The sequence below is a fragment of the Macrotis lagotis genome, chromosome X (assembly GCF_037893015.1).
Source record: "Macrotis lagotis isolate mMagLag1 chromosome X, bilby.v1.9.chrom.fasta, whole genome shotgun sequence".
Lineage (NCBI taxonomy): Eukaryota > Metazoa > Chordata > Mammalia > Peramelemorphia > Peramelidae > Macrotis > Macrotis lagotis.
Window position 1 is genome coordinate 281,509,480 of NC_133666.1, and position 144,179 is coordinate 281,653,658.

At 35.5% G+C, this 144,179-nt stretch overlaps 2 protein-coding genes and 1 pseudogene across 3 annotated transcripts; all 3 read left to right on the forward strand.

Annotated features, from left to right (window-relative positions):
* Nucleotides 1-14,577: 14,577 nt before the first annotated feature.
* Nucleotides 14,578-87,577, forward strand: C6 (complement C6). 2 transcript variants are annotated; one of them, XM_074208505.1, is made up of 17 exons: nucleotides 14,578-14,775; nucleotides 17,680-17,836; nucleotides 22,784-22,928; nucleotides 29,473-29,614; nucleotides 40,538-40,676; nucleotides 49,153-49,353; nucleotides 51,489-51,729; nucleotides 52,890-53,012; nucleotides 60,784-60,950; nucleotides 63,533-63,758; nucleotides 65,799-65,970; nucleotides 66,155-66,266; nucleotides 69,317-69,449; nucleotides 70,075-70,263; nucleotides 72,217-72,304; nucleotides 75,538-75,779; nucleotides 85,355-87,577. In XM_074208505.1, the coding sequence occupies exons 1-17, from the start codon at nucleotides 14,633-14,635 to the stop codon at nucleotides 85,534-85,536; spliced, it is 2,802 nt and encodes a 933-aa protein (XP_074064606.1). In that variant the 5' UTR covers nucleotides 14,578-14,632; the 3' UTR covers nucleotides 85,537-87,577. The 2 variants fall into 2 exon arrangements, with proteins under 2 accessions (XP_074064606.1, XP_074064607.1); XM_074208506.1 differs by lacking the exon at nucleotides 85,355-87,577 and adding an exon at nucleotides 82,046-82,393.
* Nucleotides 19,316-22,769, forward strand: LOC141503290 (sigma intracellular receptor 2 pseudogene; annotated as a pseudogene).
* Nucleotides 87,578-108,830: 21,253 nt separating the features above from the next.
* On the forward strand, nucleotides 108,831-109,778 carry LOC141498478 (small ribosomal subunit protein eS4-like). The gene has a single exon (XM_074201678.1). The coding sequence runs from the start codon at nucleotides 108,960-108,962 to the stop codon at nucleotides 109,746-109,748; it is 789 nt and encodes a 262-aa protein (XP_074057779.1). The 5' UTR covers nucleotides 108,831-108,959; the 3' UTR covers nucleotides 109,749-109,778.
* Nucleotides 109,779-144,179: the final 34,401 nt, after the last annotated feature.

Below are 144,179 nucleotides of genomic sequence, written 5' to 3' on the forward strand. Positions count from 1 at the left end.
ATGTTTAGGTAAATACAAAATATATCTAAGACACATGGCTTTTCCAAGGCTAGGGGAGACACTAGCATCTGGGAGACCATGAATGCTCTCATTAGGAGATAGCACTGGAAAGGAGATTTGAAGAAAGGTAGAGATTTCTGTGAGGAAATGTGGCCTAAGCATGAAAGACAAAGAGAAAAGGTAGAAGATAGGAAGTAAAAAATAAAAAAAGATTGACTGGAACATAGAGTACATAAAGACAAATAATGTGTAATGAGTCTTGGTAAGGTAGACTAGAGACGAACTGTAAAGGAATTTAAATGATTAAACAGAGGACTTGGTGTTTTATTCTAGAAAAAATAAAGAGCCAATGAAGTAATGTAGTTCGAGCTAAATTGATAGCCCAGAGTTTAAACACTCCCAGTTGATGGTCTATGAAAAGTTTTTTTAGTTACTTTTCCTCCAATCAGTAGGAACTGTTCCACCACCCAGTCAGTTTCAGTCCATAATAGATTCTTAGAGTTTGCCACAGCTAGCTCTTAGTTTTGTTCTTTTTTGGAGTTGACTATACTTATCTGATGATATTTGTGAATTTAACCAGTTATGAATCTTGAGTTATAGTACCACTATCTACTAAGAAAAAAGTAATATTCTTCTCTTTTTCCTTAATTGTTCTTTCTTAATGGAGTTAATAACATACATAGAACATTAACTGTTAAGAGTCATAGAAGAAAAATTAAAAACAAAAAATATTAAATGATTACAACATATATGCTGGGCAACCTTTGTCTCTTCTCAGACCAAACATACAAAAATTTTTTACCCTAAGGATATGAATAAAACGTTTTTAAAGGAAGAAATTCAAACTATTGAGATACATTAAAAATGTTCTAAATAACTAATAGAGAAATTCAAATTAAAACAATTCTATAACCTCATATCTATCAGGTGAAATTGACAAAAAGGGGGAAATAACAAATGTGGGAGGGACAATAGGGAAATAGGTACTTTAAAGCACTATAAATGGAACTATGAACAGCACAAGCCATTCTAGAAAAACAATTTGTAAATAAACTTCCAATGTTTTTAAATTTTCATACATTTGAATTAATATATTGCTACTATAGAAAAAGAGATCAAAGAAATAGGAAAAATACATACATAAATTTATAATAGTTCTTCTAATGGTGATAAAGAATTAGAAACTAAGGGGATGTCCATCAAATGGGAAGTAGATGGATAAGTTATGGTATGTGAAGTTGATTTTGAATACTATTGTTTTGTAGTAAATGATGATGGAGCTGCTCTCAGAAAAAATGTGGAAAGACTTATAAGAACTGATATAAAATAAAGTGAAAAGAACTAGTAGGACAACTTATACAATAACAACACTTTTGTAAAGATAAATCCCTTTCAATGATTTGGCAACTAACATAATGATCTACCACAAATTCAAACAATTCATGATGAAATATGTTATCGATGTCCAGAGTGCTGATAGGTTCAGAATGCAGATTGAAAATTATTCTCTTTTGTTTACTTCTTTAGATATGTGTATAATGGAATTTTTTTGTGCTTCACTATACTTGTTTGCATAGTCATGTGGTCATATTTGTTTGTTTTTTTAATTTATTTATTTTCATTCATTTGCACATGCATATTTTCAACTTACAAAATTTCCTTCCACCTTCCCTTCCTACCCCCCCCAGCGGTGAACAGTCAGGTTAGCATTTTACATACATATTTTGATAAATATGTTTACAGATTAGTATTAGCTATTTTCAATATGAGGAATTAGGATTAAAAGAAAGAAATACATAAGAGATAATTTTTATAAAGTGTTAAACAGGGGTGGCTAGGTGGTGTAGTGGATAAAGCACTGGCCCTGGAGTTAGGAGTACCTGGGTTCAAATCCAGTCTCAGACACTTAGTAATTACTTAGATGTGTGACCTTGGCCAAGCCACTTAACCCCATTTGCCTTGCAAAAATAAAAATGTAAAAAAATAAATAAATAAAGTGTTCAACAGATTCTGGAGGGTTGAGGCTATTTTTGGTATGTGTGTGTTTTGTTTTGTTTTGTTTTTTCCTCCAAATGGGGATAACATTGTTCATAACCAGTCTAATACAGTTGTTGTAGTTCTCTCACTGCTGAGAGGAGCTGCTTCCATTAAGGTTGAACATCTTATGTATATTGTTCTCTTGGTTTTGCTCCCTTCACTCAGCCTCAGATCCTGTAAGTCATTCCATGCTTCACTAGAGTCTGACCATTTATGGTTTCTTATAGAACAATAATATTCTATTGCATTCATGTACCATAACTTGCTTAGCCATTCCCTAATTAATGGGCATCCCCCAATTTCCAATTCTTTGCCACTACAACATATAAGACTTTGCCACTTAGAACATGTAGGACTTTTCCTATTTTTTTATAATTTTTTCTGGATATAGACCTGGAATTGGAATTAATGGGTCAAAGGGTATGACAGTTTTATTTCTCTTTGGGCATAGGTCGATACTGCTCTCCAAAATCCCTTCACAACTCCACCAGCAATGCATTAATATCCCAATTCTCCCACAACCTCTCCAACATTGATCATTTTCCCTCTTTCTCATCTTGCCCAATTTGATACATGGGAGGTGATATCTCATTGTTGTTTTAATTTGCATTTCTCTAATCAATAATGATTAGCTTTAATTTCTTCATTTGAAAACTTGTCTGTTCATATCCTTTGATCATTTATCAATTGGGGAATGACTTGTGACCTTATAAATTTGTTGCAATTCTCCATATATTTTAGAATGAGACTTTAATCAGAACTCTTAGTTGTAAAAATTGTTTTCCAACTTTCTGCTTTCCTTCTAATTTTGGCAGCATTGATTTTATTAATGCAATAGCTTTTTAATTTAACATAGTCAAAATCATTTATTTTCCAGGTCATAATGTGCTCCAATTCTTGTTTGGTCATAAATTTATTCCCTTTCCATGGATCGATAGCTGTCATATTTATTTCTAATGGGTTGTTTTTCTTTTCTTCACAATGGATGGGGGAAAGTGGGGATGGAATAGAGAGAATTCAGAACTCAATAAAATAAAATTGAATTCTGACAAAAAAGGAAAAAAGTATTAAAATTTTGGGAGTTAAACCCCACAGAGCATTTGAACATGGCTAACAGTCATTCCCTGGAGACCCAACTTGAAACTCATGCTTCATCGGTATGTGACCTGGAGAAAAGAAAATGCACATGTAGGAACACTTTGCTAATTTAGATTAATTGTGTGTGGGGGGGTAGATGATAAAGTAGAATGAGTCTTGGATTTGAATTTAGAAAATCTTGACCTGAATTTTGGATCTAACAGTTCAATTCAGTTCTACACAATGAACAATTATCATGGGTCAGTCATTAGGAGTACAATGTCAGTCAATTTGGATTTGCATTTGAGTACTATATTTGAGGCACTGAACTAGGTTATAAGAATGCAAAGAAAGGCAGAAGGCAGTATTTGTTCTCAATAAAATGGCAATTAAATGTAGGAGATAATATGTAAACAATGCATATATATATATATATATATATATATATATATATATATATACGATCACACACACACACACACATATATATAATAAATTGGAGGCTTGATTATCAGGAACCAAAGAAAGGGTGAAATCAAAGATTGCACATAGTTTTGTTTTGAATAAGGTTCCAATTAACAGATAAGGCAACAATCATTAACATATACATATATACATGTGTGTGCCTATACATATATATTATGTATATGTAGTAGGCATGCATATATAAATGGCATTTATGTCTGTGTATATATATTTTTCTCTGAATTAATCTAATAGCAAGAGTGGAAATTGGCCTATATTCATCTTTGCCTTTGCCAACATTGATTCTTCCCATATTTCCTAGTTGTTTTAATCCTAAAGCTGTTGGGACTTGGCTCTTGAAGTAAAATGTGAATAATGGATCATGTTCTTTCTAATCCTTCTCAGAATATCATCTCTCTTAGCAATTCCAAAGTGGAGCTTTGCTGTTACTGAATCTTCCTCCTTTCTGTTTCCATAAATTGTACTGAGAAGGTATTTGCACTAGTAGAAACTAATAATCACTTAGCAAACCAGAAGCCAGAGGTTAATAAATGTATATATGTATATGTATATATATATATATATATATATATATATATATATATATATATATATATATATATAATCTTCTACCTCTCTACCTCACCAACCTGGTACATTTAAGCTCTATACTAAAATTTTCCACCTTTCCCCCCCACTTTTTTGATAAAAGAACCAGTTTGGGTACTAATTTGTAAAATTATTAACATTTAGAACAAGTTTAAAATGGAGAAATCCAAAACAACAATGTCCATCCAAGGAAAAACACCCAGGATTTCCCCTGAATTCTTCTTGAAAGAACTTTCCTGCAAACATGAATAGAAGTGTTTGCATTCTACTCAGTAATGACTTGGAGCATTTGTACATTGTTTTTCATTTTTCAAAGGACATTCATATTCACCATCTCATTTCATCCTCATTTCTTAACTAGTCTTGAACCACTGAGTGAGTGTTTCCTCAGACAGATGGAGATCTGGAAAAGACCTTAGCTTAAAAAGACCAAGATCTCCAAATGAATCCATGGTCATCTCCAGTCTCTAGATCCATATGACTGCCGAGAAGAGGGTGGAGGGGCTGGCAACTTTACACAGCCTTGCCTCACTTATATACAATTCACTTGCAAGTCAAGATGTCACATTGTTGATGCTATGGTCCTCTTTAAGAATTAAGGACAAATTGCAACCTTAACAACCACAACAATCAATCTCATTGCAACCCTATTAGGGAGGAAAAGAAAGAATGCATCTTTTCGACAGAGGAAGAAACTCAAGACAGATTTTTCCTGACTTGCCCAATGTTCCCCAAACTGTTTTCTGACCAAAGTAGTTCTATAACCAGTCATCTCAGTTTTATTCCAGTATTCTTTCATTATTCTTAAAGTCTAATTTGTCTTCTTTACTTCTGAGAGGCAAGTGTGTTCTGGAGTGTGTTAATATGAATATCTTTCCTGCTCACTCCCAGTTCTAGGGTTGGAAAAGATTGACTCCATTCAGATGAATCAAAAGAGCAAAGGATTATTTAGCCTGAGATCTGATCTGAACTCAGAGAGTCTAAGGGGTAACATCATTATGTCCAAAAGATGTTGTGTAGCAAAAGGAGCACTGTCTATAGAGTCAGAAAACTTGAGCTCAAAATACTATCTCTGCTCTGTATTACCTATCCTATGTGACCTATATTAAGTCTCTTAAACTCTCCTCAGTTTTCTTATCTGTGAAATAAGAATTGAAGGCCCCTCCGCTTAAAATGTTATGACCTAGAAGTTATTTCTGGTTCATTTTCCTACCATCTATAGAGGCTTTAGCTCATGGGCTTGGCACCTCAAAAACATTGCTTAAATTCTGTGATCTATCTTGGTAGAGGATGTTTCCTAAATTCACCAAAAAAAAATCACAGGGCTGTCTCATCCCAGGTAATTAAGTCTGATCATCCATGTCTAATTTTAGACCCTTGGATGCATATATATATATATATATATATATATATATATATATATATATATATATATATATTGAGAGAGAGAGAGAGAGAGATGAATGGATGTGTATTTACACAATCTCTTATTTTCTTGTCTTCTTTGAAGTTCATAATGGGGGAACTTAAGCTGCTCATTTTCAAAAGTTAACTATCAACATATCAAATCATGATAATCACAGGAACTCACACTTTATTTTTTTAAGACAGCCAGGGTTAAGTTTAGCTCAGTTTCAACCTTACTGTAGTCTTCCTTCCCCTTTTGAGACCAAATTATACTCCTGAGATTTAAGTTGAAATTAAGGGGTACCCTTCCTTTAGCAGTATCATTGTGTTGTCCTGGTTAGAGGTGCTGACTGGTTAAATGACAGAGAGTAAGAGCTGGTTATTAAGTATTTAACTTCCCTAAATCCCCAGTAGTCCTTGTCTGTGAAAGTGGATTTTTTTTTAACCTGTCTGAAGTCAGTGGTCTGGACCGAATGATTAGTTGCAGATTCTTCCAGGTCTAGGAACGACATGGATAGAAGAACAGAATACTTCCAAGTAGAGATACATTTAAAGAGAGCTTTCATTAGTGTGTGGACTAGCAAGGGTGCAAACTCAAGGAGATGTTAATTTGACAGGTTGTGAAAGACTAACTTTGCAACACATCATGTAGAAAGTAAACAAAGCTATGAGACCAACCTTGTTTTTAAAAGTATTCCAAAAACATGTCAGAGAACTGGTATTTCACTTGGTTTGTGCTCTATGGAGTGAAATTTGGAAGCAAAAATCTAATTTTGTTACTGCTGTGGGGCAATGTCTCTCCTAATTGTTTTCTTTTATATTTACAGTATATTGGTAATCATAGCTTATTTAGGGAAAAAAAATGGCCCCTTTAGTCACTTTCAAATTTGCTCCTTTTAATTAGTTTTCACATTCTTTCTTTACTTGAGTTTATAAATCAGACAATATTGGGAGCAGATCTCTCCCACTTTTGCTAGAAAGGGTACAAAGAAGGATTCATTTTTTTCTAATTTTTTTATTTTATTTTTTCAATTACTTGCAAAGGTAGCTTTCAATATCTATCCATTTGCAAGTTTATGAGTTCCCCATTTTTCTTCCCCTTTCCTTCCCCTTTCCTATGGCAGGGAGAACACTTTTTGAGAACAGAATGAGTGAGTTGCTGACTCTTTGACCAAGGGACTCTGTTGGAGATCTAAAATAACAAAACAAAACAAAACAAAAACAGTCATTTATTCCTATTGTCAATTTCCCACAGAGGGAGAGAACTTTCTGCACCATTTCATTGGCCTTTACTCTGCCTATTCAGCCAACTGCCCAATATTAAGGGCTTTCTCTTTCATCATATGTTCTAAGTCAGTCCCTAGATCCCTGTCTTCTTTACATCACCAATATTTGTCTAAACCCTGATCATCATTGATCCCTTTTTGATCTTTAACCTTCACATTTTAGTATTGCCCCTATTCCATTGCCCCATTCATTGACAAAATTATCATTTCTATTTTTAACATAACAGTCCCCTACCCCCTTCCCTCCTTGGCATTTCCTGGCCATTTAATCCTTAGTATCCATGATATAGGAAAGAAATTAAGGTAATTAGAATTGGAAGGGATCTCAGAAGGCACTTAATTCAGCCCATATATTCAGCCCCAAATCTAATCCATATCATCTTCCAAAATGGACATCCAGTCTCTACTTGAAGACCTTAAGTGAGAAGGAATCTATTTCTTCTCAAGGCAGTTATATTCCTCTTTCCACATGTCCTGTAGCATATAAATTCAGCACTTTGAAGAAAAATATATTCTGTGCTACATTTATCATGCTTATTGTTGTTATTCAGTGGTTTCAATCATGTCTGACTCTTAATGAACCTATTTGGAGTTTTCTTGGAAAAACTACTGTAGTAGTTTGCAATTTCTTTCTCTAGTTCATTTTTACAGAGGAGGAAACTGAGGTAATTAGGGTTAAATGACTTGCCCCTGGTCATAAAGCTAGTAAGTATCTGTAGCTGAATTCAAATTCTTTCTCACTAAGGCCTGGCACTCTTATCCACTGTATCACCTAGTTGCCCTGCAAAGAAGGGATGAGAGAATTTATTTGTTCAGGAGGAAAAAAGATGGTCCCCCAAGTGGTATTAATTGGTTAATTATAGAGAATATATTAAGCACTACTATATATCTGACACTGTGCTGGGATTTGAAAATATGTAAGGTAAAATTGAAAAAAAAAAGGATGTAAGCTACAATAAGACTATGAAAGTCCTTGAACACCAGGTAAGTTTGGACTTTGCCCTGCAGGCAACAATGTAGGGCTTTTTTGTAGAATATTATTTGGGTGTATTAGAATTAATTGTGTTTCAATGCATATAGGATAGCACAAAGGGATCAAAGACCGGAGACAGAGAATATGGTTAAAAGGTACTGGAATAATACAGGTTTAGTGTACTTTTTATAGGCCAGCTCTTTCTATTGCCATATTCCAGAAGAAACAACTTTTGATTCAAGTACTATTTCTCATTTGAATGAATAATAGTTATCTGGTTTATTCCATCTCAAACTTAATTCCAATTATAGCTCAAATAGAACCAATTTTAGCTTCAAGTCCTGAATCACAGTTCGAGCTTCCTTCCAATCCCAAAGAATCCATAAAGGGCTCGTTTCAGGATAATTTCAGATGACTCATAACAATCATGCATTTTCCTTAAGAATAATCATTATAAGAAAGAGTGTTAGACATAGAAAGAACAATATGAAATAATTAAAAAATAGAGAGCTGAATGTGTCTACACTTCCATAGCCCAAAGTTAGTCGAGTAACTGGCAAATTCTAAAAGACTTGGAAGACAAGTAAATTTCAATATTTCAATAATCATAGGAGGTTTGAGCTTATGTTCTTAGGAAAACTTGCTCAATTCTCCACTTCACCTGCAAAGATATCACCTTAGGGAACAAAATAAGATATCTGAGCAAAGGATGGTATTTTTAATACTTGATCTGAAGGGAAAGAGTGTTTTTTTTTCCTATAATGATAAATGGTGTCTGAACATTCAGTATGTGAATGCATTGTCAGAAGGACAGCAGTTTTCACAGTTCATTTTCATTGTGTTTGAGTTTTTGGTTTGTTTCCTTTAAGCAGAAAATGTGTTTGGTTCTGAAGAAGTATATTATGACCAGAAAAGGATAAAGTTAATTAACAAAATACATATTCTGTTGAAAAACTACTACTAAACCCTTCATAAAGATCTGTAGTCTACCTCATTTGTCTTCTTGCATCCTTCTTCTTGCTTATTGAAGACTAAAAAAATTGCAGATTGGTGGTAAGAAAATTAAATGCTTTGTTAGCCTAAAAGAGAATGGGAAGAAGAGGGCACTCACTAAGCCATGACAGCTTCTCAAATGTGTGTGTACATTTATGTGTATGTGTATGGAAATTTGTATATAAACATGTATATTATATAGAGTCAGTCTTCAATATTCCAGCACTTAACTTTCGTGTGATTTTATTAGTGATCTCATTTCCACTTTCAGGTTGGCAACCTTGCACATTAGTGGCTATGTGTAGTAAAGAAAAAAGTACCAGTCTATTTCTATTTCTGAAAAAAAGAGAATTTGTAGAAGTATTTGTAGAAGTATTTGTATTTGTAGTATTTGTAGTATTTGAAGTAGTATTTGTAGTATTTGAAGTATTTGTAGAAGTATTTGTAGAAGTATTCATGAATGCATTTCTGAAAGTTCTAAAGTACCTTTAAATACATCATGAGGGAATTGAAAATTGGCTAAGTTTGTGGATAAATAAGATGGTGGTTACTTCCACCCCCTCCAGCATTCTGTCTCCCCTGCTGCCTGTGCTGCCAGGCTGCATGGCAGGGAGCTTATATAGAGCCCTTAGAGAGCAAGACTGGACCAGACTAAGGCAAGCTATCCCAGGCATGAATCCTGAGCTACCACTGGGGTCATGACTCACCCAGGCATGTCCTTTTTGATTAGAGATGGTAGGTTGCTCCTTTCCAATTTTTTATATTTGAATTTCTCTGACATCTATATCCTTGCTCCCTCTTTGTCCAGCCTAGTGTTGCTTCTTCCCTCTCCTGCATTTTATGGGTTGTTACTATGTTAGGAAAAATTCATATTATCAGAATTAATGTTTTGTTATAAAGAACTATTGTACAGAAAAGTATAATCTCAGAAATATCTAGCAAAATATTAAAGGTGATGATCTTGGAACATAAACCCTTATTTCCCCATAGGTTTAATGTTATCAACAATTGCATTTTTTATTTCCCCACAGTTTTATATCAGCACATATATATGTATATTTATATCTATATATGAGTGTATCTTTAGCTCTATCTTCCTTTTTTGTAGTAGTAAAGAACTGCAAAGTAAAGGATGAATGAATAAAGTGTGATAGATATGCAATGGAATACTATTGTATCATTAATGGTGATGAAAAAGGATGGTTTCATTGAAACTGGGAAGGAAGACATATAAATGGATGTAGAGTATAGTAAGTAGAATTAGGAGAACAATTTCTATAATGCAACTCTGTAAAGACAAATTAGTTTTTTCTCTCTCTCCTACCCTCCAACCCCAATTGAAAAAGAAAATTATATATTATTTACATGAAGGAATTCATTTTGGTTACTTATGCTTGTTACAAAGATTTGGGTTTTTTTTTCCTTTATCATTGAGAGAAGGGGGTGGGAGAAAGAGAAAATGATTTTCATTAAAAAAAAAGTAATTAAAAAAATAGTTGAGACTTTCAGCAAAGATGGCAGAGAGAAGACAGGCCCTGTGTTAAGTGCTCCTGATGTTGCCTCAAAAATAACATGCAGGGATAGCAGTGGGAGATAGCCAGAGGACTGACATTAGCCACAGAGACTTTGCAAGTCGAGAACCAACTTTGGCCAGGGGGAGGGGAGGTCTGCATGTCTGGAAATCTTCCAGCTAACTAGGAATTCTTCCAGGAACAAATGGTTGCCTTCCCCCACCCCTTCAAGCTCAGGTGTAGATTACAGAGCTAACTCAGCTGAAAGAGAGATTGGCTTCCAGCCCATTGTTCAAGGTCAACTCAAACCCTGCTAACTCAGAGAGATCTATAATTGCTGAGGAGAATATGAATTAGTCTCCAGACCAGAAAGACTTCCTTGAAGAAATCAGGAAGGAGTTGAAAAATCAATCAGAAAAGTTGAGAAAAGAAACACAAGAGAAAATTAACACGTTGCAAGAGAAAATTAACATGCTTTTATATTAGTTTATTTATTTAAATTAAACATTTATTAAAATTTTAATTTAATTAAATATGTATTCAATTAAATTTTTATCAGATTTTAAATAATGAAACTGCTAGGAGGTGTAGTGGATAGAGTGTTGATGGAGACGATATTTGTTCTTTGTTCTCAAAGAAGACCATGACATCAGGGAGATAGTAGCATGATAAGCAAATGAATTAGATTTGAGTGTGGGAACTACTATGCTTAGTCACCAACCTTACTTTCTTCTGCCAAGTCAGTTGCCAGATTTGGATCAGGATGACTGGAGATGGCCCTGGATATGATGCAATCAGAGTTAAATGACTTGCCCAAGGCCACACAGTAAATGTCAAGTGTCTGTGACTAGATCTGAGCCCAGGTCATCCTGATTCCAGGGCTGGTGCTCTACCCACTGCACCACCTAACTAGACTCGGAGCAAAGAAGACATGAAGTCAAATCTGATACTTTACTAGTTGTGTGACCCTGGCCAAGTTACTTAACTTTTGTCTACCTTAGTTTCCTTATCTATAAAAGGAGAGATAATTGTAGCACCTACCTCATAGTATTGTTCAATGATCAAATAACATAGCATAAATAAAATGACTTGCAAACCTTAAAGAAAATACACTTATACTTACTAACATAATGCCTTGGTGTAAAAGTACAGAGTTCAAAAAACCAACAGTCCCTGCTCTAATGGAGCTTACAATTTAATAAAGGGAATAAGTTAGATGCAATATAAATATAATTCTAGACAAAGTGTGATAAATGCAAAAGGCCTAAATGAAGTGAGAAATCTCTTTTACCTGGGAAGATCAGAGAAGACTTCACCTTGAATTAGATCTTATTGACAACTGGTGGAGAGAATGCTGGGCTAGGAATCAAGAAAATTTGTCTTCACGAGTTCAAATTAACTATTAACTGGCTGTGTGACCTGGTTTGCCTCTGTTTCCTCATCTATCAAATGAGTCAGAAAAAGAAATGGAAAATTATTCCAGTATCTTTGCAAGAAAACCCCAAACAGGGTTATGAAGAATCAGACCCAACTAAACTATACCTTGAGGAAAGAGAATTCAATCAGATTAAGTTGTGGAGGAATAGATTTCAGTTTTGAGGGAAAGGACAGAAGCAGGAAATGACAGATAGCATTGAAGAGAAAGGGATTAGAATAGTTTGTCATCTCTCCCTTGACAACCATCTTTTTACCCTGGAGAACCTTCTCCCTGGGCCCTTCATCTCCTGATTGGTGACTGTCCCTCCAAGATCACTATTTCAGGAAGGCCCTGGCCACAGTGCTTCCCTTTAGTCAATATTCTAGTCTTTTGCCAACTGCCTTGCCAATCCACCACAATGGCCTGGGAGATAGTTCCTGTAGGCTTCATTATTTCTATTTTGCAAATGAATTCGTTGAGATTCATAGAGATAGCAATAGTAGCATATATCAAAAGTGGAATTTGAATGTATTCTCATATATTCTATCCATAGGGTCATCTCCTGATTGGTGACTGTCCCTCCAAGATCACTATTTCAGGAAGGCCCTGGCCACAGTGCTTCCCTTTAGTCAATATTCTAGTCTTTTGCCAACTGCCTTGCCAATCCACATAACCTTTTGCCCTTTTCTTTTCCTATCAATTCTACATAAATAGAAAACTTTTCATTATCTCACTTAACCCTCACAATGGCCTGGGAGATAGTTCCTGTAGGCTTCATTATTTCTATTTTGCAAATGAATTCGTTGAGATTCATAGAGATAGCAATAGTAGCATATATCAAAAGTGGAATTTGAATGTATTCTCATATATTCTATCCATAGGGTCATACTCACTCAACAAACTATCATTCATCATGAAGATCAGGGATGGTCTGGTTCAGTAAGTTCCACAGTATGATGCTGTCATGGCAACTACAGGCAGGACTTAGAATTCAATAAATCTAGGTGCTTTTTAGGGGTGAATTATTTAAATGTTTGATCAAATATGGCAGGAAAATGATATTATAACTATCTAAATGACCCATAGCAGATAAAGGTTCTCTGCTCCTCTTCTAGATTCATCTTTTGCTGGAAAATCTATCTTGTAGCATAGATGGAAATAACTGAGTCAAATGGCACAAATATTCAGCAGCTGATAAGGCAAAATGCAATTCTGTGACACATGATGATGAACTTCAAGTTTTAGATTAATTGTGATATCATAAGAATATTGAGAAGTTATCTCAAGACTGCCCTTGTCTTCAAACACACTAGGCCAGGGAATGCATTCTTAGTGCTTTATCATCAACAAATGATGCAAAGGTTTATGTTGTTTCAGTCATAGCTCCATCAGATCATAAAATTTAGAGTAGGATGGGGTCACAGATATCATTTAGTCTAACCCCCTTATAAGTAATGAGTAAACTAAGTAATTGAGTAAACTGAGTCATTGTTTTATATAGAAGAGGAATTTGAGGATTAATATATTCCCAACCTCTTCTTTATAATGTGAATTAATATTAGATTGCTTGTTATAATGGAAGATATATATATATAAATATATATATATATATATATATTATATATATATATATATATGTATATATATATATATATATATATATATATATATATATATATATATATGTAATGGAAAATGTGCTGAATTTATTGTGAGTGGACCTGGGTTTGATTCCAACTCTATTGCTTACAAGTTATACTACATGGTCATTTTCATGGGTTTCAATTTCCTCATCTTTAAAATTAGGACATTGAATTAGATCTCTAAGTTCCCTTTTGACTCTAAATTGTGTGATCTGCCTCTGCCAAAGAATTCTTATTGTGCTTAGGCTCTAGGTTGAGAGGTGGTAAGAGTCATATTCTGGAAGGTGAGAACCTCTGCTCCTCTCTCCCTAATATGCACAAAACATAGATTGAGCAACCTTCATGATTGTACTTGGTGTCATCCAACTTCAAGTGTTTGCAAAAGAACCAGAAAAGAAAAAATACAAAAGTTTCGCAAGCCTTGTCAGAAGTTCAAACAATCAGTAACTTCTGCCACCCCTAACAACAACTATTGATTCTAGGATGTTCAAAGCTAAAGCCCTAGAACTAGTTTACAGTGATATATATATATGCCCACTATGGGAATGTCCTGTTCTGGGAGCTTCAAAAATATAATGGGTTCTCAGTAGTAATTGTGTGGGTGTTATCTTCCCTGGAGGAGATCGATTAGCAGATTCCCAGGATCAGATTTAATTCTGTGACTCTGACAAAGAATGAATGAAAATGGATTTATTAAAAACTTGTATGTGAAAAGCTCTGTGCTAAGTGGCAATACAAATAGAATAGTAAGATGGTTCTGTTCTCTCATTTTAATGGGGCAAAAATCATATGTTAAAAGTCTCAACAGAAGGAAGATGGAAAGGTAGTTTGATGCAATGCATAGTAGGTCTGGAAATTGGAAGACCTCAGTTCAAATCTGACCATAGACACTTGTTAGCTGTGTGATCCTGGACTTAAACTTATTTGCCTCAGTTTCCTTTTCTATAAAATGAACATAATTATAGCACTTACTTTCCAGGGTTGTTATGGAAATCAAATAAGATAAAGTTCTTAAAGGAGTTTCTGGTACATAATAATAATAGTAGTAGTAGTAGTAATAAGATGTGTATCATAACCACTTTGTTCTTCAAATTCTTCATCTGTAAAATGTGGATAATAATTCCAGTGTTTTAAAATTATTTTTAATTAATACTGAATAACTGTGAGATGACTATGTTATGTTATCCATTGTCAGGGGGTGAACATCCTGGAGCATGAATCAGAACATCTTATTGTACTCAGTCCTGCTGAGTGCTCTTATTGGTGGGAGTCAGGCCTGTTACTGTGAACGGTACCCGTGGACTCCATGGTCCAGCTGTTCAAGCTCCTGCAATTATGGAACTCAGAGCAGAAGGAGGTGTGTGTGATTATTTGACAACTTCCTTTCAGAGTCCATGAAAACAGAAGCCAATGACAGAAATTCCATTGAAAGACAAGAAGAATGGGGAGGATGAGGCACCCACAAAATGAATATTAACCATAAAAGTTCACTCACTGATTCAATTTAATTCAGCATTTATTAAGTACTGATTCTGTACAAGAAAATGGGCTCGACCCTAGGGATAAGTTTAACTTTATGAGTTCTCCTAATTATCTTGGCCTTTGGTCTTTGGTTTATAGCCTTGAAGTGACCAGAACTTTATTTCTTACAGTCCTGGATATACTAACTTATTTCCTATTTAAGCCACTTACTACTAACAACTTGGAATTTTATGACATCCTAAATTGTATCCTAATTGTCTGAAATGGTGAAATTCTCATGGTCTGAACCCTCAGTTCCTTGACAGAACATTTCCAGATCACACTGTAAAACAGACAAGTCAGTAATGGTTCACCAACTCACATGGTCCTACTTGGAAGTAGCTCTACAAAGGGTAGAAGAATGGTTCCAAGTTTGAGATGAAAAGAAATGGACTCTTAGTCACCAACAAGGAATTTAATCTGTCTGAATTCCAGCTACACAATAGTAATATGAGGCTACCCATCTTATGAGACTGTGCTGAAAATTAAGGATTATAATATCTTCCCTGTCTATTTCTAAACAGCAACTAGACATCAACACTCCTCCCTCCTATATCTCAAGTGAAATCCTAATCTATTCCTTAAACCTCTAAAGTGCAGGCTTCACCATATGATCTCCTTACTCAATAGTTTCTTTGCTTGTTTGTTCAGCTGTTGTGATCATATTTGACTCTTCTTGACCCCATTTGGAGTTTTCTTGGCAAACTTCTGGAGTGATTTGCTATTTCCTTCTCCAGTGTCCAGTGCAATTGCAGATGAGAAAACCTAGGCAAACAGGTTTAAGTAACTTGTCCATGGTCACAAAGCTAGTTAAATGTCTCAGGGCAGATTTGAAATTCTAATCCCAGTGTTCTATCCACTGTACTACCTAGCCACCCTCAATAGGTTCCAGTAGGATTCTATTAGCTATAAGATTAATATAAACTTTTCTATCAGACATTCATGCAGCTGAACAATCTGGCCTCTTCTTACCTATTCAGTCAGTGTATACATTACTGCCCTTCCATGTTTTCTATCATTTAACCACAATAGTTTCATTTGCTGTTCTTAATGATTCTCCAACTCCCATCTCCATTTATCTTCTTGCCTAAAATGCCTAACTCACCCTCCTCAGCTCTCCTCTTCTTAGAACTCTTCCTTCCTTCACTTCTTGGGTCAAGTCTAACTTTCTGCAATAATACACCTCCAAGGTTACCTTGTATCTGATGTGGTCAGGGGGCTCAATGATGACCAGGCAGCCTAGATTCAGGAAGATTTGAATCATATCCAGACTCAGACACTTCAGTCTTCTCAACTGTAAAATGAACAGACACCTCCCAGGATTGTTGTAACAATCAAATGAAACAATATTTGCAAAGCATTTAGTCATAATAGGTACTATAGTAAGGCCAACTATTTTATATATATATATGTATATATATATATATATATATATATATATATATATATATATATATATATATATCTTGTATTTAATTATACAGTCTACGGAATTAGAATATAAATTCACTGAGAAAAGACACTGTTTTAATTTTGTTGTTGTATATCTAGATTTCAACAGAGTGCCTGGCTTTTATTAAGCATTTAACAAATCTTCGTTGCTTACTTGCCAGATATTCCTCATTATTCAAACAACTCTATTTATAATATAATATTAACTAATATTTGTCAATTATTGCTAAATTTATGTCTTATTATTATGAAGACTAGGTGAGAATAGAGCCAAAAGATGACTTAATTTTTCATAAAAGAATTCATCTGGGAAGGGAAGACCCTCATAATTTCTGGCCAGAACAGAAACAATTGCTATTTAAACTCAGTGTGAGGCATCAAAATCCAAACTATGAATGAGCAAGTAAGGTTTGGTCTTGGGCCTACTATTGGTCAATCAGTGAGAGGCAGAATGATTTAGGATTAAAGACATATGCAAATAGGTTCATTTGAATACTCATAGATTTTATCAAAGCCTAGTTTTTCAAACTATATTTCTTTTCCTTTTTTGGAAACATCTTCATTTTATTTTTTTTTAATTTTACAATTTTTTTTCCCCCAATCTCACTCCCCTCCCCACAGAAGGCAGTCTGATAGTCTTTATATTGTTTCCAGGCTATATATTGATCAAAATTCAATGTGTTGAAGGTCAGCTAGGTGGCATAGTGGATAGAGCACTGGTCCTTGGAGTCAGGAGGACCTGAGTTCAAATTTGACCTCAGGCACTTAATTACTTAGTTGTGTGACCTTGGGCAAGTCACTTAACTCCATTGCCTTACAAAACAAAAAACAAAAAAAAATTGAATGTGTGGATAGAAAAATCATATCCTTAAGGAAAAAATAAAATGTTAGAGATAGCAAAATTACATAACATAACTGGGTTTTTTTTAATTAAAGGTAATAGTCTTTGGTCTTTTTTAAACTCCACAATTCTTTCTTTGGATATAGACAGCATTCTTTATTACAGATAACCTAAAATTATCCCTAATTATTGCACTGAAGAAATGAGCAAGTCCAATAAGGTTGATCATCAACCCCATGATGCTGTCATAGAGTATAGTGTTCTTCTGGTTTTGTTCATCTCACTCAGCATCAGTATTCAGAACTATATTTCAAGAAATCATAAATGAAAACTACATGAGATAAGAGTTAATTGTTAATTTGTTTTTCTCATTTATGATTCCCAAGAGATGGGACCCCTGTGATTAGACTCAGTCTGAGTAGAGTTAATATTGTTATTATTTTCCAGACAAATAGTACAAGATAAATATTATGAAGAAAACTACTGTGATAGATTGTGTTCAAAGTGGGAATCCAGGGCTTGCAACCAGCAAATGTGCCCCATCAACTGCCTACTGAGTGACTTTGGACCATGGTCTGAATGTGACCCTTGTGTTAAAAAACAGGTATGTCAAAATGGTGTAGCAAAGGTAATTCTCCCTTTCGGAGAAGCTGAGTCATCGAGAATTGATCTATTGAAGCAACAATGAGTTAAAGAAGAAAACAGAATTAGAGACTTCTAGCTGAATATGGATGATAGAGACCATTGAGTCTAACCCCTTAATGTGACAGATGAAGAAATAAGGTCCAGAGAAGGAGAGAAGTTAGAGGAATTGCAAAGAGATGTGGCAAAATCTAATATGCTTTTATGAACCGAAAAAAAAAAGCAAGGATAGTAATCAAGGTTTCTGACAAATACACAAACTGTATATAGATAAAAGATATTAACATGCCATCTCTAAAAACTTAAAGGTATCACAGATAATGATTCAAGCAGTTCTTAGGGGAAAATTAAAGAAAAAAGGAAAAAGATTCTGAAAAGACTTATTTTTAGCTAATATAATAAATAGCTAGTCTGATTAAAAAGAGAAAGTAAAACCAAATTCTATTAAAAATTATGAAAGAGAATTCACTACAAAGAAAATAGAAAAAGAAAATTATCAGAAACAATTTTGACCAATTATCTATTAACAGAACTTAAAACAGAGGAAATTGATAATATTTAATACTACTAAAATTCAGATTAGCTGAACAAGAAATCATTATTTAAATCTTTAAGTTAATGTCAAAAAAAGTTAAACATTTCACAAATGGACTTCCAAAGAGGGGGAAAAACCCAGAACTGATCAATTAACAAGGAAATTCTATCAAACATTCAAAGAACATTAACTCCAATAGTGTGCAATATTTACATAAATTTTTAAAAAATAATCATTCCAGACACTGACTATAATACAAATATTATTGTGACACTTAAATCAGAGGCAACAAAATAGAGAAAGAAAACCATAGACTAAGACCCCTAATGAACAGCAACACACAAAACATATATAAATGAAATATTAGTAAAGAGGCTATAATAACATATTTAAAAGATTCTACGCTAAAACCAGGTTATATTTGTTTCAGTGAAGGTTTAATGTAAGGAAAATTAGTGATGGACCTTTTATTCCTACTAACTTCCTTTGGATCCCATTCTTTCTACCAAATCATACTATCCTTCCTTATTAGATATTTTAAACCTCCAATCTCATTGTTAGAGAGGGAGCTAGGTGGTACAATGGATAGAGTATTGGACCTAGAGTCATTCTAATCTAATTCAGACCTACTTAATTTATTTGCTTCAGTTTGCTTAACTGTAGATTAGGAATGATAATAATTGAACCTACCTTACAGGGTTGTTGTGAGGATCAAATAAGATAATAATTATAAACTACTGAGTACAGTGACAGACCTTTAGTAGGCATCATAGATGGGTATTGTTGTTATTACTATTAGAAATATCCTGGCCTCCTGCCGGCGCTCGCGCACTCGGGCCCGCTCCGTGCCCGGCCCGCCCGCTGCCTGCGCCGCTGCTCCGGACCGTGCGGCCGAGCCCGGGCACGATGGGCACGCGGGGCGGCGCGCGGGCGCTGGAGTACCAGCTGGGCCTCTACTTCGTGACGCACATCCCCATCACGCTGCTCTTCGACCTCCAGCCGCTGCTGCCACCCGACCTGTACCCGAGCGAGTGGACAGACACGCTGAAGTGGTGTATCCAAGCATTTAAAGATCCCCTGATGCTGAACCCTCCAAGTTGGTTCAAGTCGTTTCTTTCATGTGAGATTGTGATCCAGCTGCCTATCTTTCCCTTTGCAGCATGTGCCTTCTTCAAAGGAAGTTGCAAGTGGATCCGCATCCCTGCGATTTATCTACTCAGTTCATACAATGACAACGTTAATTCCAATTAGTGCCCACATCCTGTTTGAGAATTCCACCCAAGGACCTAAAACATTCCAAGATCGCCTCCGCCTTATATCCATCTATGCCCCTTACTTCTTCATTCCACTTATATTCCTGTTTTTTATGCTTTGGAGTCCTCACTACAGCACTGAAGAGAAAAGGAAGAAGAAAACAAAATAAAGAACTGTTGACGAGGGAGGGAGAGCCCCTGGTCCTTGTTTGGGCTCAGTCTCTCTAGGCCCTCCCTTGAAACACATCATCAGCAACCCCCAAGGTCAGATGGCAGGTGACAGAGTCCATTTCAGGTTTGATCTGGCCAGGGGAAGCTGAGGGTAACAGTAGGGAATACCTAGGGGGTGCCTTAAGTGTCATTTCTGTGTTCCTAGAAGGAACATAGCACCAGAATCCCCAGAACAAGAGTGTCTTTGAAACTATTTAATCAGCCAGATTATAGAGATTAGCTTGACCTATAATCTGAATGACCAACTACTTGGTTCTCTTCTCTCATTGGGACTGGTCAAAGAAACATGTTTCACGGGCCACTTAACAGTTCTCCATGAAGATTGTTTTTCCCAATCCAAATCAGACCAAACTAATGCAAAAACACCCAATCTTATAGACCCTGGGGCCTAATAAACTTGAGTACTTCAATATCCTTATTACTTGAGACTTATACTTTTAGAACTGGTCTTAAAGGGTCATATAGTAACTCCTCATTCTAGAGGTATTTCTCCAGTGGGGATGGGATTCCCTAGGTCCCTAGGTTGGCTTTCTATTTTTTAAGGGGTTTTTTTTTGCAAGGCAATGGCGTTGGGTGGCTTGCCCAAGGCCACACAGCTAAGTAATTGAGTGCCTGAGGCCGGACTTGAACTCGGGTGCTCCTAACTCCAGGGCCAGTGCTCTATCCACTGCACCATCTGGCCTCCCCCTCTAGGTTTGCTTTTTAAAAGGAATTAACATTCAGTGGAAAAGGCTTTAATATTTTTCTTTGGATACAAAGTCCATTGCCATCAAACTCTTCAATCAGCAATAGTCTTGACTAATGCTTCCGTTGAGTCTACTGATTTCCAAGAATTCTGGGGCTTAAGTCTCTATTTTTTTTAGTTTTTTTTTTTTTTACAAGGCAGTGGGGTTAAGTGGCTTGCCTAAGACCACACAGCTAGGTAATTAAGTGTCTGAGGCGGATTTGAACTCAGGTGCTCCTGACTCCAGGGCCGGTGCTCTATCCACTGCACCACCTAGCTGCCCCCTGCTTAAGTCTCTTTAGAAAGTCACCTAACCTAACCCCTGGTTTCCAAGCAATGTTATCTTGTTCATTTTCCAAAACCTTCTGACCTGCTGTCATCCAGTGTCTTTGATTCTCACCATGAAACATTCTTTTCTATCACAATTCAACTCTCTACCTGACAATGGAGATGAATAGTAGCTGTTCATCATATTTTGTTATCTCTTCATATACTTGTCAGACAGTGACCTACTGTTTACTCTTAAATTTGTTCCCCAAAGCTAGGCTTGCATTCCCCCAATAGTGGCACAAGCTCCAAGCAACACTGCCTCTACTATGTAGCAGCTGGATGCAGCTGCATGCAGGCTGGCTCCCCCAACCCCAAGACCTTCTAGGGACTCTACTGGACATTCCTCCAGCTCCCTTCCTGGAGGCATCTCATCATGTTGCCACAGGGTGGACTTCCATTCCCCCCCAACCCCCTACTTCTCCTTTAGCCCTTTTCCTTTGGGAGCAGTATTGCCATTCCTGGAAAGAAAGACATGTCAATCAGTTTCTCTTCAATTCTACTCACTGTCCCTGTGACTTCAAAGACCAAAATACTCTTCCCTGGATGGTGGAATGTAAACTTCTTGGGCGGGCAGCTTTTGTTTTGTTTCTGTAGCCCCAGTGCTTATGCCAGGGCATGAACAAATACTCAATAAAGGCTTTTTCATTTAAAAAAAATATCCTGGTCCCATTTCTGATTTCAATCTTTTCTAGGAGATGAGAGAAACAAAACAAAGGCAAGAGCAAGTGGGTATCAGGGGCTGAAACTGAACTGAAAAGGGAATAAGAAAACTGATGACCAGTTCTCTTTCCTTACTAGAAAGTCACTCAGTTGGTTTACATTTCAACATTTTTAAATTTGCTGACCTGAAAGCTTACTTGATCTGGGTTATTTATCTTAACGTAATCTGACCATTAAGTATGCCCCAGAATTGTGTAGATGTTTCTTCACATTTTTTTAAAAATTACCTTCCAGGTAGGCACTATGACATAGGAAGTCTTTATATGATTTTCTACTCTACCTTTCTTCCAAAAAACTATAAAGTCTTTTTTTTTCATATTTCAAAATTTCAAGACAAAAAAGGGAAAAACTGGTGTTATCTTGCATAATATTTTAAGTAGCTAGAAGACTGAATAAATATTTATGCTTTGTTCTAATGTATAATCAAAGGACTTTAGAGCAGAAAGGATGATCTTAGAGATACAATTCTTTCATTTAGCAGACGAGTAAATTGAAGAACTAAGGTGTCTGATGACTTGCTCCAGGTGACACAGTTAATTAGGTGCAGAGCTTAGACTGGAGTCATAATTTGTAGAGCAGGAAGGAACCTAAGAGTTCACCTAGTTCAACTCCCTCATTTTGTAGATGAGGAAACTGAGTGACAGAAAGGGCAAGTGACTTACCTACAATCATATAGTTTGTGGTAGCAGAACTGCAACAGGAACCCAAGCTTGCTGATTCACATTCAGTGAGTACTGCTCTTCACCCCTTCATTGTCTTTCTGTGGGTATTGGCACTTCAGAAGCCATGGAATTATAACAGATAGGAAGTAAAGATAAAGATAAAATCACAGAAGTTATCCAGGGGAATCGGGTCTCCCTGGTCTCATTTTGTTAGCTCTTCTCTCACAAAGTTATTATCATTTTAACTGAATGGAGAAACTGAGTCACATCAAGAAAATATCTTTCTTTTAAAAGCCCTGTAAAGTCACTGACCAAGAATAAGTGTTCAAGTCTCTGGATTAATAAATATAAGAATCCTTTGGGATCATACTGTCCCAACAAGCACGATACATGATATTTTGGGGTTTGGGAAGCAATAGACATGAATACTCATTCTTTTCCGATTCCTTTTCAGTTTCGAGTGCGAACCCTCTTGCGCCCCTCACAGTTTGGGGGGCAACCATGTACAGAGCAGATGATGGAATCCCAAAAATGCTATCCAACAAAACTGTGCAATATAGAAGACATTGGTTGCAAGAACAAATTCAAGTGTGACAGTGGTAATGTATTTTTCTCCAGGGTATTAGCTTTAGCTTGGAGAAATAGATCTAGTAAAAATCATTCCAATTTACTTTTTTTTTTTTAATAAGGCAATTGGGTTAAATGACTTGCCCAACATCCCATAGCAGTAAGTATCAAATGTCTGAGGCCATATTTTAATTCAGGTCCTTCTGATTTCAGGGTTGGTACTCTACCCATTGTGCCATTTAGCCTCTGTCCCCCAATTTACTTCTTGTAAATATTATCTGTCAGCAATCTTTACCGTATTTAAATTTTTTTAAGTGTAAAAAAAATCCTCTGATTGCCAAGATGTTCATGTGTTAAATGGAGGTTTTCAGGTTATAATAATCTTTTTCAGTCTTTTTGATTCTACTACTTGTTGTGTTTAAAGACCAAATCACTTCTTGTGATATTGCTCAATGAGGCAGACCAAGGGAAAGGAGGAGGTGGAGGAGGAAGACAAGATTGATATAAAAGAATGGCTCCTATTTATAGGCTCACATCTGGGTAGACAGAAATTAGTAGATTGATGGAAGAAAAATCATCAAATTAATAAAATTATTTGAAAAAAGTCTGTTGGAAGATTTTTTTTAAAAAATTGTAGATACATAGGGATTCTAAATGTGAAATATTTTAGAAAGCAGCATAATTCATTTTCTGGCATGGATTATAAACTGATCATGAAGACAATTAGAAAATAATCAACTTAGAAATGACTTGTGCATTATACATGTCATTGGGATAGCTACCTGACTTTTCAAGATGACTACTCTGAAGAAGAAAATTTATTTGTTGCATTAATTCTGTTTGTTTTTTGATGAGGAAAGTGAGTCAGAAACAGTGATTTCAATGGTTTAGAGAATACTTCATGTATAAACTCCCTCTACAGATACAGATCTATAAATTCTTTGTAATTTACAATTCTGCAAAGTCCCCTGAGACCATGAAAGGTTAATTAACTTGCCCATGATCCTACACTTAATATCGGTCAGCGGCACAGTAAATTTGGTGCTGGGACTGGAATTAAGATCTGGATTCAAATCTGATGTCAAACATACTTAATTGTATGATCCTCAGCAAATCACTTCCCATCTCCTTCCTTCCTAAGAATCCTCTATCTCATAAACCTTCTCCAAGTTCTGGAATGTTTGCTTGAAAAGACTTTTGTTATTTGAGTTTTATCTTGTGAATTATATTAGTTATATCAGTGAATCACATATATATTTTTCTCTAGAAAATAATTCTAAAATATAATCAAATTTAATGTATCCCTTTATTAATTTTGTTTCTATTGAAATTTAGGCTAGAAATCTAATTCCTTTTTGGATGTCAAGGGAAACCATTAAAGAGTAAAAATTAAACTTTGATTTTCCTTCATTCAACCTCAATTCTATTAAAAAAAAGTTTTGCTTAGAATAGAATTGTGGCTTTGATTATCAGTTAGAATAAAAATTCTAGGTCCCTCTCCATTCCTTGCTATAAGATGAGCTTTGCCAGCTTTTGCAGCCAAGAACCTTATTTTGTTCTGTAATCACAAAATTGAGGGTTTGGACTTGAGATTTGAGATTTAGGGATATCTATAACTATAACAATATAAAAGACATATATATCTTTCTATAGAAAGAGAAATGAGGATGTTTGTATATGTTCTTATATACACGTGTGTATATGTATAAATATACTCTATTCTGCCTTTTTCCCAAAGAAATTTAAAGTCTTTTTTCACAAGATAGGGAAAGATTAGTATTATCTTGCATTATGCTTGACTTTTTTTGGTGGACTCAATAAATATTATTTGTTCTGATATAATATATACATATATAGTGCACATTTGTATGCATAAATACATACACACACACAAATACACACATCCAAGTATATATATATAGGAAAAGGCAAATCGCATGGCACCAAAAAATTTGACAGTTGTGCTACACTTAGACCATCATGCCATTCTTAGAATATCTATGCTATTAATTATAATCTTATTCAAAATATTTCAAAGATGGAACTAGGTCAGAGAAATTAGGCATTCGTCCCAGGACACTGAAATATAAAGGTGAAAATAACGAGTTAAAAAGAACAATTAGTTAAAGTCAGAAGTTTCTAAATGCCCCAAAATACTAGATGACAATATCCTGCATGATTTCCTCATCTGGTCAGCTTTGATCTGAAATGGTTGCCATGCCAGCAGCCTTCTAGCATCCTGGGGTCTCTACCTGAAGAGACTACTGTCCCAGAGAACACACATTTAAAGCTTAGAAGGGGCCATTGAGTCATTGGTTTACTTTCTTCATTTTACAGACAGAGAAACTAAAGTTCATAAAGGTTAAGTGACTTTCCCAGAGTCCATACCTAGGAAGTATCTAAGGCAAGATTTAAACTCAAATCTCCCTTCACATCATACTTATCTACCTACCTCAAGGATTATTCCTGTCTCTCCTTTCCATCTAGCATCCCTTTCCAGCTCAATTGGATTTGTCTTAAGAAGCTAATTTGAGGTCATTCCTCTTGTGTTCTGCCCCAGCATGTTGGGGACAAGAACTGCCTGAGGCTCTGACATCGTTCAGTCACAGTTGGACTACTGTGGGCATTTGTGACTAAGACACTCTGGTGAAAAGAAAGATACTAAAAAAGATCCAAATTAAATAAAGAAGAAAGATTTGGGTCTGTGTAAAGATTCTGGAAAGATGAAGAATGAAAGAAATTGCCTAAAATCTATTAAATCCCTGAAGGGGAAGAAAGGATAACAAGGATATAGAATAAGAAACTGATCGCTTAGTCTTGAAAAAGTAGAAACAGCAAGCAATTTTTAAAACTTAAAAGGGATGTTATTTTAAGACAAATAATAAGAAGTTTGAGGTGACATGACCTAGTAGATACAGAGCTGGCCAGGACTCAGGAAGATTCAGGTTCAAGTCCCTCCATGGGAGCAAACTGGCTATCTGACTCTGGGCAGGTTATTTTAAACCCCTTAATCTCTCTGCAGGAAACTCAATAATCTCGCAAGTTATAGAGCAGGTATCATTTAGCATGGCTATTAGAAGTTTCCTCACTAAGAGTTTCTTATATCAATGACATCACAGAACAAGTTTTTTTAAAAAATCAAAGAAATACCTCTTGACATAACAAATAACAAACAAATTAATGTATCATCATTAGAAGTAGTTAGGTGATACAGTAGAGAGCATACTGGGTCCAGAGTTCAAATGTCATCTCAGATATTTACTAGTTGTGTGACCCTTGGCAAGTCACTTAGCCTCTGTCTACTTCAGTTCCCTTAATTGTAAAATGAGGATAATAATTGTCCTTACCTGTCAGGGTATCTGTGAGAATCAAATATAATATTTATAAACTACCTAGAATATAGTAATAGGGGCTTAAAAATGTTTTCTCCTCCTTCATCTCAAGAGATTAGACTAATAATATAAGCAGGTTCACAAATATTTTAACCTACCTTCATCAATTAATCTATAATGTGTCAGTGCAAGAAAGTTAGATGTGTTACTGGATTCCACCAGTTTATTGATGTGAATTCTAAAAGGGAACATGTGCCCTCTAATAGGAGGTGTGTTCTAGTCTCATGGTTTAACCTTCAAGTGGTGGTCATTTTCCTTTTTCAATAAATCCTGTCTATGTTTGCTGTTCAAATGGACCCAAGATTCTTCTACTCTGCATGATTCTTTCTGACATTCCCCAAATATGCCCTCTCCAAATATATTGTTTTTATCCTCAACTTGGTTATTAAGCCATTTTTGTCCACTTGAATTAATCTTTATGTATGTGTGTGTATATATATATGTATGTGTATATGTGTGTATGTGTATGCATATGATGTGTGCGTGTATATGTGCCTGCATGTATGTATATGTGTATAATCTGTGTCTGCATCTGCATCTCCATATATATGTGTATTGTATGCATATGTGTGTGAGTATGTGTATGTGTGCGTATGTTCATGTGTGTATATGTATGTGTAGATGTAGATGTAGATGTAGCACTGGGGTGATACAATGGATGGAATTTCTTGTGTTTTATGACAAAGGTCCATGAAATATTAGTCTCATTGCTTACAAGACAATATTGGTGATTACCCAAAACATTTAGTTCATACCACTGTTGAATAATTCACATTTAAATAATACCTTAAAGCTCAAAATATATATCTCAACATTCTTACAATTAACATTAAGGTCAGCAAGGTGGCTCAATGGATAGAGTGCTGGTTCTGGAGTCAAGAGGAACTGAGTTCAAATCCTGCCTCAGACATTTAGAAGCTATTTAAACCTAGGAAAATCACTTTTTTAAAAAACCTTCTACTTGCCACAATTTTCCTGTCTATAAAATAAGGATAGCAACAACACCTATCTCCCAAGGTTGTTGTGAAGATCAAATAGAACAATTGTAAAGTACTTAGTTCCTGGGATGAAGTATGTTTTATATAAATATTAATTATCTGTTATTATGAAATACTATCTTCATTTTGAGATGGAGTAAAATGAAGTCTAGAGATTTGGAGAAACTTAAATTTGAGATAATAACCCAAGTCATAGGATTCCAATGTCAGTGAAGTTTGTACTAAACTATGATTTATCCATATTTTAATAGAATAGCAATAATTTTTTTTTCTTTCTAAAAGTGTTAATGTCAGAATTCTAAACCAAATTCACAGAAGCCATAAGTTAAAACTTAAAATAAAAACCTTTCAATCTTTTAGATATCTAAATTCTCCATTAAGAATATTTTTTCTTCTTTACCCCTGTGCTGTGTGAGTGTGTTGTGTATGTATATGTTCTGATCTGAGATTTCTTAGCTTATAGGGAACTCTTTATATTCCCTTGTTATGCAAGTTTTTTAAAAAGTCAAAGAAATAAATACCTCTTGACATAACAAATAACAAACAAATTAAATGTATCGTCATTAGAAGTAGTTAGGTGAGGGGTGGCTAGGTGGCATAGTGGATAAAGCACTGGCCCTGGAGTCAGGAGCACCTGGGTTCAAATCCGGTCTCAGGCACTTAATAATTACCTAGCTGTGTGGCCTTGGGCAAGCCACTTAACCCCATTTGCCCTGCAAAAAAAAAAAGAAGTAGTTAGGTGATACAGTAGAGAGCATACTGATACAGTAGACAGCAACTAATTTACAGTTTAATACATAAAGCCACTAGAACAGGATGGTTAAGATCTTGAACCAGGCTCTAGTTTCAAGGGTGAAAGAAAGAAAGAGTTGACCCCTTTCCCCCAGAATTACAGCTACAGATAAACTATCTCTCTGCTGGCAGCCTTCCTTTCAATTTCCACAGAGGGCTAGAACACACTTTCTGGAAAAACATTTCCATCTACCCTTACATGATTTTGTCCCAAGTGCTGGGACCTCTATAAACTCTTCTAGAGAATTGCTTGGAATATTAAGAAATGAAGAGACTTGCCCATTTCTGTTTGTCAGAGACAAATTTTAAAACTATATCTTCTAAAACTGAAGACCAGTCCCCTATTCACTATGCCATGCTGACCTTCCATATTTATCCTATTCCAAAATAACAGGAATTTTGTTGTTTAAAAACAAAGCAAAAAACATTTTAATGTGTCTTGGATCTATATAAAGAGCAAAATCTTTTAGTCTTATAAAATAAAAATTAACTTTCAAGTATAGTAATATCTTATGAGTTTGATTTATTCAAGAAAGCCTTACTACATTCTCACTGAAGTTAGAGATGAACACTTTAGAAAGTTTTTAAAACAAGAACTGAAACACATTTTCTGGAAAATTCTCATTTAGCAAAGATCATTTCATCAGAATTTTCTAATTATTGCAGTTAATGAAAATATTATATATATATATATATATCCCTTTTATAAAGATCATTTCTACTTTTTAAATGATTAATTCCACTGAAAAGTCAAATATTTTTTATTTTCTTCTATGACACATAAATTTCCCAGGGTTTCATGGCCTTGTTTTTGTGGCCAACATATAACTGATAATATTAATAATACTCAATTCCATGAATTGACAATTCCTGCTCACCCCACCTGGAATTCAGTAGTTAGACCTTTTCAAATAATTTAAATGTCAACCTGTCATTGTTTCTACCAATAGTCCCTCAGTACTTCTTGTGTAGTGGTCATAAAGAAGAGCTGCACTTTGCATTGTCCTCTAAAAAACAATAAAAATAATTAAGTGAGTTTGATTCTGTCATCCAGGATATAATACAATGGATGTATATGTATTCTCTCTTTAAGAAGGCAGTATTTGTTCTACTGTTCAGTGCAATGAGAAGCTGCTAAGATTCATTTCCCTTTATGACAAAATAAAACAAATATTTAAATTGGTACTTCAGATGTCTGTTGGCCTCTTACAAAAAAGAATAAAAGTTAGTTTATAATTATCACCCTATTTCCAGAAATTCTTATATCTATTTTTCAAACTATTAGAATATTTCCTATATATTGCTTGAAACCAGAGGATTTGCAGCCCAAATTTATTTGTCTATAAAATATTAGCATATTTTGTTAAATGATACTTAATCTTTTTTCAAAACAGGTCGATGCATTGTCATGTCCTTGTTATGCAATGGAGAAAATGACTGTGGAGATAACTCAGATGAGAAGGATTGTGAAAGAAAGAAAAGAGTGTGTAATAGAGTGTATCCACCTATCCCAAGTGTACAACTAATGGGAAATGGGTATGTAACAATAATTTTACCAATTTTATAGAGAGAAAATCAGAAGTATGGAGCTAGAATTGGAAATGGGGCAAATATTTGTTGAAACACCCCATACCCTTAACTCCCTTCCCATTGTCAATTCAGTGCCCCTACTCACAACACCTTGGTGGTTATAGAATGCCAGAGATGCTAGAGTTGGATGGAACCTGAGTCCAAACCTCTCATTTCTAGATATGCATATAAGTGCCATTTGTAGTGACTGAGCCTTCAGCCCTGTCCTGATGAGAAGGAGTGTCTGGAAGAAAGGAAATCCTTCCTCCAGTCTTGGGATGGCATGTAGACCTTAATGATGTCATTGAAGAATTTGCTATTATAAAGGATATCAGTTCAGTCATGCAACAGATTCTAAGTATATTTGGCTATTCCAGTGTTGTTTAAAAGCAGGCAGAAACAGAATCAGGCTTTTAAGGAAGCAAGAGACCTGATCCTTTTATAGATGAAAAAAACAAAGGCCCATAGAGGTGAAGCAGTGGGAATATTTTGACTTATTTCAGAAGATGTGATAACCAACTTCAAATGCTTGAAGAAGGATTAAAAGGGTTCCATTTGGCCTAAAGGACAGAACTAGAAGAAATGGATAGAAATTATAAAAGGAAACTTATGCTGGATATAGTTTCAGGGTTGTGCTGAAGTCAGCTCATGAGGGCTTATAAAGCCATTGTTAAATATTCACTGTAAGCAAATATACCTTGAAAATGTGTTGGTTAATTGATTATCTAGATTTAAGAAAGATATGGGAAAATGGTAATAATGTAAATTAAATTTAAAAGTATGTCAAGGATTTGGAGAACTCGTTGTTAAACATTGACCAGCATACCCCTAGATATGAGAAAACTTTTTAATCTTCTTAGTTTCCCAAAAATGGAATGGGATGCCTTGAGCAATAGTACATTTGTCATTATTTAAAAACTGCAAGTAAATGATACATGCACACTTGAACAGATTTTTTTCTCCAACATGGCTCATATCAAAGGGTTGCCAAGGTACTTTCTAAGTCAGATTCTCTGACTTATCCAAGATCACACAATTAGTCTAGAAACTTGGACAAGAGTCCAGAACTCCTCACTTTAAGTTCAAAACTTGAGAGAAGTAATTGAGGTTTATCTTGAATGATAAGTAAAAGAATAATTATGGAATGATCAAAACAAAGGAAGATAGCTTCGTGAAATTCCTTTGATAGAGCAATATCAATAAAGTCCCTTTACCTCTTTAGCTACTGACCAAGAGGCCAACAGCTCACTGTGTCTTAGATTGGGGTATATTAGGGTATAGGGATTATTTAACTTCTAGAGATGAATAGGACAAAACCTTAAGATCAAGAGGAAAAAAAAAGAGAAACAAATAAGAGATAATGAATTCTTGTTTGCTTTTACATGATTAACTAGCAGTGTTGTACCAGACCTAAGCAGAGTATCTGTCATAAACACTCTTGCCACCTGGAATTACAGGTTCAAGAGTGACTTGGTTCTTTTACCATTGACTCTGAGGATTTGGGACATCCTCTGATAAGAATTTCTTTGCCCCAGAATTGCACTGATTTCCCATCCTCTTCAGCTTTAACATGTTACCATTGATAGGATCATAACTCTTGAGCCAGAAGGGACCTCAGTAGTATTTAAATCCAAGTTGGCAATCTTACAGAAAAGGAAACTCAAGGAAATTGAATGATTTGCCCAAATTCACAGAGGTAAAAAAGTATCAGGAATAAGAATTCTTTTGACTGTAGAGCCTCCATTCTTTCTACTATACCCTCTCATCTCTCTAGTTTACAGTTTTCAAAATGAAACAATTATGTATATGCTATAATAATTTATTTAACATATACATATATATATATATGTGATCTTCACAGCAACTCCATAAGGTCAAAGATGAATATTATACATTTTACAAATGAGGAAATTGAAGTTCAAATAAGATTAATAACTTACAGAAGCACAGCTTATAAATGGCAGAACTTGAAGTGGAACTCAGTTTTTTACAATTTAAAAAATCTAGGGCTCTTTCACTTCTACCATTTGCCTTTCTAGTTACCCATCTCTACATTCACCAAAGGAATGAACAGAGTAAGTATTTACTAAGAGTTTACTATGTGTCAGCCACTGTGTTAATGATTTACAATTATTATATTATTTGATCCTCATAACAGCCTGGCTAGTAAGTGCCATTGTAATACTCATTTTAAATTTGAGAAAATTGACATAGACAGAGGTTGATTGACTCTTGCAAGGTTCCATGGTAGTAAGTTCTGACACTAGATTTGAACTTGGGTCTCCTGACTCAAAGACTAGGGCTCCATCCATCGTGTCACTAGCTGCAACTCAAAATCCAACAAAGAAGCCATATGTCAATATAAATATCCAAAGCTTAGGTAAAAAACATGAGGAACTAGAGGTACTGATCTGTAGGGAGGCAAATGTGGCCACTTAAACATTATTAAGATTTTGTGAGATGTAACCCAACACTGAACCAGGACCGTGGATGAGTATACCTTATTGAAAAGAAAAACATAGATGGAGATTGTGGGGCATTGTAGTCTTATGACAATAGTTAACATTTATACAGCATTTTATATTCATTTTCTCACTTGATCCTTTCAAAAATCCTTTGTGGTAGGCACTATAATTTCCCCCATTATACAATTAAAGAAACTGGGGCTGAGAGAGGTTAAAAGACTTGTCCAAAATCATACAGATTATGTGTCTGAAAAGCAAGATTTTAACTCAGCTATTCTTGATGATAATTCCAGCTTTATATTCACTATGTTGCCTAGAAGTCTCTAATGCATATTCATGTGAGAAACTCTAGGAACAGGAGAAAGGCATAGAAAAGTATTTAGGTTAAGATCAATAAAGAGAAACAACAAATTTATTGTCCTTGGAACATATCAGAGATCATCTCTACAGAAAGAATATATGGATGAAGAGTTTGGAAGAATAGATCACAAATAAGGTATAGAGACATGAAATGATAATGATAGGAGACTTTACATCTAACTAGAGCTCTCTTTCTGCCAAAAGCAGAACTTCTAATAACTTCTTGACTTGCTTTTGTGATAATTTCATCCTTCAAAAAGTGGACAAACTGAAAAAGGGAAATTACATTCTGGATCTGACTCTCTGTTATAGGGATGAATTGGTTGCTGAGGTGAAAATGATGAGAACTGGGAAAAGGGCAATGAAATTCCCACTCAGAGTCTATGATAGAGAAGGAGGTAAAACACAGGCATTATTTGACATCTACCAAACAGTTTTAAGAAACTGGATTTCAAAAAAGTTGGAAGAAAAATAGGTTACATCTAACTAAATCTGTGAAGGAAATGAGCCCAGACAAGGTAAGAGATGGCCAAGAATGAAAGTCTGAAGTCTTTCTAAAGAATTTTAATAAGAAGGAAAAAATGAAATATGTCTGAAGACATTCACAGGGAACTCTCCAGTCAATTAATTGTTTTGTTTGTTTTTTAAGAAGTTTACAAAGGCAACAGCCAGGTGGCCCTAAAGTCAGGAGGACCTGAGTTCAAATTCAGACTCAGACACTTAATTACCTAGTTATATGACCTTGGGCAAATCACTTAACCCCATTACCTTACAAAAAAAAGAAGTTTACAGAAGATGGAAGAAAAGGCACAATTCTATAAAAATAGTATCAGTACTTCTGAAGGTGATTCTGGGCTGAGGAGGCTGAGGGATGATAAGGACAACAAAAAAGGAATTGTTCAAGTTCTGTTGGAAGAAAAAGGAAGTTCAAAAACAGAACAGAAATTTGCTTAAGGTAAATGGGATGCTGATTGACAATAGAGAGACAGTAGATGTACTCACTTACAATTTTACTTCTTTTTTCTATCAAGGAGAAAGTTTTTTGTAAGAGAAATGGTAAAATAAAAGTTACTAAAAGGAGATTCTTTGGGAATAATAAATTTTTTAAAAAATTCAAACAATGATTCAAAGCACTTGCTCCTAATGAACTGGCAAACAGGATTTTTGAGCTCCTGCTAGTGATATATAAAGGGTCATGGAAAATGGGAGAAGTATAATAAGACTGAAAATAGATAAATATTGTTCTGATTTTCCAAAAAAGGGAAGAGAACAAAGTCTACATCCTGTAGGCCAATAAGTTTGACTTTAAATAATCCTAGAATAGATCATCAAGGAGGAAGTTCATAATACCTAGAAAGGAAGATGCAATTACAGCATAAGCGTAATTTCATCAAGAAAAGGTCATGTCAGACAAATCTTACTTATTTTTTTGAAAAGGTTAGTAATGGGCAAATGAGGAAAACTATAGCCATGGCTATAATTTACTTAGCTTTCAGCAAAGGGTTTGATAAAATACCTTATGCTATTCTTTTGCAAAAGATGGGGAAGTATGTATTAGATATTTTTTAAAACTTTATTTGAGTTTTACAATTTTTCCTCTTATTCTTGCTTCCCTTCCCCCACCCCCACAGAAGGCAGTCTATTAGTCTTTTCATTGCTTACATTGATCTCAGTTGAATATGATGAAAGAGAAATCATATCCTTAAGCAAGAAAAATAAAGTATAAGAAACAGCAAGATTACATAATGAGATAATGATTTTTTTTCTAAATTGGTCTTTGTTCAAATTCCACAATTCTTTCTCTGGATACAGATGGTATTCTCCATTGCAGATAGCCCAAATTGTCCTTGATTGTTTTACTGGTGGAATGAGCAAGTCTATCAAGGTAGTTCAACACCCTCCATGTTGCTGTTAGAATGTACAATGCTTTTCTGGTTCTGTTCATCTCACTCAGCATCAGTTCATGCAAATCATTCTAGGCTTCCCTGAATTCCCATCCCTCCAGGTTTCTAGTAGAACAATAATGTTCCATGACATTATGTATTAGATATTAATACAATTAAATGAATTCAGAAAGGGGGGGTTGCTAAACTCTGAATAGTTTTTTAAAATTCAATGTCAACATGGAAGGTCTCCAGTGAAAGCAACCCAGGGATCTGTGCTTGACCCTATGTGGTCTACATTTTTATCAGTGACTTGGATGAAGACATAGGACATGTGTGTCGAACTTTAAGATGACATAACCCTGGAAGAGATAGCTAATATACTGGATCCAAAATGTACTTAACAGGCTATAGCATTTAGTTGAATCTGATAAATGTAAAGTCTATATTTGTGCACACAAAGTTAGATGGCAGGTTGTCTGAAAAAAGATCTGGGATCTGTAATGGGCTACAAACTTGATACTACAGCTCACCTTTCCCAGTGCCCCATCCCAAAAAAAACCACAAGGCAGCTGGGATCTTGGTCAGCAATAACAGACACTTGACTTCCCAGGTATGGATAGGTAATAGTCTCGTGGTGCTCTCTTATGTTCTGTCCTGTTTTGAATATCACAGTTTAAGAAGAACCTTGACAAACTTGAAAATGCCAGAGCAAGACATCACTGACACTGAAAAACATTGAGATCTGTGTCATATAAGAACTGATTTAAGCAACAAGATACCTGGAAGCTATGTTACTTTTATCACATATTTGAAGCATTGTCAAGAGAAAGAGAATTAGACTTGTTATATAGATCCCCATAGAGAAGAAACATGGGTATGGGTTGAAGAGAAAAGTTTAGACTGTGTCAAGAAAAACCACATCATGATTAGAACTGTCTAAAATGGTCTTAAAGAAATAGAAATTTCCCTGTTCTTGGAGATCTTGAAGCAGAATCTGAATTGCCATTTGTCAGATATATTATAGGAGAAATTCCCTTCATGGATAGGTTTGCTTAGAGAGTTAATGAGGGTCCTTCTAACTTTCAAAAACTGTGATTCTGGGAAAATGATAACTGATGTGTTTTAAGGGAGGTATAGGGGGAGGACCACTGCCTCTGGATACATAGAATGACAGTTCAAATCCTGTTTCTGATACTGATTACCTGTGCCACGTGGGGAAGATCATCTCAGTAGCTCAGACCTTAGTTTTCTCACTTGTTAAAAATAGCTGAGTGGGTTAGGTGGCCTGTGAGATCATTTTCAACCGTATGTTTTCTGAATTTTCTGAATGAATTGAATTTTCTCTTTAAAGCAGCCATTTCAAGAAGTGACAGGTCTCTGAATTTCAAACAAATAAACTCAACCATCAATTATTTATTAAGTGTCCATTATGTGCTAGTCACTTGATATACAAATTTTTAAAAACACAAACCTCTACTTTTTCTGAAGTCCTTGCTGGGTGATTGTTTTAAGAATCATCAAACACATACAAAAGGTAAAATCATCTCCCCCAACCCCTTCTCACCTCAGTGGGTGGAAGTGGGAAGAGAATATAGCTGAGAACAGCCTTTTTTAGGAGATTTCTTTCTGGAGTTCTCATTATTATACTAAAAAGGTTGTGTAGGATGTAAATAAAATACTACTAAAAATATACCCAAAAGCACAGGGGATTAAAAAGTCCCTGGACCACAGTCTGAAGGCTCCCTCTGAGCTTCTCTTCACATGCAGCCCTTAAAGCCAATGTGAATGCAAAAATAGCCAACATTCGGTATTGCATCAGGGTTGCAATGCAAAATAGTACTATATTCTGTGAAAGACCCAAAATAGCACCATTGAGAAACAGATGAATATTAACATCTGTCAACTCTTCAACAAAATCAACAGCATGTGTCAAGGACACATTGACTGGTGGATTCTGGTCAAAACAGTCACCCACAGTTATGATTCATTTATGGATGATAGGCTGATAAGCAACTATTATAATGGAGAAGATGAGAGGCAGCATGAAATGTGGATAAAATACTAGATTTGGAGTCAAGAAGACCTTCATTTTTCACTTTTGAAGCTTACTAAGTGCAGTATCTTGAGTGAGCAGTCAGTGCATATTATTGGACAATGCTGGATGGCATCAGGACATCCTGAGTTCAAATTCAGCCTTAGATATTTCTTGGTTGAGTGATCCTGAGCAATTTAAATAGCCTTTGTCTTCTTCAGTTTTCTCAGTTTTTAAAATAGGGATAATATTACCTAATTCATAGGTTTGTTGTGAGGATTAAATAAGTTATATATCAAGTGCTTTGAAAAGCTTAAGCATCATATATACATATATATATATATATATATATATACTTTAGCTAGTATTGTTTTTATTAAAATGTAGATAATAATACTGACTCTCTAGGATTGTGGTGGGTCAAATGAAATAATATTTTAAAGGACTTTGCAAACTTTAAATCTCTATATAAATGCTATTATCATTAGTATTGTTATTATTACCATTATTACTGACTTTTCTGGATCTCAGTTTCCCCTCTCTAAAATGAACATAGTAACACCTTACAAGGTTATCATAAGGCTCAGTTGAGATAATGTATATTAGGCTATTTTTCAATCCTGGAAGACCTATACAATTATGAACATGCTTACTAAAAATTAAATAAAAATAGAGTTATGGGTTTAGGAGGGACTTCAGATTCCCTTTAATTGAACTCCCTGACTTTACAGATAGGAAAAGCTGGAGCCAGGGATGTCAAGTAACTTGCCAAGGATCACTATGATATAGTATGTGCATCCTAGGTAAGCCTCCTGCCTCCAGAGTCAGATTGTTTTTCTCTATATCTTGCTACCTTAAATGAGGATAAAAGATAAAAGATGTTATGATAACTTTTCCTCATGTTTCTTTCTCTCAGCTAAATACACTCAGTTTCTTTAATTTCTTCTCCCACCACATCATTTTAAATTCATTTGATGCTCTGGACATGTTCAGATGTTCAGCATCCCTCCTGCACACACCCTTAACCTTTTTTAAATTTTATTTTTATTTTATTAATTTCTGCAATAAACCAAATATTTCCATAACATCAAAATGGCAAACCTACTATGCACAACTTGCTATTATCATGTAAATTACTTTTTTCTCCCCCCTGCCCCAGAAATGTCATTAGATACAAATATGTATAAATTTAAAATTAGTCCATACATGCATTCCCCCTTGCCCTAGAGACAGCTGTCATTAGACACAAAGATATATATGTATATATATATATATATACATATATTATATATATATATATCTGTAAAATTAGTCTATACATACTTGTATTTATCAGTTCTTTCTCTGAATACAGATAGCATCCTTTATAGTTAATTTGGGTATTTATAATAGTCAAAATGATGTAATCATTCAAAGTTGTTTTTAAAACAATATTGTTACTGTATACAATGTTGTCTTGATTCTATTCATTTCACTCTTATTTTGGACAAGTCTTTCTATGTTATTTAAAATCATTGAGTTCATCATTTTTTTTACTTAATAGTATTTTTTCCAATTGCATGTAAAGATAGTTTTCAACATTCATTTTTATAAGATTTTGAGTTCCAAATTTTTTCTCATTTCTCCCTCCTTTCCCTTCTCAAAGATAGCAAGCAATGTGACGTAGATTATACTTGCACAATCACTTTAAACATATTTCCACATTAGTCATGTTGTGAAAGAAGTTAGAACAAAGAAAAAACACAAGAAAGGGGTAAAAAAGACAAAAAAATTGAAAATAGTATACTTCAGTCTGCATTCAGACCCCACAGTTCTCTCTCTAGATTTGAATAGCATTTTCCATCATGGAGCTCATTGTTTCTTATAGCACAGTAGTATTTCAAAACAATCATATCCTACTCTTGTTCATCCATTCCCCAAATGATGAGTATCCTTAAACTTTAAGAGCTGTAGAGAAGTCAGTAACTCCTTTTTCCACAGTACTTTGTTATCTCCTTTGGTAGGTAGCACATGGCCCTCTTCAGGTCATAGCTCTAGAAATGTGTCCACTTCAGGATACCAGCACAGTAAAGACATTGAGTACAGAAGAAGACAAAGAGAATAGTGAATAGATTGAAAAATCATATTTCATTAAAATGAATGAAGGAACCAGTCTTGCTTAGCTGAGAGAAGGGAACATTTAGGGAGGATTTAAAGGAAGAGTTATGGCAACATGCATACCAAGTTGTTGCCTTTGTAGTCAAAAGACTGGGAGGAAAGTCATGTCTGTTAGTATGTTTGTCTGTTACTATGTTATAATGTTTGTCATCTCTGCAAAATTGTCAAATTGGGTGGGCTAATTGTTATTTTTAAAATATGTTATTTGTTGTGGTGGTTGTGATAGGACTCCAATTTGGAGTCACTTGGGTTAAATGATCCTAATGTCCATAGACATAAAAGCAATAATAACCTGTATTTTTCCACTGTCTCAACTCAAGTTGAAGCTGTGGCAAGCATATTAATGATTATAGCTCTAATCATAGTAACTTCAATAGCAATGGAGGCAGCTAGATGACAGTCATCTTCCTGATTTCAAATAAAGCCTCCAACACTTACTTGTAGTATGACCCTGGGCAAGTCACTTAATCTTTTTTGTCTCAGTTTCCACATATACAAAATGAGCTGGAGAAGGAAATAGCAAACCATTCGAATAACCTAAATGGGATTGTGAAGAGACAGAAGGAATGGACAGCAATAAAAGAGATAATTTAAGATTAGGAAGGTTAATTGATTTCTCCGGAAGTCATATAGTTAATACAACTAAGTGTCCAGATTTCTAAGGTCAAGGTGCTTTGAGGGAGTTGTTGCAGGTAGTACAGCAGGTAAAGCTATGGGGCACAGATTTAACAAGTCCTGAGTTTTAATTTGACCTTAGATATTTCTTAACTCTGTGATCCTGGGTATAATATTTAACTTCTGTCTGCCTCAATTTCCCCATCTGAAAAAATGAAAATAATTAGAATACCTACTTCCCATGGTTGCAATGATAAAATGAGACATTTGTAAAGCATTTGAAATGGCATATAACATATTTTTTATCATCATCATTATGCCTCTAGAGGTCATCATGAGGAGAATTAAGGAGAAATTTGATTTCAGCTCCATTAAGGAAGAATTTCCTAATAATAAAAGATTTCAAAATATGAAATTATTACCTTGTCAGTAAGTACCCCATCACTGAAGATTTCAAATAGAGACTAGATAATCATTGGCTTGCAATGCTGGAAAAGGCAATCATGTTCCAGGTAGAGTCTGTATAATATAAAACAGCATGCTGTGAGAGAAAGCCAAAAAAAAAAACTTCCCATATGAGGACTTATACTGGAATCTCCAGGAGCTCTGAAATAAATACCTTTTCTATTAGGATCTCTGTTTCCTCTATAAAATGCAAGAATTAGAGCACTGGATACAATAGAGGACTTGGGTTCAAAACCTACCTCTACCACTTACTACCTATGTGACCCTGATGACCCTATGTGATACCTTCACCTCTCTGTGCTTCAGTTTTCTCACATGTAAAGCTGACAGATTAAATTGGCTTGCCTACATAGAGGTCCTTTCTAGCCCCAAGATCTTAAGACATGATAATCTTTATCATCACTTCTTGTTCTCTGAGACTAGGTTGGAGTACGTTGTCTTTTTTTTCCTTATAAATTAACTTGGAAGGTTATATGTGTTTGATAAACTTTAAATTAATGTTATTTCAGGGGTGGCTAGGTGGCGCAATGAATAGAGCACTGGCCTTGGAGTCAGGAGTACCTGGGTTCAAATCCGATCTCAGACACTTAATAATTACCTAGCCGTGTGGCCTTGGGCAAGCCTCTTAACCCCATTGCCTTGAAAAATCTAAAAAAAATTAAAAAATAAAAATAAATTAATGTTATTTCAAAGCTAGAAAAATTGGGTAAGCTGACTGAGAAAAAGCCAAGTATGTCTGAAAAGTGTCTTATCAGCCTCCTCACTCCCTAGATACAGCATCCTGGGGTAGAATTAAGAACCCTTTTCTCAAGCATTCTTCACATGTCAGAAACTATCCAAGGGAGAAGAGGAATAAAGTCTAGATATTGCTTCACAGCTATTCAATTCCTGGAAATTACTTTGTCCCTAGGTTTCACTTTCTGGCGGGAGAACCCAGAGGAGAAGTCCTTGATAATGCTTTCACTGGAGGAAAATGCACGACTGTCAAAAGCAGCAGAACCAGTAACCCTTACCGTGTCCCAGCCAACATAGACAGCATCAGCTTTGAGGTACAACCACCTTGAGGTCACTCATGTCACAGTCACCCTCATAGCCAAACTCTTAAGAGTCCATTCCACTTTGCAGTGTAGTCCTGGAAGTGGTGATGGATGTCAGAGTCCGGAAGCCTCAGGGTTGAGAGCATTGAGGATATTCTCTGGACCAGGCTATGGGGGAAAACTTCACACAGAGAAATCTTTTGATCTACTCAGATAATCAGATTTGCCCAGACATTTTCATTTCTGCTACAGGTCCAATTCTTTATAGATATTAACTCAGCAAGGAAAACAAGTCCAATGCCACAAGCCAATTGCTCAAGGCTTAAGAGAAATTAAAGTCTTTAATCAGGCATCAACCTGCTATTTTTTTTGTTTACTTGTTGTTTTTTTCTAAGAATCTGATTTTATAATAAAAATAAGATGCTTGCTACTGACAATGTTGCTTTTCCTAACTTGGTGATCTAACACAATGGGCTTCAAATGTTTTTGAACATGTACTCCATTAGTGGGGGGGGGGGGAGAAACTTTACCAGGAATAAGCATATATATATAAATATATATAAATATATATATATATATATATATAGTTGTTTGTCTATTTATATTATATTCATGTACTATTATGTTAGTAATGATATACATCATAAAATATTCAGAAATCAACATTGACAGTCAAAAGGATGAAATAAAGACAAAATAGTATTTAATCTTAGAGGTTATAGAAAATCACTCACTAGTGAGTAGAGATTTGACTTAGGTAGATTTAACTATTACTAAAAATCATTTGGTAGGGGTGTCTAGGTGGCACAGTGGATAGAGCACTGGCCCTAGAATCAGGAGTACCTGAGTTCAAATCCAGCCTCAGACACTTAATAATTACCTAGCTGTGTGGCCTTGGGCAAGCCACTTAACCCCATTGCCTTGGAAAAAAAAACCAAAATCATTTGGTAGACCTCATTTCCTTCATCTAGAAAATGATGGGACTGGACTCCCATAGTGGTCCATGAAGTCCCTTCTAACTTTAAAGTTATGATTCTAAGAGAGAAGGAAAGATTTATGTACAAATCAGTGTTAACTCATTTCACTATTAATATAGTTAGTTAACTATTCTAGCTCATGCAGATTCAGAAGTTGTGAAAGAACCAAGAATCACTGTGATGCAACTAATCCTTCCCAATCATATGGCCTGCAAGACAATTTGATAATGTCTTTTTGAATAGTGTCACTATTGTGGTATGTCAAGAAAATTCAAATTAGTCCAATAAATATTATTAAACACCTACTGTATATAGAACATGGGATCAGGTGAAATACAAGGATTAGATAAGAAAAGCTCTAGCCTATAGAGCTTTGAGTATGTTAAAGTAATGGGTCAATCAATGCCCAAATAACTGCAATTTACAATTAATAAAAGATGATGGCCCAAGAGATGTGCCAACAAAGTATGATGGGACATTCCAGGAAGCAATACTATTACAAAATGGGAAGAGTAGAGAAGGTTCCCTGAAAGAAATCATACTTAACAACTAAAGAGTAATACAGTAGATGTAATACAGTAGCATGCATAAATTTTAGCAAAGCATTTGACAAAGTCTGTTGCAATAGCCTTATCAATAAATTGGTGATATTAACTGCAAATCCAACAGTCTGTCCACATGACCTCCTTTGGAAGGGAAGGTAGTGTAGAAGGGAAGAGGGGAAAGGGAAGGATAGAAAATAAGTATTTATATATTGCCTGCTTATGGGGTAGCTAGATGATGAAATGGATAAAGTGGCAGGACTAGAAGAAACTCGTGTGACCATGAAGAAATCATTTAACTTTTAGGAGTAATAATTTCTTCATTTATAAAATGACAAAATTGAACCTATGGTACCTACCTGTCAAGTTTGTTTGGTTTTGGTTTTGGTTTGTTTTATCCATTTCTGTGTGTGTGTGTGTGTGTGTGTGTGTGTGTGTGAAACCTCCCTCTACTAATGTAGATATGCAGAAGATTTAGAGATATCCTGTATCATCTGTCTGTATTCAGACAGCTAGGATGTTTCAGAGGCAAATCCAGTCTTTCTAATTCTGTCTAGTTCTCTATCCACTGTAGCCACTTAAAGGGTTGCTGCAAGAAACAAATGAGCTAATATGTATAAAGTGCTTTGTAAACCTTAAAGCATCTTATAAATGATGATTATTAACATTGGAATTATCATGGAATGAAGCAGTTATTTAATGAAGCAGTTATTTGATAGAATTTGATATATGGAAAAAGGGTTGGACATCTGCTTGGCTCCAAAATATAGAACTAAGCAATAGATCAGAACTTAAAGAGAAGGAGATTTAGTATTTCTATTTTTTAAAAGTTAAATTTTGTAATAATTTTAACTGTCCATAAGTGGGAAGGACTAACTCAAGAGAAACTGAAGACTGTCAAAATGTAAACAGAGACCAGGTGATTGCATGAGAGAAATTCTGCAGGTAAGATACAGTTGCAGGTCAGAATTGACCTCTGCTATACCTTCCAAATTTGACATCCTATACTCCTATGATTCAGAAAACCAGGCAAGCTCAAGTTGTATCTAATCAAAAGAAAGAAAACTATAAATATTTTAGATGATCTGTCTTCCTTTTCCCCTCTTTGAACAATTTAAAACAGATTTATCTCTTTTTCTTTCTTTTGAAACTATTAGGTTAGATTTAAAATTTCAATTTTTTCCCTTCCCGATGTGCTGACTAAAATTTTGTATGTTCCTTCCCAGGGTTAACAGGGAAAGTGGGCTCTTCAGAGATGAACTGTGAGTTCCTCAGCAGACACCTCTACCATTTGTTCTTAGGAGTTATGGATGTGGTTCTTATGGATCTAGTAAATTGAATTCCTTAAAAGCAATTACTTTTCTTCTTCCCATCACCTTGAAGTCTAGGGTATATTCAGGAAGGACTAGTACCTCTGACGTGAGAGCTGCTGAGTTCTTTTTAGGGCTACTCATCTCTCTCTCTCTGATGTCCACCTGATTCACCCAGTTCTCACCTGTGGCTCCAAGAAGCTGTAGCTCATTCATTAGCAATACCCTGATAAACCATTTTTTGGTAAATGGACTAAATCAAGCTGACAGTAGCCATTGAGTTGGGGGTGGGGGTATCTATACCAAGTTTATAAAGATTTCCCCTGGCAGAATAGGCAAAGAACAATTTGTTCCAATGGCCACAGTTGCTGGGGAGAACTTCATCTTGGTTAGAAATCAGACAACAGTCATTCACTGCATTCCAAGTCATTACCAGTCATTGACTTTCTCTTGCTGCTGGATTTTGATGGTGTTGGAAGAGAGAGGGGGAGGTTGATGACTTTGATAACCCTGCCTCAAATAAATCTGATTTATGCATGAATGAAAAGACATCATAATCCTGTGGTGACAGGCAAGTGATGAAGCAGCAGGTGTGAATACACCGAAATCTCTAGTCATAATCTTACACACAGGTGGCCCAGGCCATAGTCTTCTTTCATTGGAAGCAGCAATGGAATTCAGCAGGACCCTGGGTATCTGAGCAGCCTTTTTAAGGATCACATTGCTCACCTCCTAATGTGAGGAAGGGACTAGAAAAGGTACCGTAAAAATTGTCTGCTTCACCCAACTCTGATCTCTTACCAGAGCAGGTAGGAAACATCCTACTGTCAAAGTACACAAGCTAAAAAACAAAAAGTTTTAAAAGAGCCAAGATGGTGGAGAATAGCCAAGAAGTTGCCTGAACACTTTTCACTTTCCCTCTGAAACACCAAGCCTCTAAAATGGATTCTGGAGAGACAGAACCCACAAAAAGACAGTGGAGCAATTTTCCAGCTTAAGATATCTTGGAAAGACTTCAGGAAAAGGCTATCTCACTCAGGTGAAGGCAGTGTGCAATTCCATGGAGACAGGTCAGGGAAGCTAGAAGGAGACTCTTAGCCACTGCAAAGATCAGCAGCTGAGACCCTTTGGTCCCAAATCAGCAGACCAGTTTGAGGGCTCCAGTCTTAGGGCAGAAGACATATTTCAAGCCCTAGAACTCTGTCATAGCAGGCATGACCAGGTCTGGCTGTCCCAAGGTGGTCAGCATGCCATCAGCACTTGCTCCAGCACAGAAAGTCAGTGACCAGTCCTCTAATCCTCATAACAAGAAGCTTGGCTCAGTGCCTCTAATACCTAGCAGCAGAGTTCAGCTTTAAAAAATCATAAACTAGGCCAAAAAAGAGAAAGAAACAGAAAAAGTCCTGACCATAAAAAGCTACTATGTGACAAGAAAGATCAAAAAAACTATCTCAGTAGAGGATATTGGAAAAAGGTCTACTTGTGAAACACAAGAGAGGAATATGAATTCGTCTCAAGTCCAAAAAGTCCTCTTGGAAGAGCCCAAAAAGGATTTTTTAAATCAAGCAAGTGAGGTACAAGAACAATTAGGAAAAGATATGAGAAATGTGCAATAGAGGCAACAGCTTGGAAAAGGAATCACAAAAATTGATTCAAGAAAACAACTCCTTAAAAACACAATTGGCCAAAGGGAAAAAGAAAACAACTCCTTTAAAAATATAATTGGCCAAATTACAAAAGAAATGCAAATGCTAAATGAAGAATATAATTACTTTAAAAAGTATGAAAACTTTTTGATTATGCTCAGTAAATGGAATGTTCACATGCTTATGGACAACACAAATCCAGTAGACCTAAAAGATGAACTGTTCTTATTGAGAAAGAAATCAGCAGGTATTACATCCAAATAGCAGCCTTGAGGGAAACAAGGATGACAAATAAAAACCAACTTCCTGAAGTTGAAGCTGGATACACATTTTTCTGGGGTGATCACAGTGAAGGGGGAGGTCGTAAAGCTGATGGAGATTTTACAATCAAAAATAATTGAGGCAACAAATTTGTACATCCACCAAAAAATACAAACAAAAGGCTCAGGAGAATGTAATTGTCATATGCAGGAAAGACAGCACTGTCACCAGTGCCCAAGTTCTCATCATGATGAGCCCTGAAGAGTTTAAGAAAGATTTTATGAAAATCTAGAGATTGTTATCATCAATATGACAAAATAGGGCAAGATTTTAATTCTGGATGATTTTAATACAAGACTAAAAGACTTGACAGAAAATACCTGGGAGAAATGGAGCTGGAAACAATAATGGCATTGACTACTTATTACTGAAGATGTGCATCCCCATGACCTTCTTGTCAAAAATACTGTCTGCCATTTACTAAAACACAATAAAATTTCATGGATACACCTTCGAAGCAAGCATTAGCATTTAATAGACTATACCATTGTAAAGAAAAGAGACAGAGATAGTGACAGACAATATGTGCTGCCGGCTGCTGGACCAATTATAGACTTATTCTCTCTCTATCCTAAATATTCTCATTCCACAAAAGTGGCAGCCCCGAGGAAAGACAGCTTAATGTAAATAGATTAGAGTGCTTCTCTGAGCAGTAACAATTCATTGCTAACATGGAGGTAAAACTGATCCACACAGTTGGCAATAATGAAGCACATAAGGAGTGGGCAGCTTTCGGTGATTTGTTAGTCAATACCAAATTTACTCATATGGGTTAGAACACTTGCAAGATTGGTTTGATGAAAATGATGGGAAAATTCAAAAGCTGTTATAAATAAGAAACAAAACAAAACAAACAAACAGTATCAACAACAAAAACAAAGCAAGAACACCACAGGGTTTACCAGGAGGATAATTTATCTGTCTCTAAGAAAGTAACATTTAACCCCAACAAAAGTAAAATACAAATGAAACTTAAAGAATGCACAATTCTTGATTCAGTAAGAAGGCGGATGAAATTTAGTTTAATGCTGATAGTAGCTACCTAAAGTGCTTTCATGATGCCCCAATTTATGGTGCATCTCAGCTACTCAGTGCTGATGGAGCCACACTGATGAGTGATGAAAGATATGATCTGGAGAGTTGAGCTGGATTCTTGACAACACCATGAATCCTTCATCAATCAGTGCTGAAACCACTAACCATTTACCTCAGATTGAAGACATCCTTCTTTAACCAAAGTTTCAACTAAAGAGGTTTTGAGTGCCATCAGACTTCTCTCTTATGGCAAAGAACCTGGTGTTAATTCAATTCCAGTTGAGATTTGCAAATTGGGGTGCTCTTGTAAATGTTGACTGAAATTTTCCGAGTTATATGGCAGGAAGAGGTAATCCCCCATTGCTTCCATGGTCCATCTCTATAAAGGTTAGAGAAAAAGTTCCTTGTGACAATCACAAGGTGATAGGAGTCCTCTGTTTCTGGCAAGTCCTACCAGAATCCACCCCAATAAACTGATCCTTCAACTGGGAAAGGATCATCTATCTGAAAACTAGTATGCCTTCAGAAAAGGATTGAAGAATAAGTGTTTTGCTGACTGACAACCCAAGAAGAAATGTCAGGAACAGAGACAGGTCTGTACTCAACATGTTTCAATCTGACAAAGACCTTTGATACTGTCAGTCATGGTTTGTAGAAAATTATGTCAAATTTTGGTTACCATCTATAGGTATAATTATATCTATCTATATTTGTTTAACTATATCTTTATCTTTATATATACCTATATTTCATCTGAATGTATAACTAATGTTTATATAAATATATAATTTGTATATATATCAATATATTTATATGTACATGATAGTGATATCATCTCTATCTCTAACCTCTATATCTAAAACATCTGTAACTGTATCTATAGTTATATCATCTGTATCTATATCAATATCATCTATATATCTAAACCTATCATCTACATCTAGACATAAATTTTATTGGGTCTGCTTAAATTTACTCCATCCCTGGTTCAGTTTGTCATCCACCTGTTTCAAGTCTTAGTTTATCCATTCTTAACAGCATCTTCTTGACCACCAAAAACTGACCTTTCATCTTTCATCTGAATACCCTTCAATCAGTAGTAGTAGTAGTAGTAGTAACAAAAATCCCACCAATGATTATAAATGCTTCAATTTCTTACCCAAAACTTTATATTCTTTAGCAATATTTTCTATGTGTCTTCTAAAGATGCTTTCTATGATTGTATAAATGGAATGAGAAAAGATATTAAGATTGACAAATCTCAGGAAATTGTCCCTGTCATATGCCCCAGGAAGAACAACAGATCTCTATGTCATTGACAAATTACTGCCCTGATAACCCTAAGCAGGGAATCACCAACCACCACCACACTTCTTTCTTCTTCATGTGCCCAAGCATAACAAGCCTTTCTCCTGATGGTACCAGTTGACCCACATCATGATTCCTTGGAACAAAAGATACTGCTTTTTCGGGGGGGGGGACTATTTTTTTCCTTCTAGGGAAAAAAACATCATCATGATGATTTAGTTTAAATGTTTTATTCCTCCTTTTTTTTGGTTTTCTAAATTTCCTTCTGGATATCATACTCTTCTGATACAGTCAGTTTTCCATACTATGGTATACTGTAAAGAACCCTGACTCTGGAGAAAGAGGTGGGGGCTTCAAATTCTTCCTATAATCCTTGAGTAAGTCATTACACAATCTGTGACCATCTGAAAAATGGGGAAGGGGGAGTCATACTATGTAATCCCTGAACTCCTTTCCAGTTTTACATCTATAAATTAATTCCATTAATATTTACTAAGCATCTACTCATACTATGCTAAACCTAAAAATACAGATAAGAAAAATAAAGACTATTTCTGTCCTGGAAAGTTTGAAATTTCAAAGTCCTCCATAAAGGAAAGCTTTTAAGAGATTAGTGCTACATCTTTCAGTCCCCAAATGAAGGAGAAAGGACAATGAGGAGTTGAGGGGGTGTTGAATCTCAAAAATTGAGCATCATGATAAGATATCAAGAGATCACTTTTCTTCTGGGAGGTGTATAATGGTGGAAAATAGAGAACTACCTGCCATGATCCTCTGGGATTCAGGCATGGGAGAGAATTGATAGGATTTGAAATAAGATACCTATGTCTAAGGGACCCCAGAAAGAATGAAGAAGTCACCAGGAGTACAGTAGTAAAACTAGTGGGATTGGGGTAGATAGATGGAATAGTGGATAGAGCATCAGTCCTAGAATCAGGAGGACCTGAGTTCAAATTCAACCTCACTGATTAGTTGTGTGACCCTGGGCAAGTCACTTAACCCTGATTGCTTCCAAGTTTAAAAATATAAAACTAAAATTGGTAGGATCTGCTCCTCTCACCTTAAAGGATACAGCTTCCAAGACCCAAGAGAATATAGCATTCAGTATTTGCGCCACCAAGGAGGAAGTTGCATTTTTTGGGGGGGAGGTTTTTTTTTTTTTTTGGTCTGTTGCTGGGAATGCAAGCAAGACTTCTGTTGGCCTGTGATACTTAAAGCAGGCGTATAGGCTACACTCTTAAACAAACCTTCAGGTAGAGGAAGAATGGAGGCAGGGATCAAAGTGTATTCCACCTTCACACACTAATGATATATTATTTCATGAATAATATGTGAGATATATTCTTCAGGTAAATAATGAAGAAGACGATGTGAAAACTGATTTCTACAATAATTTAATTACTCTGGGAAATGATCATGCTCAGAGCGGTTCGGCTTATCTCCATGGGCAGAGTCGTTCAGGAATTCCATTGTTATGGTCAACAAAAAGAAAGGAAAGAATCATTCAACAATCCTCTTTCAAACAAGCTATTCAAGCTTCCCACAAAAAGGTAGGCAAAATTTTTTGCCTTTTTTATTTTTCCTTTGCTAAGCAATTCAAATATTAGAATAACATTTAAGACTATACAATCCACTTTCATTATTCACTTTTATTGTACCTTCTGCCCTCTGCTCCCTGCTTTTGCTCTCAACTTTCTAACTTTTCTGGAAGAATTTAATATAAACTCCACTCTGTCTTTTGAAATCTCTCTCTCCTTTCAAGCTTCAACTCGGAGGTTAACTAAAAGTCTTCTCTCTCCCTTCCCCGCCTTAAACTGTGCATAACTTATTACTTGGATCTTTCCTCTTTATTTATCATGTTCCCCCTTATTTCAAAATTTTGCTTAGTTCTGTACCATGCCCTTAGAGATATAGGAAGATCCTTACCCCATATATACTTAGAGATGCAATACTCTGCTTTCTGTTGTCCATGATCACTCCTTATCCCTGAAGCCAACAGGAGGAAGACTTGAAAAGATCATCACTTTAATATATGTGTTTAATATATGGCTCTGCAGCCAATTAAGAGTCATCATGACCAACAATAAGTAGTCAGAGGATATGCTCTGAAATGAATGCAATACCACTATAGGCTTTATCCCCCTATTAGGTTGTTCATTCTTTTAGGGCAAGTCCTGGCATATTTTATGTGTGTGTGTGTGTGTGTGTGTGTGTGTGTGTGTGTGTGTACACACACACACAGATATATTGTATTTTGCACATTTCTGGTACTAAATCAAAGTTTACTATGTTGGACTTAATGGAGTACAATGAAATTTTGAGCCAGTAATTTAATATCACTGAGTCTCAATTCTGAAAGGAAAGAATTAGACTAAATAACCTATGAAGTCCCTTCTTACCCTAGATCTATGATTTACTTATTTTTTGAAGAGGCAAAATATTTTATAATCAAATAAATGGAAAAGAAACAGGAGCAATTTAGAAGGTAACCTAGACTAATTAGCTGTCAAAGCGAATACAGCTTCCTGGTGCCAAATTAACAGGGTGCAAAGAGAGGTGAGATGAAAAAATGAAAAATAAACTGGTTTAACTCTTAGCTAAACCTATTTTTGCTTGTTTTATGAAACAATTCAGGATAAGTAACTTCTCCAGAGTCACACAGCTAGAATATGCAAATGTATGAGGCTAAATTTAAACTCAAATTCTCCTGATTTCAGGGTCAATGCTCTATCCACTGCATTGAGTTAAACTTATTCAACTACTTAGCTTATTTTGTCTGCAAATGGAAAAAGAAAGTATGGCTTTAAAATCATTCCCAAATCATTTAAAATCAGAGAATCTAAAAACTAGTAGAAACCTCAAGAGTCTTGTTATTTTTTTTACAAGATGAAGAAACAGAGGGCCAAGTGATTTTCTGAGGGTTGTAACTTGAACCCTGGGTTCTTGATTTACAATAGCTCTGTCTATTCCACCTGTGATGTAATCTTTGGGGGGCAGTGCTACATTGGAAAACCATTAAATAGAAACAACAAATGGGGAAACAAGAATTCTGCTTTTCGAATCAGGGAATTTCAGTCAATTTTTAAATCTGGGTTCTGTCATTTTCCACCTGTCTGATCTCAGGCAAATTATGGGCAAGACCTTCCAAGGCTCAAAACTCTAGCAAGTGTCAAAGGCAAACATGAGTAAATACACATGAGAGTAATCTCTCTGGGCTTCAATGTTCTCATCTGTAAAATGAGGAAGCTAGATAGTCTCTGACATTACTTTCAGCTCTCAATCTAGGATTTTATGTGCAAAGGATAATAAGAAAAAAAAGGATTTCATTCCCACTCTCACCGTGATTTGCTGGAGCATCCTGGTTGTTCAATGCTTTTGAGCTCTGGTTCTTCTTGCATAAACCTACAAGAACAGGCATATTTTCCACAGATCCCAACCAAATCCCCAAACTGCCATCATCAACCTAATGAAATGCCCTGAGCACCATAGAAGAGGGATGTACCTTCAGTATGAGATTATTTAGAATTTTGTATGCACAATAAATGCTATATAGAACAAAGTTTGCTCTAGGACTTAGCGAGAGTCAATGTGACTGAGGGAATAAAGACGAATATAGTCCATGGAAATCCTGTAAGTGACTGCCTTCAGCCTACATCATTCCTATGTTTTTCTGCTTTTTCTTTAGGATTCCAGTTTTATTCGGGTCCATAAAGTTATTTCTGTTCTCAACTTTACAATGAAACCGAAAGAACTGCAACTTTCAGATGTTTTTGTTAAGGCACTTAACCATCTGCCTCTCCAGTATAATTATGCCTTATACAGTCGCTTATTTGATGACTTTGGGACTCATTATTTCACTTCTGGTTCCATGGGAGGTACCTATGACCTCCTCTATCAATATAGCCGGGAAGAATTGAAGAACTCAGGTGAGGTCCCTTTTCCCCCTATCATCATTGTAAGGTACTCAGAGGTGAAGGGATCTAAAAATAAAGGATTTATGTTACAGAAGAATCTCTGGAATTATCTAGTCCAACCCTTAATTTTCTGAGTGAGAAAGCTGAGACCTGGAAAGTGAAACAACTTACAAATATCTATAACTCATCTCATATTTACAATCAGGCTTGAGTGGTGGTAAATAGAAATTTAAAAATGCTTGGATTACAATCAATACAAAAAAGCAATTCGATTTCTTGGTCTCTCCTAAGGAACCATAGAATTCTTTCTTTGGCCTTCCTTCCACCAATGAAACTCACCCTCCATGACTTGATAGGTAAATCCTTTAGAGAGGAAACTGCGACACATTTGACATTAAGTGACTTGCTCAGGGTCAAAACTCTAGTAAGTGTCAGAAGCAAGATTTAAGTCTAGATCTTCCTGATTGCAGGACCAACATTGTATTTTACTATACTAGTCTCACCTATATATAATAACTTTTAATCATCCAATTAAATCCCATTACAATTTAAAAGTATGGAGGTGGAAATTATCTTAGATTCATAGATTCATATATCAACAGAAAATCTCTTTGCTGGGTTTTTGTAGCAGCATTGTTGAATCTTCTCATCACAGAAGCATGAATGTTAAATATCAGAACTGTAATGAACCCTAGAGACAATCTAATAAAACTATTTTATAGATGGGAAAACTTTTGGTCAGAGGAGTCATCCCAAAATGCTATAATTTCAGCTAAATGATACTACAGTAACCAAAACCTCTATTTTAGAAGGATTTTAATGTGCTCATGTTTAAGAGAAATAAGTAAATAATAAATCAAATCAAATCAGCATCTTCTTTTATATGGCCCTCTATTGTTATAACTACAGACAACAAAGTCACTAGACAATAAATGATACAAAGAATGGGATCTTTAACATGTCCCCCTCCCAAGAATAATGTATTTCCAAGGTAAATCTGGATTACATTCAGCCTAGAGAAAATTTTCATTATCTCTAAAAGTACCAGGTGGGCATGAAAGCAGACTAGTTCTTGTCTCACCCCCTATGGGAAATGAAAAAGGAAGTGAGATTCTTCATTCTCTGGAAGGATTATTCTCAGGTTTGTTCTGCTTGTGTGTCCTATTATATAGGTTTAACAGAAGAAGAATCCCAACACTGTGTCTACATTGAGACTGTTAAGCGTAGGCTGTTCTTCAAGAAAAAGAAAGTAGAGACCAGGTGCACCACAAACAAGATGTTAGAACGTTATGAAGGTAATGGTAAACTCCCTTGGTAAAAAAAGATCTGATTGTATTCAGTCATTTCTCCTGTTAGCTTTCTCTCTTCTAGGTTAGACATTCCTAGTTACTTCAGTCTACCCTCAAATCACATAATCTTGAGATCCTCAGCATTCTGTTTGTCTTCCTCTGAACACTTTCTAACTTATTAAGGTGGCTTCCCGAAATGTGGTATTCATAACTCACCCACAATCCTTACCCAGCATGTGGTCTGACCCATTTAGGCTTATACAACAGGAATATCATTGTCCTTTTTCTGAAAGTAAACACTGCTTAGTTTTCAGATTCTCTCAATATAGCCTAAGGTAGCCCTGACTCTTTTGCTATCATATGCTGCTATTGACTCATATTCAATTTGCAATCCATTAAAAATTCCAGATTTTCTTTTCCCAAATGACCTACTATCTGGTCATGCTTTATGCCTCACCTATCATGAATTCATAAAGTTGATTTTTTTAATTTCATGGGTAAGATTTTGTATTTCCCTTTATTAAGTCCTATCTTACTAATTTCAACATGCAGTTCTAGCCTGTTGGCATCTTTCATATAGCTGGGCTAACTTATGCTATTCCATTCCTTCATTCCAGGGTTTAGTTTCATTGCTATAGGCTGTTTTAAGACAAGAGATGAGAAATCATGGCTGAGATTTACACAGGATCACCAAGGACCAGATTAAATCTCCCAGTTATTAACTACATTAGCTACCCCTTCTTTACCAGGTTACTACCAGGATAAGTGTCATTGAGGTAATATTAGAGATTAAGAATTTATCTTTCAATGTTGTTAACAAGGACTTGTGCTTTAATGCAGAATAGATCTTAAATGGGGTAGATCGGGTGACTGAAGACCATTTCTATGACAGTAATACTCAAATGTAGGCAGGCAAGCGGGTAGTTGATATTAAGTTAATATGACACTAGAAAATGAGTGACTATGCAGTTAGAGAGGCAGGGAACAGCAGAAGAGATATATACCATTGGAGGTGGGTAGGAAGTCATGCTCAGCAAGGTTTGTTACTAGAGGTCTTCAAATAGAGATAGTAAGACTGCTTGTAAAGATGTCAAAAAGGACCATCCATTCATGTATGGGTTGGATTGGATGACCTATGAGGTCCCTTTCATATTTCAGTTTCTGTGATTATATGCACAGGCAGTTATCTAATCACACAGAACATGGAATCAAAGTATCCTTCAATAATTAGACATCTAGGAACATAGATATTCAATTTCCAGGAATAGATATTTAGGCAAAGAATAGAGTTTCCATCACAGGACATAGATCACTTGAAGGATGTGAACAGGAGTTAACAAAGTACAACCCCATCAGCAAAGGAACTTGGACATTAATCAAGCAATCAATGAACCAAGTTTATTAAGTCCTTACCATGTGCCAAGCATTGTGCTATTATATAATTAATACACTGTATTGTACATTGTACAATTAATAATAATAATAATAAAAGACAGACCCTGCCCTTAAAGAGCTTACAGTCTAAAGGGGAAGACAACATACAAATGAAGGCAGAAAAGCCTGTGAGGTGGGAGATAGCAAGGGGAAATGAACCACCAGGGGCCTTCCAGCACAGGGGGTATCTTATTCCATTGATTTGAAACAAGGCAGGCAGCAGATCTACTCTCTATAAAGGAAGACATTGGCAGGAGTTTGATGCATCAATCTCCAGTTTATCAAACAATGGAGAGAGAAAGCTGGGAGAAATGGAATCAATCAAGGCATTAGCTAAGCAACAAGATGGTGAGCTTAGAAAGGATGAGCTTATCTTGGGAGGGGAATTTTGTTTCATAGAGTTGAAACCAAGCAGGACAGTAGATGGAAGTAGAGTAGAAAAAGTAATCAGTATTTCATTTTAAGAAGGTTATGGTCTAATAGGGGAGACAGAATATGTATATAAACATATACAGAATAAATATAAGAAAAAATAAATGCAAAGTGGTTAAATACAAAGTAGCTTGGAAAAGAAGGAACCAGCAGATCAACTAAGATAGGATCTGAATGACTAGGAAAATGGAGCTTTGAATGAGTTATTCACAGAAAATAAAGCAAGAGAGATGAAATACTGAAATCTTAGTACAGGGTCTTCTAGGCTTACTTGAAAGTAAGTCATCAAGTCCATGGCTCTGTTAAGCTTTATTTTCTCTTTCTAGGGGACAAGTTGAATCTCATGATCAAGATAAAGCTAAGTTGGCTGATGGGAGTAGAATTCCCAGCCATTGATTCTGAGGGAATCCAAAGGCAGGAGTCAACACTATCATTAGAGGAATTGTCATATGAACATAGGAATATAGACATAAGTGGAAGAGACCTTTAAGGTCTTTATGGCATAACTCCTCATTTTGCACATGAATGATAAAGGTTACACAGGTAACAGTGACAGAGTCAGTATTTGAACTCAAGACATTTTACTTTAGATCAAACTTCCCTTTCATCTAAATAAATGTTGTTTAAATTAGTCCCTTGGACCTCTGAGAGGCTAGAAAATGGAATAAGCAGTAAATTCCATAACTCTCCCATATTTACCTCCAAACAACCATAAAATGATGCCTGAATAAATTTTGGAATAATAGAACTAGTAAAAAGATGGAGTAAACAAACTTTTAACCCAAGAAACTTGGAAGATAGGCAAGATAAGGAAACGCAGTCCAGGATAAAAAGTATCCTAGAAAGCTAACAGCAAGCCCCACTTTGCCAATTAGCAGAGGATTCTGAGTTCCATTGTGGTGAAACAGACAAACAAAAACACCATAAGCCTTATATGCTTCAGCATAGCCCTGGACAAAACAGCAGCCACCAGAGAGGAAACAGTTGTATACTTCAATGTAGACCCACGCAAATGCAGAAATACCTCTCCTAGCCCTGGTACATGACAGACACCAAGACTAGGAAACCTGTTAACACCAGCTAGGCTTGTAGACCCCTACAGCTCCCAGCAGTCTCTCCCAGTCTCTCCCACCCTATTCCTACAGTACAGCACCAGAAACAGGGGTCCATCTTGGACCTTAGGGAAATAACAGTGCAAAATTAATAGCCATGGTCTGCAGCACACAAGAAGCCTGAGACAGTGCCCCTTCCACACCAGAAGCACAGCTCAAATTTAAAAGAAAGAAAAGAAAGAAAGAAAAAAAGAGCAAACAGAAAAATAAAACAACAAAGAATATGACCATAAAAAGCTATTATGGTGACAGGGAAGATTAAGAAACAAAGTGGAAAGAAGACAACAATGAAAAAAAAGAAAACAACAATGTCAAAACACCTATGAGAAAACCTGCCTTGTCTCCCAAAATAGAGTAGCACTCCCAAGGTCAGAAAAAATTCATGAAGAGCTTAAAAGGGAGCTTAAAAATCATATAAGAGAGGTAGAAGGAAAACTTAGGAGAGGGGGGAAGGGGGAAAATAGGAGAGATGCAAGAGAGTTATGAAAAAAGAGTCCACAGATTCAAAAAAAAAAGCAACTGCTTAAAAAAATAGAATTGGTCAACTGGAAAAGGAGATACAAAAATCAACTGAAGAAAATAACTTCTTAAAAAAGTACAACTGGCCAAATGGAAAAGAAAGTAAAAACTAATATAAAACACCTCAAAAGTTAGAAGCAAATAGAAGCTAATGAGTATATGAGATTTTAAGAATCAATCAAACAAAATCAAAAGAATAAAAAATTAGAAGAAAATGTAAAATATGTAAAGATGAAAATGATTGACTTGAAAAACATCCAACAGAGACAATGTTAGAATCATTAGACTACTTGAAAACAAAAATCAAAGCAGAACCTGGACAGCATCTTTCAAGACATTAACAAAGAAAACTTTCCTGATATCCCATAATAAAAACTCTAAGAAATATTATAGCCAAATTATGGAACCATTAGATGAAGGGGGAAAAAATACAGGAAGTAGACAGAAAAAAAAGTACTTCAAATATCAATGGAGCCAAAATCAGGATTATACAACATTAAAGGATCAGAGGTCATGGAACATGGCAAAGGACCTAGGACCATAACCAAAAATCACCTACCTGGCTAAATTAAACATAATACTTCGGGGGGGGGGGGGAGGAAATGGTCATTCAATGAAACAGAAGGATTTCAAGCTTTCATAAGGAGAAGACAAGAATTCAACAAAAAATTTGATCTCCGATATCAAGACCCAAGAAAAACCTAAAAAGAGAAAAAAAGAAAAAGAAAACATAAGAGAATCAATGGGACCACATTGTTACATTCTTACATGGGAAGTTGATACTTGTAATTCTTAACATGTTTGCCAATAATAATAAAACTACAAAGAATATGCATAAACAGAGAGTATGAGTATATTCATATGAGCATGAATTTGAGGGAATGACATGAACAACAAAGGGATGAAAAAGATGAGTATACTGGGTGCAAAAGAAAGAGAAAGGTAGATTAGGATAAATTAATTCACGTGAAACAGAATGAAAAGCTCATTACCACTGCATAGGAAACACCTGAGCTTCAAAAGTAATATCTTGACCAGGAGTAAGCCAGGGATCAGACCCCAGCCCCAGCATAAAAAGTTTAGGTCTATATTCCTAATGCCCAGGAGCAAAGCTCAAACAATCAAAATGAGCAAAAAAAAACCCCAAAAAGCTAAAAGAGCACTAACATAGAAAGCTACTCTGCAGATAGAGATGATAAAAAAAAATACCACCTCAGAAAAAGAAAGCAATGACAAATTTCCCACATGGGGAGTCTCAAAGGAGTCTATGAATTGAATTCAAATCCAAAACCTCATAGAAGGGCTTAAAAAAGAATTTAAAAACCAAAGAAGAGAGGAAGAAGAAAAATGGGAAAAAGAAATGAAAGCCATGTAGGAAAATTATGAAAAATTGACCAAAGAAATCAATTCCTTTAAAAGTTAAAAAAAAATCAACTAACTAGCAAAAGAATGCAACTCAGCAAAAAGTAAAATTAACCAACTGAAAAAGGAAACACAAAAGCTATCTGAAGAAATTTAAACCCTGGGGTGGCTAGGTGGCACAGTGTATAGAGCACTGGCCCTGGAGTCAGGAGTAACTGAGTTCAAATCCAGCCTCAGGCATTTAATAATGACCTAACTGTGTGACCTTGGACAAGCCACTTAACCCCACTGCCTTGCAAAAACTCAAAAAAAAAAAAAATTAAAACCCTGAAAATTAGAATTGGACAAATAGAATCTAATGAATCTATGAGACATCAAAATTCCATCAAAGCCAAAAGGTTGAAAATTTTGAAGAAAACATAAAGTACCTGGAAAATAGATCTGGAAGCGATAATTTATGAATTATTGGTCTATCAGAAGTCTGGATAAAAAAAAAGAATCTGTAAAATATCTTTTAGGAAATTATCAGGGATGACTGTCCAAAAATACTAGACCAAGAAGATAAAATAGCCTTTGAAAAAATACATAGAACACTTCCAGAAAGAGATCCCAAAATAAAAACTCCAAGGTCTATCATAGCCAAATTCCAGAATCCTCAAATAAAGGAGAAAATACTGCAATCAGCCAAAGAGAAGCAATTTAAATGCAAAGGAATTACAATCAGAATTACATAGGACTTATCAGCTTTGACATTAAAGGACTGGAGGGCCTGGAATATGGTATTTCAGAGGGCAAAGAACCTTGGATTAAAACCAAGAATGTACCACCCTCTAAAATACAGCATATTCTGCCAGGAGAAAAGATGAATGTTTAATGAAATGAAGGACTTCCGAATTTTCCTACAAAAGAGACAGAACTGAATAGAAAATTCAATCCTCAAGGAAAAGTCTCAGAAATACATAAAAAAACTAAACAGAAAGGAGAAGAAGCTCGTATATTATCCAAGAACATTAAATTACATACAATACTTTAAGGGAAGATTTCACTTGTAACTCTTGAGAATTGTATTTCTCTTAGGATAGTTAAAGGTTCAAAATAGATGAAGATATTATATTTAGTTTTTGTCCTTCATTTTCTAAGACCAACATGATATCATTATATTTGAGACAAAATACAGTACATCTGACTGTGGCTCATCCAATCAATAAGAGTTCAGAATGCTCTACCACAAATCAAGCATAAATAGTTCAGATGAACACCTGAGGTGTTTATTCTAAATTTATATATCTCACACTTCCTTTGAGCTACTTTAATTTTTCCTTGCTCGTATTGTTCAGTACATTCTCTTTTGAGGGCGCCCTTTGGTAAGTGGTCTTATGCCAAGGTTTCCCAGGTCTTATAATTGATGCTAAAGTTCTTAAGAGAGACCTTCAGGGGTGCCTAGTACTTAGCATACTTAGAGGCTCTATACCTAATTAAATAAGAAGTGACTTTACTTAACTAGATAATTAGAGATTTATAGTACAATAGGGGCATAGTATAAGATTATACTATAAATTGGATTGGACATAAAAATATTGGGGAGTGATTTTATCTTAATCCATACTTTAGTTTATGAAGATTTTATTACCATGGTTGGGGTGCTAAAGAGTCAGTGGAGGAGAATGTACCTTATAATTTTGTTGCAGAGGACTGTAGGGCTATGATTGAAGTACTATAGAGTCTTAGAGGAACTAGACATGAAAACATCATGAAGAGATATGCTTTGCTTAAAGTTTTGGCTACAATGAGGGGAGGGTTCAAATGGTTCATGAAATGATTTGGCTTTGCCTCATGCTTTGTATTCCAAAAAAGTTGATTAAAAGAGGAGGGGAGAGATGTACAAAAATATTTATAGAAGCTCTTTTCATGATGGCAAAATATTGAACATTGAGAGAATGTCCATCAATTAAGGAATGACTGAAAACAGCTATTATATATGAATGTGTTGGAATACTATTGTACAATTAGAAATGATGAATAAGCAGATAAGACTTGGGTGAACTGATGGAAAATGAAATGAGCAGAACCAGGAAAACACCATTCACAGTATCAGCAACACTGTGTGATGAACAGCTATGAATGTCTCAGCTCTTTTCAGCAACACAATAATTCAAGGTAAGTACAAAAGGATCACTAAGCAACATGATATCCACATCCAGTTAAAGAACTGATAAGCTTTAAATTCAGATCGAAGCATCCTTTTTTATTTTTTTATTTTTTTTTCTTTTTGATCTGTTTCGTCTTTTACAACTGTTACTAATATGGAAATATGTTCTATATCATAGCACCATGTGTAACCTATATTAAATTGCCTACCATTTTAGGAAGAGGGGATGGGAAGAAAGGATTGGAACTCAAAAATCTTATAAAATGACTACCAAAAATTGTCTTGACATGTAATTGGGAGAAAATAAAATACTGACTGTACAGTCAAAAACTGTCCATAAAAATAGATTTTTTTTAAAGTTCAAACAAAATTAAGCTTTTTAATTTCAATTAGTTATCCTTTTAGATAAATAGTTTCTTGACTCTTTTTTTTAGGCTTGAGAATATTTTCTTTTCCATCTTAACCCAAACTTTGATGCTAGAACATTGTTATTATTTACATCATTTGAGTAGTATTACACCCTGTGATATGAGGCTACAAATTAAGAGTAGAGGTTAGAAATCACAGAGTAAGTTTTCTTGAAAATAAAGTACTCTTCACCTTTCATCTGTGATACACTGAGGATGAATTCAGCATATTTAAATGATGACCCCTAGCCTTGAATGATCTCTACTATTAGTCTCCCAGCATGTAAATAGGCAGATTTTATTTTTAAAGTGCAAAGCTGAAATAAATTTGAAGGGACAATCTCATTGAAATTTCTCCACAGGTTCATTTTTGCAAGGAGCTGAAAAATCCCTATCTCTGGTCCAAGGAGGAAGAAGTGAATATGCTGCAGCTTTGGCATGGGAGAAAAAAGGGGCCTCTCCAGAAGAAACTGTATTTACTGAGTGGCTACAATCTGTGAAGGAAAACCCTGCTGTTGTTGATTTTGAGGTAAAACTTAAAAGATGATTTAATGGTCATCAGTGGCAATCATTTTCAAACAAATAAAAAAAAAACTTCCTATAATCCATTTCCCATTCTCCTTGCCTTTCCCCAACTCAATAAAAACAAATATCTCTTTCTCTTTAGTGCAGTTATAGAATATTCTTTTTCCCTCAGACATAGAATTGAAATTATATCGCTTTTGTTAGCCAAACAAGTAACTAATGACTAACATAATTTAGAATTCAGGGCATGCCTCAATTATGTTTGAATATCCAGTAGTGGAAAGTTGTTGCATAAGAAAGCTCAAACCTGTACAAATATTACTTGCTATCACCCTAGGTATACCATCTAATTTCTATATTTTTGTAATAAGTCTTTTTTTGTTTGGTGATGCTTCCTTTGTATTCATGGATGACTGAGTGTGGGGGGAAATGTCTCCAGGGTCATTGGTTTAAAATTCTTGGTTTCATTGATTAGGAGGGATCATTAGATCACAGAGTGGATCTCTATGAGACGATTTGGTCCCACACACTGACTTTACTGATATGACCTGTAGAAGAAGTATAGTTTGCCATTTCCTTTTTCAGTGGATTAAGGCAAACAGATAAGTAATTTGCCTAGGTTCACACAGTTAATGAGTCTCTCAGGGTGGATTTGAACTCAGTTCTTCCTGACTCCAGGCCCAGCTCCACTGAGCCATCTAACTGCCTCTTAATGGTACATATAGTGTCATGGATAAGTTTAAACCTAGGTCCTCAAACTCCAGTACCTGTGTCATTTTGTTTCTACCATCCCAATCCACTTTACTATTTACGCACTTAGCGCCATGCCTATTAGAGAAAGTTTTTAATAAATCCTTATTGACTATTGACTGATTGAATATTAAAATTCCATGAAGGATTGATAGAGGATCTCATGTTCACCAAAATGCCCATAAACATATGATTATTTAGAGATGAAAGTGAAGAACTGATGGTATCAGTTTAAACTATATGACTAAAAAGAGTCATTGTTAAATTTTCAGCAAACACTAGTGCTTATTATTTTATTTTGTTGATTGCCTATTCTTAAGAAAGGGATATTAGTCAATTTGCAATTTTATTAGGTACCTATTATGTTCAGGTACTGTCATCCATACTGTCTTTTGTAGAGTTGCTTCTGAGAATTGCAAAATACTATTGACATAGAATCATTTAGAGACTATCACTTCCCAATGGAACAACAATAAGAGGGTGGAATGGGCATAAGATGGCACACCTTAGAGAAACCAAAACCAATATGAGAGAGAGAGAGAGAGAGAGAGAGAGAGAGAGAGAGAGAGAGAGAGAAGAGAAGAGAAGAGAAGAGAAGAGAAGAGAAGAGAAGAGAAGAGAAGAGAAGAGAAGAGAAGAGAAGAGAAGAGAGAGAGAAGAGAGAGAGAGAAAATAGGAGAGAATGAAACAGGTGGGGAAAAAAGACAGAGAGAGAGACTCCATCTCACAAAGATGGGAAGATAAATTTTCCACATTCACACACATGGAGGACTTTACTGCAGAATTACAAGACCTGAATGACATACTATGTCATCCCTTTTAAGTACAAAATTTTTCCAACTTTTCTCTTGTATTCTATAGTGATAGAATATCTAGCCAAAAGTGATTTTGCTATTATTGCTAAATTATTTTACTAAAGTACCATCAGTCAATCAATAACCACTTAATAAGTACTATACCACAGACACTAATAATCCTGGTGATACTTTAGAAATGTAAGGTAGTTCCTATCCTCAAGGAGTTTACAATTCAATGAGGGAACACAACATTAAAAAAAAAGATGGTGACTAAGGAATAGGGAAGGTATCTCCCCCCTTCCCCATGATAGAGAAGACTAAAGGAATGAAAACGAGTGGGAAATGAAGAGCAGGACTATCTTGGAGTCCTACTGCTTTCAGAATCAAACATGAAGTCAATTGTCTGTCAGTTAAAGCTCTTCACAAGTTGGTTTTTTCCTTCCTTTTCAACCTTCATCTGTTTTATTCCCCTCCGTGTACACTACAATCCAAACATGCTGATCTTCTCTAATTCCAATCTCTAGCCTCTGCTTTTTTACTGTCAATGCCTCTTGGTTGGAATGTTTTACCTTCCTTACCTCTCATGGGGCAGCTATAGAGCACCAGCCCTGGGGTCAGGAGGACCTGAGTTCAAATCCAAAATCAATACAATTGATAATTACCTAGCTGTGTGACCTTGGACAAGTCACTTAACTTCCCATTGCCTGGGGAAAAAAATCAAACCAACCAAGAGTCCCTGGCTTCCTTGAAGAATTAACTCAATTAATCCTTACACGGACTTTTCCGAGTTATCTTAGCTGTCAGACTTGTTCCCTCCAGTATAACCTTCCATTTACTGTGTATTTTGTATGCATCTATTTATGTGATTATGTTTTTTTTTTTTTCCATTCGAATGGCACCTCCAGAGAAGGGACTTTCTTTTAACCTTTCTTTGCATTCTGAGTGGTTAGTTTAAAATTCTCCATATACAGCAAGAATTTAATAAATTCGTATTGCTTGATTGAGTGACTGATTATTCTTCTTTGTGATATTCTCTTAGCTGGCCTCTATCTTGGACTTGGTGAAAAACATTCCCTGTGCTGTAACAAAACGGAAAAATCTCAAGAAAGCTCTTCGTGAATACGCTGAAAAATTTGATCCTTGCAAATGCGCCCCATGTCCCAACAATGGCCGGGCCACACTTATAGGAACCGAGTGCCTCTGTGTGTGCCAGAGTGGTACCTATGGGGAACACTGTGAAAATCGTGCTCCAGACTACACATCCAGTAGGTATCAGAGTATTGTGAAACTGTTAGGTTCTTTCTAAAACAGCTTTCAATACAGTCTATTGAAAACAGCCCCATCCTGTGTAAAATCCCTCTCAAGAAACAGTTTTGAAAGTAGCATAAATGTATCTAGAATTTTGTTGCTCATCCATAAAAATCACAAATTTGGTTCTAGAAACATCATGCTTCTAGAACAGACTGCATTTGCAGGACGGGGATGGAGAGAAGGAAGGGTCCAAGATTTTATTAAGTGCCAGATTATCTCATTTGATTCTCACAAAAGTTCTGGTAAGAATGTGCTGTTATTATCTCCATTTTACAGTAGGGAAAACTGAAGAAGAATGGCTGACAATGCATATATGACTTGCCCAGGGTTAGAAAGCTAGTAAGCTGCACTTGGCTCCTTAAGTAATAGAAAAGGGAAACTGATTTTTTAAAGGAATTAATTCAAGCTGAACTAAGATTCTTTTTTTAAGCTAATGACAGATAAAATTTTTCTCATCTTCTTTTGTAATATCATGGATTTGCAACTCTTGGGGATCTTTTATTTATTTATTTATTTATTTCCTCACTTCATTCACTCTTCATTTTTTTAATATTAAACAAACATTTGTTAGCTTCTACTATGTGAAGATCTCTGTGCTTTAGCATCTATAACAATTAGATCAAATACTTTAGCCTACTTTTGTTTTGCTTCCAGTCTTTATTTTTCCTTGCACAAGATTGAATCCATTTTTTGTATACTAAAGCAGTCAAGGCAAGCTCCATTTTTGGAGATTTCCTTGATTAGTAAAAGAAGCATTTATACTAAGACTAGTTAATCATAGCCCCCTTTCCTTGCCTGTTTAGAGTTAAATATTCTTTGTAGTATAACTGTGTAACTTTATATTTTGCCACGAAATAGTTTAACAGTTTTCCCTATATTTTGTAACTTTTGTAAGAAGCCTGGCTGGATTTATCAACTCCTCCTCTTCCTTCTTGAGTAATTCTTGAAATAATAATTATTAGCACCTGGACAGGGCTGACTTTCTACCCTGAGATAATAGCTGTCTTCTAAGATCATTAAATTTGTGCCATTTTTAGATTAATTTTGAGAAGCTAACAATTTCCCATCTCAGTAATAGCCACTTGCATCTAAAGCTGCTAAAGATGTTAAATGTGCACCAAGTGAGAGCTATCCAAAAGACTAATTATAAATTCAGAAAGCTGTTTCACAAGTTCAGCTAGATTCACGTTGGTGAATTAGCTCTAGTATCAGTTGGAAAGGGAGATTTTTACAATTAGGACTTTTTCCCCCCTTATTATAAATAAGTGCTTGGTGACATATCACACTCTGTTGAAATCTGCTTCTAGTCTTCTAATTATACCTACTATAGTACAAAGATTCTCTAATATTTTCTGATATTCTCAAGAAATAAGAGTAAAATTCATACCTATAAACATCAAATACCATGTTTCTCCTGTGACTTGCTGGAAAGTTAAAGATCAGTCACTCTGCTCTTCTTTTGGTCAAATTGGAATCAAGATCTAATGGATATCACTTACTGCATGTTCTAGAAAAGCATTCTTTATTCCCCTTTATGGACAGTTTATCTGCAATATATAACTATATATAAATTCATAATATTTTTATCATTTATCATTTTTCAGTGGCTTGACTAAGTCTAGTGTCTCTCTCCAAGGGTGAGTGATCTGAGCCCTTATCATCAGTTGTTTCAGTTATACTCCATTAGAACTCTTTAAGGGAAAGCATTGTCTTTTACCTTTCTTGGTATCCCCAATGCCTAACATATAGTTGGTGCTTGATAAATGCTATTGACTGATTGTTTGACTGACAGGGGTGACACCTGTGTGATATGAAAAACATTAGCTATCCATTTTGTCTTTCCATTCTACTCCCCAGTGAAATTTCTTGTTCAATATCTAGTTATACTGTTTTTGTTGCCTCATATTTATAAATGAGCCACTGTTATGAACCCTTCATCCAGATATCTTGGGAAATGTTAGTCAAGTGCCTGATGATGTCTCATCCTGTCCCAGATAAAGTTGATGGTTCCTGGAGTTGCTGGTCCCCATGGAGTCTATGTGATGCCTCTTATAAAAGAAAAAGGACTCGTGAGTGTAACAACCCTGCACCCCAGAATGGAGGGAAGCCTTGTGTAGGAGAGCAAGAAGAGGAAGAAGAATGTTCTTTTTCAATATTTGAAAACAGGTGAAGAATGGAAAGAAACTAGGGATTTTTTTCTTCCATGATGTGAATGATGAAAGTACTCTTAAATATTTTTATAAGTTATGATCATATTTTGAAAGCTAGGTCTGGTGAGACATTGTGTTTTTCTCTAATTTTCTTTAATACACACACAAACAGCCACATCCATGTCTTTTTCTTTCTCCAGGGGAGATCTCTGCATAAATGATGATGAAGTTGTAAAAGAGGTGGATATTGATGAAGTTGATCCTGAGTCTGGATGCATTAAACCTGTTCCTCCTGAAAATGGACGTCTCAGGGTGAGCAGCCATAGTCATGTACTAAATTAATAGGCACAGAGGAAAATGAACAAACTTGAAACTTGGGACCACTTCTGAGGACAGGTGTATATATATATACATATATATATATATATATATATATGTATATATATATACATATATATATGCATATATGCATATATATGTATATATGCTTCAGTACATCCCCATAGACTTGAACAGAAAACTATTTAATGCTATTTTTCCAACCCCTGTCTGAATTTTCACACAACATCTATCCCTACCTTTCTGTTTCCACCTTGGTAGCTCAGGAACAAAAGAAACAGATGGTATCTTCCACCACTCTACTACTCCCATTTACACACCGTCCTTCACTCCCTTCCTCCCCCACCTGTCCACCCCTCACTCCAACTTCACTGGAAAGCTAATCAACCTTCTACTTCCTTTTGATCATGAAATGTGGTTAAGAGTATAAAAATGTGAATGAAGGGCTAAAATAAAATCCACTGGATAATTTGGTAGAGCTATAGTTAAATCTTCATTGCTCACTTCTAGGTCTGGGAATGTTATGGAGGGTCAAAAAGGTGTCTTATCTAATTGTTGGCATCCATGTTACTCCAAGAAAAAGAACAGTTAATATTGTTATGACAGTATCTGTTTTTTAAAAATAATTATACAATTATGAATTGATTTCCTCAACATACCTACATAGTATAAACTCAATAGAATGCCAACATGAAGATAAGATTCTACTTAACAATAATGATGAAATTGTTAGAAAGCACCCTGACCAACCACCAGACCAGAGAGACATATTTCTTTAGGTAGAGTAATGTCAGGGAGTCAACTCAAACTGGCTTACAAAACTTAAAGTTTTGTGTGTTTTCACGCAAAAGTTTTCAGTGTGGCATTTGTATCTCAGAAATAAACAAATCAATAAAAATTAGGGTTTAAATTATTGTCTTTTTGATTAAACTTAAGAAAGTCATGGATAACACATTATAATGCTGATTTAATTTAAAAAGTTTGTTTTCTTAAATTTCTCCTCTTGGTCACCCAGTCCATTGTTAAAAATTTACCAGCACACAATTGAATAAAATAATTAATTACAAATGACTATAGAAGATTGTGTTAGCCAGTTAATTTGGTTTTAAGCTCAAATAATACATTAGAAAGTCCTGAGTGGAACAGATATAGTCTAGTCTAAGAAAGCTTTATCTGGAAAGGAATATACAAAAAGAAGACTATTCCTTTTAAATACTTAAAAACAGAGGAAGGATGGGGAGAAACTAAGGGCTTCCTCCTCACTGACCTGGAAGATGAAGATAGTTTAGAGTATATGTTAATATATGATGAGAATTTGACATTCTGAGAGATAAGACCTATGCTTGTGCTTCCCTAGATAATCTTTCTTATCACATTTTCATTCATTGAGTACATCTAGAATGTTTCATAAATTTCTTGGTGGGTTAGGGACAAAGGTTGAGTAAGACCAGGGGGAGGTCTTTTTCACTAATATCCACTCTAAAGGAATATATTTTAAAGAGTAAGTTACTCAATAGTCCAATATGGACACAAAATTTTCCTTTTAACCTAGATTTTCCCAAAATTAGACAAAATTATTTTAAACCCTACAATTAAAAAGAAGTGGAAATGTATTAATGTATAAGTCTGATGGCTACTTTATAAAGCGAGCTCCCAAATGTTACTTATTTTTATTCTCAAAAGCACACTTAATCTTTGTTCTTTTGGATCTCTATAATTTATTTTAAATATCATAGCATAGCTACTAGATTCGCTTTAAAGAATGAATGGCCTTTGCAATGAATGGTGTTTTATGAAAGCAATAAATACTGACCTACTCTAATGAGCTGTTACTGATACTTTTAAGATGGGATCCATCAAAGGTGAACACTATGTTGAATTCCAGTCATGTAGTACTATGGTAGAATCCTTGTCCAGAGACCAATATATATCAAGTCCTCCAAATGGAGACAAAGACAGGAAGGTCAGATTTGATTTCCTTATGCAACTAAGTTGCATAAGAGTATAGTTTAAAGGTTGATGATCTAAATTATTAGATTTTTACAATCCCTAAGGGTACAAAATTTATCATTTCATCTTTGAATGCAGAATAGCCAACATAGTTCATTAAAATCTATTTGATATTTAATATACCCAGGTCCATTGAATCTGCCTACACAAGTGAAGTAGTGAACAGTAAATGTGGTAAAATATATATACTGAAAATGTTAATCATTTGAGTTCCATAAATAGTTGGTATGCTGGGGTCAGTTACTCAGCATTCGTGCCCAAGTTGCCACACTGCCAAGCTTTTATTCAGCAGTATACAACATTTAGTCATTGATTCAATTATCCTGCTACTTGACCATACCCCTCAAGGAGCTTACTTTTTACTAGAAGGATCTAACAACACATGCAGGGAATGAGGGTCATGGAAGAGAGCTTTGATCTAAAGCAGTTAAAAGGATTATAAGTGGAGACAGAGAGCAGTAAATTGCCATGCCCTTTATTATTTTTCCTGAGCAAAAGTAAAGAATTGAATTTCCATTCAATAGATAGAATAATATAAAAGGGTTACAGAGGTAGATGGCAAGATGAACTTTTTGATTAGGCCTTGATATACTTATGGATGGCTAGAAGGGATGAAGAATGGTTTAGGATTATGGGACCATCTAGGTATAGGAGACAGAAGTGAAGACTGAATCATTCATTCTCCAGTCTCAGTAACTCTAACTTTCTCTTGACTGAATAGCTCCTTCTGAGGTAGGGCAGTAAGGTCTCTGAAGTTTGCATCAGAAGGATCAATGTTTCCTGTGGGAAGAAACAGACAATGACAGGGCAAGGGTCAAGGTACTCCCTCTGGTTTTCTTGGTAGGAAATAACCAAAAGAATATTACTTCTAGTTCTATGAATAAGCCAACTCCCTATTTATCTAGAACCTATCTCAAAGAGATGGGAATGTTGAGGTTCATTAACACTAATGTTATGACAATATCAAAAAAAAAACCTCTGAGTTGTATCCCTGGGGTTTATTTGGTTTGTAGAATGAGAAGAGGCTGTATTCTGTTGGAGAAGAAGTCGAAGTTGCCTGCATGATGGGCTACAATCTTGTTGGGTTCCCATACTTCAGGTGTTTACCTGACCAGACATGGAGACAAGAAGATGTGGAATGTCAAAGTAAGGATATATGGATAAGTTTCAGAATAACCTATTATCTCCAGACTTGAAAGGGACCAAGAAAGTCTCTAGTCAAGCCACATTATTTTAGAGATGCCCAGAGAGATGATTTGACTCCAGAGTAAAAAAATGAATTTAAAAAATTAGAGTCAACAAAAAGAAACTGATTCAGTAATATATGAATTAATGATCCTATTGTTTTGACCAGCTAAAATGATTTAGCAAACTCTTTTCATTAGTAATTTTTAAAATAAAATTTTGTAACTTTGTCTTTTTGATTCTACCTTTCCCCATATATCCCAGCCTCCTCCCAAAGAATTTTAAAAACAATAAAAGGGGCAAAAAAAATCAAATTAGCAAAATTTACCAGAATGTAAAATAACAGGAGAGGATTATGACACCAGATTAGGGGCCATCCTGAAGTAAAGCAGTAACACTAGTGGTAGGTCTTGGAAATGACTGCAATATCAGTAGTACCATACAAATAAAAGTCATCAAACCCTAAATACAGTAGGATGCAATGTAACTAAGCTGATAGGAAACACAACCTACACAAAAATCTGCTTATAATTATTAATATATTATTTTTCATATCACATGCTCATATCATTGTTTCTCTCTATAGGGGTAGGGTGTCTAAAACCAGTCATACAGGAAGGCCTTTCAATCACACCATATAAAATTGTATATGACATTGGAGACACCATCAAACTTACCTGCCCCCATGGCTTTGTCATTACTGGGCCACCAAATTACACCTGTGGGAAAAAGTCCTGGGAGCCAGTTATTCCAAGTTTACTCACTTGCAAACAAGGTTTGTACTCTAGTCATGAACCAAATTAATGGCATAGCATTGATAGTTTGTGTTTTTCTTAAATGTGCTTCTGTGTAACATGCAGGATTGGTGAACATTTCAGAATGGAAAGATATTTTAGCCTGTGGTAACAATGATGTAAACTGAGAGTTGTGTATACTTTATGTAATTATACAGAATATAGATAAATATGTGTGTTTACATGAAGTATAGTTATATGGACATGTATATATACATATATGGCATATATATTATACATACACATATAATATTTATATATGCTTGTGTGTACAAACTCAGTTGAGTGTAGAGAGCTTTCTTTCCCAAAAGGAAGATAGGAGGGGAAAGAGATAAGAGATGGGGCAGGGGGTTGATAAAAGGGAGAGAAAATTGGGGCAGCTAGATGGCGCAGTGGATAGAGCACTGGTCCTAGAGTCAGGAGTACCTGAGTTCAAATCCAGCCTCAGACACTTAATAATTACCTAGCTGTGTGACCTTGGGCAAGCCACTTAACCCCATTGCCTTGCTAAAAAAAAGAGAGGGAGAGAAAATTAAGAGAATCAGTAGTCAAAAGCCAAGCAGAATTTTGAGTAGGGGCAGGATAAAAAGATAGAAGAATAATCAGAAGACAATAGAATGGAGGAAAATGTAATCAAAACTGTGTCTATTAATGGGATGATCTCACCATAAGACAGAAGTAGATAGTAAAATAGATTAGAACACAGAATCAAACAATATGTTGTGCATGGATATACACTTGAAACAGAAAAGCTCAGAGGTTAAAAATGGGTTGGAACAAATCTGTCGCATTTCAACTGAAATAAAAATTATCTCAGACAAAACAAAAGCAAAACAGACCTAATTAGAAGAGATGATGGTGGAAATTATATTTTGATAAAAGATACCTTAGATAATGAAGTAAAAATCAAGAAATTTCTAGCAAGTTCCTCTGTTAAAATCTCATTTCTCAAATATATAGGGAAATGAATCAGATTTATATTTTCCCTAATTGCTAAATGGTAAAAGGAAATGAACAGATAGTTTTCAGAAGAAATCAAAGCTTTCTATAGCCAAATGTAAAAATGTTTTAAGGCACTATTGATTGAATAAATGCAAATTAAAATAACTGGGTTTACCACCTCATACCCATCAAAACTGACAGGACAGAGGGCATGAGGGAAAATGGGTCATTTGTGAACTATTGAAATTGTGACTGATCTACTCATTCTAGAGAAAAATTTGTAACTATAGTACCTCTACTAGGTCTATACCCCAGAGACCAAAGAAATAAGGTAAATGTACAAAAATATTTAGAGTAGCTTTTTTTGTGGTGGCTGGAAATTGAGACTGTCCATCAAGAGGAAATGATTGAAAAAGTTGTGACACTTGATTTGCTAGAGTTCTATTGTGCTATAAGAAATGATTGGGTGGGAAGGGGGTGATTCAGAAAATTAAAAATATGGTGAGATCTTTATGAACTGATGCAAAGTGAAGTGAAAAGAATCAAATCATTGTGTACAGTAACAGCAATGTTGTAATGATAGTCTACTATGAAAGACTTTGCTACTCTGATAATGCAATAATCCAAAATAATTCCAAAGACTAGTGATGAGAAAATGCTATGCATTTCCCTAAAGAGAACTGATGAACTCTGAGTGGAAATTGAAGTATAATTTCCTCACTTTTGTTATTTTTTCCCTTTTTTGCAATATAGCTAATATAGAAATATTTTGTATGAGCTTAAAATGTATAATGATATCATTTTGCTTGTCTTCTCAATGAGTAGGGAAGGAGTAGGAAGGTGGAAAAGAATTTGGAACTGAAAATTTGAAAAGAAGAAATATCAAAAATAAATAATTAAACGTTTTTAAAAATCAAGGACAAAACAATGCTTTGAAGTCATTTGATTACTAAATAGATCAGAGTCTTATATCTTTCATTTCTTTGTTCCAGCTGTTCTGACCCACATGAGTAATTGTGGACCAGGGCGTAAACTGGTGGAATCCCAATGTGTTTGCATGTCTCCAGAAGAGGATTGTAGGTAAGAGGTTACATGGACTGTGTTTTGAAATTTGACAAGACCATTCAAAGCAATACTAATGGTCATTTGCAAATCTGAAGCCACAAGTTAAAAGATAAAATTACATTAGACTTATTTCCAAAGCTGAAGGACCATAATAATTTTTTTAGAGTTTATGAGCTTCCATTAATCTAAATTTCTTTCCTCCATGGTTTATTCTAATTATACTTCATTATTTTGCATAAGGCATTTTATTGTTAGCCACAGTTTTAATCAACACATTCAACAGTTAACAACTTGAATACTATGACTTCAGAGTTAGCATGGTTTAGTAGAATAAAAGGACTTAGATTAGGAGATAAATAGGTTCAAATCCCACCTCTGATACATTCTAGTTGTGTAATCATGGGCAAGTCATTGGGATCATAAGTCAGAAGATAATAGTGTTAGAGTAAGAATGGATCTTAGAGAACACCAAGAGCAGTGCCCTCATTTTACAGATAAAGAAATTGAGACCTAGAGACATTTACAACCAATAATTGGCACATGGCTAGTAAATGTTTGAGGTAGTGTTGAAGTCAGGTCTTCCTAATTACAAGTCTATCCCCTATACCATGCTGAAAAAATATATATATATATAATATATATAATTATGCATATGTTATATATATATATATATAATTTACCCTTTCTGAGTCTGTTTAATAAACTATATGTGCCCCCACAGAATACCATCAAATTCAAGGTAAATTGTAGATATGAATCACTATCCATTCAAGATCTCTGATTGTGATTCCCCTACTAATGTATTTCTTCTTACCAGACATTCAGAGGATCTATTATCTTCAGGCAAAAGATATTTAAAAGCATAGAAAGATAGTTTATAAGAAAGATTATGGATACACATAGGAATACATTCACCAATGGATTTCCATACTACCAGTTGGAGAAATGTCTTTTGTGAACATAAAGAAAACAAGTATGATCAGAGTAATCAAGTGACCAGAGCCACTTACACTTAACGAGCTGCTGAGTTCTCTCCTGCAGTTTCTAATGCCTTGTGGTGATGTTGTCTAGTGAGCTGCCTTTTCTACTGAACTGGCGTGTTCTGCTACTTTATTTTCTCATATCGTTGACTGATGGCATCTCCGCTAAGTCTTTACTGTTCTACACTGGCTTTTCTAATGTATTGCTCTCTGCTACTGTTTACTAATCTTCAATTACTGTACCTCATCCTCCCTAGAAGAATGTTCTATAAGTTCTTGTATGTAATAGTCCAAATAATGTCTAATATTTTTGAGCTTTCATGCTCTAATTAGCTGGATTCATTTACTTAGCTAGGGATTCATTTAGCTATCTAGGGAAGTGCTTAGACATTTAGATCTATCTTTTGGTTTCCTTTTCTTCTGTTACCTTTGGAGGTTCTCTCATTCTAAAGTCTTATTAAAGGAATGATATGAAATTCCTTTCATACATTTTGGTCACAAGCTTAAGTCTTTTTCAAATCATTTCAAGGATTCTATTTAGCAAAACTGCAAAGAAGATTAATGGAGATGGCATCAGAGAATTCTTTTCAACATCCTCAAGTTTCTAATTGCTATGAAAATCAAACTGTGACCAAGAGTTAAAAGAGCTGTATGGGCCAAGTGGAGGTCATGATCATTATCGTATTTCCCAATAGTAACCATATACTCTCTACATAGACACTGATGATAATAGCATTTACTTTACAGAGTTGTTCTAAGGATTAAATGAAATTCATCATATATCATGCTTGTTTATATATACATATATTAATGACTTAGCTGTTGGGTAATGGCTCTTGTTCTTATCTATTTGTATCACATCTTTAGAAATGAAAATTTTATCAGAGATTTTTTGCAATTAAAATTCTTTTCCCAATCAACAGTTTCTCTTCGTATTCTAGTTATAATGATTTTGTTTATGTAAACTTAAAAAAATTTGTAACTTAAATTGCCTATTTTATCACTTTCTGCCTTCTTAATTTCTACAAAACATATTGTACAGGGAATACTTCTTTATATTTCTCTCTAATTTTTTAATGATGTCTTTTCTATTTAAACTGTGTATTCATTTAGAATTTATTTTCCGCAAAATTGTCTTCCAATTTTCTCAGATGCTCTTATCCAAGAGGAAATTTACCTTAGCAGTTTGTGATATTGAACTAGGTTATTGTTTTATTGCTTTGGCATCTTGTTTGTCTAGTCACTTCCATTAATCAACTTTTCTATTTTTAAACCAGTACCGAAGAGGTTTGATGATTACTATTTTACAGTTTAGTTTGAGACCTGGTCATGTTAAACTTCATTTTTTTTTTGCTATTTTTTCCAAATATTTGCTTTGAAATTCTTAACCTTAACCTTTGTTGGTTTCATTAGTAATAAACTAAATTTAGATGCATTTAGCAGTTTTATTATATTAATGTAACCCAATTATGGGTAATAAATATTTAATTTCTCAAGTGATAAAGTCTCTAATATCCAATTAAAAAGTCTAAGCATGGGGGCAGCTAGGTGGCACAGTGGATAAAGCACCAGCCTTGGAGTCAGGAGTACCTGGGTTCAAATCCGGTCTCAGACACTTAATAATTACCTAGCTGTGTGGCCTTAGACAAGCCACTTAACCCCATTTGTCTTACAAAAAAAAAACCTAAAGAAAAAAGAAAGTCCAAGCAGTTACAAAGGAAAAGTAAAATAACAGATCGCTTTATAATTTATCATCAAAAGCCAAATGAATGGTATAGCTAAAAAATGCTTTAGAGGTTTATATAAAGATGCACTCACTAGTCTTAGACTAGACTGGTTAGTGAAGGCTTCATGGAGAAGGTCGAACTTGTTCCATGTATGATATTAGTATCTTCTCTGTAAGATACATATATTTTAGTACAGAATGGATAGGATATGGAAAGGTAGAGAGAGAATATCAGAGTCAATAAAGATGGGAAGTAAATTTAAGTCAAATTATAGATGACATATTCTGAATGCTAGAATAAGGAATTCAGACTTCATTGTCTAGGCTGTGGAGAGCCACTGATAGCTGGTAAGCATGGGGATGTCATAGTGAAATTACTGTTTTTATGGCTCCAGTTTGTATGATAGAGTGTAGTGGGGAAAACGTAGGCAGCAGAGGGACCAATTAGAAGTTGATATCATTCAGCTGTGTGCCCTCTGTGTCTATCTCTGTCCTCTTCTTTTCTTCAGATAAACATGTTATTTTTTTTTCTCCTTTTGCAGTCATTACTCAGAAGATCTCTGTGTATTCAATTCAGACTCCAACCATTACTTTACCAAACCCAGCTGTAATTTTTTGGCAGAGAAATGTGCAAATATGCAAAAACTACATTTCTTATCTGTTGGACCCTGTCAGGATGGACCTCAGTTGAAACAAGCCATTGAAAGGATAAAGCTTTCATTCAATAGCATAAAGAAGGAACCCTGTGGCTATAATATATGTTATGATTGGGAAAGCTGTTCAGGTGAGATTTCATTGATTAAATGCTTTTATGATCTGTATATTGGTACCTTTATTACTAATAGGGTACCGTCTATATTCTGTACTATTATTATTTTCATACATCTATTCTAATTAAACCAGATATCTCTGTCCTTAAATGAATTTACACCACAAAAATATATACTTTGTTTCATAGAATACATAGCAGTAAGTTACAGGGGTGTCAGTAAGATCCAAATATGTGGATAGGTTTTCCCCATATGGAATATTTTCATTTTAAATATATATATATTCTTTATTCATTTTGTTAAATATTTCCCAATGACATGTAAAAATTTTAATAGCTTTTTTAAATTTTGAGTTCCAAATTGTCTTCTTCTTGCCTCTTTTCCACCCCTTGAGAAGACAAGCAATATATCAATTATGCATTTGAAATCATGCAAAGCATATTCATATGCAATATTTTCATTAAAACCTAGGCTTAAAAATGTTTTTAAAACTTTATTATGATGAACAAAATTAGACTCCATATCTTGAGTTACCTTTCATTTCTTCATTTTATCTTTTTTTGCTAATTTTTCTCCTCAAAGTAGATATTTTTCAGCTCATCCTGAGGCTACAGAAGGGATTAGTCAGGTTCCAAAGTACAAAATCATGCCTGACATTGTTAGAGGAGACCATCTAGCTCCAACTCCCTTAATCAGTCTTGTGACTGAAATGAAGGATAAAGGGTAGACCCAGATGGACATCATCAATGGGCCAGTCTTTATGGCAGCAAATCAGGAAGACAACACCTGGTGCTGGTTACCCATGAGCCACATTCAATTCATGGCTAATTAGTGATTAGGGCAGTGGGACAGATTTGAGCATTACCCACCTACTCAGAATAAAGCCATCTGTTGGTTGAAAATGGAATCTCAATGTATATGTCAAGTTCTGTCTAGACAATGTTATTTTTAACAGACTTCATCCTAATAGCGATTATTAGGGAAAATAAATTACTAGAACATATGGAATATCTTTCTAACAAATTATAGCCATCTAGGGAATCTGATGCCCCAGGAGGTACAGAGTTCCCTGTTACAACCACGAATACATATCAAGAATAATGTAATAGGAATTCCTGCATTCAGCAAGTGCTGGACTGGATGACCTCTGAGTTTTCTTACAACTCTCCAATTCTTTTACTTTCAATATTATTCAATAATATTTTGTATTTTAAATAGCTATTTTTCTTCATGGTTGCTGAATGATCTCAAAATGTTATCCAGAAAAGAATATATGGAAAGAAAAGGTTTGTTAAATAGCATAAATTATTACAAATGTTTTCTGATGCTGAGGGGTTCTAGGAAGGTCAGACATTTCAGGCTTTGTCAGAGTTATCTTCCATTCCTCTCATTTATCATTGAGCAAAAGTCTTTGTGGAGCTCTCTGATTACAAAAAAATTTCTTTTCTTTTTTTCCCATGAATTTATTTTTTCAATGAAAAATCTTCCCCCCATAAAATTTTAATATGTTTATGGTTAATATTTTTTGTGTAATACCTGTATTAAAATCTCCATAGATTTCAAGAGTTGACATATTTTCAAAGAAGGGCTTCATAGTTCATATATCTATCCAATGCTTTCCCAAATTAACAGAATGCCCTGGAACTATTAAAGTAGATCAGAGGGATTTCCAAAAAACTTTAGTCTCAGCATTTTTCAATCCTCTGATCCTCCATACAAATAGAAAGCAAGAAGCATTTCCACCCTGAAAATCCTGTCTGCTGGTGCCAATCTTACATAATTGATTTTTGTTATAGACCACAGTTCTTGGTAGTCCCTGGCAAAGACTAGCATTAATATGAATGTTTTCCCATAAATATAGTCCTTGGCCTAAAACAAAAGAAAAAAAGAAAAAGAAAATAAAATCCCAGAACCCTCCTTTTCTCAGTGGCTTTTCTTTTGGTTACATTAAGCTAAATTATTTTAGTCAATTAATTTGGGGTCTTTATTATTACATTACATGCAGTCTTTGCTGCAGTCTTGCCTCAATCACAAAAATGAAATCAGAAAAATCACAAAATTTACTTTTAAGAAGTAATCATATTGATTCCCTGCCATCCTTCATCCACCATGGACTCAATTTTGTAAAGATAATACATTGTTACCTACACTGCATGAATGTTCATAACCAATTGAATGAGAAGCATTTATTAATTCAACATTTATTCAATAAACTTGTACCCAGTCCAATAATTTGCAAATCCAAATCACCCTGTTCAGTAATATGAGGAAAACAGAAATTTTAAAAAAAGTTATAACCTTCATCCTCATGAAGATTGCACTAGTTAGATAAATCCACAAATAGTATAATAAAAGGTAGAAATACCTAAAGGGGAAGGACAAAACACACAGTTGGGTCAATTATTTCTGGCTGGGGAGTTGTGAGAAGGCTTCCTGAGAAAGAAGCCTTTGAATTAGCCCTTGAAGGACAGTTGGGACAGAGAGAGACACCAGAAGGTGAAGACATTCTAGTTCCCTCTGTATGAGTGAACCATAGCCATGCATCCATGGATGTTATCATCATAACCCTGGTGAAAGGCCCTTAACTCCATGATGAAAGGGACTTCTTTGAGGCAGCATCCTCCCCTTGCCCATCCCTCATCCTCTGTCCTCACAGAGGAGTCTTCCACTGTTTCTATCCCACTGAAGGCCCTTCAGGCTAGATGAAAAAAATGACAGAATAGGAACAATGTGGACTAATTGAGTCAGGAAATTGTGTTCAATTGCCATGAAAAGTACTGAGAGGATTGTTAAGAACTACTGCATCCTCTGCTGATGCAACTTGGGAAAAGTATGGGCCATAAGGTGTGCTGGACCTGTGATGATAACACATAGAATCAAAGGCCTGGGCCTATAGATTCTGCAGGCATTAGATATGACATAGGTGACAGGACTGAATATGAACTTGGAAGACATCTGGTGGCACATGTGCTCTGGCCCCTGACTAGAGGGCAGAATCACAGAATCAGAACATTTGAGAGTTAGAAGGGACCCCAGTGTTTATCTGCTGGTCCTGGGCTTGGTCACCAGTTCTCTTTTGGATTGTTCCCTTTCCCTAGGGTCTGACTAGGAGCCCCTGACTAAGCATATCCTTTTAGCACAGGGCCAGAGCACAGGTACCTGCTCAGTCCTATGACCCTTGTTCTGCCACAACCACTGAACTAGCCTCTTTGGCTCTAGGCTCTCTCACCCATTTATGTTTCATTTCACCTCCAGACAAATCTTCCAAGTAAGGACTACTGTTTTGTCACTCTTTAGATCAAAAGCCTTCAAGGCTCCCCATTGCCTATAGGAGAAAGAGATTTATAGACTATTACAGCAATGACCTTACAGAAGACAATACTAACCATCTCATTTTTACATATGAGGAACCATTACCCCTGAGAAATGAAGGGACTTGTCCAAGGTCAAGTATGTATATGTCCTCACATCTTTCTCAAATCTATCCAATCTAAAGAAGGACATAGTGTTCTGAATGTGGTAGTTTCCAGTCATACTAGCTTTTTTGTCAGCATGGAGTTATTTAATTCTAGATTATACAACATATACTTTTTCTGTGTAGTAAATTAGATGCATTAAATTCTCGATATACAATCTATCAATCAACAAATATTTATGAGCACTGAATTTGGGTAAGGAACTTTGTTTAATGCTTGAGTATAGAGACAGTAAAAGTCTAACAAGGGGTAAACATAAATTCTCTTCCTTCAAGTTGCTAATAATGCAGTAAATCTACAATGCACACTTTTAAAAGTTAAGTAACAAAATAAAATAATAAAGTGTCACATGACTGACACAAACAGTAAATTAGAGAAGTTCAGGGAAAGGAGACTAAAGAAGTTGAAGAAAACTACCTGGAAAGGAGGAATTGGGCTGGATTTTAAAGGGTTGATGGGATTTGAAAAGGTAAGGAAGGAAGAAGAGGTTCTTTGAAGGTAGAGGATAGAGTAAGAATCACATTCACAAATGTTGGAAGTCAAAACTAGTCATGGTATACTGCCTGGAAGACAGAGAATAGTCTTATTATATAGAGGAATAGGAAAAATTAATTTGAAAGGGTAGTTTTGGGTCAACTATTAGATGATCCAGAATAATAAACTAAAGATTGGGGAGAGAGAGAGAGAGAGAGAGAGAGAGAGAGAGAGAGAGAGAGAGAGAGAGAGAGAGAGAGAGAGAGAGAGAGAGATTATAGAGATTGATGGATAATAAAGATAGTAAATGATAGACAGGTAAATAGATAGACAGATAAATATTGTATTTGTTAAGCAAGAAGTAGTAAAGTAAAAGACCCCCAAATCTCAAGGAATCTTATATTTTAGTGGAAGAAAACAACATATAAAAAAAATTAAAAGGGGAAGAAGCAGATAAAAATTAGAGTAAGGCCACTGGTGAGGAGAAAAAAATTCAGAGTAAAGAATAGAGAACCAGGAGTGAAGAAGGCACATCCAGGGAACCTCATCAGCATCCCAATGTGTTGATCCAGGTTAGACATCCACTAATTTCAACACTTACTCTTCATTGGGGTGGGATGGGGAGTGTATTTCAGAGTAGACCTGAGATTTCATTGGAATTAGAAACTTCCAAATAAGGAAATTCCTTCTATCAATGTCCATTGACTTCTGTTCTACCATTTAAAATCTTAGAAAGATTTATCCATAAAGAGTTTATCCATAGAATACAATTACTTCATACTATTTCATAAGCAAAATACTCATATGAAATATGAACCTTACATTATAATAAGCTTTCTGAGAGCAAGTACCCATGCCTTCTGTCTTGTCTATTTTCTATGTTCTGAAGATATCTCTGAAACTTAAAAATAACTATCTGTTTCCTTGGTTTGACTAATAATATCAAATAATCATCTGGCTATACTTCGTGAAAATTACTTGCCAGTCCTAATGCCTCTTTTTTCAGGAGCCCCCTCTCTAATGTTCTTTGCCATCTCCCAAAAAAAGTAGGATTCTATATTAAACATGTGGAAATTAAAAGAACTCCCTCTGGAAACAATACATTAAATTTGTCGATTTTAACCTGATATCCCTTTGCTATACCTGCCATTTACATTTCATAATTTCCCAGGAAATGAGTGTTATGTCCACATTTAAGCATTTGTCCCACAGCCTTTTGAGTCCCTATGAAGTCCCTGAGAGGACAGAGTGTCAACATTGTTGTGTGACTTTGTTATTTATTTCGAGTCCAGGGTGAAAGCAATGAGTTTTCTTGTAAATTTGTACAATGTTTCTTGGCTGATGTAGTTTGTTGAGCCAGTCATCCTGGAAAGATGTGGCCAGTCAACACAGTACACTCCCCACTCACTGCGAGTGTAGGAGACAGAAATCCAGCTGTGTTCGATTAGAAACACTCCAAGGGGTGGTGGCCTTTGGCTCTGTGTTTATTCTGAAAATTAATGGAAGAATTTTTTTTGCAATTAAACATCTGAGGTTAAAATTGCTCTATTGAGCTAGCTAGGAGGACAGTAGATTTGGTGTTAGGCCTGTATTCAGGAAGACCTAAGTTCAAATCTGGGCTCAGACACTTGTTAGCTACGTACCCCTGAATGAGTCACTTGAACTCTGTCTGCCACAGCTTTCTCACCTGTAAAATAAAAATAATGATAGTACATTCCTCAACTACCTTAGATGAGATTATTGTAAAACACTTAGTGTTATATGTGTTATTGTTGTTATTATTATTTGCTATTAATTTCTGGAATTTAAAGCTGGACAATTAGTGAAGAGACCTGAGTCCAAGCCCTCTATTTTAAAGATTAGGAAAATAAGGCCCAAAAAAAGGTGAAATTACTTATTCAAGATTACCCAGTCAATAAATAAATAGCAGACCCAAGAAGATCCTGATTAAATTTAGTGCTCTTATCCTCTACCTTATGAAACTAAATGTTGTTTATCAAGATATTAGGTGGGAAACCAAGTCCTCCTCCAAAATTGTCTTTTTCTGATCATTCTTTGTGATTATGCTCACAAACACAATATTTATTTTTGAAGTTTGAGCTTATATTGCAATAATAATGATAATTGTAGCAGCAGTAACAAAAACTAAACATTTTATAGTGCTACAAGGTTTGAAAACTGCTTTACATATACATATCTTTAAGTTATTAAAGCTGAAATCTTTTAGTTATTAAAACTTAAAACTGCACTAAAAATTTTGGGACAGCTTGTAATGTCCCATTTGATCTTCCCACTAATCCTGTAAAATAGATATTTTCTCATTTTTGCAGATGAGAAAACTGAAGCTGAGAAAGGAGCAAATTAACAAAGTCTGATGAAGGAGAAAGAAGGAGAGGCACTTTATATTCCCTTTCATGACAAGGGCAATGCCATTTTAGAGGCAGCTAAGTGATGTAAAAGTGTTGAACTGGTTCCAAAATCAAGAATAACTGAGTTCAGATCATGCCTCACACACTTCCTAGTTGTGTCACCCTTGGCAAGCCATTGAAGTTTACTCAGTCTCAGGCTTAATAGCACATACTTTAACACAGGGTATGGAGTTATGAGATGATATATAATAAAGTATTTTGTGAACCTCAGAAATAATACAAATGTATTATTTTTAATAAGCCTCTTTTTCAGCCCAAATAAAAGGCATGACTAATACCTATGTGTTTTTTTCTTTACTCCAATACTTGAGCAAAATCAGACAAAAGACAAAGTCCATTCTTTGGTGATCGCTTCCAGATCAGCAACAAACTTGTAGATCAGGGTAGCATGGCTGAGTTTTCTGCATCTAAAAGTGACATTATTCTTATCAAAGAAGGAAAGATACAATGACACTCCCCCCACCACCACCATGCTGACATATTTTGTTAATTTGTGACAAGCATTTTACTATCTCAGTCTGGTTTTGTATCTGTAAACTGGGAATAATGTTACCTACCTCAGAAAGTAGTTGTGAAAATCAAATTTGGTAATATATGAAAAACACTTCATAAAATTTAAAATATTTTATAAATGTTAACTATTGCTGTCATTATATTATCATCATTATTAAAATATAAGTTAAGGTTTCAAAAGTAGGAAGGGGGAAATCCTCCATCTCTCTTCTAGGGTAAACTGACTACAATCATACAGAATGCTAAGGAAAAATGTGCTGACATTTCAATGAAATGTATTTACTACTCTAAGAACTGTGGGAAATGTCACATATTTCAATATCCACTTACCCTATAGAGATTCCTTCCATTATGTTCTAAATAGTATCCTTCTATGCCTTGCTTTAGAATTCTGTGCAGAATAAGGTATATAAGGCAAAATAAGGGTGTATAAGATGTTCAGGGAAAATTAACACCTCTGGCATAAAGGCTTGAAGCTAAACCCTTTTCAGCATCATACATTCACTTTTGGTGCCCATCTGATCCATCCAACTTTCACCTAGAAATAGATAAATTATATTTCAATATAAATGTCTTCGTTTATAATCCTATATATATATATATATATATGAATATATATATACAGTAGAGCCTTGGTTTACAAATTTAATTTGTTCCAAGATTCTCTTCATTCATTGTGTGATTTATTCATATTGCAAAGCAAATTTTCCCAGGAAATAATGTAAAGGAGGATGATCAGGTACCCCATCTCCAAAAATATTTATATAAAAATAATTATCTATAATTTTCAGTAAGATTTTTGTCCCTAATGCACCTGAAATACAGTAGCAATGATTAGTACATAACATTAACCAAAAATAAAACAAATTAACCTGGACTTTACCTTTGAGAAGAGTCATGGCTGGCATGAGGAAAACAAGAGGGAGGAGGTGGAAAGGTTTTTTCTGGGAAAGAGAATCTCCTATGAGAACTTTGGGAATTTCAATATCGGGAGTGTTCTTACTTATGCTACTTTCACTAAATTAAGACTAACACTACTGCCTTCACTTATTTTACTTTTTTTTTTTTACAATTACTTTCATGTTTTGTTTCACTGATTTTTTTTCCTTTAAGTTCACTTCTGAGTGAATTGAGAGGGGAAGCACTTGAAACAGGTAGACTAATTAGTAATTAGAGAGGGTAGATACTTGAAACAGATAGAACAATTAGGGGGCTATGCAATAGTCCAGGTAAGAGTGGTTCAATGGATAGAGCACCAGCCCTGGAGTCAGGAGTACCTGAGTTCAAATTCATCCCCAGACACTTGATAATTACCTAGCTGTGTGACCTAGGGCAAGTCACTTAACCCCATTGCATTAAATAAATAAAATTTTTAAAATAGGAAGTAATGAGGGCATAATAATTGTGAAGAGTAAGAAGGGGCTGTCCATGAAGAAAGTACTGAAGTAGAAATGTACAACCAACGTGTGTTGAATGAGGTTCCTGTGTTTGATATATGAAAGCAAAAAAAAAGAAATCATTGTCCTAGTTGAGCATCATCCTTTCACAAGCCATTCAAGTCCAAACATGATGGTCATACTCTGACTTAAACCATTACTCTTACTGAGGTTCTACTGTATTTTGTCTTATGCATTTGACATTCATAGGGTTCCCCAGACTGTCAATAGGGTCCATGACACACAAAAAAGTTAAAAATCCCTGAGTAATAGGGGTCTTTATTAAAAATTGTCACCTTTCTAAGGTAGTTATTGCATATTTAGGGTTATCTGTCAATGGTTAAGGCATTAAGTAGGATTTGAGATTAACTAGTAGCTGAAGGTGGGGACCTCATAGTTAAATTAATCACTAATATTCTGACATAATAATAATAATAATAATAATAATAATAATAATGTTTGCCATTCATTCTTGAAGAAGACCATGACATCAGGGAAGTGATGTCATGGTAAATACATGATTTGAATTTGAGCAAGGGGGTGCTGTGCTAAGTGCTAAGTTCTAAACCTAGGTATGGAAGGATGTTATTTAGAACATAATGAAAGGAATCTCTCTAGGGAAAGTGGATGTTGAATATGTGACATTTCCCACAGTTCTTAGAGTAGTAAATACATCTCCTTGAAATATCAACACATTTTTTCCTTAGCATTCTGTATGAGTGCAGTCAGTTTACCCTTGAAGAGAGATGGAGGAAGATTTCTCCCTTCCTACTTTTGAAACCTTAACTTCTATTTTAATAATGATGACATTTTAATATTGACTCTCCTCCGGAGTCATCTGGTTCCAGTGGCCAGATGTTGATCAGGATGACCAGAGATGGCCCCAAATGCGAGTTAGTCAGGGTTAAGTGACTTGCCCAAAGTCACACAGCTAAGTAAATGTCTGAGGCTGAATTCGAATTCTGTCCTCCTGACTCCAAGTCCAGTGCTCTATCTGCTGAACCACCTAGCTGCCCCACCAACTAAATTACTCCTATTTGACTTTAACTTACATGAGGACAGGAATGGTATCTAATCTAAACTTTGCATCTCTCTATTCAACACTAGCTTGGAATAATAAATGAACACAAAGAGTTATTTTATAATATTTGCTTAATTGAAGTCAAAAATAGTCATTTTGAGAAGTTAGTCAATTTCAAAAAGAATTAGGTGAAAGCAGTTTCTAAAGATCTGTGACAAATAATATCTTCTCTTTTTTCAGCCTCCACATATACATGTGTCTGTCTGATGCCCTACCAGTGCCCCAAGAATGGAAAAAAAGACTATTGCATCAGAATAGGTTCTTCAAAGACTGAGAAAACCATGAGTAGCTGTGTCCTGGGAGCCCTGAACTGTGCCCAAAAGAATGTGGAAATAGTGCATGAAGGGCAATGTATTGCCTGATGACCAGAGAACAAAAATAGTACATTATAGACAAGAAAAATTAGAATACATATGTGTTTGGAGCTTTGGGGGTAGATGGATCTAGAATTCACTTCCCCAAAATGTTTTGTACTTTTTGCACAAATAAAAGCAGATCTAAAAAAATTGGGAAAAATATTAATTGTTGATGGATAGACTAAATCAATATAATAAAAATGACAATGCTACCTAAATTAATTTGCTTATTCAGAGTCATATCAAACTACTAAAACATTATAAGATCATAAAAATAATCTAAAAATTCATTTGGAAGAACAAAAATTCAAGAATATCAAGGGAATCAGTGAAAAAAATGAGAAGACCCTAGCAGTATCAGATCTTAAACTATAATACAAATCTGTAACTGTCAAAACATTTTGGTTATAAATAAGAAATAAAGTTAATTAATGGAATAGATTAGGAAAAGCAAAGAAAACAAAAATCTAATGTTTGATAAACTCAAAGATATCAACTTTTAGAGCAGAAACTCAGTATTTGACAAAAATTATTGGGAAAAACTGGAAAATAATCTAGCAGAAGCTAGATATACACCAACATCCCATATGCCAAAATAAACCTCCAAATGGATGTAACATTTACTCATGAAGGGCAACATTCTAAGTAATTTAGAGGAGTAAGGAACAAATTGCCTAATTTATATGGATAAAGAAAGAATTCATGATTAAAGAAGAGATAGAGAGGTTCACAAGACTAAAACTGGACAGTTCTGATTACATAAAAAAATTTTAAAACAAAAACAGTACAGGTAAAATTAGAAGAGAAGCAAGAAATTAGGGAGGAAAATTTTGCAGCAAATTTTTCTGATAAAGGTTTGATTTTTAAGACATATAGTTAACTGCTTCAAAATTATAAAAATAAAAGCCATTTCACATTTGATAAATGATCAGAGTCAACTAGGTGGTGCAGTGAATAGAGCACCTGCCCTGGAGTCAGGAAGACTAGAGTTCAAATCCACCCTTAGACACGTAATAATTACCTAGCTGTGTGACTGGGCAAGTCACTTAACCCCATTGCCTTGCAAAAAAAACCCCCTAAAAATAAATAAAAATATATAACAGGCAGTTTTTAGAGGAAGAAATCAAAGTTGTCAGTAGCCATATTGGGGGGGGATGCCCTATATCACTAAAAATTAATTATATAATTATATAATATAATATATATTAATTAGATAAATATAAATTAAAACAACTCTCAGGTACACTCTCACATGTTTGATTAGCCAAATTTTAAAAAAAGCAAAAATTATAAACTGTAAGCAAACAAATACTCTAATGCATTTTGGTTAAACTAACTGTGAACTAGTCCAATCATTCTAAGAAATTTTGAACTATGCCTAGAAAACTATTAAAATGTGCAGATCCTTTGATCTATTGATATTGCTACTGCATCTATACCCTAAATAAGTCAAAGAAAGAAAAAAAGGATCCATACTTAACAAAAATACAACAGTTATTTTCATAGTGACAAAGTAATTAGAAACTGAAAGAGTGCCCAAGAATTGAGGAATGAACAAGTTATAGAATATGAACATAAGGGAATAATATTCTGTGTGAGAAATGATGAAAGGAATAGTTTCAGAAAAATCTGGAAAAACATGCATGAAATGCTGCAAAGTGAAGTAAGCAGAACCAAAAAACTATTTATATAATAACAATATTATAAAGATAATCATCTTTGTTTTTTAAATTTATTTTATGTTTAATTTATGGAATAAAACAAGTATTTCCATAACACAGCACAAGAAAAAAGAATGATTACATATAAAACTACAAATCTACCATGAATAACTCCAAAAGACTTAGGAATTTTGATCAATTCCATGACCAACCACAATTTCAAAGGACTCATGATAAAATATCATACACTGATAGTCTCAGATTACAGATTAAGACTTCTTTTCTTTCTTTTTTCTTTGTTTCTTCTTTTTTTTCCCTCTTTCTTTTTTGGGCATGACTAATGTTGGAATGTTTTTGCATAATTATGTGTATTTATAACTGTTTTTATCTTTCTTGTCTTCTCAATGTGTGGGGAGAAGAAGGGAGAGAATTCAAAAATGAAAAAATAAAATATTTTATTTGAAAACTATAATAGAAGAAAACACTGAGTTGTTTCTTTGAAGTAAAAGAAAAAATTAACATACTCTGTTTTAGGCCAGTGGGGTCAAACTCAAATGGAAATGGAGGCCACTAAATGACACATAAGAATTCCTACAGGGGAATATTGATTTAAAAAACATATTGACATCAGCAGTAGCAGTACTATCAGCATCCACATCATCATAAAAGTTGTCCTTAAGGTATCAAAGAAGACTATGACATTAGGTGTTAGGTATTCTTGAGGACCACAGTTGTGAAATGACAAAGGTAATGGTTTAAAGACCCTCGTGACCTCTTGTTGTTTTTCAAACACACTGGCTTAGTCTCTCAGGAGATCAGCATGACCCCAAACCCCTTTGCTTTTCCATAAGATCAGCATGACGCATTTCCTTTGTATCTTCTGACACTGATCAAGAATCACATTATAGCAAGAGCAATGAAGTATGCATAAGAATGTGTAACTGTTTAACCAATGTGTAATGATCTAACCAATGTGTAATCTTTAATATGATTAGTGCTTAAGGTGGTAGCATGAGTTGTCCACAAGTATGGAAGTAGACTAGGATATAAGCTGCTGTGGGACCGTAATAAAATTTGGAGTGCTTTACCATTTCTGCCTCCCATCTCATTCACTGTAGCTTAGAACAGTTCTCTGCTGGCCAGAGAATTCAAAGTAGCCAGTACACCATTCAGTCAGGAAAGTGATGACACTGATTTGTACAAAGAGTGATTAAAGTGAGCAAAAATGCCCAGTGCCTGACCTAGTTAGAACAGGAGGGTTGGCAATAAATAGGAGACCTTGACCTTTTAGAGTCAGGTTTTTCTCTTATCACCGAGGCTTTTGATATCCTCTGTAGATGGCCTAATTTTATGGTGACAAACTTTCAACCATAGAGTCAAATTGACTTGTCACTCCATGGTCTAAGCAAGAGTTGATCCAACACTGCTGGATCTGTGATGGTTCCCAAGACTTAACCCCTCTCTCAGGGCAAACCCATTACAGGGAAGCCTTGACCTTCACAAAGAATGGAGAACTGTCCCAGGAACTCCTGCTGGGTATCCTGGATCAGTCACATAGAGATTTGGGGATCTGAAACCAATGCCCTTTTGATCAGTCAAGGGCAATGGAAGTCAACTTTGATCCCTTCAGAATGGCACTCACTTATCTCTCAGGACCAAGGAATCCATGTTCAACTGCTGTTCATATGGAACCCTTCTCCATTTTGGCGTTCAAAGTTCTCTTTTGAATATTTGCTACTACCACCATCTATATTCTATTGTATTTTTATTTATTTTGTTAAATTACTTTTAACATGGTTTAGTCAATACTTGAGAATGTTGTCAATCTCCTGTGACCCTTGGAGCTGCATATTTGACATCTCTATTTTAGGTGCAATCTACTAGAGACAATTCATATTAATTTACCATGATTCTAGAAACCAGGAGGGATGGGAATTCAGGGAAACCAGGAAGGATTTGCATGAATTGATGCTAAGTGAAATGAGCAGAACCAGAAAAACATTGTATACCCTAACAGCAACATGGGGTTGATAATCAACCTTGATGGACTCGTTCATTCCATCAGTGCAAAAATCAGGGTCAACTTTGGGCTATCTGCAATGTAGAATACCATCTGTATCCAGAGAAAGAATTGTGGAGTTTGAACAAAGACCAAAGACGATTACCTTCAATTTAGAAAAAAAATTATCTTTTTATATAATTTTGCTATCTCGTATACTTTATTTTTCTGCCTTATGGATATGATTTCTCTCTCATCACATTCAGTTTGGATCAATGTATACCATAGAAACAATGTAACAACTAACAGACTGCCTTCTGTGGGGCTGGGGGAAGGGAAGTAAGATGGGGGAGGGAAATTGTAAAACTCAAAATGTATAAAATCTTTCTTGAATGACAAAAAAATGTGTAGTTGTGAAAAAATGTAGTCATGTTGTAAAAGTAAACATAGTCTCCCCCCCAAAAAAGGAAAACCTCAAGAAAAATAAAGTTCAAAAAAGGAAAAATATTTACCATGATTCTAAATCCAAGTGTGCAAACAAAATAAATAAAAAGTTAATTTAGGGAAAGGTTACTAGCTGCTGGAGAATTGGAAAAGACTTCATATAGAAGGTGGATTTGAGTTGTCTCTTAATGGTAAATGGGGGCGTAGGGATTTTAAAGGAGAGTGGTTTGAAAAAAGAGTGCATTCCAAGCATGAGATAGAAGTGACAGGAAATAGATCCATGATACCCTGGAAAGTGCATTCTATGCATGATAATTTTGCTTTTATTGCATTTCTCACAGTAATGTCAGTATGGACAAAACAAAACACACAAACAAAAAAACAGAAGGAAATTTGACTAGCCCCTAGTGATGTTTCCATCACACTGAGGAAATGCCTAAGAAAGTTAGCTTAGAAACTCATGGTAAGACTTATTTTCTTTCTTTCACTCATGAGGTAGTGAACTACATAGGAGCAGAATGTAACAAATTGGTAGACATGGCCAATGAGATGATTTATTTTGCTTAACCATATTTCTTTGTTCTACTGTGGATAAACTGCATGGAGAATGATCATTAGAAAGCAATGATCATCAAAAGCAATGTAAAAAATTTATTTTAAAAGTAGGAGGGTTCCCTCTCACTTGTGGTTTATTGTAGAGCTATTAAGCAAAACTATTACTTTCATAGAGAGAGAACATGAGAGCTCAAAGTGATTCACATTATACATTTTGGGTTTGTTTTTTTTTTTTAGGTTTTTGCAAGGCAAATGGGGTTAAGTGGCTTGCCCAAGGCCACACAGCTAGGTAATTGTTAAGTGTCTGAGACCAGATTTGAACCCAGGTATTCCTGACTCCAAGGCCAGTGCTTTATCCACTACACCACCTAGCCGCCCCCACATCATACATTAAATCTTCCTAGGTATGTGATGTTATTTTTCCCCAGGGAATGAGAGATATCCACAGTAAATAGTCTTCCCTTATTATTTTTGTTGTTCAGTTATCTCAGTGATGCCCAATTCTTTGTGATACTGTTTAGGGATTTTTTTTGGCAAAGATACTAAAATGGTTTGCCAGTTAATTTTATAGATGAGGAAACTGAGTCAAATAGAGTTAAGTGACTTGCCCAGGATCATACATCTAAGTGTCTGATGCTGAATTTGAAATTTCTTGCAATAGACCTGGTATCCTGTCCATTGCACTGCTTAGCTTCCCTTTTCTTTTTGGATCATTTTAAATAAATCACTTATTCAGGGAGGTAGAGGTATCATATTTTGAAGGTGATTACTTTAGCTCAAGGTGCTAGTTGATTTCAAAGTCCACTTACTTCCCTAACTCTTGAGCTATTTTTTTTTGCCCAAATCAATAGGTTCTCATAAATCCTGGCATGGAAACCTAGATTCATCAGTCCCTCCTACCACCACTAACCATTCTTATTCCCCTTGTCAGCAGACATATAATTTTGGGGGAACATAAGATATTTCTTCAAAAGATGATAGAAACTACAGATTTGGGGGGGTGGATAAATGAAGAAGGAATGAAAGACTTGGCTCACCATTTGACATACTAGCAAACTATCTCATTTTCTTAAATGATTTTAAGCATTGATTTGAAAGCTTTTACACCAATTTATTTTTGAATTTCTACCCTATTTAAACTAATAACAATGTTAAGACCTTCTTATCCCTTTAAATTTGGTTTAAAGATTTTTCAAATAAACAAATTTATTAATTTTTAAATCAGGCAAATCATTATAATCTTCTCTCAAATGAAATGGTCACTCAGGATTCTAAAGTCATGTATAGATGTGATACAGTTAGTTTTGAACTCTGGTGAAAGATGAATTATTATAAAGAAACTCAAGATTGGAAATGATGAATCTGTCTCTTACTAGTAGTCTAGAGATTGAATTGATCTTATATCAGTCCAGGAAGGCTGCTCAGGTAGCGCCATTTTCTGCTTGGGAAACTTGGGAATTTGAGGAGTTTCAAATACAATTTAAGTTCCTAACTAGACTCCAACCCAGGTAAAACTTTCTTTAGCAATAATGAATCCTTCCTTATTTAGTTCTAAGAACAACTTTTTTTTATTGTTCTCTCAGAGAAATCCTAGAGAACCAAGAGAGCCACCAGATTTCTATAATTCAGCTCTTAAATTCTATATCACTGTCAAACTGATGTTTTAGCTTAATCAGAGCTTGTCTGGCCTAGAACTTAATGAAATTTGTTTTTCCCTTTCCCCCTTATAAAAACTCTCAAACTCTAAAACAAACCCTTTTCATAAACTCATAATATTCTAGGTATTGAATGGAGGGGACATAGATGTCAATTAAATTCAATAAATATTTATTGAGCACTAGGTGCTTAGCCTATGTCTCTGGCACTTTGCTAAGTGCTGGGGACACAAAAAGAGGAAAAAGGCAGTCCCTAACCTCACAGAATGTATAACCTAATCCTCTTATTTTTTCAGATGAAGAAATTGAGGCACAGAGTAGTTAAGGGACTCACCCAAGGTCATACAGGAGTTAAGAGATAGAGAAAGGAATTAAACTCACATCTTCTGGCTTTGGATCCAGCTATACCAAGCACACTGCCTCCATTTCCTTAATACTCTCACACCAACACATTTTTTAGCAATGTGATGTGGTGAACTGTTATATTGAACATAGAAGCAGAAAAATTTCAGTTCAAATCCCACTTCTGATACATATTAGCTGTGTTGCCTCAGACAGATCATTCTATGAGTATTAATTTTTTATCTGTAAAATGGAGGTTTCAATTTAGCAAACATTCAGTTGTTTGTATAATATGAATTTTCCATACATATTATAATGTAAGACCTAGTACTAAGGCTTTGAAGATATAAAGATTGACTTCAAAACTTTACCTGCCCTCAAGGAAATTGCATTCTATGTATGATAATTTTACCTGAAAGCATTCACAGTAATGTCAGTCATTCAATAAATATTAAGTTTCTACTACTGACCAGGCACTGTGCCAACTTCTGGGGTACAAAGGATCGTGAAAGACAGTCCCTCCCCTCAAGGAGCATACAATATAATAGGGAAAGAAAATATATAAACAGAAAAGGAGGGAGAACAGGGTACTTAATTCCAAGGGCAGAATGAAGTTCATTGGAATTGTAACCAAGTGGAAGTAAAGGGCTGACTTTATGTTTCAAAGCAATGGGTTTAAATGACTTGCCCAAAGTCACACAGATAAGTAATCATTAATTTTTGAGGACAGATTCAAACCCACATCCTACTGAATCCAGGGCAGGGATGTAGGGTGTGTTCAAGAAAGACTAGTACCTTGGTATGATGGCTACCAAGTCCTTTTCAGGGCTGCATTCCACCTTTGATGTCCATCTGAACTACCAAACTCTCACTGTGACCCCAAGACATTGTAGCATGCACAGTGACCACTCCCTAGTAAACCATTTCAACAGGTGGGCTAAACCAGGTTGAGGGTAACTGAGGAAGTCTCAAACTCATTGTTGAGTAGTGAGGAATGTCTACCCCAAGCATGTGAATGAGTGGAAGAGAACAATTCATTCGGTCCAATGGCCATGAAGCTAGCCAAAGCAGGTGCTGTGGAGTATTTAGAGCTTGGTTAGACATCGAAGATGCCAAGGTCATCCACAGCATCTAGAGCCATCCCTAGTTGTCTTAACTGTCCTGCAATGCTGGATCATAATGATTTTGGAGGAGAGAGAGAGGCAGATGACTATGTGCAGCTGTACCTCACTTAAATCCAATTTACATAAGCAACAAAAGACATCACAAATAACCATTCCTCAAAGTCCTGAGGCAACAGACATGTGATGAAGCAGCAGGTGTAGATACACTGGGAGCTGTAGTCACAACCCTACACATGGGTGGCCCAGGTAACAAGGTCATTCCCCCACTGAAAGCAGCAGTGGGATGCAGCAGCCCCTGGGTGTCTGAGGAACCCTTTTAAGGATCACACTGCTTACCTCCTGATGTGAAGAAGTGGGTAGAAAAGGTACCCTAAAAATTGTCTGCTTATCCAACCCTGGCCTAATCATGGCAGCAGTTGGGGATTCTTATAGTACATTCAGGACACAAAGAAATCTTTAAAAATTTCTCCAAAGAAAACTCCATTCACCATCAGTTCTTGGAATGTACACACTCATAGATAACACAAGATCCAATAGACCTGAAAGACAAACAGCTCTTATTGCAAGAGAGCTCAGCATGTATCATATATAAATAGCAGCCCTGAGTGAAACAGGGCTGACAAATGAAGACCAGCTGATTAAAGTTAGAGTTGGATGCACATTTTTCTAGAATGGTCACAGTGAAGGGGAAGGCTGTGAAGCTGGAATAGGTTTCGCAATCAAAACTAACCTAGGGACTTCTGGCCAAGATGGTGGAGAGAAGACAGGTACAGTTCTAAAGTCTCCTGATCTTTCCCCATCTATCATATGAAACAAACCTCTTAACAGAAATCCTACCCATAAAACCCAGAAAAGCCAGGAGAAAGAACATCTACCTCAGAATTTGTTTCCCACAGCAGCCCTGGGCAAATCCGGGCAGGTGAGACTGGGAGCAGAGGATGGATCAGCCCCTGATCAACCAGATTATCAGCTGAATTGAAGCCTGGGAGTCTGAAGGCCTGAGGGACAGACCTGCTGGATCAGCAATGGGGCTAGACTACAGGGGCTTGAGTCACCTAGGGAGCAGAGGTACTGGTGTTGGCACTGACACTCTGGAGCTTGCCAACAGTGCTGGGGAGAGTTCTGGGGCAGGAGAGCTGCAGACACCATCCCTGGGCTCCTCTGGTCTGAGGAACTCTGAGGTCTCCATTGCAGCTGAGGCCCCTTCCCAGAACAAACAATTGCAGAGTACTTCTGCCTCAGGCACAGGTGTGTGAGCAGAAGAACCAGCCCAACTGACAATAGGGAGAAGGATGACCTCACCCCAGGGTAAAGCCCACCATTGATTAAAGGCAAAAGGATTCAATAGCTTCAATTTCTCCCTTCAAGCTAAGAGAGAAGGCCTCAATCAAGGTCACAGACACTCCAGAGAAAGCAACCAGCAACCAACTGGCCATCCACAGAAATTGCACTCAGTGAGTAAAGCCTCTAGAGATCCCAGGCCCTTGTGAACCAGCCCCTCCCCAACTCAAAGTCTAAGCAAAATGAAGAAGGGTCAGCGGAAAGGTGGATCCATAGAAAAATTCTTGGAAGGAAAAAAGCCTAACTCAGAGAGACTTAGAACCTCTGAGGAGAATATGATCTGGTCTTCAGCACAGAAAGACTTCCTTGAAGAAAGAAGGAAGGAGTTTAAAAATCAACTATAAAAGTTAGGAGAGACAATTAATACCTTGCAACAAGAAAACAAATCCTTAGAAAATACAATTTGACAAATACAGAATGAGAATAAATCTCTCAGATCCTCAATTGGGCAAATGCAAAAAGAAAACGATTCTCTCAAAACCTCAATTGGTCAAATGGAAAGCTCTCTCAAAAGTAGAATTGACCAATTGGAAAAGGAGTTGCAAAAGGTTAATGAAGAAAACTCCTCCCTAAAATAAAAGAATGGAGTCTGTAGAAACTAATGACTTCATGAGACAGCAAGAGCCAGTTAAAAACAAAAACAAAAAATAGAAAAAAATAGAAGAAAATGTAAAATACCTCATCATCAAAACCAATGACCTCAAGAACAGGTTGAGGAGGGGCAACCTGAGAATTATTGGACTTCCTGAAAACATTGAAGAGAAAAAAAAAAGCCTGGATATTACAGGATCTAGTGATGGAAAATTGCCCTGATATCATGGAACCAGAGGGCAAAGTAGTCACTGAAAGAATACATAGATCCCCTCCAGTAACAGAAACAGATCATAAAATGAAAACACCAAAGAATGTTGTGGCCAAATTCCAGAACTATCAGATAAAAGAGAAAATCCTGCTAACCAGAAAGAAACAATTTAAATATCAAGGAGTCACCATAAGGATTATGCAGAACCTGGCTGCATCAACATTGAGGGACTGAAGGGCCCAGAAGGAGATATTTCAAAGAGCTAGGGAGCTTGGAATGCAGCCAAGAATCCACTATCCTGCAAAGCTGAGCCTTCTCTTCCAGGGGAAAAAGATAGACATTTAACAAAATGGAACAATTCCAAAAATTCCTGATGAAAAGACCAGAGCTAAATAGAAAATATGGACATCAAACAGAAGCTTCAAGAGACACATAAAAAGGTAAAAAAAGGGTGGGGGAGGTAAAAGGGGAAAAAAAGAGCTGCTATCCAATGAGTTGAAACTGGCTATATCCCAGCATGGGGAAAAAGATTCGCATAAATGTTGAGAATTGTAACTCTAATAGAGAGAATATACCTAGCCAGAAATGATGGACATTCATGATCTATCCATGAGACTGCTATCCAATGGGCTGTAAATGTCTTTAACCCCTATTGGGAGAAAGACTCTAATAACCCTCAAGAATTTTAACTCTATTAGACAGAATGTACTTAGCTAGAAGTGAGTGATACTCAATTTTCTATGACTCAGAATGATCTAAAAAACACTGCGTCCTTAAAAAGGGGGACAGGAGGGATGGGATTGAATGGGGTCAATCTCATTACACTAAGAGGTACAAAATACCTATGGTAATAAGAGGGGAAGAAGGGAGGAGATGAGAAACACCTGAATCTTCTTCTTATCAGACTTGGCTGATAAGATACTTGAAAGGTTAGATGTTTTTTTAAAGTCAACTTACACATACTTAGTTAATTTAAAAAAACATCTAACCTTTCAAGTATTAAAAAGGGAAAACGGGGAGAGAGATGAAGAAAGGGAGGGGGAGAGGGGAACAAAGGGGGAACAAAAGGAAGGGAAGGGAAAAGAGGAAAAAGGAAAAGGGGAAACAAAGCGGAGGGAGTGATATAGGAGGGTAAAGACCCTGAAGGGGCGATATTCAGAAACAAAATACTGGGGAATACAGATAAGGGGGGAAGGGGAGGAAATACAAACAGAGGGAAGATAGCATGGAGGGCAATAAAGAATTAGTAATCATAACTTTGAATGTGAATGGGATGAACTCTCCCTTAAAACATAAGCTAATAGCAGAGTGGATTAAAAACCAGAATCCTACAATATGCTGTTTATAAGAAACTCATTTGAAGAAGAGAGATACATGTAGGGTAAAAGTAAAAGGTTGGAACAAAATATATTTTGCTTCAGCTGAAGTGAAAAAAGTAGGGGTAGCAATCCTTATCTCAGACAAAGCAGCATCAAAAACAGATAGCTTTAAAAGAGATAGGGAAGGAAACTTTATCTTCCTAAAATGTACCATAGACAATAAAGCTATTTCAATACTGAATATGTATGCACCCAATGGGATAGCATCTAAATTCTTAGAGGGGAAGATGAAAGAACTACAGGAAGACATAGACAGCAAAACTCTACAACTCAGGCTGGATAAATTGAATCATAAGATAAACAAGAAAGAAGTTAAGGAGGTAAATACATTGTTAGAAAAACTAGATATCATAGACTTATGGAGGAAATTGAAAGGGGGGATAGAAAGGAATATACCTCTGCAGTACATGGAACTTATAAAAAATTGGCCATGTACTAGGATGTAAAAGCCTAATGATCAATTGCAGAAAGGCAGAAATAGCGAATACATCTATCTCAGATCACAAGGCAATAAAAGTCATATGCAATGTTGGGCCAAGGAAATATAGACCCAGAGCCAATTGGAAACTGAATAACCTCATTTTAAAGAATGAGAGGAACAAAAAACAAATTATAGAAAGAATTAACCAGTTTATCCTAGATAATGACAACAATGAAACAACATACCAAAACCTATGGGATTCACTCAAAGTGGCTCTTAGGGGATATAGTATATATCTTTAAATGCTTATGAATAAATTGGAGAAAGAGGAAATCAATGAACTAAACGTGCAACTAAAAAAATTAGAGAAAGAACAAATTAAAAATCCCCAATTAAATAACAAATTAGAGAAATGCTAAAAATCAAAGGAAAAATTAATAAAAACAAAAGCAAAAAAACTATTGAATTAATAAATAAAACCAAAAGTTGGTTTTATGAAAAAACAATAAAAGTGATAAACCTCGGGTAAATTTGATTAAAAAAAAGAAAGAAGAAAACCAAATTGCTAGTATCATAAATGAAAAAGGTAAACTCACCACCAATGAGGAGGAAATTAAATTAATCATCTGAAATTATTTTGCCCAACTCTATGCCAAAAAAATTGACAATCTAAGTGAAATGGATGAATATTTACAAAAATACAAGTTGCCCAGGTTAAATGAAGAGGAGATTAAATACCTAAACAACCCTATCTCAGAAAAAGAAAGTCAACAAGCCATCATTGAACTCCTTAAGAAAAAAAATCTCCAGGGCCTGATGGATTCACAAGTGAATTCTACCAAACATTTAAGGAACAATTGGTTCCAATTCTATATTAAACTCTTTGGAAAAATAGGGAAAGATGGAACTCTGCCTAACACTTTCTATGAAACCAATATGGTGCTGATACCTAAACCAGGAAGAGTTAAAACAGAGAAAGAAAATTATAAACCTATCTGCCTAATGAATATAGATGCAAAAACCTTAAATAAAATCTTAGCAAAATGATTACAAGTTATCACTGGGATAATACATTATGATCAAGTAGGATTTATCCCAGTAATGCAGGGTTGGTTCAATATTAGGAAAACTGTTAGTATGCTCAATTATATCAACAACAAACCAATCAGAAATTATATGATCATATCAATAGATGCTGAAAAAAGCTTTTGACAAAATACAGCATGCATTCCTACTAAAAAAATTAGAGAATGTAGGAATAAATGGACTGTTCCTTAGAATAATTAACAGTATCTATTTGAAACCATCAACAAGCATTATATTCAATGGGGAGAGGCTAGAGGAATTCTCAATAAGATCAGGGGTGAAACAAGGGTGCCCATAATCACCACTACTATTCAATATCATATTAGAAATGTTAGCTTCAGCAATTAGAGAAGAAAAAGAAATTGAAGGAATTAGAATTGAGAAAGAAGAGACAAAACTCTCACTCTTTGCAGATGACATGATGATTTACCTAGAGAATCCCAAGAAATCATGCAAAAAATTACTGGAAATTAGCAATTTTAGCAAAGTTGGTTATAAAATAAGCCCTGATAAATCCTCAACTTTTTAATACATGTCTAGCAAGATACAGCAGGAAGAGCTAGAAAGAGAAATCTCATTCAAAGTAACCTCAGACAATATAAAATACCTGGGAGTCTATTTGCCAAGACAGACTCAGAAACTTTTTGAAAACAATTACAAAACACTTCTCACACAAATTAAATCAGATTTAAGTAACTGGGTAAATATCAACTGCTCATAGATAGGTAGAGCTTAAACATAATAAAAATGACAATTCTACTAAACTAAAATACATGTTTAGTGCCCTACCAATCAAAATTCCAAAAAATTACTTTAATGAGTTAAAAAAAATTGTAAGCAAATTCATATGGAGAAATAAAAGTCAAGAATTTCCAGGAATTTAATGAAAAAAAGTGCAAAAGAAGGGGGCTTAGCCCTACCTGATCTAAAATTATATTATAAAGCATCAGTCTAGGGGCAGCCTTAAAAATCTAAAAAAATAAAACAAAATAAAAAATACAGCATCAGTCATCAAAACCATTTGGTGTTGGCTAAGAAATAGAGTGGTAGACCAGCAAAAGCAGGAGACAATTATAGTAATCTGCTGTTTGATAAACCCAAAGAGTTCATCTATTGGGATAAAAACTCTCTCTTTGATAAAAACTGCTGGGAAAATTGGAAGTTAGTATTGAAGAAACTTAGATTAGACCAACACCTCACACCCTTTACCAAGATAAGATCCAAATGGTTACAGGATTTTATTTATCTATCTATCTATCTATTTACTTATTCATTTATTTTGTTTGTTTGTTTATTTGCAAGGCAAATAGGGTTTAGTGGCTTGCCCAAGGCCACACAGCTAGGAAATTTTAAGTGTCTGAGGTCAGATCTGAACCCAGGTACTCCTGACTCCAGGGCCAGTTCTCTAACCACTGTACAACCTAGCCTCCCTGGTTATAGGATTTAGACATAAAAAAAAAATACTATAAGTAAATTAGAAGATCAAAGACTAGTTTACCTGTCAGATCTATGGAAAGGGGAGCAGTTTATGACTAAGGAAGAGATGGAGAACATCACCAAAAACAAACTAAATGATTTCAATTACATTAAATTAAAAAGCTTTTGCACAGATAATATCACTGTAACCAAGATCAAAAGAAAAGTAGTAAATTGGGAAACAATCTTTACAACTAATGATTCTGACAAAGGACTCATTTCTAAAATATACAGAGAACTGAGTCATACTTTTAAAAGAAAAAGCCATTCCCCAATTGACAAATGGTCAAAGGATATGCAAAGGCAATTTACAGATGAAGAGATCAAAGCAATCCATAGCCATATGAAAAAATGCTCTAAATCATTAATTATTAGAGAAATTCAAATCAAAGCTTCTCTGAGGCACCACCTCATGCCTCTCAGACTGGCCAATATGACCAGAAAGGATAATGATCATTGTTGGAAGGACTGTGGGAAATCTGGGACACTATTACATTGTTGGTGGAGCTGTGAACTCATCCAACCTTTCTGGAGAGAAATTTGCAACTACACCCAAAGGGCAACAAAAATGAGCATACCCTTTGATCCAGCAATACCACTACTGGGTCTATACCCTGAAGAGATGATTTAAAAAGGGTAAAAACATTATTTGTCCAAAAATATTAATAGCAGCCCTGTTTGTGGTGGCAAAGAATTGGAAATCAAGTAAATGTCCTTCAATCAGGGAATGGCTTAGCAAACTGTGGTATATGTATGTCATGGAACACTATTGTTCTATTAGAAACCAGGAGGGATGGGAATTCAGGGAACCCTGGAGGGATTTGCATGAACTGATGCTGACTGAGATGAGCAGACCCAGAAAAACACTGTACATCCTATCAGCAACATGGGGGTGATGTTCAACCTTGATGGACTTGCTCGTTCCATCAGTGCAATAACCGGGGACAATTTTGGACTGTCTGCAATGGAGAATGTCATCTGTAACCAGATAAAGAGCCATGGAGTTTGAACAAATTTCAAGGTCTATTCCCTTTAATTTAGGAAAAAAAACAGATATCTTATTGTCTAATCTTGTTATTTGTTCTACTTTTTGTTTCTTCCTTAAGGATGTGATTTCCTTCTCATCACATTCAATTTGGATCAATGTACAACATGGAAACAAAATAAAGACTGACAGATTGCTTTCTGTGGGGGGAGGGAAGTAAGATTGGGAGAAAAATTGTAAAATTCAAAACTCAAATAAATTCTTTAAAAATTAAAAAAAAACTAATCTAGGTATACAAGCTTGTATGCCTACCAAAAGGAGTAAATGGCAGACTCATGACAATGAGAAAATGTCATGCCACCCTCATCAGTGCCTATGTTCCCCCCCATGACAAACACTGATGAAGTTAAATAAAAATTTTATATAGCAACCTGGAGATCCTTATCATCGATGTATCAAAAGAGGATAAGCTTATAATTCTGGGTTGACTTTAATGCTAGAGTAGACTCAGATTGGTGAGTCCTTGGGAGTAATGCAGTTAGAAATAGCAACAACAATGATTGTCTACTACTGAAAATGTGAGCAATTCATGACTTTCTCATCACAAGTACTGTCTTCCATTTACCTAAACACAAATCAAACTTCCTGTATGCACCTTGTAGCAAACATTAGCATCTATTAGATTTTATGATCATAAGGAGAAGAGACAGACAGGATGTGAGAGTGACAAAGGCAATGTGTGTTGTAGAGTGCTGGACTGCTCACAGACTCATCCTCTCTAAGCTAAATATTCTCATTCAACCAAAGCAGTGACCCCAAGGCAAAATTAATACTAGAAGAATTAACAGCAAGATATTAGAATGTCTCTCTGAGCAGGACCAGATTTGCTAACTTGGAGAGAAAACTGAGCTAACATACAGTTGGCAACTTGCAAAGATCTGGTTTACAAGCACTGCATTTGCTCATCTGGGTCAGAATGCTCACAAACACCAAGATGAAAACGTTGAGGGAATACAGACACTGCTAAGTGAAAAACAAGAACTCACAGGGTTTACCAGCAGAATAGTTCATCTATTTCTAAGAAGGCAGCATTTAATTCCATCAAAAGTAAAGTGAAGCTTAGAGATGCAGCACTCTTGGCTCAATAAGAAGGCAGATGAAATATAACTTTATGCAGACAGTAACAAACCAAAATGCTTTTATGATTACCTTAAGGCCATTTATGGGCCAAAGTCATGTGGTGCATCTCAACTACTCAGTGCTGATGGAACCATATTTATTGATGAAAGGGATGTGATCCTAGAGAGACAAGCTGAATACTTCCATGATGTTATTAACATCAATCAATACAAAAAGTATTGACCATTTACCTCAAGTTGAAGTCAATCAGTTCCCAGCTGAAGTTCCAACTGAAGAAAAGATTTTGAATGTCATTGGCTATTTTCAAATGGCAAAGCACCTGGTACTGATTCTATTCCAGCTGATATCTACAAGGTGGGGAGTCCATTGCTCATCCGAACACTGACTGAAATTTTCCAGGTTATATGGCATGAAGAGGTTATTCCCCCAAGAATTCAAGGATGCCTCCATCATCCATCTCTATAAAGATAAAGGGAATAGATTTTCCTGTGACAATAAAAGGGGTATTTCTCTTTTAGTCATTTGCTGGCAATTTTCTTGCCAGAGTCCTTCTTAATAGGTTGATCCTTCACCTGTAAGATGGTCACCTTCCTGGTAGCCAGTGTGGCTTCAGACCAGACAACTCCAGGAAAAATGCCAGGAACAGAACAGAGGTCTGTATACAACATTTGTAGATCTGACTAAGGCCTTTGATATCATTAGTCATGAGGCCTTATAGAAAATTATGTATTTCAATCTCATGGCACCATGCCCAGGGTTCTGGATAGTGGATGATGCTCTCAAGATTCCCCAGTCACCAATGGGGTTAAAGAAGGATGTGTCAGATAGAGCATCAGCCCTGGATTCAGGAGTAACTGAGTTCAAATCCAGTCTCAGACACTTAATAATTTACTAGCTGTGTGGCTTGGGCAAGCCACTTAACCCCATTGCCTTGCAAAAAAAAGAGGGATGTGTCCTTGCTCCCATACTTATTTTAAATTTTTATTTATTTTGAACTTTACAGTTTTTCCCCTAATCTCACTTCCCTCCCCCCCACCCCACCCCCACAGAAGGAAGTCTGTTAGTTTTTACATTGTTTCCATGGTATATATTGATCTAAGTTGAATGTGATGAGAGAGAAATCACATTCTTGAAGGAAAAAAAAATAAAGTATAAGAGATAGCAAACTTACATAATAAGAAAACAGGTATTTTTTTAATTAAAGGTCTTTGATCTTTGTTCAAAATCTACAATTCTTTCTCTGGATGTAAATGGTATTCTCCATCGCAGATACCCCAGAATTGTGCCTGATTGTTGCACTGATTGAATGAGCAAGTCAATCAAGGTTGATCATCACTCCCATGTTGCTGTTAGGATACACAATGTTCTTCTGGTTCTACTCATCTCCCTCAGCAGGTTCTACTCATCTCCCTCAGCAGTTCATGCAAATCTTTCCAGGCTTCCCTGAATTCCCATCCCTCCTGGTTTCTAATAGAACAATAGTGTTCCATGACATACATACACCACAGTTTGCTAAGCCATTCCCTGATTGAAGGACATTTACTTGATTTCCAATTCTTTGCCACCACAAACAGGGCTGCTATTAAAATTTTTGAACAAATGATGTTTTTACCCTTTTTCATCATCTCTTCAGGGTATAGACCCAGTAGTGGTATTGCTGGATCAAAGGGTATGCTCATTTTTGTTGCCCTTTGGGTGTAGTTGCAAATTTCTCTCCAGAAAGGTTGGATGAGTTCACAGCTCCACCAACAGTGTAATAGTGTCCCAGATTTCCCACAGCCCTTCCAATAATGATCATTATCCTTTCTGGTCATATTAGCCAGTCTGAGAGGCATGAGGTGGTACCTCAGAGAAGCTTTAATTTGCATTTCTCTAATAATTAATGATTTAGAGCAATTTTTCATATGGCTATGGATTGCTTTGATCTCCTCATCTGTAAATTGACTTTGCAAATCCTTCTACCATTTGTCATTTGGCTCCCATACTTTTTTAACATGATGTTTTCAGCCATATTATCAAAGGCCTTCATTGAGGATGAATATGGCCTCACACCAAAAAATGACTCAGAACTGGGACAATCAAGCATGCTGATTTGCTTTGGTTTGTCCAAGTAGAGGAAGGCTCTAGCTTCTAGCTCAACATATGGATTTCAACAAGGACTATGGACAATGGGTTAATGGAGCCATATTCCTCTATGGCTTCATATGCACAGCTTCTAGGAACAATATTTCGAAAGAGTAATGGCTAAGCTCTCTCCTGAATGTCTAGGTTCTTGTAGTTCAATCATTTTAACTAGTCCAACTCTTCATGACCCCATTTGAGTTATTTTTTTAGCAAAGGTAGTGATTTTCCATTTCCTTCTTCAGCTCATTTTATAGATGAGAAATTGAGGAAAATAGATTTAAGTACTTTACCCAGGATCACACAGCTAATAAGTATCTAAGATGAGAATTGAACTCATGAAGAAGAATCTTCCTAATTCCAAGCCTAATGCTTAAGAGGGGACCTCAGAGACCATCTAGTCTAATTCCCTGAATTAGAAAAATGATCCCAGGTGGCAGATGGTCCCAAATGGAGAAAGTAGCAGATCTAGGATTTTAACCCAGAATCCTTGAGTCCAAAACTAATGCTCTTCTCACATTCCAAGTTGGAAATATAAACAACCTTGGTTCCAGCTATTAAGAAGTTTACAATCTTCAGTGATAGAGGAAGCTAGGGATAAAAGACTGCAGAACAGATAATAAGGAGATTAAATAACCTAGATAGGAGCTACAGTGTAAGGCTGTATTGCAACTTAGAAAAAGTTAGGTAACAGTCCCTTTGGTGGCAAGAACAGGACAATGGCAAATATCATCTAGAAGCCCAAGACTTGGGAAGAGATAACCAGCTACACAGAGAGTTTGAACTGAGAATAAGGACAAGGTAACATCACAGCTATAAGACTTGAACACAAGCTGCTAAGGCCAATATAATGTCATCAGTTGTGCTGATGTCCAAAACCAAGTCCTATCTAACTATTTCAATAGTACACTATCAACATCATCATCATCTAATAAAATAATCACAGTACTTCCCTAGAATTTCCAAGACAGTGAATACACTTGCATATCTCTAGCCAAAAGTTTGGAACTGACATGATATATATTGATCTCACCTCAGAACTAGACAAGGTCTAAATTCTGGATTGGGAATCGCATTCTCACATGTGATTCTGTCTTTAATAGGGTTACAAGGAGTATGTCAAGATCTGTGTCCCTCTGGGGCATCACCAAGGATCATGATCAATTTTCTTATAACATATATTTTCTGCCTAGATAATATAAAACCTTTCTGTTAGAAAAATCTTGGTGGATTAGATTCATGAGAAGATTTGTTTTTTCCCCTCCTTGGATTCTCCTGTAAATTTGTTTCATTTCCATCATTTGTCAACAACTATTTCCAAGGAAGTGTAAATGATATTCTATTGACAGCACCAGAAACTAAAATTCTCACAGCTTTAGAAATGTTTGTATATGCCTCACAAGGGAGCAAAGTAAAATAAATCCACTTGCATATATAAATATATAGACTATGGAAATGAATAGATTATTTAAGATTAGAAGAAGAGAGTGATTACATTTACCATTTTAAACTCATTACAAATTGCATGTTTTTAAATTGAGTGAAAGTAGTTAGGGGAAAATTTAAAATATATTTTTTAAAAGCCTTACATATGAAGCTAAAGCTAACAAAGAGTTATGTAAATAAACACATATGCAAAAAAATTCCTCTGAGGGGATACTAGAGTACTTAAGAAATTTAGTATAATAGAGGGAAAAATTCTTTATTAATAAAAGAATATTCAAAGTTAAGTGGATCTTCTTGCTATTTCTTGATTACCAAATCAGCTGCATGGAATTTTAAAGCAACTGCCTATCAAAATTGCATTGTGAAAATCCCCATATCCTTGAGAAGGTTGGGAAAGAGTACAAATGTATGGTGGGGCTCACAGGGGATTTGAAATGTGATTAGAACATGAATTATTCCATTAGAAAGTAAACCTTTATGATAGCTGTCAGACTGACAAACCAAGTGTCTAAAGTGCCAGATCTTAGGACCACTGAAGCAATATATACATATATGAAGAGGAGATGGACTCAAGATAACAGAGTAAAGTAAACTCTCCTGAGTCTCCCCCAAACTACTTCAAATACCTTTAAATAATGATTCTAAACAAATTCTAAAGTGGCAGAATCCATAAAAAAAACTGAGTGAAACAATTTTCCACCCCAAGACAACTTGAAAAATCCATGGGAAGGGTCTGCTGAACTAGTATGAGAGAGAAGCTCAAAGAAGCATTGACCCCAACAGAGTGAATGGATTCTAGCAATCTAGGAACAGCATGTAAGGGCACTAGGTAAAGACCCGGGGTGGTGATTTCTAGACCTTTTAACCCTGAGACTGATAAGGACAATTTGGAAGGGCAGCAGGAAAACCCTGCCACACCAGGGTGAGAGTGGAGCACAGTCCAGCCCAGGTCTCAATTGTGCAGACCAGACTCTGGCAGACCAAGAGCAAGCCTGGAGAGCCACTGAGCACATCTGCTTCTGGAACTCTCAAACAGTAAGGGAGTCAGGAGTTTACAAGGGACTATTTGTCTCTGAGGCAGGGCTCTTGGTTTTTCTCATACTCAGATCTGGGTTCAGGTCTTAGTCCCAGGAAAAGGAATAGCAACACAATAGAGCTTACTGTCACAAAAATCCTCCTCATGATTCCAGAGCAGAAAGGAGTCCTTGTGGTCACCTACAGACCAGAGCACAGGCCAAGAGAATGACACAAATCTCTCATTAGAACATAAAACTTTGGAAGAATTGAAAACTGGCAGATCCCTAGAAGTATCTCTCTGAAAACAGCTGCAAAAAACCCCAAAGCTTGGAATTGTGCCCTTTCCTCCCTGGAAACAGAGCCCGGCCTTAACAGAGTTAAAATCAAGCCCTAGACTGGGAAAATACACAAACAATAGAAAAAAATCTGACCATAGACATTGACTTTGATGTTAAAAGAAGAATAAAATATACACTCAGAAGAAGATAAAATCAAAGTTTCTACATTCAAAGCCTCCAAGAAAAATATGAATTGTTCTCAGGTCACAGAAGAGCTCAAAAGGGATTTTGAAAATCAAGTAAGGGAAACAGAGGAAAAACTGGGAGAAGAGATGACAGTGATGTGGGAAAATCATGAAAACCAAGTTAGCAACTATGAAGAAGACATAAAAAAATTGAAGAAAAGAAACATCTTAAGAACCAGACTGGGTCAAATGAAAGGGGTCCAAAAATCCAATGAAGAGAATACTTTAAGAAGAACTGGCCAAATGGGAAAGATACAGAAGAAAATAATTTCTTAAAATATACAATTGATCAAGAGGAAGCTGATGATTTTGTGAGGAAAACAAGAAACAAAAAACAAAAAATAAAAGAATGAAAAACTAGAAGAATATGTAAAATATCTCATTGGCAAACCAACTGACCTGGAAAATTGATCCAGGAGAGATAATTTTAAAATTGCTGTGTTATTTGAAAGTCATGATAAAAAAAAAAAAGCCCTGACATCACCTTTCAAGAAATAATCACGTAAAATTGCCCTGATATTCTAGAAGCAAAGGATAAAATAAAAATTGCAAGAACCTACCAATCATCTTCTGAAAGAGACCTCCAAATTAAATTGCCAAGAATATTATAGTCAAATTTCAGAACTCCCAGTTCAGCAGTCAGGGAGCCACAGACAAGATTACATAAAATTGAACAACTTTTACATTAAGGGCTCATGGGGCTTGTAATATGATATTCTGGAAGGCAAAAGAGTTTGAATTACAACCAGAAATCAACTACTCAACAAAACTAAGCATTGTCTTTCAGTGGGAAAAGATGAACATTTAATGATAGGGTCTGAATACAGATGGAAGCATCCTTTTTTTTTCTTGAGGTTTCTCTTTTGGGGGGGGGGGAGGGAGTGTTCTGTTTACTTTCACAATGTGACTATTATGGTAATGTTTTGCATGACTACACATTCTTAACCTCTATCAAATGACTTACTTTCTCAATGAGGGAGAGTGGGGTAGGAAGAAGGGGGGGAAAGAATTCATAATTCAAAGTTTAAAAATGAATTTTAAAACATATTTTTACATATAACCAGAAAAAAATATAAAATAAAGTATTAAAAAAAAGAAAGAAAGAAAGAAAAAAGTATCTCCAGAGAAATTACCTATCAAAGTTTGAGGTATCTCTTTTAACATTGTACTTTGGGAACTTGGAATTGAAGTTGGTGACATACCATTTGTTGCTTTTGCAAGACTGGTAGTGAGAATGACTATGTCTGGCTAAAGGCTTCAAGAGTCAGTTAAATGTGAAATAATTAATTTAAAAGATTGACTCTGATCCAGAAGAATTTAAGGACAAAAAAAGTTTATCTGGGTACTCCTATGATTAGCAGAAGCTAAGAGAAAGAAAGATTAGTAGCAGCAGTAACAGCAGCATTAGCAACCACCCTGAGAGGGTAAACAGAAAGGAAAGTTATGAAGGCAGAAGAGTTTGGGGGGGAGAGGTGACTCTCCCCCCCAAACTAGCTAGTTTTGCAAAGGAAAATAAGCAACTCAACTGAGGAGTGAGTTTTTAAAGGAGCAGGAAGATGAAGTTACCAAGTATAAGCTGATGGAGGCATTAACTCTTGAGAGCAGAGATGAGGTAATTAGGGATATGTAAATTGAATAATCCTTTCTGAGGAAATCCATTGTTTTGTTGACAGGTGCTTGTCTTATGCCTAGAGATAGAATTTATCAGTGTCCTTGCCAGGCAGGGGCAAGTTATTTATTGAAAGTTCACTGAGCTCTTGCCCACGGCCCTGGGACTGGTTGGTCGTGCTTCTGGAGAAGACGCCGAGGCCCAGAGGGTTAAAGTGATGTGGCCAAACACAGCCATTAAGTAGTCCCCGACCCTACCTGCAGTCGAGTAAACTTCCTGCTTTATCCCAGATTTAGTGTAGCCATGGCTCGTGGTCCCAAGAAACATCTGAAACGTGTAGCAGCTCCAAAGCACTGGATGCTGGATAAGTTAACAGGAGTATTTGCTCCAAGACCATCTACAGGTCCCCACAAGTTGAGAGAATGTCTCCCCCTCATCATCTTCCTGAGAAACAGGCTCAAGTATGCCCTTACTGGAGATGAAGTAAAGATCTGCATGCAGCGATTCATCAAGTTTGATGGCAAGGTCCGCACTGATATCACATATCCTGCGGGTTTTATGGATGTCATTAGCATTGAGAAGACAGGGGAACATTTCCGTTTGGTATATGACACAAAGGGACGCTTTGCTGTTCATCGTATCACAGCTGAAGAGGCTAAATATAAGTTATGCAAAGTGAGAAAAATCTTTGTGGGTACAAAGGGTATTCCCCATCTGGTGACCCATGATACCCATACTATCCGTTATCCAGATCCCCTCATCAAAGTAAATGATACAGTTCAGATTGATTTAGAAGCTGGCGAAATCACTGATTTCATTAAGTTTGATACTGGAAACCTATGTATGGTGACGGGTGGAGCCAACTTGGGTCGAATTGGTGTGATTACAAATAGGGAGAAACATCCTGGCTCTTTTGATGTTGTTCATGTAAAAGATGCCAATGGCAATAGTTTTGCCACTAGGCTTTCAAACATTTTTGTTATTGGCAAAGGTAATAAGCCTTGGATCTCTCTTCCCAGAGGAAAGGGTATCCGTCTTGCAATTGCTGAGGAGAGAGATAAGAGATTGGCAGCTAAGCAGAGCAGTGGCTAAATGATTGTAAATCATGAGAGAATTTGTAGGTTTTCAATCAAATTAAGATCTTAAATTTAGTTTTTAAAATGATTATCCTACAAATACGCAAATTACACCAAAAAAATAAGAATCTTAAACAGCTCATTTTTATAAAGCAATATTGAACAAGCCATAATGCTTTTCTCTTCTTTCCTTGAATTAGAGTGCTTTGTGTATGACTGTTGCATAAAATGGCATGGAATATGTACCTCTATTGGTTTTGCTTAACTTGTTACATGGGAAGTCTCACTGTGATTGGAGGATGGGGAGAGGAATATTGCAAAATGGCTGATGTTAAAACAAAAGATATTAATAAACTTAAAGAAAAAAAAAGGGGGTGGCTAGGTAGCACAGTGGATAAAGCACCGGCCTTGGAGTCAGGAGTACCTGGGTTCAAATCCGGTCTCAGACACTTAATAATTACCTAGCTGTGTGGCCTTGGGCAAGCCACTTAACCCCATTTGCCTTGCAAAAAAAAAAAGTTCACTGACCTCATCTCCACAGCACAGAAAATGGGGTGAGGAGTGAAAGTGAGGTCAGTGCTAATGTAAGACACATAATAATAATAATAATAATAATAATAATAATAATAATAATAATGTTTGTCCTTCACTTTTGGAGAAGACCACTGACATCAGGGAGGTGAAGCCATAACAAGCACATGAATTGAATTTGAGTGAGGGGATCCTGTACTAAGTCATCAGCTTCAATATCTCTTCCAGAGCCATCTGGGTGCAGTGATCAGATATGAATCAGGATGACTGGAGATGGCCCTGGATGCAAGGCAATCAGGGTTAAGTGACTTGCCCAAGGTCACCCGGCTAGTCAGAGACAAGTGTATGAGGTTGGATTTGAACTCCTGTCCTCCTGGAACCAAGGCCAGTGCACCACCTAGCTGCCCCAATGTAAGGTACATATTCAGAGGAGAAGGAACAGATTAATTATGGAACATATTTCTCTTTATATTTCCCTATTTCAACTTCTCCATCATAGGTGTAGAGCTAAAAGAGACTTTAGAACTCATCTAATCCAAACTCCTAATTTTACAAATGAGGGAACTTGATCAGAGAAGTTAAATTGATTTGACCAAGATCAGACAAATACAATTGATTAGATGAGAGATTTAACCTGAAGTCTTTTGCCTCCAAAACCAGCACTTTTTCCATGTTGCCATGTGACTTCTACCTATACACCCCAGTCCCTCTTTCATTTGTCTCATCAATCAAGAAATACTTATTGAGGATCCAGCACCCATGTAGGTGTCATGAGGGATGGAATAAATGAGTAAAAGAATGAATAACAAGATACTTAAGCAATGTTCACATGCAAAAGACTAAGCTAAGAAATATGAAAGAAATGATTATTAATCAACCTGTATCTGGGGAAGATTTTGAGTACTCCCCATCTTCCAAAGCTCTTATCTTAAGAGTTCAGTCTCTTGAAGGAGCTGTTAACCATAATTTTCCTTAGGCTAAAATAAAACAACAAAATTAGTTTTATAAATGACGTTTAATTCTCTAGGATCTTACCAAAACCCAATGTTGGATGGCATCCTTACAAATGCCAACATTGACCCAACATTTTGGGGAATTTTTACAGATTTTGAATATAGCATGATAAAACTTTAAGCAGGCAGCTAACCAATGAGATTTCCCATAGATGATATGATTTTACAAATACAGTTCTCTCAAATCTTATAATATTTACTGAAAATTCACAAGAATTCCCTTTATGCTGAAGAATAAATGTTTACAAACAATAGGATTTTCTCTCTGCTCATTCAGGATGTCTCTTATCTTAAAGTTTGTTCAGATACTAACATTGAGATAACCAGATAGTATTGACACAGGTGTAGTCAACATTGTAGGAGACAGGCTTTACATAGCAGACTACATTTTATAATCCTTAGTTAAAGGTTAAGAGACCAACTTCTGATCGGAAATATAATGCTCAATAAATATTAATTCCATCTTAAAGAATATCAGGTTATACAGAGCCTACCACCATGAGTACCTTTGGTCTAAATGATTAAATTACCCAGCAACTGTCTTTTGAACATTTTAAACTGTCATACATGTGAGATAGAATTCTTATTCCAAACAATAGATAGGAATACAAGTCTAATAGCAACACCTTTCATTTAAATAACACTTTACACTTATAAATTCTATACACATTTTCTGATTTGATTCTCAGAGAAAGTAATAGACAGAAAAAATAATAAAGAAATTAGGATCAAAATGATTGATCCATTGTCCAAGCTATGAGACGGGCCAATGAACTTTTTAGTAAAGTACCTTACCCCTCCCTGCCAAGATCTCAATAAATTCTTGCCCCAGGCATAAAAATAGCCTCTATCAACAAAACAACTAATTCCTGTCTTAGCCTGAAAGGATTCAATCTTTGATCTACCATTATCATCTGGATACCTCTCATTACCTCAATTCTGCTCTCCCAGCCCCCCCCCATTTACATCTTCCTGTGTCCTTCTTAAAAGCTCAGTTCACTCCTCAGTTAAGCTGCTCATGCTACTTTGGAAGATCCTACTGTGGGGAGTGTTACACTCTCCTGCCCTTATGCTCTTCCCTACTACTTATCCCCTGTTTACTTGTCTTCCTATGGAAGCTAGCTGCTCTTGGGAAGCATCAACCCTCAAATAACTTCTTATGCTCCTATACCTTTCCTCACTGCTCAGTCTTTCATGATGACTTTGGATGTTCAGGTTGTTTAGAAATCAGTGGTTCCCTGCCCTTTAGTTTCCTTTACCCTTTACCTAACAGCAATATTTAAATAAAACTTTTTGTCCCTAACATTTAAAAAAAATGACTTGTGAACTTTTTATAATAAAGTGACCTTTTGTAATAAACTGTGAATTAAAATTTAAACCTTTTCTTAACCTCCTAAGTCTGAGAGTCTGATGAATTCTCCCCTAAATGAATCCACATCAATCCTCAAACTCCCTTTCTTTGAAGTCTATTCTCCTGGCTTCATCCTCATCAGAGTTAATTTGGGTAATCCATAAATCAAGCCCATAGTTTAATGTGAACCTGTAAATAAACAGAACTTCAGAAGAGAAGAGCTGTACCCATTATTTGCTTCTTAAACTGAATTTTCATTGATAAAATGAAGAATAGTGGTAAGAACCAACTCAAAGTGATGTATCACTTAGCCTGAAATACTGAGATTATGTTTTTAGACACAGATATCTCTTCTTTTGATTGGCTGGAAACCAAGGGACAGGGTAGTCTCCAGGGCAGGCCAAGAGCAGATGTAGTGATTTGAAAGGTGCTAGACACAAAGGAAGCAGGATAGAGACTCTAGTCACAGTTAAGCTCTCAAAGTGAGAGGCAGAAATTGGAGATGTGACCATCTGGAGTAATCAACTGTTAGATACAAGTAGATTGTAATGAATAAACCACTATAGTTCCCTTGGGAGGCTGGAAGTCAGTAAACCATGGAGTACTTTTAGAAACTTTATCATGGTACATGTTCTGGCTGAGAACAAACTTGTTGCTTAATGCTTCCTGCCCAATTGTTCAAAACTTAGGATAATATATCATCATCATCATCATCATCATCATCTCATCATCATCATTGTCATCACCTTTAAATCTACCTCTTCCTCCTATTTGGCATTTAAATTCTTCCACAATCTGGTTTCTATCTTTTCAGACTTGTTTTTCATTGTTCTCCTTCATGTACTCTGTGGTCCAGCCAAACAGCCTCCTTGTTGTTGCTCTCTCACACAAAAAACTCCACTTTCCATTGATGTGTGTGTGTGTGTGTGTGTATGTGTATGTGCACACATTGCTATCTCTCTCTTTCTCCATATTTATAAAGGGGCAGGAAAATTTTATACATGTGTGTTATTTTTTATTAATTTTTATTTTTTATGTGTAACACTCCCCACAGTGGGGTCTTCCAAAGGAGCATGAGCAGCTCATCTGAGGAGTGAACTGAGCTTTTAAGAAGGACACAGGAAGATGTAAATAGGGGAGCTGGGAGAGCAGAGTTGAGGTAATGAGAGATATCCAGATGAGAGTGGTAGATCAAAGATTGAATCCTTTCAGGCTAAGACAGGAATTAGTTGTTTTGTTGATAGAGGCTATTTTTATGCCTGGGGCAGGAATTTACTGAGCTCTTGGCAGGGAGGGGTAAGGCACTTTACTAAAAGTTCATTGACCTGTCTTATATTTATTTTATGTTTTTTATTAATTCATTACCAAAATGTGGTTCACCAGATGATGGCATTTTTTGATCACAATAAATCATGGAAATTTCTACTGAGAAGTCATGGATGGGGCTTGCCTCATGGAAGGGAGGGCATATTGATGGCATTCTAAATCACAGATAACGAGGGGAGAAGAAGGAAGAAGAACAAGAACAAGAACAAGAAGAACAAGAAGAACAAGAACAAGAACAAGAAGAAGAGAGAGAGAGAGAGAATAAGAGCAAATAGTATCCAAATCCAACAGAGCTCTTGATAAGTTTATCACCATTTACCTTTGAATCCCTCAAATTTTGCTTTTTGAGTCATTTTCTCCTTTCCTTGTCCTTGATCCTCCCACATCAATAATGCTTGTCTTCTGAAAAAGACATGGAAATCAACTCTCCCATGACTTCACTCACAATCATTGTGATTTCTCAGACTAAAACACTTCTTCCTTGTCACCACTCTCCTGCATGTGGTGTCTTTCCCTTTTAGATAGAAGCTCCTTGAGGACATCATCAGTTCTTGGATTAGTCTCTTCTTTTCCATTTCTACAGATTGTGCTTTGCTGTTGCAGTTTCCTAGCTAATCATCTTGGTTCCAGTCCATCTTACTTTCCCCAAACTCCAGTCTAAACAATTCCCTGAAAAAATACTGTTCAAACTCCATTTTTATTTCACATTGGGAGATTCTCTATTCAGGTATCTATGGTAGCTCCCTGGAATTTATCAAAGCTAAAAGCATATTGGAGCTCAAGACTTTTCATCTATTAGCCCATCTCATTTTTATTAATTCCCCAAACCATGTCCTGGACCTCCTTCCAAACCTAACATAAACCTCACATTACTTCTGTGATTTCCATAATTGTTTCTGCCTGATTCTGTTCACAGATATTTTTTACCACTTCCTCAGTTGACAGTTTACTTATAAAAATGTGTTTTAATTGAATTATAGGACTGTAATTCTGTTTTACAACCAACAGACTCCCTGTGAATAATTGCTTCCTGGAAGTAGAGAAACTATCATTGTGAAGCCAATTCATGAACGCAAAGCATTTCTTTCTCTTGATAATTACCAACCTAAGTCTGAAATCTAGACAACTCTGTATGGTCTTTCAATTGCCATGAAGGAGGTACTCACTAATCCTCCTTTCTCTAATTCAACTCTAGGGTTTAAAAAAAATTACTATTGGATTAAGGGGAAAGTGATATATGAGATATGAAGCCTAATGTAGAAAAACTACAGAGAATTGTCCCTACCCAGGAAAGTGAATTTCCTTTCTCTATCATTTTCCTGCTCCTTTATCATCCAAACCTGGAAGAGTAGTATAGCAATTCCTACAAAGACAAGACCACTCCTTTCATGAAAACTAGAATAGAGTTCAAGAAAATGTTGCCTCTGACATTGGGTATATCACTAGCTACTAAAGGCATTCTGTTATCTAAGGATAATGTGCAAGAGACATGAAAGGAGAAAATGAGAAACAGTAGGTAGAAAAAAGATCATTTTCTTACATCCCCTATAGGCAGAGACAGCTTTTTGTATTGCTTTAGAATTCTCCATGGCACAATGGCTAGAGTGTTGAGCCTGGAATCAGGAAGATCTGAGTTCAAATTCCACCTCAGACACCAGCTATTAGAGCCTAGACAAGTCATTTAACCCTATTTACTTCAATTTCCTAATCTCTAAAATGAGTTGGAGAAGGAAATGTCAAATCCCTCTAATATCTTTGCTAAGAAAACCTGAAATGGAGTCACAAAGAAGAGTCAGAACAAATTTACATGACTGAACAGCAAAACTATGCACCACTGAATTCACATCACAGTACTCTGAATAGCCAGTGTCATGGGGTCTATCATTTGAAAAGCAGTCCCTAGTCTGATCCCCTAATTTCACAGTGGAGTAAGCAGAAAATGCCCAATACACTTTGTTACCAGACTGTTTAACCACCTGCCAGAAATTTTAAGTCCTAAAAAAGAACCATAAAGAAGCAGAAAAGAAATTGCCCCTCTCCTTTCTGAAACTTCATAGAGTAATTTTTTTGTCCTTCATTTTTGAAGAAGATCATGATATCAGGGAGGTGACATACATGTGAATTGGATTTGAGTGAGGGGGTGCTATACTAAGTCATCAGCCTCACTTTATCCTGAAGAACCCAGATGCCAGATATAAATCAGAATGATTGGAAATAGCCCTGGCTGTGAGGCAATCAGATTTTAGTGACTTGCCCAAGGTCACACAGATAGTAAATGTCTGAGGTCAAATTTGAACTCAGGTCTTCCTAACTTCAGGGTACACACTCTATCCTCTGCCTATCTAGTTGTAGTGTATCTTATCTAGTTATAGTGTAATTATAGTCAGAATTAGATCCCTTTTAAATTCTTGAACTCAGGAGAACATAAAGGTATTTTTCTAACACACTTTCAAATTGCCCACAAATGAATTCCAGTTAAAATATTTAATAAAGGAATAAGAAAGTAAAGAGCTTTCCTACTTTTCTTAGGCCCTGCTACCTTAACCCCTCTTGGCTCAACTAGATACTCATTTCCATGTTAGTAATTGCTTTTCTCCAGCCTTGATGTATAGGTACCTAAAGCTAAATGAGTAAGTACTAGATTTTTGACCTTGATATTGTTCAGACATTTTTCAGTTGTGTCTGACTCTGTGATTCTATTTTAGGGGTTTCTTGTCAAACATACATGATTTGCCATTTCCTTCTTCAGCTCATTTTACAGATGAGGAAACAAGCAAACAGGGACATATCGTTAGTAAGTATCTGAGTTATAAACTCAGGTATTTAACTATTGAGTTTCTGTTTCCCTTCTCTTTTTTTATTTTATTTTATTTTATTTTATTTTATTTTTCAAAGCAATGCTGTTAAGTGACTTGCGCAAGGTCACACAGCTAGGTAATTATTAAGTATCTGAATCAGATTTGAACTCAGGTCCTCCTAACTCCAGGGCCAGTGTTAGCTGCCTCTAAAAGTTTACATCTCAAGCAAGATATTGCCTTCCCAGTCCAGTCCTTTCTCTCTCTACCAAATAGTAGACAGATTCTCTCACAATAATCTTGGAATCAAAGATCCATCTGATGAAATATTCTTTTTGCCTGAGAGCTTTCTTAAGCATCTTATTTACAGCCATCTGCTCATTCATTTGTGCTTGGTAGACTGTAATACAGATAGATAGAGGTTTTCTATTGTCCCTCAGTAGCATCCAGTATAGATCCATAGATCCTTTGATCCCTAGATCTGAGCCATAAGATCAATATCATGGTTAGTGTGGATGAAGTTTGCTTTGGCAAGAGTAGTCTTATCAAGGATTATTAAGTCTAAGACTTAGATCAAGGCTTAGAATAAAAAGGTTTATCAAAGGCCATTATCTTATTGATAAGAAAATTGAGACCCAGGGAAGTTAAATGATTTGCCCACAGTCACACCTGTTGAAAGTATCAGTGGTAGAATTTAAACTCAGGATCTCCAGTCCCAGAGTCAATGTTCTTTGCCCTGTATTATGCCAGTCCTCAAACCTCTTCTGAGTTGCAGATGGCATTTGCCTTACTGATTTTGCTAGCTGTGGTAATGAATGATAATGAAATTGAACAAGGATAAAAAATCCAGATTCACAGGACCAGACACTTTCTGGTGTACAGATTGTGAGCTCTGTAGTTCTGGTGTTAATCAATTAATCAATGATTGTGACTGTAGGCTGCAGCTAATTGCAAAAATAAACTAAAAATAAACTAATCAGTAATTGTGATAGCAAGTGAAAATTTGATTTTATGTTATTGAATCAAGTAGAGATAAGGTTGGGGAATGCAGAATTATGGGTGAATGATTAAAAGATCTTCAGGGTCAGAAAATCTAAATGAAAACAGATGAGGGGGGCAGCTAAGTGGTACAGTAGACAGAGTTCTGGCCCTGGAGTCAGAAGGACCTGAGTTCAAATTTGACCTTAATAATTACCTAGCTGTGTGACCTTGGGCAAGTCACTTAAACCCAATCCCCCATTGCCTTGCCAAAAACAAAGAAAAGAAAAGATGAGAGACTGAAGCAAATAAAACTAGAGAAAAGAAAATTGTTATCAAGGCTACCTACCGAGGCCAGATACATCCAAGTATTTACAATTGAACATTGAATTGATAGCATATAGGGAATCAAAATAAAAGAATCCCTAGAGACATGGGAAATCTCTCAGGTGAAAAAGAGAAAACATTGGTAAAGCAATGGAACAAATTATACATGCAGATGCCTATGCAAATCCTATTGAATTTGCTATGGATAAAAATTAAAAAATTTAAAAAGATAAATAAATGAAGGCAACACAAGTACTGGATCTGATGATCTGGAAACATCTGTTCAGATTATGATTCTACTGCTAATTATATGATCTTGATCAGGATTCTAGATCTTGCTTTCCTTTTCTGTAAGATGAGAGTGTTGGACTAGTGCTTTTCCAACTCTATAAATCCATACTTAAGAGGTATTGAAATTGCATTTCCTTTGCTTCTTTCTCATGCCACCTGACGTGCTACTCGTAAAGCACGTTCATTGTATCATAATGTAGACATTTAAAGGATTCATGAATGAATCAACTGACATTTTGTAAATAGAAATTCTATATGCATACATGATAGATTTGTATTTGTATGAATCTGGGAGCATGTGTGCTCATGTATAGGTGAATATGAAGCTTTGGGGTTAATAAAAGTTTTAAAACACAAATTCTATGAGTCTTGGTAATTTACACTAATCCCTCTCTTACTTGATTTCATATCCCTTTATATTAATCCATTCAGATGTACACCAGATACTAATTATAATGGAGAAGATACCATTGTTACTATAAATATAATATTATTTTATTTTTATTTTATTTATTTAATATTTTATTTCTCCAATTTTTAACATTCATTTAATAAAATAATTTTAACATTCATTTTTAAAACTTTGAGCTCCAAATTCTTCTTCCATTCCTCCCACCACTCCCCAATGAGAAGGAAAGTAATTTGATTTAGATTATACATGTGTAGTAATGCAAAATATTTCCATAATAGTCATTTTGTGAAAGAAAACATAGACCCCTCTCAAAAAAAAGCCCACCATTAAGAAAGATAAGAAAGCAAAAAAAAAATATATGCATCAATCTGTATTTAGACACCATCATTTCTTTCTCTAGGAATGGATAGTATTTTTCACAGTTCTTCAGAGTTGTCTTAGATATTTGGGTTACTGAGAATAGCAAACTCATTCATAGCTGATCATCTTACAATATTGTTGTTACTTTGTAAACAGTAAAAAGAGCTGCTATAAATATTTTTGTATATATAGGTGCATTTTGGAGTTTTTTTTATCTCTTTTGGAATACAGACCTAGTAGTGGTATTGCTAGGTCAATGGGTATTATAACCTTTTAGGAATAATTCCAAATTGCTTTATAGAATAGTACATTCAGTTTGTAATTCCACCAACGGTACATTAATGTCTCATTTTCCCCATATTCCCTCCAACATTTGTCATTTTCCTTTTCTGCCCTAATAGGCACTCTAATAGGTATGAAGTAGTACCTCAAAATTGTTTCAATTTGCATTTTGTCAATCAATAGTGAGTTAGAACATTTTTTTTCATATAGCTGTAGATAGTTTTGATTACTTCATCTAAAAACAGTTCATATCTTTTGATCATTTTTCAATTGAGGAATGGTTCTTATTTTTATAAATTTGACTCAATTCTCTATGTTTGAGAAATTAGCTATTTATGAGAGAAACTTATTTAAAATTTTTTTCACAGTTACTATTATTGTTAACTGTATTTCCCTTCATCATAACCGTAGACCCTATTTATTCTATTCTCTTTCTCCATTTCACCCTGTCCCTCCTCAAGTGTTTTATTTCTAAGTCCTCTGCCAATCTGTCCTCCCTTCTATCACCACTAGCACTTCTCTTATCCGTTCTACTTTCTTGGGGTAAGATAGAATTCTATACCCAATTGGGTTTATATGGTATTCCCTCCTTGAGTCAATTCTAATGAAAATAAGATTCATTCACTCCCCCTCACCTTCCCCAGCTTTCTCTCTACTGTAAAAGCCTTTTCTTGTCACTTGTAAGTCACTTGTCAAATGTAAGACAATTTATTCCATTCAACCTCTCCCTTTTCCTTTCTCCCACCCCCTTAATTTTATTTTTTAGATATCAGCCCTTCATATTCAACTCACACTCATGCCCTCTATCAATATACACTCCTTCTAACTGCAATAATAATGAGGAAGTTCTTAGGAGTTATTAGTATTATCTTCCCAAGTAGGAATTAACCTTATTAAGTTCCTCTTCTTTTTACCTTTTAATGCTTTTCTTGAGTCTTTCATTTGAGCATGAAATTTTCTATTCAACTCTGGTCTTTTCATCAAGAATGCTTGAAAGTCCTCTATTTCAATGAATATTCATTTTTCCTCCTGAAGGATTATACTCAGTTATGATAGATAGGTGATTCTTGGTTGTAATCCTAGCTCCTTTACTCCACTGAATATCATATTCAAAGCCCTCCCATCCTTTAATGTAGAAACTGATAAATATTGTCTTATCCTGACTATGTCTCCATGATACTTGAATTGTTTGTTTCTGATGCTTGCAAAATTTTTTACTTGACCTGGGAAATCTGGAATTTGGCTATTATATTCCTGAAAGTTTTTATTTTTGAGATATCTTTTGGTAATTTTATTTCTTGAATATGATGTCTTTTGTTTAATCATGATTTTAAGGTAGTTCAATAGTTTTAATTCTTTAATACTTTGTTAAAGTGGGGTTCTGCTTCTAGGGTAGAAGGTATTCTATTCCAAACTTCAGCAGTTTTTCTGCAGCTATTTTCAGAGGTACTGCTAGGCACCTATAAGTTTTCAGTTCTTCCAGTGTGGTATAATCTAAGGATTTAGTTTACTACTCTCCTGGCTTGTGCTATGTTCTATGAGTGATTACAAGCATTATTTTCTTCACTGGAACTGTGACAAGGGTCCCTACTCACCTGTGGACACAGGCTCTGGTGTACTAGTGCTCCTTCTAGCTCTGGGACTGCCACCCAGGACTGTGACTCAGATCCAAATATAGACAAAGCAACAGATCCTACCCCAGTCCTAGAAATAAGGCACCTGTAATTCTCTTTTGACTGTTGTTCAGCACCCATACTATGTGAATTGAGAACTCCAGAAGCAGCTGCTGCCAATGCTACTTCTGATTTGTTGGGCCCAGTATGTGCTGAAATGGTCTGCACTAGTTGTGTTCCTCTTTTACCCTGGTGCCAACAGACCTTTCCTGCAGACCTTCTAATTTGCCTTGGGATGGAAAATTGTTTCATTCCATCTTTTTTTGTGGGTCATATCACTCCAGAATTTGTTTAGAGTCATTATTTAAAGTATTCAAAGGGATTTGGGGGAGAACCCAGGAGCAACTCCCTGCCTTTACTCTGCCATCTTGGCTCTACCTCCCTTCTAAGAGGCAATCTTAATGGTTGGGCAGTCCTCATCCTAAATACTGCAGTACATTTTGCTGACACATATATGTAGAAAATTCAAGGGTCCTGAAAATTTTAAAGGACTTCCTTTCTGCATTGATTAGGAGTATTCATCTCAATTACAAATTATCATGTGGAATTGAGTTGCCTGAGGATAGATAAAAAGGTAAAAAACTCTCTAAACTAGTCAAAGGCAATCTGAACCATAAAGTTGTGCAGATAGCATAGCTTGAGATTCTGTCAATAAATCTTGAAAGTTTATAGAGAAGAAATAGGAGCCACAGAATTGAAGAAGGGCCGATGTCTCAATTTTTAAAAAATGAGAAGAGAGTGGAATTTGAATCTATAAGATGGTGAACTTTGATTCCTGGCAACTTTCTAGAACATAATATTCAAATTGTTTTGTGAACATTTTGAAAGAAAAGTAGCAATCACCAAAAGGCAGCATGATGTTGTGAAGAACAGATTCCAAACTAATTTCATTTTCTTTTTTTTATAGTGTCTTTGTGTTATTTGACGCATATCAGTGAAATTCTAAATTTTGACTAGATTTCAGTAATATATTTCATGGTTCTCATGCTAACCATGTGGGTAAGATGCAAATATGTGGACCCAATCTTCTGTTTCTCCTGACAGAAATGAAAGTACCTCCTTGAAGAAGGATGAGTAGAAGAGGCTATAGACATATTATTCATGCTTTCCTGTGAGCCACATCTAGATAGACTCATATATTACATAGAACTCACATGGGCATAGCAGACATCATCTCCTTACCCATAAAAATTCCAAATGTCTGTGGTCTTCTGCTGGCTTGGTATGGTTCCTCTGTAAGTAGAGCTTGGGTGAATGAAGATGATTCCTCTGACTGTAGAATGGATGGATAGTGAAAATAGAACTATCACCTCTATTAAAGGGGGACTCCTAAATCTGTCTCAACAAAGATGATTTTTCTCCTAGGGCACACCAAGCAGAAACAGGACAATAATGAATAGCACAGTATAGTACAGAACTAACGAATGTTAGTACTGACTAGCTGACAAATCATGTAAATCCTATGATATTTTTCTGGGGCTGAGGGATCAGAAGTCACATAGGATAGGAATGTAATTTTTGTCCATCTACCCATAGTGGTGGCAGAAGTTCTGTGTCCAGAAGTATTGTCTTTTCATTTCACCACGGGCCAAATCTTCAACAGGTGTGCCCTTTAGAGATCTCCAATTTGCATTAGCAAGGAGTTGGTTGGGATGGGGGATGAGCTGGAATGAAAGTATCTTTGGTTGTTCTCACATTGCTGACTAGAACCAAGAATGTCCTCTGTCATACTCCAGTCAGACTCCAATTATCATTCTTAGTTAATAGCTGGCATCTACATAACACTTTAATGCTCACAAAGTATTTATTGATATTATCTTGACAGCTAATCATTATGTATATTGAAGGTAGTAAAGTCTTCCAAACACTAGCACAGAGAGAACTGTGTGTGTGAGACCTTTCCATAAAGGCTAGGTTGGGCTTCAATTTCCTCAATTTTGGATTGAGGTGGTTAGACTACATGACCTCCAAAGTTTCTCCCAGCTCTAAAAAGTCTATGAAAAGGCACTTTTAAGTCAGGTCATTTGACTCTGGATCTATAGCATGACCTCAGAACTAAGCAGATTTCTAGACCACTAAGTTTGTGATTTTCCAGAGACAAGAGAGCTATCTCAGAAGTCTGAACTTCCTCTCATGCACAAAGCAATAGAATACAGAAATTATCATTCAATCTAGTTCAGTCTAGTAGTTAGTCTTTAGTAGCAAGGAAATGCATTCAGGAACAAAGTTTCAGTATAGTCTACTCCACTTTCATTTATTCAGTAGATCTTAGAACTGAAAATAAAAATGATGATGATAATAATGATAGCATTTATATAGGATTTTAAGAATTGCAAAGTTCTTTATAAATTTCATTTCATTTTATCCTCACTGAGAGACAAATATCATTAATTTATAAATGGGATAACTGAGGTAGACATGTTAAATGACTTGCCCAGGGCCATACAGCTGTCTGAGCCTATATTTGAACTTGGGTCTTGACTCTAGGTCAAGCACTCTGACCACTTCAGCACTAGAACATCAAAAGAAGGTAACACTTAATGGTAAAGCCTCAAAACTTTATCTTACAATGACTTTTGAAAAAAATATGAAAGTTGTATTGATGTCCTTTGTGCTGTTTTTGTGCCTCTCCTTTCCTAATTTTCTCTTCAAATGAACCAGAATGAACCTTTCCTCATAACATCTTGTAACAAGAAACCCTCCCCCCTCCAAAAAAGTCAGTTCAGTGTGATAACCTTGTGTGATAGCATATTCCACATTCTGTTCCCATATTCTTCCATCTGTCCACTTTTAGAAATGTGTTTCATAATCTGTTGAGGAACCAAGATTGTTTACCCTGCAATTATGAGAAGACAGAGGTTATCCCTATGTGCTGAGTTTGGTCTGCACATTACTGGACATCTGGCAAGACTCCAATCATATTCTATGATCATTTCATTCTGACAGGCCAGATACTTTGAAAAGGAATCCAGGTTTTCTAAAACATCATTCAGAAATATTCAGAGTTGCATTTTATATATTAGTGCAAATTCTGGTTATACTTTAGTATTAGTATTAGTTTCTTATCTTCATAATCCTTTGAAACTCTTACTATTCTCTCACAGTCTATACAATATTATAATTATTTATGAATTCAGCTTTTCATTCCATTGTAAGGTGTTTAAAGGTAGAGATCTTGTCTCATTCACATCAGTACACAGAATAGTACTTTAGTACAGTAACTAATACATGGTTGGTATTCAATAAATATTTGAATAAGGAAATGTTTTAAGATACTCCTCTGGCATATAGGATGCCCTCTTGGGAGGATGTAGGTTTCTCCTACTGATCCTTGCTTATTAAAATTGGGTTCACAATGGATGCTCCCTCTTATGTCTAAGGGAAGACTGGGAATCCATTAGAGACAATGGGAAACAACCCCTTAATGAGTTTAGATGCCAAGAATAACATGTGAAAAACTGGGTATCATATAATAGTGGTATTATGCTGGAGAATACAGAGACATAGACCCATTTAGCAGAAAGAATTTGCTCTGGTGAGAAGGTGTGCTTCCACTGAAGGAAAGATGTACTACAAAGTGCTCTTCTGAGAGAGAGAGTTCTTGTACTCTGATTTTAAGTGTCCCCTCTCCTACTTGACCAATTTATATATCAGGCTTTAATACAAAAGATCCTTTGGAGGGTTATCAAGTTGGTGGTAGAGAAAAACATTGCTTGGGGCTCACAGCCATAGTAACCTTCAAAAATATTAATACTAATATTTAAGAATTACAAAATTGCAAAAAATATTAATACTAATATTTTTCTATGAATATATTCTATAAACTTACAGTGCCCCCTAAGCAGAGTCCAATCAGACCTAATCTTATAGCAATGATTTCTTTGCATAGATTCTATAAGCTATAGCTTCCCTTAAGGGGAGATTGTCATGGTGATATTGACCTACACATTCTAAGAGCTATCATGGGTTACCTTCCATAATTAAGTAAGTTCACGTTAAAGAAGTAATGGTACACGGGTAAGAAAGATGGAGGTCTTTATCTCAGGATGACCTAATTGGTCCATTCAATGACCTGAAAAGTCCTAAAGTGATGTTTGTCCTTTGTTCTTGAAGAAGATCATGACATCAGGGAGGTGATGCTATGACAAGCATTTGAAATGTATTTAAGTGGTGGTGGGGGGGGGGGGTGCTGTGCTAAATCACCAACCTCACTTTCTCCTTCAGAGTCAGTGGCCAGATATGAATTAGGACAACTGGAGATGGCCCAGGATGCAAGGCAAACAAGGTTAAGTGATTTACCCAAGATCACACAACTAGTAAGTGTCAACTGTCTGAGGTAGGATTTTAACTCCCATCTACCTGACTCCAAGGTCAGTGCTCTATCCACTGCAGTAAAGAGAATTATAGTCTCAAAGCACTCTAGCTTCAAGTTCCCCACTTGCTAGGAAGAAACTGGGAAAAAAAGTTGTTCAATAGTCCTGGGGAGATGAAATTAATCTGAATTATGAAGTCACTGACCTAGGTTCTCGCCAATTCAAAGTCTATTGTTCAATAAACCAAAATTTTGATGTTGACGCATTCATTAATAGTCTGGTTTCATCATGTCTAAACTATGTTCTTTTCACTATCCAGAGAATATAAGCAACCTCTATCATTTTCAACCTTAATTTGAAAAAAAAGCAACAATTTTCTGATAGTTTGAAGATTTTTGTTTAAAATAGAGGTTTATAATTAACTTGTTCACCCTGTCTGATACATTTACTAATCTCTTGAGTTGCAATGCTGGGAACATTGGATCATTGTGACATGACTAAGGAATTAGGCAAGAGGAGGATGAGAAGGCTAAATACCAAGAAGTTGCTATTTATATAGTGACATCTGGATAATCAACAACAGGAAACAAATATAAAAAAACTATGACAGATTGATAAGAAATTATTTTGTACATATCTCATAAGCTTGTTGAAATGCTAGGAGAGACCTTTGGTTTTCATATATGCTCTGGGTGAAAATGTTCTGAGTTTAAATAATTATTGTCAATTGCATCATTTCTGAATTTCATAATAATTTTATCAGAGTAACAGGAAGCACTGGAATAATTTGGATAGACTATCTGAATCTAAGTTACATACTGAATTGAGAAGACTGTTCAACAAAAGCAACAAATACAACCAATTTTGCAGCTCAGTAAACAAAAATAAAATTAAAATTAAATTACATTCAAAATCTTAAAGAGTCAAAATAATGCCTGCTTTCTTGGGGGCAGAGCCAAACATTCCAACTTTCTCCTTTGTCTTTAAAACAATGTGTTGGGCAGCTAGGTGGCACAGTGGAGAGAGCACTTGCTCTAGAATCAGGAGAACCTGAATTTAAATTTGACCTCAGACACTTAATAATTACCTAGCTGTGTGATCTTGGACAAGTCACTCAACTCATTGCCTTGCAAAAAACAAATAAAAACAAAGAGATATGTCAAATCATATTCTGGAACAGCATAGCCAACAAAAGATCAGAGTGAAACATTTTTTCTGGCCCAGGACAACTTTAAGATTGGAAGGAAAGGTCTGTGGCATTTATAAAGACATTGGACAGGTTGTAACAACACCAGCAGTGGGCCTTGAGATGGTGGTAGTAAAAGGAACAGTAGGAAGAATATTTTTTGGAGTTTTCATTGCCCAAAGAGGTAGGGAGATTGAACAACTGTCAGAAAGAGATCACAGGAAACCCTGTACTGGCACAAGGTGCAGGAGTGGACACTCCTGGGCAATTCTATTTCCCATTACCCAATTCTAGACTGCAGTCCCAGAGCAGAGAGGGATGCTTTCAGTTGCAAAGGGGCAGTTCCAGAGTGAAGAGGAGTGCTAGCACTAGAGTTAGAGCTTGTAGTTACGAAGGAGCAGGAATCCTTCCTGGTTAAGGAATAGAACATAGGCCAGGAGAGCAATACAGCGCTCTTTAGATCACAACACCTTAGAAATAATAACATTTAGACATATTAAAACTAGCTTCAAAAACAGTAGAACAACCTGAATATTGGAAAATAATAAATCTTTCCCTAACCCCATAAGTAAACAGAGCCTAACTCTAAAATAATGTTCAAAAATCAAGAAATAGGGAAAATAAAGCAAATGACAAAAAAAAAGAACCTGGTCATAAAAAAAGATACTTTGGTGAGACGGGAAACTCAAAACAAAAACACAGAAGATAACATAAATGAAATCAACTAGAAGCAAAGTCTCAAAAAAAATTGCAAATTGAATCCAAGCCCAACAAGAATTCCTAGAAAAGTTAAAGAGTTTTTAAAAAGAGCAAAAAATGATTTTAAAAATCAAATAAGAACAGTAGAGGAAAATTGAGAAGATAAATGAGAGCAGTGTAAAGAAAATTATGAAAAGAAAATTAGCTTGAGAAAAGAGAAAAAAATTTGGAAAATTGACTTCTTAAAAAACAGAATTGACCTACTGCTAATAGAGGTAAAAAAGTTCAGCAAAGATGAAAATTTCTTAAAAATTAGAATTGGTTAAGGAGAAACTGACATAAACAGTATAATAAAATCAAAAGAATGAAAAAATATGAAAATATTTCATTGAAAAGTAACTGATTTAGAAAACACATGAAGGAGAGATCATTTAAGAATGATTAGATTACTTGACTTAGCCATGACTTAAAAAAAAAAATCTTGGGGCAGCTAGGTGGCACAATAGATACATCACCTATCCTCTAGTCAAGAGGTTCTGAGTTCACTCTGGCTTCAGACACATGACATTTATTAGCTGTGTGATGATGAAAAAATCATATAAGCCTGATTCTCTTAGACAAAAAGTGATATCATAAGCAAATTAGGGGAGTGTAGAGTGCAAGTGGAAGTGTGAGTGGGAGTGAGTGGGAGTGGGAGTGGAAAAAAATTACTTGTCAGAGCTATGAATAATGGAAGAGCTTATAGCCAAATAGATAGAATCATGGGAAGTAAAAGAGATAATTCAGGTTACCTTAATTTAGAAAGGTTTTACATAAACAAAACCAATATAGGTGATATTAGAAACTAAGTAGGAAAAATTTATACAAATTTCTCTGATAAAGGTTTCATTCATATATATATATATATATATATATATACACATATATATATACGTATGTATACATACACACACACACGTGTGTGTGTGTGTGTGTGTGTGTGTATGTGTGTATCTAATCAAAAAGCAAACCTGCTTCAACCTTTCTTAGGGTCTCCCTCTTATCCTTCTGTTTCTTTGGATATGTGATGTTTCAAAATTTGCAGCAGTATGTCCCTGGGTGAATATTGATGTTAAGAAGTTGATTTTGTTAAAATCTTTTGAAGATAAAGAGGAAACAACTGCTTGTGGGAGGCAGTGAAGACACATAGCTGTTCACAGCTGCCAGTTTCATAGGTTGGATTTGAGGGCTTATCTGGGAAACATTGGGACATTCTTTAATCAAGAGAAGAAATGGTATTATAAAATAATATAATATATATAAAAATATAAAATAAAATAAAATAAGAGGTCAAGTTCAAGAAGAACAAGTAGAGGGGGCAGCTAGGTGACACAGTAGATAGAGCACCAGCCCTGGAGTCAGGAGGACATGAGTTCAAATTTGACTCAGACATTTAATAGTTGCATAGCTGTGTGACCTTGGGCAAGTCATTCAATTCCATTGCTTTAAATAAATTAAAATAAATTTAGAAAAGAGCAAGTAGAAGGAGTTAGTCCATAAAGGGGAGAGGAGGAGGAAGAGGAGAAGGAGGAGAAGGAGGAAGGGGAGTGAACAATAGCAGCAACATATTTAAGAGAACTGACTGTCCCATAAACTTGGAGCCCTGAAGATGGTACAAATGACCAGATGTTAATGACGATATCATACAAGGGGAGTGAAGTAGATTTAGGTTCTAATTGCAGGGGATTTCTCTGCTCACCTCCTCCAAAAAAAGGGGGGATTTACAAAAAGTTCCATCCGACTCTTAGTCTAAGAATCTTTAGATCCCTATAGTCTCAATAAGAGAAGAGAGTGCACTCTGAGGGCTCAGAGGGATTAAGCTTCTGGGAGATCAGGTCTGGGGGGCTAGAGGGCACAATGGATACAGCACTAAGCCTAGAATCCAGAAGACCTAAATTCACATCTGACCTCAGATACTTACTGTGTTACCCTGGGCAAATCACTTAACCCTTGTTTGCCTCTGTATCCTCATCTGTAAAAAGTTCTGGAGAAGGAAATAGCAAAACCACTCCAGTATCTTTGCCAAGAAAGTCCCAAATAGGATCAAGAGTTCAACATATGGGCAGCTAGGTGGCGTAGTAGATAAAGCACCGGCCCTGGAGTCAGTAGTACCTGGGTTCAAATCCGGTCTCAGACCCCATCTGCCTTGTTAAAAAAAAAAAAAAAAACCTAAAGAGTTCAACATAACTGAAAACAAACAAGATCACATCTCCATCCACTCTAGGGGCAATCTTCCTTCTCCCAGTCACCTTTGAGCACTGACAAAAGGAGGGGTAGGTTTAAAGGTGGGGAGGGGCAGAGCTTAGAGAAGGAATTGAGAGAGTTCTACATACTTTCCACCAAACTCTCTAAGGAAAATTATTGATTGTCCATTATTGGTTCCATTCAATTCAACAAGTATTTATTAAGTGTCTTTAAGGTCCTGGTACTATGCTAAGCAATAGGGATACAAAGCAGAAAGTCTAACAGTCCCTGTTCTCTCATCTACCTCAAATCCTGTGGAACTGCTAAAACAGTTATCCCTTCCACATCATGAGGATTAGGGGTGCAGTGCCCCCGTGATCTCAAAAATCTGTGTAAAGATTTTGGGCCCTCCTTTTGTACCAGAGAGCTATGATTTTTTTTTCCTTTTACTTTTACATGGGGTTTACAGTTTCTTGTAAAATCAGCATCTACTGGATTTCATGTCCTGTTTGCAGCTTCTGCAAAACTCCTCAAAAATTCCCATTTAATTTCTTATGTCTGCCCACAATATATATCAAAACTATGATGAGGAGAGTCATGATGTATAAGGGATGACTGTATTCTCTGAACTATCATCTTGGGGAAGCAGGAGGGTACTTGGAGCCTTTGGGGAATGTTCCACAGCTACATCTTTCTAATTAAGTACACTTACATAACCAATCTTTTTCTAGGACCTGGAGGAGAGAGAGAGATTGACTTGGGTCTGTGAGAGAAATACAGTTTTCTGGTAATTGAAGATACTCTGAATTATTGGTCCCATTGAGGTTTGTTTGGGATGTCCTTAACCATCACAGAAAGCTGCATTAGCAACAGTGCATCAGTCAGAATTCAAAACCCCTGAAAGACTGCCTGAATGAAGTTTTACAAACGAGTGTCATATTAAGCTTGCAAGGGATTGTCTGGATGGACTTTTAACAAATTAAATTACTGAAACTTAATATTGGACATCAATGCAACTAATTAAGCTTACTTAGTAACTATTTACAGCTAAATTAATTTTCGCACAGCAAATATCCTAACAACTCTTCACAGAACTGTGATAAGGAAGAAACAGTGATAAATTTGTGACACAGGATTATAATTTGAATCTCACTTGTGTAAATTATATGTCACTTAATTATTCTGTCTCAGTTTCTTCATTTGTAAAATGGGATAGTTGAACTTGATGATCTCTTATAATCCCTAATAGTTCTAAGTCTATAATCATCAAAACCTAAGCCTCCCTCAGGATTCATTTTCTACTTTTTCTCATTAATTTTTATTATTAAAAGGTCACATTATTTATCCCTTCTGCTTTTGATTTATATGTTTTTGGTTATTTGGTTTTTATAATATAAAACATATTATTTATAATTATTTGTCAAATGTTATTATTTTATAAATATATATTGTATGATTATATTGTTATATTACAATTATATAATGTCATGTTAATCTTATTAATATAGTTTCATAGATTTTTTTCTTATTTCTTATATTCAGTTTTAATTGCACTGTAGTATTATATTACACAAATATGCTACTATATATTTAACATTTCATTTCATTGTACTTGTATATTTAAACTGCTGGCAATTTTTAAAAATATTTTCAAATATGGTTATTACAAAAGACAGCTTATTTTTGGATAATATTTTCAATATACATGTGCTACAATAAACTTACTGAGTGAAAGGCATGATTATTCCTACAACTTTGACTGTACACTACCAGATTAAAATCAAAAATGATTTTAAAGTTTTCTCTTCTAACTTGAATGATGAACTGATTTCTTCCCAAATTTACTAATATTATTTGATTGTTTTAATTATTTGTGCTAATTTCATAGTTGGGCTTATTTTTATTTCTATCCCTTGGATTATCAGTGAAATTGCTTTGTTTTCTTTTTAGTATATTTTGTTTATTTTTAAATGTTGCTTAATTTCATTTAAAAAATTTTTTGCAGTCATTTAAAAATATTTTGAGTTCCAAATTCTTTCCTTTTCTCCTGGCCTTCTCCCCTCTTTGAGAAGGTAAGCAATTTGTTATTGATTATAAATATGGACTCATATAAAACATACTTCCATATTAGCAATGTTGAAAAAAAAAAACCCAAATAAATAAAAATAAAGGAAAATTTTTAAAAGTATACTCAATCTGGGGCAGCTAGGTGGCATAGTAGATAGAGCAACAGCCTTGCAGTCAGGAGGACCTGAGTTCAAATCTGACCTCAGACATTTAATAATTACCCAGCTGTGTGACCTTAGGCAAGCCACTTAACCCCATTGCCTTGCAAAAAAAACCCCAAAATACATATACTCAATCTGCACTCAATTTATCAGTTTTCCTCTCTGGAGACTGATAGCATTTTTCATCATGGATCCTTTGAAAATGGCCTGGTGGTGATATTGCTGAGTCAAAAGGTATGCACAGTTTATAGCTCTTTGGACATAGTTCTAAATTGTTCTCCAGAATGATTGGATCAGTTCACAATTCCACCAACAGTGCAATAGTATCATAATTTTTCTACATTGCTACTAACATTTGTCATTTTCTTTTTCTGTCATGCTAGTCAATATGATATGTATAAGGTGGAATCTCAGAGTTGCTTTAATTTACATTTCTCTAATTATCAGTGATTCAGAATATTTCTCCCATAAGATTATTGACAGCTTTAATGTCTTCTTAAAACAGCCTGTTTTTTTATTTCAATTGGTCATTTATTAATTGGGGCATGCCTCTCATTTTTATAAATTTGTCAGTTCCCTATATATTTGAAAAATGAGACCTTTATCGGAGAAATGTGACAAATGTTTGTTTGCTATTTTCCTTATAATTTTGACTGCATTAGTTTTGTTGGTACAAAAGGTTTTTTTTAATTTCATGTAAACAAAATTATCCATTTGTTTCTTGTGATTCTCTCTATTCCTTGGTCAAAAACTATTCCCTATCTGACAGGCATATTTTCCCATACTCCCCTAATTTATTTATGATATCTAAATCATTTATCCATTTTGATCTTATCATGGTTTGCAATATAAGATGATGATCTATGCCCAGTTTCTGTCAAATTGCTTTCCAGTTTTCCCAGCTAGTTGTTCAATTGTCTCCAGTGGTTTCTGACTCTTCATAACCTCATTTGGAGTTTTTTTTTTTTAGGTTTTTTTTTGTAAGGCAAATGGGGTTAAGTGGCTTGCCCAAGGCCACACAGCTGGGTAATTATTAAGTGTCTGAGGTCGGATTTGAACCCAGGTACTCCTGACTCCAGGGCTGGTGCTTTATCCACTGCGCCACCTAGCCACCCCTGGAGTTTTCTTGACAAAGATAATAATTTCCTATTTCCTTCTCCAACTCTTTTAACAGATGAAGAAATTGAAGCAATAAGATTTATGTGACTTGTTCAGGGTCATACACCTATTTAGCATTTGAAGCCAGATTTTAACTCAGGAAGTTGAGTCTTCATGGCCCCAAACCTGGCACTCAATTCACTGTGCCACTAGATGCTCCATCAGGGCTGTTTTCCCAGCAATTTTTTTTCATATGGTGAGTTCTCACACCAAAAGCTTGAATCTTTGGATTTATCAAACACTTGATTACTATGGTCATTTGTTACTTTGTATTTTGAACGTAATCTATTCCACTGATCCACCACTCTATTTCTTAGCTAATACCAGATTGTTTCAATGATGACAACTTTTTTAATACAGTTTGATATCTGATAAATTGCCTTTCTTCACACTTTTTTGATACCTTTGATATTCCTGACCTATTGATCTTGCAAATGAATTTTGCTTTTATTTGTCCCAGCTCTCTATAAAAGAATTCTTTGGTAGTTTGGTTAATCAACTTACTCAATAAGTAAGTTAACATAGAATTGTCATTTTTATTATATTAGTTGTCTACTCATGAGAATAATATTTCTTCAGTTTTTTTTAGATCTGTCTTTGTGTGAAAAGTGTTTACTACTTATGTTCATATAGTTTCTGGGTTTCTCTTGACAAGTAGATTCCCAACTGCACTTTCTGCAATTATTTTAAATAGATTTTCTTTTTCCTATCTCTTTTTGCAGGGTTTTATTGGTAGCATATAGAAATGCTGATGGTTTGTGTGGGGTTTATTTTATCCTACAATTTTTCTAAGTTTATTAATTTTCAACTAATTTCAATTGATTCCCTAGATTTTCTAAGTTCATCATCATATCTTAGGCATATAGTGATAGTTTTGTTTCCTCGTTGTTTATTTTTATCCCTTCAATTTCTTCTTCTTGTTTTATTATTTAACATTTCTAGTTCAGTATATGGAATGATAGTGGTCATGAGGGTCATCATTGCTTCATCCTTAATCTTACTGGAAAGGATTCAAGTTTATCTCCATTAGAAAGAATGCTTGCTTTTGATTTTTTATAGATAATACTTATCATTTAAGAAAGGCACTAGGCATTCCTATGCCTTCTAGTCTTTTTAATAGTTATATTTTGTAAAATACATTTTCTGCACTTAATTATATAATTAAGTGATTTTTGTGGGGTTTGCTACTGATATTATCAATTATGTTGATAGTTTTTCCTATTATTTTCAGTCCTGCATTCCTGGCTTTTATCCCATCTGTTTGTAAAGGATGATCTTTGTGATATATAATTGTAATTTCCTCAGTAGTATTTGTTTTTGCTCTCCTTGACTAAGGTGTAAAAATTATATTTGTGCCATAATAAAATTAGTAGGACTCCTTCTTTACCTATTTTTTCTAAATAGTTTGTATTGTATTGGGATTGTGTTCCTTAAAGGTTTGATAGAATTCACTTGTAAATCTATCTGTTCCTGGAATTTGGGGAGGGGTGGGTGGGGAGGAAGGAGTTCATTTTTGACTTGTTCAACTTCTTTTTTTCCAAAAGAGGGTTATTTATGAATTCTATTTTTTCTTTGGTTGATATGGGCAGTTTATATTTTTGTGAAAAAATTGTTTTTTTTCACTTTGCTTGCCAGTTTAACTGATGTATAATTGAGAAAATTATATAATCATGATTTTAATTTCATTTTTAATTTCATCACACATTCCTCCCTCTTCATTTTTTATACTGGTACTTCAATTTTTTTTTGTTTTTAACCAAATTAACCAGTGATTAATTGATTTTTTTTGTCTTTTAAATAAAACCAGCTCCTAGTTTTATTTATTGCTTCATTTCTTTATTTTCAATTCATTAATTTTTCTTTTGATTATCAGGATTTCCATTTTGGTATCTAATTGGATATTTTTCATTCTTTTTCTAGTTTTTTACTTGCTTGACTAATTCAATGATCTGCTCTTTCTTTTATGAATGTGTGTATTAAGAGTTACAAATTTTCCCTAAGTACTTCTTTGGCTGTATCCCACAAATTTTGTTATGTGGCCTCAATGCAAAATCAATGTTCTTCTACAGTTTGATTTTGATCCATTCATTTTTTTAGGATTAGATAATTTAGTGTTCAATTAATTTTTAATCTATGCTTCCAAAATCCTTCATTGGATGTAATTTTTATTGCATTATCATCTGAGAGGGTGCACATAATATTTCTTCTTTTCTGCATTTATTTGTGAGATCTGTATGTCCTAATACACGGTCAATTTTTGTGACCTTGTACAGCTGGGAAAAGGCACACTCCTTTCTATTTCCTTTCAACTTTCTTCAGAAGTCTATCATATCTAACTTCTATTCATCTAAGATTTTATTCATTTTCTTAACTTCTTTTCTATTTTTTATGGTTTGATTCATATAGCTCTAAGAAAAGAAAGTTGAGATCTCCAACTATGTTATTTATATTGTCTATTTCGTCCTGTAATTCCTCCTATAAAGCACTTAGATTCTATGCCATTTGGCGCATTTATGTTTAGTATTGCTATTACTTCAATGTCTGTGATACCTTTTAACAAAATTTAGTTTCTCTGCTTATTCTTTTTAAGAAGTCTATTTTTGTTTTTTCCTTTGTCTAAGATGATTGCTATCCCTGCCTTTTTTATGTTGCCTGAAGAATAATAGTTTCTTTTTTGTTTGTTTTTTGCAAGGCAGTAGGGTTAAGTGACTTGCCCAAGGTCACACCGCTAGGTAATTATTAAGTGTCTGAGATCAGATTTGAACTCAGGTCCTCCTGACTCAAAGGCTGGAGTCCACTTTGCCACCTAGCTGCCCCCAAGAATAATAGTTTCTATTCTAATCCCTTATTTTAACTCTGTATATGTCTGTCAATTCCAAGTGTTTCTTATAAAACATATTGATGGATTCTAGTTTCTAATTCATTTTGCAATTCTAATTCTGTGTTTCCAAGGTAATATGATCTAGGAAGGGATGTAGTCCTACTCTCTTGGTCTGCACTCTGGTCCTACCTAGGAAAGGCCCCATATTCCTTGGGATCAGAAATTAGACTCTTCCTCAGAGTCCCTGATACCTTGAGATCCATGGGATAATACTTTTCAGGAGCTCTACTCCCTTGGACTGGAAGTTATATTGTTTGTTAGGGTCTCTGATCCCTTGTGATCAAAAGCAATACTCCTAAGGTCTTTTGCTCCTGGGTTCAAATCCAGCCTCAGACATTTAATAATTACCTAGCTGTGTGGCCTTGGGCAAGCCACTTAACCACTTAACAACATTGCCTTGAAAAACAAAACAAAACAAAAAAAAGAGATCCCTAAATTGCTGTTGCTTTTTTCACCACCAACTAGTCCCAATAGTAATTTTTCATTCATGAGGTCAGCGTCCATGTCCATGTCATATGTCCTAAATTGTTTTGAAGGAGAGAAATGTCACACTGATTTTTTTGTTGCCCCTACTATTTGGAGGAAAATGTTGGGAGAGCTTGACTGAGTACTTTCTGTCCTCTGCTATCTTAGTGCCACCCCTAGAAGTCTTCATCTGATTCTCTGGCTTAATGAGTTCTTTTCAAGTGATTTGTAAGGATAAATAAATATTCCTTAACCCTTTATCTCTTCTTTGTAGAGTGGGAGTTTTACTTCTCTTAATTTATGTAGAAGCAAATATAGACATAGATATAAATGTATATTGAGATATACATATCAGATAGCAGTTTTATCTGACACATGATGTAAATATAGTTTTCATCATCTTAATTTCATTCTTGAGAATATTTTTTAAAATTTAATGTAGTTAAGTACTTCTATTTTGTCCCTAATAATTCTTTCTATTTATTGACTAAAAAAAATTGGTTTCCTCCTCACAATTGAGATAATTAAATTATTCTCCTTTCTTCATTTGTTTTCTATATGTTGAAGTATCTCTTTTGTTGGAATTCACTGATATGTACAGTATGAGATATGATTCTAAATGTGAGCTATGGTTCCATTTACCACAAAATTTTCAACCAATTTTACCGAATACATTTGTTTAATAGGGATCTTTTCTAACATTTTTTTTTTAATGAAAAGGTTGTCAAATACTAGAAAGTAATGTCAGGACAGCTGAATTTGGGAACAATAAGACCTAGGTTCAAATTCTGCTTCCAGCATTTTTTAATTTTGTAACCCTGGCCAAGTCATTTGATCTCATATATATATATATATATATATATAATGAGAGAGAGAGATCTATATAGATATATAATATACATCTCAGCGAACTCTCTAGGATCTGTTTCATCGTAGGAAAATTGAATCTGTCTAGGTAGAGAGAGTTCCCACATAAAATTACAAATCTTTCTTGTATCAACTATAGATTTTTATAATTGATGGTCATTTTGAATCAAAGATTGAATTTTGGACTCCTAAACTGCCTTGCAGAATATTTGATTTCTAATGGACATGCTTAAAACTTAGGTCATAGATTAAATATCACAGCAAGCAAATATGTTATCCAAATGATTGGGAAAATAGGTGATATACATGGATGAGTATCTAAGTCCTAAGGCAGCCTAGAGCTGTCTAGCATAGATAGATTTAGCAGATTTTCTGATTTTGTGTGGAATTCTGGGCCAGTGTCTTAGGGATGAGCTCCAGAGAAGAAAAGAAACTCTGGAGAAACTGTACCTCTAGACGTGAAATAGTGGCACCAGATTTCCAGGGTACAGTTATATTAGGCCTGCCTAGGCTCAATATTTGAAGGTGATTTGATCAAGAGATTGTGTCAGAGCATTTTGTGGGCTAGTTCAACACCTGAGCAAGAGGAGCCAGGCCCACAGGAATAGAGGACAAACCCAAGAATCTTAAAATTAAACTGTCTGTGAAAATAAAAAGGCAAGAAATTGAATGGATAATAGTATATCATGAAATACTCTCAAAAGAGTACAGAGAATTATATAAGAACAAAGGGGAAAGGTATTGCAAAATGAAGTCAAGGACAAGAAGAAAATCAAAAGAAAACCACATCTGACTGGATAGCAATAACAGAACCACAATCTCATTAGCTTCTGCTGCTTTTTTTTCTTTTTTTGGCTATTATTATCTCACTTTGCCATAATTTTGAGACCCATAAGAGGAAAAAGATCATACAAGTGATTTCAGCTTTTTGCCAACATCTGTTAGAGAGGATGAAGACACAAAGAAAATCTGGGGGGTGGGGGGAATTTGATAAAACCCTAGAGACCATTTCAAAATATGTGGTAAATCCAATAGAAAGAAGGATAGAGGGTAGGATAGCCAAAAAAAGATGGAAAACATACTTAACAACGAAGAGACAAAAATCTTAGAGATGGCTCAAAAGTCTTACATTTGTATATTGTGAATAATTTTTTAATAAGAGGATTAGAAGGCTAGAATAGTTTTGATTCTAGTCAGCTAATCCAAAATTTTTCCATTAGTTTTAGTATCTTTTCCTTTAAAAAATGTGTTTTAGTAGGTAGTTCAAGACTTTCAAAGTTTAATCACTTCTAGTATGGACTTCTTTGGTAGATATTTGGCATGATACAGTCATTCTTCCATCTCAAGATCTATTTCTACTTCCTGATTAAAATATATCAACTATTGAAGAATAAGAATTCAGATGTGAATTCACTTTCACTAATGATGAATGAATGCTTTCAAATCTGTTCCATTTTTCATCTATTTGTTGTCCTTCCTAATATAAGTTGTTGTCCAGCTTATTTGAGCATAATTTCAATCTTTCTTCAGATTTAATTTCAACCGCAACTAATTTTTGCTGTTTTGTGTGTAATTTATTATCAATTGCTTCTATAATGTTTTACAAATGAGCTCCTGTTGCAAACTACTGTTGACATTGGCTGTCATTTCTCTTCATTTGGCAAAGAAAACAGATGTTTTCCTACTGAGATGATTTGTGGTCTTTTTTCAACCTTCTATTATTGTGATTACATCAGTTAAATGTCATTTTAATACTGATTATCAGAGTGCTTGTGCTTATGCATTTCTCCTGTTTTAGCCCCACAATTGATAGCTAATTAATTTATTCATTATAGTTTTCTCATCTCTTTCCTCTCTTCTATCCTTGCAATGATTTTGACCTTTTCTCTCACTAATCAGTTGTCTTACTGCAAAGCAAAAACTCAATAAGAAATCACTTCCTAATTGATAATCAGCCAATTCTAATATATTAAGATAAAATCTCACTTTTGTACTCTTCATTGCTCATCATATTCATAACCAGTCTTATGAACCTCTTATTGAAAAAATTATTCATAATATACAGATGTAAGATTTTTGAGTCATCTATAAGGTTTTGTTCTCTTAACTGCAAAGCACATTTTTCCAGTTTTTTTTTGCTGTCCTACCCTGAGTCCTCCTTTCTATTTGACTTACCACAAATTAAGGCTTTTTTTTTAATTGATCTGTAGGGTCATAGGGTCTTATCAAATTCACCATAGACTTTCTCTACTTCTTCATCCTGACAGATGTTGGCAAAAAGCTGTGATCACCATTATGATCTTTTTTTCCCTTATCATTCTAAAGATTATGGCAAAGTGAGATAATAGCCAACATTTATGTAGCATTTTAAAATTTGAAAATACTCTATTTGTTTATGTGTCCATATACTACACACATACACCCACATAAAAATATCCATAACCACTCAGTACCCTAGAGTACTCCATTTCAACCATACACAATTATGGTTATACCTTTTTTCTATTACCAACAAATGTACATTTTCTATATTCAAGAATTCAAAAATCCCCTTATTTGACCATTATTTACTAATTTTCTACCTCTTCCTTTGTTTTTCCTTCCCAAATCCTATTCACTGTCTACAATATGACTGCCAATCCCTCAACCCCTTAGTTCTTTCCCCTGCCATCTCCCTCACAATAGTTACTCTTTCCTCTTTTCCCATCTTAAATTTTTTTTTGGTCATTTTCTGTTTTATACTCATCCCTTCATCAAACCTGGTCTCTTCATCTCATGAAAATAAACAAATATATAAACACACACACACACACACACACACATATGTATATATATTATATATATAATATATAAATATATATATATAATATATATATTATATATATATATATATAAATGTCCTTTCCCTTCTGTTGGCAGAAAGTAAAATAACTAATATTCAATTTATCCAGTCAAAAATAGTCTTCTATCTTAAATGGGCAGAATCAATCACAAAAAAATACTATTAACTTACAACAAGGACATTTAAACAAAGAATTCCACATGCAATTGCATTGGATCATACAACAAATATGAAACAAAGAAAGTGAGCATTGTCATTATATTTTACAACTTGGGCCACAGGCTCTGAATGGCTCAGTGACCTGACCGAAATCTCAAATCCAGAGAGTAGAACACAAACCCGGTGACTGAGCTCTGTCCACTGCACTGGACAGATATTCCCCATTGGACTTTCAATTCTTCCTTCAAATGCGTTTGGGTGATGCCAATTTTATCGTTATTATAGGGTGATCATCCTACTCTTGGTATGGACATGTTTGGTTCCCATCTTAAATTCTTGATAAACCAATACAACTCTACACTTTCTTCTTCTCTTGACTCCTGTATCATATTACTGAATATCTTATCAATGCTTCCTGCCAAGGTTAAGACCTTGGATGACCTCCACTGTCTGTCATCTTTACTCCAATACACATGCCACTCAACAAAAGAGGAAACCAGGCAACTTTTCTGACTGGGGCTACTATAAATTTATGTTATACTAAGACCTTACTGCCTTGCTCACTAACCCCTGCACACACTCTTATCAACTCATTATCTTCTGTTCACAGTAGCTCTTCCAAATGTCATCCTTCCTCAATTCTCCATTTTAGAGGAGAAACTTACCTTATATTTTACAGAGAATAATAAGGTTATCAGAGGTAACTAGATGACACAATGGGTAGAGTGATGGCCTGGAATCAGAAAGATTCATCTTCATGACTTCAAATCTGGTCTCAGACACTTACTAGCTGTATAACCCTAGGCAAATCAATTAACCCTGTTTGCCTCAGCTCCTTATCTGTAAAATGAGCAGGAGAAGGAAATGGCATATCTCTCTAGCATCTTTGACTAGAAAAGGTGGATACAATTAACTGACTAAACCTTAATATTTGAGGCTATTTGCCAAGAGTTCCCTCTTCCTCATCTCATCTCACTCAGATACTTTCTGCTACTCTGTCCTCCTTTATACTTCTTTCATACAAAAACTTGGCCCCAATTTTCATGAAAGCAAATCCCTCTACCTTCAAGTAATCCCATTCCATTCCATCACCTCCAAGAGATTGCTCAGTCTCTGATGTCCACTCTTTCACATAACTTTAAACTCCCTATGTCAAATGGGTTCTTTCCCATTGCCTATATTCATGCTCATATCTCCTCTATCCTTAAAATCTCTGGCTTGATCTTTCTATCTCCATTGATTATTGACTTCTTTTTCTGACCTTTATAGTTAAAGTCATTGAAAAGGCCATGGAGGGGGAACTGGGTGGTTCAGTGGACAAAGCACCCACCTTGGAGTCAGGAGGTCTTGGAATCAGAGGCACACTATCAGAAACACATACTACTCTGTGATCTTGGGCAAATTACTAAATCCCAATGACTCACCAAGAAAAATAAATAAAGGTCATCTATAATAGGCCACTTTAATCCAATCTATTAAGAGCCTACTCTATGTTAAACCCTGGGGAAAATAATTAATAAAAAAATGAAAAACAATCCCTTCCCTCAAGGGGCTTCCAGTCTAATAGGAAAAAACATCACACACTAAAGGAAAAAGGTTTGGGGGGGGGGGGGGGACTAGGAATATCTTGTTCCATAGAGTTGAAACCAATCAGAGAGGATTCAGAATGAAGTGAACCAAAAAGTCCAGTTTCTGACCTCTGTATATTGGTTGGTTGGTCAGTTGGTTAGTTTGTTGGTTTATTCTTGTCCTTCATTATCAAAGAAGATGAAAATGATATTATTATGTTTGAAACTAATTACAGTTTGTTCAACTGTGACTGATCAGACCAATTGTAGCTCGGAATGCTCTATTACAGGTCAGTCACAAATAATACATATGAACACCTGAGGTAGGTGCTCTAAACTTCTGCATGCCATGTTTCCTTTAAGCTGCTTCAATTCTGCCATTCTCATAGAGCACAGCATCCTCGCTGGTAAGGGCATGCTATGCTGGGCAGTCCTGTGCCAGTGTCTCCCATGCTGCACAATCAATTCCAAAGTTCTTAAGAGAGACCTTCAGCATGCCCTTGTATTCTGACCCCCTTGTGAGTGCTTGCCCTGTGTGGGTTCTCCATAAAATAGCTTATTTGGCAACCATACATCTGGCAGTTTAATTACATGTCCATCCCATCATAGTTGCACTCTCTGTAGTAATGTTGGAATGCTTGGCAGTTTAGCTCAAGAAAGGATCTCAGTGTCTAGTATATTTTCCTGCCAGGTGATCTTCAGAATCTTCCTAAGACTATTTAAATGGAAGTGATTCAGTTTCCTGACATGACACTAGTAGATTGTCCAGGCTTCACAGGCATTCAGCAATGAGGTCAGTACAAGGGATCTGTAGACCTTCAGTTTGGTAGTCAGTCTAATACCTCTATAAAGGCTGAGATATGGGGTGTCAGATAAGACCTGATTCAAAGCTATATAGAGAGATGAGATTAGAGGAGATAAGGAATTGAAATCAGATAGGGAAGCATATGAAGAGTGGAGAAAAAAATGGCATTGTGGTAAATACTTTACAATCATTGTTTCAACAAATCTGATAGGTAGGTGCTAATATTAACCCCATTTTATTGATGAGGAAAGTGAGGTAGACAGAAGTTAATGACTTGTCCATAATCTGAGAACAGACTTGTGATTCCAGTCCCTGAACTTTATTCATTGTACCACCTAGTTGCTCTTTTCATTTCTCACCTCTCATTCACCTTTTTGTTGTTGTTGATTTGTTTCAGTCATCTCTGACTGACCCCATTTTGAGGTTTTTCTTCATAGAGAGTGTTTTGTCATTTCCTTTTCCTGATTATTTTACAAATGAGGAACTGAGACAAACAAAATTAAGTGACTTGCCCGGGGTCACAAAGCTAATAAGTGTTTAAGGCAGGATTTGAAGTTGAGTCTTCCTGATTCTAAACCCAGTGTTTTATCCACTGGGCCCCTAGTTGCCCCTCTCACTTCTTAATCCCTTATGACATGGCCTTTATCATTCTACCAAAACTTTTAATTGCCAATGCCAATAGCTTTTTCTCAATCCTCAGTCTTCTTGACCTCTCTGTAATCTTTAACTCTGTTGAACCCACTCTTTCCTGATATTCTTTTTTCTCTTGGGTTTTAGGACTCCACTGTCTCATGGTTCTCCTATCTCTCTCTGACTGTTACCTTCAGGGATGCTCTTCCAACATAGGTGTCCTATTCTAGACCTTTTTCTCTTATATATATATATATGTATATATGACTTCATTTGGTGATTTTATTATCTACTATGGATTTAATTACTGTCTCTATATTAACCTCTGCTGATCTACAAATCTTGCATCTCCAACTGTATTTCAGACATCTCAAACTAGATATCCAGTAGATATCTAAAACTCAACACTCCTAAAACCGAACCTATCTTTCCTATTACTGCAAAGGGAAATACCATCCTCCCAGTTCTTTAGGTTCTTAACTTAGATGTCATCCTTATCTCCTCACAATCCCTCATCTCCTATACTCAACTAGTTGCTAAGGACTGACATTTTCACCTTTGCACCATCTCCCAAACACATCTCCTTTTTCATATGATATTGCCACCACTCTACTGCAGGCTCTCATCACTTTACATTTAGACTACTACAATAGCCTGCTGGTGGGTCTGCCTACTTCAAGTCTCTCCCCACTCTAATCCATCCATCTTTGAATAACCAACATGATTTCCTAAAACATGAATCCAAGCATATTACTCCCTGACTCTGAACTTCAGTGATTCCCTATTATCTCCAGGATCAAAAAATAAAATCTTCTGATTGACATTCAAAGTCTTTTATACCCCCGACTTCCCCATACATCTGTCTTCTTATACTTTATTCCTCAGCATAATCTTCATTCCATTGACACTAGCCTACTTGCTGTTATTTGAATAAAATACTTCTTGTCTTAACTTCAGACATTTTCTTTGATTGTCTCCCATATCTAGAAAGCTCTCCCTCTTCATTTCCTCCTACTTTCTTCTTTGGCTTTCTTCAAGTTCTATTTTTCTGCAGTAAATTTTCCCAACTTCTCTTAATTTGAGA

Excerpts from the sequence above, each read along its gene's own strand:
- LOC141498478 (XM_074201678.1), top strand. The coding sequence starts at position 108,960 with ATGGCTCGTGGTCCCAAGAAACATCTGAAACGTGTAGCAGCTCCAAAG.
- C6 (XM_074208505.1), top strand. The coding sequence starts at position 14,633 with ATGAATCAGAACATCTTATTGTACTCAGTCCTGCTGAGTGCTCTTATT. Across the intron at positions 40,677-49,152 it reads TAGACAGCATCAGCTTTGAG|GTAAATAATGAAGAAGACGA; the intron begins GTACAACCACCT and ends TATATTCTTCAG. Across the intron at positions 72,305-75,537 it reads TCTCCAGAAGAGGATTGTAG|TCATTACTCAGAAGATCTCT; the intron begins GTAAGAGGTTAC and ends CTCCTTTTGCAG.